At 44.2% G+C, this 143,401-nt stretch overlaps 3 protein-coding genes and 1 long non-coding RNA gene across 26 annotated transcripts; 1 reads left to right on the plus strand and 3 right to left on the minus strand.

The window, feature by feature from the left end:
• Window positions 1-13,294: 13,294 nt before the first annotated feature.
• On the minus strand, window positions 13,295-18,937 carry LOC147300606 (kelch-like protein 10). 2 transcript variants are annotated; one of them, XM_086285079.1, is made up of 5 exons: window positions 18,666-18,937; window positions 17,329-17,578; window positions 16,071-16,685; window positions 15,202-15,351; window positions 13,295-13,811 (listed from the first exon to the last, which is right to left on the minus strand). In XM_086285079.1, the coding sequence occupies exons 1-5, from the start codon at window positions 18,815-18,817 to the stop codon at window positions 13,449-13,451; spliced, it is 1,530 nt and encodes a 509-aa protein (XP_086141205.1). In that variant the 5' UTR covers window positions 18,818-18,937; the 3' UTR covers window positions 13,295-13,448. The 2 variants fall into 2 exon arrangements, with proteins under 2 accessions (XP_086141205.1, XP_086141204.1); XM_086285078.1 differs by having other exon boundaries at window positions 13,304-13,811; window positions 17,098-17,578; window positions 18,666-18,933.
• Window positions 18,938-25,889: 6,952 nt separating this feature from the next.
• Window positions 25,890-63,295, minus strand: LOC147300607 (uncharacterized). Its single transcript, XM_086285054.1, has 7 exons — window positions 63,087-63,295; window positions 60,089-60,304; window positions 59,612-59,707; window positions 57,847-58,002; window positions 46,637-46,852; window positions 46,004-46,255; window positions 25,890-35,562 (listed from the first exon to the last, which is right to left on the minus strand). Exons 1-7 carry the CDS (start codon window positions 63,247-63,249, stop codon window positions 34,526-34,528), a joined length of 2,136 nt encoding a protein of 711 aa, XP_086141180.1. The 5' UTR covers window positions 63,250-63,295; the 3' UTR covers window positions 25,890-34,525.
• Window positions 63,296-65,714: 2,419 nt separating this feature from the next.
• On the plus strand, window positions 65,715-73,375 carry LOC147300608 (TELO2-interacting protein 1 homolog). Its single transcript, XM_086285093.1, has 5 exons — window positions 65,715-65,947; window positions 67,058-67,228; window positions 70,701-70,849; window positions 71,169-71,309; window positions 73,209-73,375. Exons 3-5 carry the CDS (start codon window positions 70,796-70,798, stop codon window positions 73,275-73,277), a joined length of 264 nt encoding a protein of 87 aa, XP_086141219.1. The 5' UTR covers window positions 65,715-65,947; window positions 67,058-67,228; window positions 70,701-70,795; the 3' UTR covers window positions 73,278-73,375.
• Window positions 73,376-90,599: 17,224 nt separating this feature from the next.
• Window positions 90,600-97,853, minus strand: LOC147300609 (uncharacterized). Of its 22 annotated transcripts, none has more exons than XR_015127684.1 (10): window positions 97,603-97,853; window positions 96,979-97,065; window positions 95,926-96,460; window positions 95,530-95,609; window positions 93,614-94,782; window positions 93,043-93,519; window positions 92,063-92,188; window positions 91,773-91,811; window positions 91,476-91,597; window positions 90,600-91,399 (listed from the first exon to the last, which is right to left on the minus strand). It is a non-coding gene; the product is annotated as an uncharacterized LOC147300609 (long non-coding RNA). The 22 variants fall into 22 exon arrangements; XR_015127681.1 differs by having other exon boundaries at window positions 93,043-93,793; window positions 93,978-94,782; window positions 97,603-97,852; XR_015127676.1 differs by having other exon boundaries at window positions 93,043-93,798; window positions 93,978-94,782; window positions 97,603-97,852.
• Between the last annotated feature and the right edge of the window lie 45,548 nt (window positions 97,854-143,401).

Here is a 143,401-nt window from a genome sequence, read left to right on the forward strand (position 1 = left end):
GTCCTAGATTAACACTGTAGGGTCTTTACCTTACAATATGACGTGCCTTGATAAAAGATTTGTTGACAGTGGTGCTATATGAATAAAACTGAACACATCTAAAAGTCTTCCGGAAATTTGGCTTTATTAGAACAGGATGGATTGATGACCACAGCCCTCTCAGCACAGGGCTGACAGGACTTTTCCCCATATAGTAAATAAAACACAAAATAGATTAAGACAGAATACTATACCAAACTTAAAGACAAAAGGGCATTAACTGTTTTATCAGCTCTTGCTTTTCAAAGACAATGAGGAGCAAAGTACAGTTAGAAGTGTTTGTTCTGATGGAGACTTTTAAACTGTAAACAGCGACTAAGTGAACAAGAATCTGTGTCCACGAATCCTGGGCAGTGACAACACTTAAACACCATCGTCCAAAATCCTCAGTGCAACCCCTTATCAAAAAGTTTGACATATTTTACAACCATTAAATGTTAGAGAAGCCTCTGAAAAAGAGGTCACAGTTACTACCTGAGCAAAAACCTCTGCTTATGCTCACAGACCCTAAATCGTAACAAATAAGACAATAACAACAACACGAGTGATGACAAAGTGACACCAAAGGTTGGTGAAGAGCAAGCATGAAGTGAGACATTGTGTGCACACTTTCTCTTTTAAAAAGTATAATGCTAACTCTTTTTGGAGCTGGGTAGGTATACTACTGTATATGCTGAATTTACCAAACATGCTCAGCTGCTGGAAATTGATAAGCAAAGTGAGAGTGAAGACGAGGTGAAACCAAAACAATTAGCTGAAAGAATCTAAAATGTCCTCTGGGTTGTTCAACATTTAGAACAACTCCCTAAAATGTTTAGATCACAGATTCTGTGGGTTTAAGATTTGTGATCATTTCTGTGAGGAAAACAGAAGAAAAATGTTTCCCGTGTGAGCTTGGCTACTATTGCCGTGCGAATTGTGAAGACTGTTATTTTTAGATAAACAGTCAAAGTGTCCCAGTGGAGGAAAGCATAGCTGTGACATGTAACATTTTAAAGCTTGTCTTTATTTATTTTTAAGACTGTACATGCCACATTAAAGACCCATGTATTTTGAACATGCGTGTGCCATGTGTGTGCATTCAACCTTTGCGTTTGATAACATTCTCCCATTTCTGTTGTCGGAAATATTTATGGTAAGTCCTCATTTGAGCATGAAGCTCAGACGGACAAGGTACGGCACGTTTTTCTCTTTCTAAACACAGGATCTGGGAGGCCTCCCCGTGCACGCATGATCTGCCTCTCCCCTATACCCTGCCCCAATTTATATGTTTATATTTAGGCCTGATATTAATTTCCATCACCACCATAGCTTGGAGTTATTTATTTTTAGACAGCAAGGAGCAGCTTGAAGTGAGCTGTGATATGTAAATTGTTGTGATCCATTACAGGTGTCTCAGCGCCCACACATGGGACACATGGTCTGATGTTTAGAGAGAAGAAGATGAAAAGGGTTCAGCCAGTTTGGCAGAAATCTCTGCACACGAGTGTTTATGGAAGCTAAATTTGATAACAATGTATCAGAGCTGGAGGTAATTCAAGTTTTGATATAAATATTTCTTGTCACCACACCAGACTGCAAAGCAAGTTTAGCACAGCCAAGGGTTTTCTTTCTTTTTTTCTTTTTCTTTTTTTGTTAGCTGGGATAAACCCCAGTCAGAGCTTCATGAAGACAGTTTTAGCAATTTGATCCATTCTTTGCATAAAGTGGAAAAACCAAGTGCCACCTTCAGTCAAGAGCAGGGGTGGGAATTTAATTTACCCCAAAGGGAAACTGGGACTGTTGTGGAGGGGCACACCGATAAGCTAAACTCAATTCTGCTAAATACTAATTTTATATCTTTCTAAAACTGCTACCGGTAACTGTAGATGTTACAGTTTAGCAATGGAAAAGTGAAATGGGCATATTAAATGGACATATATATATATATATATTAGGCCTGGGAGCTTGAGGGTCCTGCGCAGTATCTTAGCTGTTCCCAGGACTGCGCTCTTCTGGACAGAGATCTCCGATGTTATTCCCGGGATCTGCTGGAGCCACTCGCCTAGCTTGGGAGTCACCGCACCTAGTGCTCCGATTACCACGGGGACCACCGTTACCTTCACCCTCCACATCCTCTCGAGCTCTTCTCTGAGCCCTTGGTATTTCTCCAGCTTCTCGTGTTCCTTCTTCCTGATATTGCTGTCATTCGGAACCGCTACATCGATGTCTCTTTCAAACAGGTGCCGGTCCTCACCTCTGCAGTGCTGCCGTCTCCTGTAGCGCTGCATGGTTCTAAGCTAAGTTTCCTTTCCTTTTTCTGTTCTCTCAGATTTGTCCTCAGGTTAGAAGTGTCTGTGTTGTGCAGCTGGTCTGGTCTGTCTCTAGACAGTTCAGGCTTCACCCACTAGTTAAATGGTGGAGGCTCACAGCGACATACTCAACACACAAGTTTCTGAACTCTGCATGAGGGTTTCTCCGACGAAGTGAGGGCCGTGAGGCACAGCTCCCCGTCCCCCGGTGACCCTGCTAGGTCCACCTTCTTAGGGAAACCCTCTGCAGAGGAGCTGACAGAGCCAGGAACTTGTGAGTTGCGTGTGTCCACTCAGGCATCATTCATGCTTGTTCTGTAGGCAGTTCCTGTCAGAAGGAGGAGGCGCAGCAGGAGCGTCGGGGGGCGGAAGACGGTGCCTCAGTGCCTCTCTCCTTCTGACATTGTTAAAGAAAACACAACAAATTTATAATTATGTAGATAATTACATGTAGATAATGTCCTCAAGTTCTGTATAACCACTTTTTCCTCTCTCTGTGTTTGTTTCTCGTTCGTTGTTGTGTGTGTTTGTGTGCATTTGTCTCTTTCAAACAGGTGCCGGTCCTCACCTCTGCAGTGCTGCCGTCTCCTGTAGCGCTGCATGGTTCTAAGCTAAGTTTCCTTTCCTTTTTCTGTTCTCTCTGATTTGTCCTCAGGTTTGAAGTGTCTGTGTTGTGCAGCTGGTCTGGTCTGTCTCTAGACAGTTCAGGCTTCACCCACTAGTTAAATGGTGGAGGCTCACAGCGACATACTCAACACACAAGTTTCTGAACTCTGCATGAGGGTTTCTCCGACGAAGTGAGGGCCGTGAGGCACAGCTCCCCGTCCCCCGGTGACCCTGCTAGGTCCACCTTCTTAGGGAAACCCTCTGCAGAGGAGCTGACAGAGCCAGGAACTTGTGAGTTGTGTGTGTCCACTCAGGCATCATTCATGCTTGTTCTGTAAGCAGTTCCTGTCAGAAGGAGGAGGCGCAGCAGGAGCGTCGGGGGGCGGAAGACGGTGCCTCAGTGCCTCTCTCCTTCTGACATTGTTAAAGAAAACACAACAAATTTATAATTATTTAGATATTTACATGTAGGTAATGTCCTCAAGTTCTGTATATATTTACATTTAAAGGATGATCATGGTGTTGATGATGGCGTTAAGCCAGAGGACAGTGTTTCAAATGTTGTTGGTAAATCTTCAGTCACTAAAAGCTCATCTAGTGGTAAAGTGAGCACAACTTCTTCTGCCAAAATCAAGGCAAAAGCAGAAAAGGCAGCATTACTCGCTTGTATGGCAGTCTTAAAAGAGAAGCATGCTTTGGAGGAGCAAGAGCTAAAGCTAAGGAGGAAACGTGAACAGCTTGAGCTTGAAGCGCTGCTTTCTGCCTCTTCTGCAAAGTTAGCTGTTCTCCAAGCTGCTGAAGTTCAAAGTATATCTAACATATCGTCCAATGCTATGAATTCATATTATGAAAGGGAAATCAAGAAAACAGCTGCTTCAGCCACAGTCAAGCCTAGTACACCAGTCAATGAAGATAAACCTGCAGTGCAAATAGTACAGACTGAAAGCAACATATCTGCAATGATCCTGCCAGGAACGGAAATTGAAGGTGAGCCACAAGCTGAAACGGTCATCACAATGCAATTTCACAATGTGGATCCTCCATCGCCCAGGTCAATTCCTACAGCGGCAGAAGGACGGTTGGAGGACATTTGTACCATTTTACAAAGACAAAATGAAATAACTGCAACCCTTGTTCAGCATCAGCGTGCATCGTCATTACCATCCAGGAAAATACCTGTATTTGATGGTGATCCTCTTCAGTATATCTCTTTCATTAATGTGTTTGAACAAGGAGTGGAAGAAAAGGCCAATAAGAGGGACTGCTTGTATTATTTGGAGCAGTTTACAACAGGACAGCCGAGAGAGCTGGTACGCAGTTGTCAACATATGGCTGCAGGACAAGGCTATATACAAGCAAAGCAACTGCTCAAAGAACACTTTGGAAATGAATATAAAATTGCAACTGCTTATATTGACAAGGCGTTATCTTGGCCTGCAATTAAAAATGAAGATGTGAAATCATTGCAAGCATATTCTCTTTTCTTACGTGGGAGTTGTAATGTCATGGAAACATTGCAACATATGCAGGAACTGGACATGCCAGTGAACATGAAAATCATTTTGTGCAAGTTGCCATATAAAATGAGAGAGAAATGGAGAGCGTTCGCATATGATATATTGGAAACCTCTAAACACAGAGCTCAGTTTGAAGATTTGGTTGCATTTATTGAAAAGCAGGTGAAAATTCTTTCAGATCCTTTGTTTGGGGACATTCAGAATGTAACGTCAACAATCCCTGTCTCAAAGGTTGACAACAGACTGAAGTCACAACCAAGCAAACAAATTAAAGGGAACAGCTTTGCTGCTACAGCCACACCCATGATCATGAAAAAAACCTACAGTACGGAAAGGCTGATTACTACAACAAGCCATGACTTTACAGTAAAGCCATCTTGTGTCTGCTGTACTCAATGACACACACTGGAGGAGTGTCAACAGTTTCAGCGGAAGAAGCACAGAGACAAAATGCTTTTTCTAAAGGAGAAAGGGCTGTGTTTTGGTTGCTTAGGTGCTGGGCACATAAGCAAGGACTGTGCTAAGCGTTTGATATGTAGAACGTGTGGTAAAGGTCATCCCACTGTCCTCCATATTGATAACGATGGTGTAAGCCCTGAATGCTATGGAGAGCCCTCCTCTTCAAAGAATGTAAAAACTTGTGGTCATACAGGGGCCGGAAGAGAAAGCGGTTTGCTTTCCATTCTGCCAGTTCAAATAAAGTCTGTTAAAGGTAGTCATGTCATACAGACATATGCTTTTTTAGATCCTGGCAGTTCAGCTAGCTTCTGTTCAGAGCACCTCATGCAAAAGCTAAATCTTGTGGGCAAAAGAACTCACTTCCTGTTACAAACGATGGGTCAAGAAAAGGTCGTCTCTGCCCACTCACTTACTGGTCTTGAAGTTTCTGGTTTAGGCAGCAATGCCTTCTATGAACTTCCAGAAATCCTAACACAGGAAAGGATGCCTGTCACCACGGATAACTTTGTAAAGGAAGAAGATCTGATCAGGTGGCCATATCTGTCAAAGGTTCAAATTCCCCACATAATGGCTAATGTGGACCTGCTGATTGGATGCAACGCTCCCAAGTTATTGGAACCATGGGAGGTCATTCATAGCCAGGGGAATGGCCCATATGCTATAAGAACAGCATTGGGCTGGGTCATAAATGGGCCCATGGAAGATGGTAAAAGCAACTTGGACAGCGAGCACCCACCAACAGTTGTAAATAGGATATCTGTTTGTAAGCTGGAGGAGATGCTGAAAAGTCAATATAACTATGACTTTAATGAAAGGGTTACAGAGGAAAAGGGTTTGTCAAGGGAGGACCTTAAGTTCATGAAGATCATGGAAAAATCTGCAACAATGGAAGACGGACACTACTGTTTGAAGTTACCTTTTAAAAAGGATAACATAAAGATGCCAAACAATTTCTCCATAGTTAAACAAAGATTGCAAAGTCTACAACGAAAACTTCTCAACAATGAACAGTTGCATAAAGAATATAAAAACTTTATGGACGAGATGATAAGTAATGGATATGCAGAGCAAATACCTTCACAGCAGCTGTCTTGCGAAAATGGAAAGAAGTGGTACATTCCTCATCACGCAGTTTACCATCCCAGAAAACGATCCATAAGAATTGTATTTGACTGTGGGGCATCATTCCAGGGGACATCATTAAACAAGCAGCTCTTACAAGGTCCTAATCTCACAAGCACATTGCTTGGGGTTTTGCTTAGATTTCGACAGGATCCAGTCGCATTTATGGGTGACATAAAGGCAATGTTTTATCAAGTTAAAGTTGCCAAAGAAGACAGAGACTTTCTGCGTTTTTTATGGTGGCCAGATGGAGATCTGAGCAAGGACATAATTGAGTTTCGCATGACTGTTCATCTGTTCGGTGCAGTATCTTCCCCTAGCTGCGCCAGTTTCGCTTTGAGAAAAACAGCTGAGGACAATAAGACTGAATTCCTAGACAAGGTATGTGAAACGCTGAAAGAGAACTTCTATGTGGACGACTGTTTAAAGAGTGTGGCCTCCACCTCAGATGCTGTCGATTTGGTCAAAGATCTTTCAGCACAGTCAAAGGGGAGGATTTACACTGACCAAGTGGGTCAGTAACAATCGCACCCTGTTGCAAAGTATCTCTGAGGAGCAAAGGGCTAAAGACTTGAAAGAATTAAATCTTGACAGAGACAAACTTCCGGTAGAAAGAGCTCTGGGCTTGCAGTGGTGCGTGGAAACTGATACATTCAACTTCAAAATGGATATCCCTCAAAAATCCTGTACTAGGCGTGGAATGTTATCAATATCAAGTTCCATTTACGATCCATTGGGATTTCTTGCACCAGTCCTGCTGCCTGCCAAAGGAATGCAGCAGGAGCTTTGCAAAAGGAAACTGGGATGGGATGAACCAATACCCCAAACCATGTTGCAAAAGTGGAAAGGTTGGCTCAGTGATTTGCAAATGCTTTCCCATTTCAAGGTTAAAAGGTGTATACAACCAAGAGAGTTTGGACCTCTCTCACATGCACAGCTACACCATTTTTCAGATGCTGGTGAATCTGGATATGGAACCGTGTCATATCTGCGCATGCAAGATAATAGGAAATCCATCCACGTCGCGTTCTTGATGGGCAAGGCAAGAGTAACACCTCTAAAACCTGTCACTATTCCACGTCTGGAACTAACAGCTGCTGTAGTTGCCGTCCGAGTGGATCTCATGTTAAGGGCTCAGTTGAGAATGAAACTCGAGCAATCTATATTTTGGACAGATAGTACATCTGTATTAAAATATATAATGAATGAGGATAAACGATTCCTTACCTTTGTGGCAAACAGAGTCTCATTCATTACAACTGCAACTAAACAATCACAATGGAGATATGTAAGCTCGAAGAAAAACCCAGCAGATGATGCTACAAGAGGGCTCAAGGCTGGGAACGTTGTTCATAGCAGCCGCTGGATCGAAGGACCAAGCTTTCTGCAGAAGCCGGAAAATGATTGGCCAACCAATTTAATGGAATGCTCCTTAGAACCAGAGGACCCTGAAGTCAAAGGTGAGGCCACAGTAAATGTTACTCAGGTAAAAGACTTGCTAGATGCTACATGTCAATTGATGGTGTACTTCTCAGACTGGAGAAGGCTCAAGGTTGCTGTTGCTTGGTTCCTTAGACTGAAGGAAATCCTTCGTTCAATGAGAAATAAGAAAAAAAGACCGCAACCTTACTCAGATAACCCAATTTGTAAAGGTACTACAAAGGAGAAAGTAAAGAAAACGCAACTGTACAGACTATCTTCAAAGGATCTTCTGGAAGCTGAGCTTGCCATTATTAGATTTTGCCAGCAACAACGATTTGGAGAGGAGGTTGCTACGTTGTCAAGTGGGAAAGGTTCTGTGAGCAGGCACAGCTCAATTTATAGATTAGATCCTTATCTTGACGATAAAGGCCTCTTAAGAGTTGGGGGACGACTGACAAAGGGCTCCTTACCAGAAGAAATAAAGCATCCCTTTGTTCTTGCAAAGGATCAACATGTAGCAAGTCTCATCCTAAAGCACATTCATCAACAGCTTGGTCATAGCGGTCGTAACCACACCTTATCCACACTAAGGAGAAGATACTGGATCACAAAGGCCAACTCAGCTGTAAGGAAGGTTATCGCAGAATGTAATTTTTGCAGGAAATATCATGGAAAAGCCTTGGAGCAAAAGATGGCAGATTTACTCAAGGAAAGAATCTTGCCAGATAACCCACCATTCACCAATGTCGGGGTTGATTACTTCGGACCTATTGAAGTGAAAAGAGGACGAGGTACAGCTAAACGCTATGGAGTCATTTTCACCTGTTTAGCCAGCCGAGCAGTGCACTTGGAAGTGGCTAGCTCTCTAAACACAGATGCCTGCATTAATGCTTTGCGTCGTTTTGTGAGTCGAAGAGGTCAAGTCGCTCACATCCAATCGGACAATGGAACCAACTTTGTCGGAGCAGACAGAGAGTTAAGGGAGGCTCTTGAATCGCTGAAACATACCCAAATAGCGGATGCTTTGCGACACATTGGAATAAGATGGAGTTTTAATCCGCCTGGAGCATCACATCATGGTGGAATTTGGGAACGGATAATTCGTATGATCAGAAAGATTCTGAGATCCGTTCTTCAGCAACAACAGTTGGACGACGATGGCTTAAATACGGTTCTATGTGAAATTGAAGCAATTTTAAATGACAGACCCATCACAAAGCTTTCTGATGATCCAAAAGACCTAGAGCCACTTACACCAAATCACATCCTCCTGATGAAAGGAAAACCATCTTTACCACCCGGACTATTTGACCCTCAGGATATGTATCTGAAGAGAAGATGGAAACAGGCTCAGTACATCTCAGACCTTTTTTGGAAACGATGGATACGCGAATACCTGCCTTTGTTACAGGAGAGACAAAAATGGAACCAAAAGAAGAAGAATCTAAAACCTGGAGATATAGTCATTATAATGGATTCTTCTGCACCGCGTGGTTCCTGGCCACTTGGAAGAGTTCTGGAAGCCATTTGTGACAAAAAAGGACTCGTGCGATCTGCACGTTTAAAAACAAAGACTAATATTCTGGAAAGACCTGTAACCAAACTTTGCTTGTTACATGAGACTGTAATCTAAAAGTGTGTTACTTATGTTTATTTATGTGAATGTATAGGTCTAAAGTAGACTCTATTAGTGGCTCCTTATTTTCTTTGTGATTAGAATTGCCATGTCTGATAGCCATTTCAATTAGGGGCCGGGGTGTAGGAGCCATTCTTGGGTTAATACCTTATGTGGTCACTAGAGGTTACCTTTTTCTGTTTTGATTATGTAATGTAAAGGTATTTAAGGTAGACGCACGTAATCGGCGTCAGGTGTGTCATTGAGAAGGCAAACAGTTTGTGACCGTTGCGCTGTTATGCTATGTCGATACGGAATAAAGACCAAAAATGACAAGATACATACTGCTGGATTTATTGGACTGTGAACATTCATGCATACCAGTGACATCGCGTCACCCCCGTTAACGACCACCTCAGTGGCTTCAAGCGTAGGCTTAGCCTCTACACCAAGGAAACTTAAAAACTCCTGAAGACGCCTGGAGACGGAAGAAGCCCCCCCACTCGGAGAAGGAACACCGCTGCGCCTTTTTCTTTTATCAAATCAAATCAAATCACTTTTATTGTCACATCACATGTGCAGGTACATTGGTACAGTACATGTGAGTGAAATTCTTGTGTGCGAGCTTCACAAGCAACAGAGTTGTGCAAATACAATAACGTAAACAAAGCAAAATACAAGGATGGCTAATCTGAAACTAATAAATATATGTACAATATATAATAGTATATGCATTTCTGGATGTGTATACTAAATGTTTTTCTGTGTGTGTGTGTGTGTGTGTGTGTGTGTATACACATTTTTACAAATTAAATAGAGTAAAAATAAAATAAAATATATAAAAATATACAGAGTTGAGACATGTGCAAGACAGTGGCATTACTGTACAGTGTGTAGTGCATAATGTTGAAGTTCCAGTAGTGAAGCTGAGGTGTCTATGATGTGTTTTAACTTCCCGTTCAGTGTTCTCGTTTCTAAACACTACTTTACCCAGAGTTTGTACAAGGCTTCATTCTCACCCCCGAACAGTTAATAAGGTGATAACGAGCAAAAGAAGTTGATAGAAAAGTTAACATCATTTTATCCGTTAGTAAAAATCAGTGTGTTTGGACTCGCTGGCTGATATTTTAGGGAATCGAGCTCATTCGTTCCCTTGCAGAGAGCTCAGTGTGGTATCATTCATCAGTTCGAGCAGCCAGTTTGGTTCTAAAGAACATGCAGCTGACTGAATGAGGCGTTTCATGATATTTAACCCACCGACAGCATAAAACAGAGTCGTTAGCTGATGAGCAGACTCTGGATTTTCTGTTGTTTGAGACTCGGTCATAGCAGCGTTTCATGTTAAAGTAAAACATGTTAGACTGGACTGACCTTGACCTTTGAGAGGTCAAACTGAAGGAAGCCTTTGTGTTTTACCTTCATTTTTCTGTTTATGAACAAAGACACGAGTCTGCAGAACATATCGTCGATCAGGCCTCTGTTCCCTAGATTTAGACACATTTCACACCCCTTCAGTGAGTCTTGATCATTTCAGCTGTGTTCTGAAATGAGAAACTGAACCCTTGAACACATCAGGGAACTGTTCACAGAGGTCCCAGAGACCTCTATAGGGCCAGAAGTCTTTTACAGACGCAGGGGTCGCCCCCTGGTGGCCTGTAAATGGAGTACAGTTTTTTTGTTTTGTTGCTTCACTTTTCCAACCTGGCAGCTGTGTCAATGTTCTGATGTCTGTGGTCCTTTTTGGCAGTGACGTCATTCCCGAGTTTGTGCATTCCAGCAGGAAAGTCAGAAAAGCAAAGTAAGATGGGATTTATTTTAGCTGCAGCACGTTCATTGATAGAATGTGGTAAGTGCTTAGCATGTGGCTTATATCATGAGTCACAAATACAGGTGAGTGACAGAGCAGATTATGTTTATGTTCTCTGTCACCATCTTGGATTGTTGAGGCTGCCTGCTCTGACTTTCCAAGAAGGAAATACTAGTTGAGGGGGAGTTCCAGATGAAAATTACTACTGGGAGCTCAGGAATTCCGACTTCCGACTCAATCTGGAATGCACCGTAAGCCAAGGGCCAACAAGACAACAGCAGATATTTTGACGTCGCCCCCTGGTGACAGGACAAGGTTACAGCACCATTGTACAACCACACCGCTGCCTTCAGTGACCTTGCTTTTTAGGTGTAACCACTTTTCTGTATCTCTGTTGACACTTAATCGCAAAAAAAAATGTTGTTTGAAGTCAAAATACAAAGAAATTGTGAGCAGTAATCGGCAAAAATAGTCTGATAATTATGGGGCGCCGTTTGTAAACTGAAACGTGCTGAAATTAACGGCAACATTTTTCCACATTTAGCTCAAAACCTTACAAAAACATGTTTTTTCGAGTAATTTTTTACAACATTTAGTAAAATATTTGTAACTTTTCATCAAATGTTAAATATTAAATCTAAATGTTAAATATTAAATCTAAATATTATATTTAAATCTAAATGTTAAATGTTAAACCTAAATGTTTAGGCTAATATGCAAATTTATTGTACGAATCAACGGAAATACCAAAATAAAAGCTTCCCGAAAACCTCCGGTGCAAAATTGTGTCTGTTCTCACCCCTCATTTCTCCCCGCCATGTGCTGCTTCACTTCTTGCCTACGAGCATGTCCAGCGATTTTGCTGGACATGCTTGAGGATTTTGTTTAAGTGTGGTAATGAGATGATGATTCTTTTTTCTGTATAGCTGAACAGGCTCTTGAGATCCTACATGTGCTGCCATCACTCTTCCCATCCACCTCTGCTCCTCCAAAGAGGGCACGGGATGCGAGTGAGGCTCTGGTGCATGTCCTTGAGGTGAGTTGTGTAAAATGTAGTAGTTGTTTTTTGTTTTTGTTCTTTTTGGGACAACAGTATTAAAAAATGCTTCTGATGAGTGCCAAAGTATTTTATATTCACATATTATATGTTCTAAGCCTTCAAAAGGCACCTAAAACACATTTTTGGAATGAGGGTTCTCACAGGTTAGATCTCTGTGACCAGTAAATACAAACATGGATGCATTACGTGGTAGCACATTTTTATCACCTCAATGATACCTAATTAAATGTAGCCTTGGTTTTCTGTTTTTCAGGAAGGCTAGACAGATGTGAACAGTAATTCCATCGAGAATAATTAAAAGTAGCAATTTCAGATGTGTTTTCTCAGAACCTCAACTTTTGTTGTAATTTAGCTTTAGTTATGTGTTTGAAACAAAAGTGCATCATCCTTACAAAAGTATGTCTGTGTTATGTGTTAAAGGACCAAGAAGACCCTAATACCTATCTGATGAAACGTCCTCTCTCCTGCCCAGTCCTGATTGTGAGTCCATCCAACTGCATCCTAGCGGTAGGAGATGTGCCAATAACCACATTTCCAAAAGACTTGGTTACCGAGGGTGCTTTATACCTTATGGCCTACTATTACACCCTTCACCTTACATACCCAAAGTGTGTAGCCACTCTGCTTTCCGTCATACAGACGGAGGTTCTCTTGGACAAAATCCATGAGAGAGATCTCACATCATCTTACAAGAAGAGCATGGCTGAGTGGACTGCTTTTATTGGCCAGTAAAGCCAATATGGTCAGATGGACTATAGGAAAGGACTTCCTCTCTCCTTCCACGGCTACTACAGTCCATGTTGGTTGTGATTGATTTTTGTTTGTAATTTGGCCAGGTTAGCCCAGTGTTATAATTAAGGGTGCACGATAATATTGGCTAACATGCCGACATTTTGTGTTTGGTTTGTGCAGTGCAGAGACAGCCTCGCTTTTAGTTAATTTTAAGATTTTTTTTTTTCTTTAATCTTGAGTTTAGACAGAAGACTATTCAGAAAATAGGCTCTACTGTGAAAGAGTAAATTGACTAAGCTGAGACTGACTAGTTTGGTATAAAAGTAAGAATTGCTTTATTGGGTATTGGCTAGTACAACTGTAAAATATTGGATACATCCTTACTCAAACCTATAGACTGTTACCAGACAGAACCGCAGCTGAAATAACAAGGGAGAGTGAAAACTTCCCTTTATTCTTATGGTGTTTACCTAGCAAGAGTTGAAAAGTCCGACATGCGGCTTATTGTGATCTGGTCACCCTGTGTGCATGTCTGGTATGGCTGCTCAGCAGCCATACATTACAGGGAATGAAAAAATCTTTTCAATTTGTTATTGTTGCAATTGCATTCTCTTAATAAAACCCAGTATCTACAGTGCAGGCTCTCCTACTGAAAGTTTTTGAGATACATACATAAAATGTCCAGTTCACCAGCAGTTTAATGCTCTAAAGATTTATTTCAGTCCTTCATGTTCGAGACTCAGATGTTGACACATGGCAGTACTGCACTTTAAAGATTTTACGTGGACTCTGGTGACTCCATTGCTAATTTCAGAACATCCTCAAGTGGCAGGAAGTCACGAGGAAAGGTGTACTCAGTCAGGTTGGAAAGTCCGGACATCACACAGCAGCTCAAGTCTGTGCGGAAAATATCCATGTCGCACGCCTCATACCACTCATTGGTTAAAGCGGTGTAGTACTCGACGTCCGAAGTGGTGGTGAAGCCATTGAAACCCCCGACGACAAAGAGGCGATCATCAATTACCTCAATGCCAAAGTTGCTGCGGGGGGTCAGCATAGAGAACACGAGGTTCCACGTGTTGGTATGCGGGTTGTAAGCCTCAGCGGTGCGCAGATAGTTGTTTCCATCGAAGCCACCAACCTAAAAGTAAATACGTGGCTCAAATGATTGAATGTAAGTGTAACCAGCTTCACCGTACCCCTGTAAGAAAATGCACCTGCTATATGTCTTTAGCTGCTTTTGCACAGATACTCCAGAAAGTGACGGAAGAATTAAGTTGCAATATTGTCCAAAGTTGCCCTTAATATGTAGCAGATACAAGGAAATTGTTTACCTTAGGTGTGATCTGACTACTGGAAATACTCTGATTGGTTTAGGGTTTTACCTGGATAAAGCGAACAGCTACCTGACATATTCTCATGCTGTTATATGGAGTTTACACATAAAAGTTGTTTAAAAAAGGCCCATTAACGTCCCAGTATTTGCATTTTCACAGGCCCGCATTTGTTGGGAATGTCTAGAAAAGATCAGGGTGCAGTGGTGTGTGAAAATGACTTCTGAATTAAAAGGAGAAAGTAAAATAAAGTAGAAGCCAGCTGTTGTGGAAGTCTGTATGAGACCTTTTTTCACTCAAGCCTCAACTACAGCTATTAAAGTGCTGTTGTCTATTACACCACGCTATTATCAACAAAGATGAATAGCCCTCGACAAAAAGTATTTGTGTTTTCAGTATAAATGTCTTCACAGCTCTTTTGCCTTTAGTCCAAAAAGGAACACTGAGTTCCAGTCCTTTCTTCCTATAACAGATTAAAGTAGCCCTGACAGGCTATAAGTGCCTATAAGCCTGATCAAAGACCCTGAGGTCAGCACCAGGGTAAGGTCACTGCATTCTGCTGATGATAACTTTTCCTTTTTTTGAATAGAGACTTAGTCTGAATAGAAAATAAATACTAAACGGTAGCTAGCTAAATAAAGAAGTGTGTCTCAGAAGGTGAGACTAAAATCTTTGCTTTTTACCAAAGGGTGCAGCTGCAAAACAACTAAATAAGTGGTTTTAAGGCAAATAGCAAGATAAATTTACAGCTAAAAGGCCTACCGTCCCCAGAGGATGAGTTCTAATCACTTGGCTTATTCCCTCATTTTTCTAAAGGTATTGCAGGATAAGTTTGAAATTGTCTCTAACATATGTCCTCTATGGAACGATGAGGATGACAATGTTGGTTTTGAATAAGTATTTCTGTTGTACTGAGTGAAATGTGAAATCATCAAAGACACAACATTTTGGGAATGAGGCACATGAAAAAAAAAAGAGAGGCAGAAACATCACTAATCAGTTAAATTAATACATAGAATGAGTAAGAATGCCTTCTCTGAACCTGTGGTCAGGATAGGAATCTGATCATTGATAAATACAAAACAAAGTTAGCCAAATTCTGTGTCAGCCAAATCTGTGTTAAGCCTTGCTGATCAAAGCACATTACAGATTTGATTTGTATGTTACGTGAGTGTCAGCACTACTTTGTGGTCTTACTGCAAAGACATGATCCGCATATGCAATGACACCTATCCCGCTGCGGCGGCTGTTCATGGGACTGATCATCGTCCACTGGTTGCTCTCTGGGTTGTAATATTCAGCTGTCTGCAGACACTCGTTGCCATTGAGTCCACCACAAATGTAAATCTGAAAACAAAAAAGGGACATTAAAAATTTTTACATTTCTTAGATTTCAGTTGGAAACAATGTTACCTGTAAGTGAAATGTTTCCACATCATTTGTGAAGTAAGACCGATACTCAGTACCCAAGTGTCCAACTGAAAAATATGACAATTAACAAATGTGTGTGTTTTACAATTTTTTTAATATCTGTTATATTTTAGTTGACAAGTCAACTCAAATAAAGTACTGTACATAAATGCAAAGATGCACTTGTGATCAGTTAGAAACAAAATAGATATATATTAGTATATTTTTCAACTTTTTAAACTATACTTTTAAATTTGAAAACATGAACATAGAAACCAGTTTGTGACCTATCTTGCACCTCGCTTCACTGTAAAAATGTGTATTCCCTGACTGGTTGGCAAGTGGTTGCTGGAGGTTGATGGCTGTCACTACTGTGAAATTGTAACCAGGAAGGTTTTGCACCACAAGCCTCCTTGTGTTTCCTTTGGTTGTAAGCAGACTGTTGAGGTTTGCATGGAGTACTCTGACTTACTGCAAATACTCAAACTATTTGCTGTAGAAATCTGTAGAGTCTTTCATACAACCACTGCCTAACCAGCTGAGGAGTACACATTTTCCCCTAGCAACTGGTTGTTACCAAAGGTTGCTGACAGGTCTCTAGGCCTGTGTGCCTTAGACCCTACTCTATTTCTCTGCTACTGTTTTACTTCACCCACCCGGTTGTTAAGTGTTGTGCAGCTGGCGTGGCTCCTCTGTTCGTGCATCGGTGCAATAAGACTCCACTGGTTGATTTCAGGTTGATAGCGCTCTGCACTGCTGAGTCGTACATGCCCGTCGTGGCCTCCCAGGGCATAGATGAACCCGTTCAACACAGTCACGCTCACATAGCAGCGGCGGGAGTGCATGGGCGCCACCTCATTCCAGGCGTGAGTGGTCAGGTCAAACCTACGGACGCTGTTGAAATGCTCCACCCCGTCGAAGCCACCAACGGAGTAGACGTACCCGTTGAGGAAGGCGGCTCCATGATAAGCACGAGGACACTCGAGGTTGTTCGTTACGTTGACCCAGCGGTTAGCCCGGCAATCGTAGGCCTCGATGCCGTTAGTTGGCTCACCACCACTCCACCCCCCAATGGCCAGCAGGATGGAATGAGGCAGGCGGGGACGAGCAAGAGGGTGATACAAGGCAGACATGAAGGGTCTGCTTCCTAGATCATGTATGTCTAAGATGGCATTACTTATCATGGACAGGCACTCAGAATTGGCCTCCACCAGCTCACTAGACAGCACATTGTCCTTTAGGTAGTCTGACGTCATCAATCCCAGTCGGACCTATAGAGAGATGACAGAAGAGAATGTGACTATGAATTTCAACTACATCAGTTTTAGTAAACTCAAGCTTCTTTAGGATAATGCTCCTAATGTTGTTTAATTTTCTTATTGCTAGCAAGAGAGCGACCAAAGTCAGACACCATTAGCCTTTTCGTCAACAGGGACAGTTTTTAGTCATAGCCCTAGCAACTATACTTAATAAATATAATTTATTCTATAGTATGTGTGTAGAGATCTGATACGGTTTTAATGCTCTTGAAGAGAATTTCTTAAATGTGGTTTGGCTACACCTGAAAAGAGCAAAATCTCAAGATATTAAAGCATCCTTATACCCAGATGGATCGACTCAATCTATGACTTAAATGCTGAAGATTTAAGTCCAAACTAAATGTAGTAATGAAAGTTTATAGACCTTGGACAACAGAGCGGTGAGGTGTTGTTTCCGTTGTACAGGTACATGGCTAATCCACTTTGTAAGCGCTTCATACAAAGTGGTCTCCCACACATTGAGGTCCTCTCTATCAAGGATGTCAGCAAGTTCCTCCACAGTTAGGTGCAGGAACTCCTCCTCAAGAACAACCTGCTCAAAGTTACTGATGATGTAGTGGTAGGCCTTGGTGCGTAGTTCGGGTGATAAGCATACTTTTGTGAACTGCCAAATGCCAACGCAGTTCTCTGGGCACAGTTGCTCCCCGAGGAAGTCAGAGCAGAGTTTCACAATGTCCATTGCATTGAATTGATCAGCTGCCATGAGAAGTTCCACTACATTTTCCCCCGTTATGGAAACTGAGCCGGTGTATGCAAAGTTAATGATGAGTGCCATCATCTCAGAAGACAAGCCAGGTATGTTGAAGACCTGTTTGTCTGGGTCGCTGCAGTGGGTGAAAAGAGCCCTGAGGGTAGAGATGGAGACAGAGTAGAGAATATTAAAAGGTGTGGAGGCAACAAGATAATAAACTATGTCATGCACAAGTACTCCAAGTAACTCCAAAACAGAGTTTGTACATGTTTAGTGCACTTGATTGTTGGGTTTTCAATGTCTTTATTACATTGGCAGCATGTTTATGAAGCTATTGCCAAACACAATGCAGTCCCACACCATGACAGAGCCTCCACCGTGCTTTAAAGTTAACTCTAAACACTCACTGTTGTACCTCTATGACAAATATTGAAATCAACTCCATAGGGCCAGTTTACCCTGATATTTAGTCTAGTTATTGCGTAATTTGGCATACCTCAGTCTGTTTCCTTTCCTTATGGAAGTTCCAGTGCATGTTGCTTAATTACAGTCTCTGTTTCCCTTCCACAACCATTTCTTTTCTTTTTTTTTCTTAACATTTATTTATTGGTTTTAACAGGTTTTACATGAACCATGAAACCATTTCTGATGAGGATGAGGAAACCATTCCTCTGAAAATGATCGGGTACAAGCACTGGACTAAAAAGGGTGAAAAATGTCCAAACCAAACCTTTATAAGTCTTCAAAAAAACACAGAACTATTGCTCAAGTGGACTTTTAAAAAATCATCTGTTTCAAAGCAAAATATAAAAAAATGAGAGGCAACTCAAAACTTTTGCTCAGCGTATAACTGTATAACACAGTTCAACCTTTTTAGTATCAGGAAGTCTGGTGTGTCTTACTGTCTCAATAACAGTGGGGAAGATATTAATGTAACTTAATAAAACACTTCAATTAGACTTCACACAATCACCAAGTGATTCACAGTGCTTTTTAAATGGCACATTTACTGAAGTGGAATCTGGAGCTCTGTGAAGGTAATGATGAAATCTGCAAATGTTTGCATTATGTTTTGGGTGTATCTGTCAGTTGACCGTGACAAAGTCTTTCTATCAGAAAAGTTTTATGATTCAACCTGTTCCTTTTGGTTGGCACTGTTTCACCAACTAAGACCATGAATTACATTTTTCACAGGTATAAATCAGTCAACTGTCCTTCACATTATCAGGTAAGCAACTCACCTGAAGTACGGCGTACAGTTACATAGGATGATCCTGTGGACCGGAAATTCAACATCCTCCACTTTGATGATTGCATCACAAAATTGTCCCTCCAAACAGAGTTCATTATTTACTGAGCTCGACTTGTATGGCAGCTGGCCTTCTTCACTCATCTTGAGTTTTGTGACTGCTTTTCTTAGTTTTTTTGTCTGCAGTTTGTCTTGAAGTGTTCAAAATCAAACCTAACTGTGGAATTTGGGGAATGGAGCCCATGACATCATCATGACTTGGCAACTGTTGCCATGAATTGTTTTGAAATGTATATTTACATTGCATAAAAAAAAAGCTTTGTTTTGATTTGATTTGGATTTAAGAAATTGCATATGAGCCTCACAGATAGCATACAGCATTTTGTATGTTTGCCTCACAGAGGTCACCTAGTAAAATAAGCACTTCAAAACACTCTTACGAATGGACTACAATATCATATTTAGCTCATATTTAACCTTAATAGGCCATTTTGTTTAATAAAATCACTTTGTAATATCCAAACACAGATATTACAAAGTGTGATTCATGGCTAAGCTGTTTTCTTGGGTTGTATTAGACTTTTATCTAGTTGGAAAAATGGGCTCCTGCACTTTACTGATGTACAATAGTAGTAAGAAAGAAAGAAACAAAACACATATATACACTGTATGTATAGTACAAGACTGTTATAATGACGGTGCTTGACAGTATTACCTCAGACAGGTGCAAGCAGTCACCTGTCTGAGCACAGACTGCAGATCTGTTGTTGAGCAATTTCTTTCCATTCATAGATAAATGCAGCATCCAGCTGCAATGGGTTCTGGTTGCCTCTAATGAACATGCCAGCCCAAAATTACCCAGGCATATTCAGTGGGAGAGACATCAACACTAAATGCTGGCCAAGGAAGTGTCTGGATATGCTAGTGATCTTTGGCAATGTGGAGGCGACACGCAAACTGCCACAGGCCAGGTTGTTGTACAGGTTAGAGAACTTCATCTCGATAGCTCTGTCAAGTCACTTCCACCAAGAACAGTCAGATGGTCATGCAAGGGATCACGCGGGATCATGCGTCATGCATGCTCAGCCTGGCATCAGGATGCTTCAGTCAGTTGCAGCAGGGTGGCAGTGATGACAGTATAAGGCATAGGTGTCAAACTCTGGCCCGCGGGCCAAATTTGGCCCGCAGCCTAATTACATTTGGCCCGCAAAGCCATACCAAATTATTATTAGAGCTGGCCTACTGGTATTATACAACTAATATACATATTGTTTAGTATTAAACTTTGCTTGTTCCATATTCAGTTTTTCAGCAAAACTTGTTTGAGTCCATAAGAAGAGATTCATTCTTAAATCTGGAGGAAGATTTTTTTTTCAATAAATATTAATGTTAGCCCGCGACCTTGTTCCAGTTTTGAATTTTGGCCCACTGTGTATTTGAGTTTGACACCCCTGGTATAAGGCATACACCAGAGAAGTCATTCCTTTGTCACTATCAGTGGCTTCATCCACCTGCAGAGGAAAGCAGCTACCATGCACCTTATCATTAAGCACTCGATAGGCAACTTTACAGGGGTAGAGCACAGACGCAGTTTTAGCAGAGACACTGTTGAGCACGACGGTTTAGAAGTGTGTGTCTGAAAAAGCCCTCTGACTTGTCTTTGTGCTCTGGATGTTTGGCGTCTTAGCTTGTTAAGCTTTAAACTGTCACAAACTTGCACTTTAAGACAGACACGCTGCGGCCTCTCCTCATCACCCACCGCTGCGCAGGTATGCTTCATCTTATCTTCTTTGGTTTGGAAACTGTAAGAAACTCCATTCCGGGTTTCTCTGAGGCGTGGGCTTTCATCATCAGAGTTCATCCTCCTATAACAATTAAAATATTCTCAAGCATGATCAACGGTTAATTACGGCACCGGCCGGAGTACCGGGAGCAGTTTGGAAGAACAAAAAGACGCGGAGACTGTTCTAAATTGTCATCCCAAACTAACTCAAAGTTTATTCTTTGTGCAGCAGTTTTTATAGGCAGAAGGGTTTGTGTGTCAACAAGTTTCAAGTTACAACCATATAAGGAAGTTCCCCCTAGCTCTGAAAGGGGCCTTCTATAATCTCAACATACCTTTGAAAGGTCCGTTAAACACTAGACAGTTAGAATCCTTTAGTGATATAAGTTTGCACATGGTAGAATACTGCATGTAGTTATTTGCATTAGGAAATGTTTAACCATGTATACCCAGAGGCACATAATCAATTGTGTGTGATCCTTAGCAGGCTGCAAGCCTGGTGTGCACTCCAGGAATGCACCCCCACGTCCTGGGAGCATGAGAGCTTGCACCCCGTCCTATTGTTCCACGGCAGGATCAAGCAGCTATGCCTGTTCCAGTTTAAGTGCCTTCTTTACATATAGATGAACTGTTGGATTTTCCAGACCAGCAGGCCAAGGGAAGTCGCCCATGGGGTCACAGCAAGAGGAGATGAGGTTCAAACAAAGGGCATTGCAGAAACAGGGTCCTTTGTATAACATCATCAAAAACAATATCCTGTAAATGCTACCATGTAGAGCTGGGCGATATGAGATTTTTTCATATCACGATATGTTTTTTTCATTTCAGGCGATAACGATATCTATCACGATATAAGCCAAATAACTATATTTGTAAGATTTAAATGTGCCGTTGCTCACAAGTAAAATGTGAAATAATCAGCAGCTTGTTTTTATTTAAATATTTATTTCCCATAATAAGTTCAACAGGGTAGATGTACTTAAGGAACATGAGACTTTTTCAGATAAATAAAGGCAAATATTGCAAACTACACAAAAGGCAGCCGCTGAAGCGTTTAAGTTTCAAAATAGAACAAACGAAACAGACTAAATTGTCAATTCCACTTAGAAACAAAATATTAATTCTAAAAATAAATCTTAGTTTGTTTTACAGAAGAACAGACAAAACTGACAAACTTTTGTCAATATCAAATAAACTGAGAACTAAAAGGAAATTCTCAATCTCTCCTTGTTGTATAGCTGAGCTTTTCAAACAGTTTTGTGCGGTCAGCTGAGCGCACCATCCGCTCCGAGCTCCCTGACCTGCACTCAATCTACAGCAGGCGGTGCTGGACCAAGGCCAGGAAGATCGTGAAGGACCTCAGCCATCCCAACAACGGACTGTTCTCTCTGTTGAGGTCAGGAAAGCGATTCCGCTCCCTGAAGACCAACACAGAGAGACTGAGGAGGAGCTTCTTCCCGCAGGCGATACGGTCTCTCAATCACACCACCACACAGTCCTGACCCACACATACAGTTCTTACACACACACTGGACTTTCTGGACTTTGGTTTTGCACAACACTGGTCACTATATTCTTCATTTCCGGTTAATACTTGTACAGCTGCTGTTAGTGTGTATATATTTATTTATATTTAGATTTCTTCATACATTCTTATATAGTTCTATATTGTGTATTTTGTTGTACAGTTATTTTATTTTCAACTTTAATTTATATATTTATCTTTATCTTATTCTTCCCAGTTAAATTTACCCTTCATTCTAATTTGTGTTGTACAGTTATTTCATTTTTAACCTTAATTTATATTTTATTCCTTCCTAGTTAAATTTACCCTTTTTAATTTTTCATATTTATTTCCTATCTTATTCATAGCCTTTTCCTTTTTTGTTCTCTTTAGGTCACGAGCAGTTGTCCAAGCATTTCACTACATATCGTACTGTGTATGACTGTGTACGTGACAAATAAAATTTGAATTTGAAATTTGAATTTGAGTTTTAACAGTTACTTTAGTCTGACAAAAGCCGAATGACGAATTAGCGCTTCCAGTCAGAGACTGAGGCTACGTCCACACGTACACGGGTATTTTTGAAAACGGAGATTTTCCGTTTTCGTTTTAAAAAATAATCCCGTCCACACATAAAGGCAGAAATGAAGAAAAACGCTGCTATGAACATGCCAAAGCAGCAGGTGGCGCTAGATTCCTAACTGTGCAGAAATGTTGGCCAATCAGAAGTCTAGAAGCCTCGGTGGGAAAAAGTAAACAAAGCTGCGGCATAGAAGCAGAACCGAGTCGTATGTGTGGAGGGACAGTAACTGTGTGTATATGTAAGCATTTAAACACTGCAGAGAGTAGAATTAACAGTATTGTAGAAATTCATTTCACCGAAACAATAACGTGGCGCACAGTGTGACGCATGCACCAGTTTATTGTATTTCCAGACTTGCTTTCGGCACAATTTACAGTGCACGCTGCTCTGTTTTTTGTCAGACTTGAAATAGCCGAAATACCTTCACACTACGGAACTTCTATGGCTCTTCCGTTCGACAATCTCTCCGGCATTGGAACCATCATCTGTTTTCTCTTCGGTCACGCTCGGTTGATTTTTCTAGTCGGCACACTCATTTCCTCCATTACGCGCTGGCTGCTTCCCAAACAAACACGTGCGGCTTGGCACTTGTGCTGAACAAGTCACGCGACGTGACGCTGCGGCTGTGATTGGTTCGGCTCTGCGCTACTTAGTTTGGATTGGCTGACCTTTTTTAAAAAAAATTTTTTAATTTTTTAATTTTAAGAGGACAAGAGCGGCGAGGTCTATCGCGATAGCTTAATTTCTCTATCGAGTAAAAGTTATATCGCGATACATATCGTTATCGTTCTATCGCCCAGCTCTACTACCATGGTATCAAAATATCACAACAGAAACATATTTGGTGATGCTTCATCATCTGCTTTGTGTTTGTGTGCGAGCCCCGTCAAAAGCCTGTGCATTATGCTGGCAGCGTCCAAGATGCAGCTTCTGGTTTTTTTTCTGCATTAACATCTCGGGTTGCATTTCATTTTCTTAGTACTTATTTTAATATCTTTAGTTTTTTGTATTTTGGTCTTACTGTAATTTACCTGCTGTGGGCTCAGAGTTATTTTCCCTGATTTTATTTCATATAAACGTGTTTTTCAACCAAACGGTGAGGACTTACCTTCTTCCTTCAACTTCAGAATAGTTGCATGAAGTATACAGGGCAGGAGGTGACGGGCCAGGTCTGCAGGTTTCTGCATCGCCATGTAGTGCAGAACCTAAAGACAAACCCCCAAAAAGTTTAGTCTTCCTGGCTTCTGTTTTCTTTTTGCTCTTTCAGATCAACAGAATATTTTTGCACAGCCAACAGGCTGCCTCTGAAGAAGACTCCAGATAAACGGTGACCTTTCTCTATGATGGTTATTCACAGAGGGACCGGTCATACCCAGATCTTTAAATCTGTCATAAGACTATCAGTGAGCATTATTTTTAACTTTCTCTTTTTGGATAAACAATGTCTTTAAAAGACAGGCAACATTTTCAGTGATGGTGCAAACTGGAGCTCCGAGCTCTGCTTTCATATGTGCAGGAAGAACATGCAAACGCTTGGCAGGGACCTGCCCGGGTCCAAATCCAGGACCCTCTTTGGGTGAGGAAACAACTAACCCCAGTTACTGTTTGTCCCTTTCCCATAAAGCCGACCGGATCATTAATAGAAGCTGGTTTAAAGTTGTTCTTCATTTAACACCATCACACCACAGAGAGCTGCTGTGTGTCAGTTAAACATCGTGTGTGACAGCATCAGATCCTTTTTCATCAACATGTGAAAATGCTTCAACATACATGAGCCAAAACGGTCCCATGGCAGAAGCTGATCCTGAAAATCAGCAGAAACATTCATGAAAACACTTTGTGATCCACTTAGTAAACACGTTTGGCTTAAAAACACGCATGCGGCAAAACGAACGACCTGCTTCAGACCTTCTCGGCCTCCTTGGTGTCATCAAAAAGTCTTTTTTTGCGTCGTGCAGGTGTGACCCTGGCAGTCTCCCAAGCCTCCACCCACATGTTGCCTGGGATCTTCATCCTGGGACTGAGTGTCCCCGTCACCATCGTGTTGCCCTTCTCATCGACCACTTCCTCTTCTACGTAATCCCGAGGTGAATACCAGCGCACAAAATCCTCCAGGACACAGCCGGGGTTGACTGCCTGTGGACAGAGACACAAACTCGTACTTTAAATGAAGTAATGTGTAAATATATTCACTGACACCTCATGCTGGCACTGACGACTGTAACAGGGCCCACTCACGACACCACTGCATTCATGGACCCAAGCACACCAGGTTGTCACTGAACATAAAATGTCATTTAGGCATCAAAACGATTTCCTTCTGTTCAGGACTGGAAGTAAATACGTGTGATCTGGCAACAAAAATGTTTTACTTTTTTGTGTAAGAGTAAATCTGAAAATCTATGAATAACAAATCAATTGTATTTTAGTTTTAAAACCAGTTCAGACTGAATAAAGAGCTCGTCCACACTGGATCAGAAACATAGAGACATGGTGGGAATAACCAACACTGTAGATTCAGGGCAGCTGCAGCATGACTTACACTGTGTGCTGGTCATTATCACTGCATTACTGCCTCAGGTCTGCAGGTCTCTGCAAAGACAAGGTTCAAATAACCTCTGAAGATGATTTATAAAACTGCAATGAGCTGTTTGAAAACTGATGACCACGTGATCGTCTGGTGATCAGAGGTTTCTGCACTCACGTAGCTTCTCCCAGCATGACTGCATCCATCATGCCACACGTGTCAGTGACAGAGTCACAGCTTTCCACAGCGTAGGCTGATCAACAGTCCTCTTATTTCACACTAGTTTACTTGTAATAGCCTACATGACATTTTTTATTAAACATTTATTTATTGACTGTCTGTCCATGGTGTTACTGTGTCTGCTTGTGAGTCTGTCTGTTGAGTTCAGTGTCTTGTCTGGTTCTTTGTGTCTGTAAGTTTCCTGTTATATTCTGAAGGTCTTTGTCTCATGTGAGTGTGGTCAGTTTACGTTTCCCCTGTCTCGTCAGCTCTGATTTGTCCCAGGTGTGTTCCCCTCCTGTCTCCCATCCCTTGGTTACTGCTGTGTGTATTTAAGCCCTGTGTGTTCTCTTGCCTGTTGCTAGTTCGTCTGCGTTAATTCCCTGTGTCAACCTGTGTTCCTCCCTGCATATTTCTATGTTCCCGGGTCTCCAGTTAGCGCTTCAGGTTCGTTTTGTTAGTTTTCTACAGTTTAGGTTATGCTTAGTTTCCTACACACCTCCGCCGTTTCTGTTTGTATCTCCATCTTCTCAATAAAACTCTCCTGCATCTCAGCTGCCAGCATCTTGGGTCCTAGTTAAATTCCACACAGCTCACCCCACGAGCCATGATACCTCCTAAGGAATTGTTGACTGCATTAATTAAGTCCACTTTGATGTTTAATTGGCTAACTTAATCTGAAAATACCATCGCAGATTTGTTTGATGTTGAATTCTCCCAATTCTTTGAATCTTTGGGCTGAAGGAGGGACAATACTCGGTGTATCAATGCTCAATCAACAATCATTTATTTCCATATAATTCAACAGTCAGAGCATTACAACGTCCGGACGGGAGAGATGCTACCAGAGGGTCAGGCACATGTCTCAAAATGGTGACGGGTTGCTCAGCTTTTTATAGTCTCTAGTGGCCCCCAGCTAGTCGTAAAAGCCAAAACATCACATTTTTTCTCTGTTACAGCGCCTAAGTTATGACCTCGGCAGTTGTTTCTCTGCTTTCTGTAAGGTGGGGGTGTGGAATGTGGTCTATCTATCTCCCCTGTCTTTAGACACAGAGTCTCCTGCTTACAACCTTCTCTTTATGATTCAACAATTAAGCATGTCAAGAAAACAGTGTAACACATTCCCAGCAGATCAAGGATACAGAGTGATGCACATTTATCTAATGAACTAATATGTGAATATGTTCTGTTAACTCAAAAGTATAATGAGAACTAAACTACATACAGCTCACACACTCTATATTAAAGGGTATAATATGATCTACAGCAGTATTCTAATTCAACTACTTTGATTACATATATAAGGTAACATATAATAACAGAATAATCTAATAATTCCCCCTTTTGATCTCTGAAAGAGATCACTTACAACATGCACTCCAGGGTCGCAAGGTCCAAGTTTTCTTGATCCTGAGGCCCTCTGTCCCCCTTTAACGGGTGGACCATATGTGGGATGACCTCTGTGTTCACGCAGTTCAGATGCAAGCAAAGTTAGATTTACAACCATAACAGCAGTTACAGATGACTCTCCCATCACTCCCCAATTCTCCCACAGCTTTATTTTGGTGCTCCAGTTTTCCACTCCCATTTTAATGCCCCCTTATACCTTTCAAATGTACTTAGACTAGAACCTCTGTCTAAGGAGCTTTTAACCTTTATTTTTATTGCTGCAGCTACCAGTGTCTTCCAGTTGGGTGATTCTCAGCTTCTTTCTTCGACCTCCGGGGTTAGACCACCCTTTAGTCATTGCACAGTTCTGGGGATTATTCTGCCCCGATTTCAAACAAAGATCTGTGTATTTTGGGGTCACCGGCGTGTCCCCCTTTTTGCCAAGAGCCTCTTGAACCTCGTTGGTCTGGTGTTCCTGGTTTTCGCCAACCCCTTCATGGTTATTGCTGTGTTTGTGGGATCCATCTTCTCCAGGAGCCCAAACGTCATGACACTTGACCCCAGTTGCTGTCTCGGCAGTCCCTACATCTGTCCCTGCTGTGAAGGGTCCTCACATCTCCGGGTCCCCGTCTGGTGTCTGTTCCTTTCTCTGCAAGAGACAGAAAAACCAAAACACCTCTCTCCCTAGCCTTGATAATCTAATATTGTTATCCATTGTTCTTCTAATGATTCAAATTTGGTTCAAAATATTATGTTCAGGACTTATTCTAATCATAATCTATGTGTGTGTAAAAGAAATCAAAAATTAATGAGTCATCTCTAAGTCTAACCCATTATATGCTTAAGTTTTACCATATTATGTTCAAACTCAACTCCCCCGTTTTGACACACTCCCATGTGTCAATTCATTGGAGCTAGACACTTAAAAGAGAAGGTTGGTGACATCATATCTCAGAAAGTATCAGAAATTCTTCTCTCGAGTACCGTTGCTCCAGCCTTGTCATCCCTGAGGATCTTCGATCCCGAAAATGTCCCTTCTCCTCATGTAATAAAGTCTGTCATCCTTCCATGCCCTGGTAACTGGTCCATCCAGAGCCATATGATCTCAAATATACATACAACAAGCCAAACCACACCCTGGTCACACCAACCCTTTTCTGCCCTGAAGATGTCCAACACCATCTTAGTCTGGACCAGGGTTGTAATAGTTTTGCAATTTTCATCAGTTTTAATCAGTTTTTACCAATTGTTTGCTAGTTTAGTTTAGTTTTTATTTTCTGAAAATCCTTAGTTTCAATTTAGTTTTATTTGTGTTTTGCAAAAAATTAAGTGTAACAAAATCCCAGTTCCATCATATCAGTCAAGCTCTTCTGGTTATCCTTGGGTGTTGAGACTAATAACTATTAACTCTTGCCGCACCGAGTGGTCCTAATTTTCGTTGAAGTGAATTGATAACCTTTTGAAGGCGATTGTTTCACACCTTTATTTAGATGTCCCAGTCCTGTTGTCTCGGGATACATCACGCTGCCTTATCTGGGGTTAGCTGTTTTCTGGGGATGCGGGTTGAGTGGGTGAGCTCTTCAAGGAGGGGGAGTGTGCTCCCCCTGATGAGGTCTTCTAGGTAAGCTAGGTTAACCTTCTTGTGTGGGCTTTTCAAGTGCACTTTAAGGTTAGTGGGACTTTTAGTTTTATAAATGTCCCTCATGACCCCCCTGATGACCCAGTATTTCATTTTTTGCACACTGTAGTACACATTTTAGTTTTTGCTTGTAGCTCGCATACTCTACTTGCCACTCCTCTAATTCCTGATGTTTCTTAGAGAGGGCAACAGTACCTTTAAAATTATATCACATGTGTGGGGGTGTGGCCTTGCCAATTGTTTTGCCCACCTTTTCAAAATGGCTGGCGTGCCCACAAGCACATTTCATGGAAAAAGAAAGGTAAGCTTGATATTTACATTTAAAATGTTTTGTTAAACTCAGATTTTTATTTTATTCTTTTTGCAAGTCCCCCTCCTCGGTGGCGAGAAACTGTTGGTGTGGTCAAGTGGGTGCTCTAGAAACAAACGCTCAGGACAGAACAGTTATCAGTCATGTACTTCCTACAAATTTTGCATATGTTTTATTTCATATTGATCCTCTGAGTGTAATGGTACATTTTAATTTGAATTTATCCAAACTAAACACAATATTTTCTTTATTTACTTTGCTCTTGTTCTTTTTCAGTACCACATCCTATCAAATGTCCCTGTCAATTATATTCTACATCTAATAACTTACTATTTCAAGTGAGAACCTAAATCACGTGGACCAATGTTTATTATTGCATATCTCTATTCTGAATGTGGCCAGTCATTCATAGGTATTGTTCAATTTTGGCGATTTTCCTCTATAAAATTTAATTGACTTTTTACAGTGGCCTGCTATGGTTAATAATAACATATTCCAGTCATGAGTGGTATCAAAAGTCTTCTCCACTGTAGCATTTGGCATTCCCAATAATATAACATGATACCTTACTCAAAACACAGCTAATATAGCACAGTTTTCTTAATGCAAACATCGGTAACTCAAAATCAGCAACCACAGTGTTAAGTCTGCAGTTCATACTTATGTGAAGCTAGAGTCTCCTCCTCCAGTCTCTCTTATCCTCCTGCTCCTGAAAAAACAAAACAAAACAAAGCGAAGCATCCACCCTTCTCTTGTCGGCTGGGTGAATTGTTTATTGGCATTTACGAATCCTAAAGTTGGTGCAGTCATTGTCTCAGTATCAAGTCAGTCAAAACTTTTAGTCGTCAGTCCATCACAGTCCATTCACATGCATACCTCCATACACATTCATACCAGATGTTGCTGATAATGGAGTCTCCCGCGCAACCTATTCGAGCCTTCATCACCAGCAAGATGACGTCATCATTTTAAAGGAAAACAATTCCTGCTCCACATCGAAAGGAGCCAGCTGAGGTGGTTCGGGCATCTGGCAAGGATGCCCCCTGGGCGCCTCCTGGGCGAGGTGTTCCAGGCATGTCCCACCGGGAGGAGGCCCCGGGGCAGACCCAGGACACGCTGGAGAGATTATATCTCTCGGCTGGCCTGGGAACGCCTTGGTATTCCCCCGGACAAGCTGGAGGAGGTGGCTGGGGAGAGGGAGGTCTGGACCTCTTTGCTTAGGCTGCTACCCCCGCGACCCGACCTCGGATAAGCGGATGAAGATGGATGGATGGATGGACAATTCCTTGTTGTTTTTTGGGCCGGATTGACTCGGTGCAATCCTTTTAGACTCAGAACTTCTCAGTGTTCCCTATAAGTGAATTTCTCCCAAGCCAATTACAATCATGGAGAAGCACACTTTGCAACTGTTTTTGTAAGAATATTTTATAGCGCTTTAAATTTCAATCTTTCAGGCCTTGTTTAAAGAGCTGATTGTTAAATCATGAACTCACAAAATATCAACATATCACCATATCACCATATCACCACCGGTGGATCACACCTCTCAGATTTTCTTATCTCAGTGCACTGTAACAAAAACGAAAACAGACATAACCAACAAAATACTACTAAAATAACACAAACTAGGGCCCGTTGCAGACATGTCCAAGCATAAAACTATCCCTCTCTCGCTTACGAGAAAGAACACAAGCCAAAGCTCACTGATAAAATCAAGCTAGCGCTAAACAAAACCAAACAATCAACCAGAAATTCACAGGAACATTTTGCTTCCTGCCGGGACAATATTGTGTGGGAATGAGAACCTCAGGTGCCGTAACACCTTTTGTTCCTCCTTGAATTAAAACTCAATCACAGAAAATGCCGTACTCCGACCTAAACTTACACTATTAATTCATCATTTTCACTCTGTGCCACTGTTCCTCATCAGGGCTGTGTGAAGCACAGCAAAGAATTCAGTCAAGGCCTTGAGCCATAAACAGACATCACGCACAGACATTGTTTTCATAACCAAACTTTTTTAGACCTTATTCCTAAAATCTACATAAATGCCCTCTGGGTGACATATAACACATTCTAAGTATTTAATGGTAATCAATGGCTCCTCATAAAAATTATGCATTGGGATGTTTGTGTGCAGCATTTTGCATATCAGCATAAGCAAAGCATTCTTCATTGCATCAGCGTGTATGTGTGTGTGCGTGTGGATCACTCTTCATTGCACAAGCGTGTGCATGTGTATGTGTGTGCATCACTTCTCAGTGAATCAGCATTCCCGTGTGTGTGTGTGTGTGTGTGTGTGTGTGTGTGTGTGTGTGTGTGTGTGTGTGTGTATGTATATGTGTGTGTGTGTCATTTCTCACTCACTCAACGAGTGCACGTGTTCATGTGTGTATTTCACTTCATTCTGAATCTGTGTGTTTGGAGACGTGTGTGTGTGTGTGTGTGTGTGTTCATCACTTTCCTGTTCTGGTGTTCTGGGTAAACCACGGCCTGAAGCATGCCCTGGGGTCCTGCCCCCCTCCTTTTCAGTTTGTTTGCGACCATTGCTGCTGCTGCTGCTCAAAATTCAGTCCGTCCTGGTTCTGACCCCAATTGGGGCAGTCCTTTCTCCAGTGTCGATGTTCACCGCAGGTGAAACCTGCATCTTCTCCTGTGTTTTTGTCCATTCTGAGGTGCCTTCTGTCCTCAGTTACTCCTCTTGTCTCGGTCACGCCCTTTTTCGCCACCCGATCATCCGTGTTGGTCCATCACTGTCCTGCACAGTGTGAATGCAAAGTTATCAAGGTCAGCATTCTTTCGCTCGGCCTTACTTTTCATTCGGGCTTGGCGGGCGTCTCGTCACAGCTCTGTCAGCTGACGCAGTCTGGGAATTTTCCCCCGTGTAGTGAAACGGGCCTTAGGTTTAGTGCTCTCCGTCTCGGCTGCATGAGATCACATTCCTGCAGGTCTGTTGACATTCTCAGGTCGTTGTTGTGGGTCCAGCTGTTGCAGCATTTGGTCAGTGTCACGTATGGGGGAGAGCAGGAGTCCAGTCAGCCTCGGCTTTCAGGGCCGGCAAAGCAGCCTGTAATTAAATATATATAGAAAAAACAAAAACAAAACAAAACAAAAACAAACAAAAACAAACGAACAGGAAAATGATGTTGTGTTGGCTGTGTTATTCAGAGGGGAGACAATGGGGCCAGGCCCTGTGTCAGCCTTCTTTCCCCCTTTTTTTTGTTTTTTGTCTCCCGATATAATCAACTCCTAACCCACCAAGTTGACAGGACAACATGCACCTGTTAAAATTCTTAAGATCATGTTTAAAAGCCCAAAAAAGGAACTTTCTTTCATTCAGTAATCACTTTTATTAATCAATCAACAGAAAACATGTCACAATTTGAATCTTTTAACCACTAAATTTGTTGTGTCTTGCCTGGTTGGTTAGACCAGTGTTCCTTTTTTTTTTAGTTAAATTGTTGTCCTGCAACCCAGAGGGTTTCTTTGTCAGTAATGTATAGACTTCATCATTTAAGTATGTTAATTTTTCTTTAACCTTGCTGGAAAATCTTCACGTGTTCATGAGTGTAAGCTGTTTCTTCATTGCGTGTATGTGCATTTGTATAAAAGCAGGTTAATTTTATCTTTTCTCAAACTAGGCGTTACCTTAAAAGGAGCCTTTCTCTCAGATTTCTCTGCTTGTGTGTTTTTGTTTCACCTTTTTGTTGTGATGCTCCGGACGCCTTCCCAACCTCCACAAGTCCGTTGGCCCCAATTTTATGTGTTAAAACTTCTCTTAATTTCTCCTCTAATTCTCTCCTCGCTGCTGTCTGTTTCACAGCTGCTGATTCGTGCTGGGTGTGGTTCCCATTACCTATAATTTTGCTTCGACCGCTGTGCTTGTGGGGGCAGTTGGTCCAGGTCCGCAGCTTCCTGTATTAACACACTAAGAGATTTATTTAATTTCATTTTCATCACATGTTAAACAGATAAGCAGGCAACCCGCCTACCTTGACAGCGTAAACTGTACGTCAGTCTCCCAACACATTCCTCTCTGTACTCCTCCATAATTCTCCACTGCACCTCTTACTATCTCTCCTTTTTATTTTTATTACACCACAGAGTAATACACCCAATTATGCCCGTCTATCTCTATGTGGCTCCAAATTCCCTCTTTATTTTAATTTCACACTCGTCAGGGGACAGGCACACAACAATTTCAACCACTGAAACGAGGAATTCAACCTTTTTATATTTCTTTACTAATCTAGACTCAACCTTTGTTCGCAAAATGTGTCTTGTTCTAGTCCGGAATAAATGTGAACCCGTGATTACACGGCCGTTCCAGTGTTATTTCCGTAGCTATGCGGGGGCCCTCACCTCCCCAAGTCACCACCTCGGCACCCGGACGCCGCCGGTCCTGGCCGCGCGTCCACGAACAGGAGGGTCGCCACTCCTAGGGCAAAATTATTTCCACAGGTACACTAGGCATCAACCTTTGATCCTAAAATGTGTCTTTGCTCTAATGTCCTCCTAATCAAACACATCAACCGTCACTGTCACTGTGTTCACACTTCACACACAGAAACACACTCAGCGCGCGCCTCACACATAGCCAGAGCGCGCCTTACACACACAGCGCGTTACACCATCAGTGAGACACACAGAGCGTTCCTCATCAGTGGAAGATTACACAGAAACTTCTGAGCTCAACTGTTAGATCTTCTTAAAGCACACTGCACCATAGACCAAAATACCCCTTTCTCTGCGCTTATGACCGCCACAACGGGGCAAAGTCGCATCATAAAAGTGATGCTTGCATCCCCGAAGTTATACCTGACATCATAAACCAGGTTTTGCTCTATGTACTTAAAATTTTACTTTGTATTATGACCGCAGCCCTTAAAACTCGACTGACGCCACAAACCACCGTCAAAACCTCTATCCAATGTACTAAAACTAGCACCAACCACTACTGCACTTCACGGCCGCACCACCGGAACACGCCGTATCATAAACCAAACCTACGGACGTGTTTCGCTCTCGCGTTGCCAGCGTTCAACTGCACCGTGAAGCCAGCATCTGCTTTTCCTTAAATCAACTTCTATTTCATTTCTGCACATTTATCTAATGAACTAATATGTGAATATGTTCTGTTAACTCAAAAGTATAATGAGAACTAAACTACATACAGCTCACACACTCTATATTAAAGGGTATAATGTGATCTACAGCAGTATTCTAATTCAACTACTTTGATTACATATATAAGGTAACATATAATAACAGAATAATCTAATATTGAACATGGTGGTATAGAAAAGTCTTAGACATGCTCTTGGCAGACAGGGGAGGTGTGTGTTCAGTGTTTGCTATTATTTGCTCCACTTTTGTTCTGAAACACACAACTTCAGGAGACATTGATGGAGTACCGTTGAGGACCTGGAAAGTGAGGACAAGAATCAAGGAAGTTAGCATGATTATCCACTTGAATGCGTTGAATCTTTCTGACCAGTTGATCACCAAAAGGCAGATCACACGAAGCCCTGTTTAACAGCTCGTTTGGAAGTACTGTTAGTTTTTCAAAGAGCAGCAGGATTGTGGGGTCGCAAATTTTAAAGGCTTTGCAGAATTTCTATAGGCTGGAAAGATGTTGATTCAGGCTTTTGGAACACAATTGAAACCAAAACACAAAATCTACAGGAGATGAGTGAAGTGTGATGCCAACAGTTTTATTGAACATACAAGATTAACAAAGATTTAGAAGAAAGAAAAGCCCACTAGGGTGTTCGCCATAAGTACATGCAGGCCAAACACCAATCAAGATAAATAAAGATGAAGACTCCCGGGACTCTTCTGAGGTCCTTTTACAAAACAACAGCTGGGTATGGTTTCCGAAATGCATTTTCAACTGTACTAAAGTAATACAGAATGTGGCTTCTCACCTGTGTGAATTCGCATGTGCATATTCAAGTGACTCTTCCTAGTAAATCTTTTCCCACAGGTGCTACAGCAATGTGGCTTCTCACCTGTGTGAATTCGCATGTGTATATTCAAGTGACTCTTCCTAGTAAATCTTTTCCCACAGGTGCTACAGCAATGTGGCTTCTCGCCTGTGTGAATTCGCATGTGCATATTCAAATTAGATTTTACATGAAATCTTTTCCCACAACTACTACAGCAATGTGGCTTCTCGCCTGTGTGAATTCGCATGTGCATATTCAAATGACCCTTCACAGTAAATCTTTTCCCACAACTACTACAGCAATGTGGCTTCTCGCCTGTGTGAATTCGCATGTGTGTTTTCAAATTTGATTTTACATGAAATCTTTTCCCACAACTACTACAGCAATGTGGCTTATCACCTGTGTGAATTTGCATGTGTCTCTTCAAGTGACTCTTCCTAGTAAATCTTTTCCCACAGGTGCTACAGCAATGTGGCTTATCACCTGTGTGAATTTGCATGTGCATATTCAAGTGACTCTTCCTAGTAAATCTTTTCCCACAACTACTACAGCAATGTGGCTTCTCGCCTGTGTGAATTCGCATGTGTTTAGTTAAGTCTGACTTCCAAATAAATCTTTTCCCACAGGTTCTACATAACTTAGCTGTCTTGGAATTTTGAACTGACAAGCCTGATACGATTTGCTCCGACTTATTTCTGTGTGAGTTACCATCCTTGCTTTCATCCTCATCTGTGTCAGAAGAGTTGTGAGAAAGGCACTGGTCACAGCATGGTTCTGATTCACTGTGGTCACTTTTTTCACGAGATGGAAAATTTGCAGTCTCCTGCATTAGTACAAGCGGTTTTTCCTCTTCAGTGGTACTGAGTTCCTCCTGTTCCCCTTTAATCTGTGAAGGATCCTCCTGGCCTAAACTGGAGTTCTTCTCCTGGTTACAGACCTGCTGATTTGTGAGCCCCTCCACATCCTTACAGTCATGTTGTGGAAAATCTGAAGGGACAGATCAAAAAGCATACATTTTTTGCCTTAACCATTAGCAAATCTCCACATGGTAAGCATGTTGCTTAGATATACCAATGAAAATCATGTTGTGGGGAGAAACAGTTTTGCTGACTCAGTGAAAACCATTTTGGCTGCTCATTTACAAACTCTACAAATAATATAAACAGACCATCTACGATGAGAAAATAAAGACGATATATAATCAAACAAAACAAAGTCGTATCCCTGAAAATTTTTAATCAAAGTGCACAAAACATTTAAAAGTTTATTTAAAATTAGTTAAAAACTTTACAGGACACTCACTGCAGTATTTTTTTTGTTTATTTTTTAGATTAACCATTCATTACCTGAAAGTTGGGGAGAATGGCAGGTAGAACCTTCACCTTTCAGGTCCCTCTTCTGTGAAAACAGCTGCCAATTTGGATTCGGAAGACAGATACCCTCTCTACTTTTAAGATTAGGCTTAGGTCAGTACTGTTGGGGCAGTTAGCATTCTCTTAAAGTCTCTTTGTATGTTTTCCTGTCTGGTGGCCTCTTGTTGGTTTACATTATGGTTAACACTAGAAATACTGACTTTTTTCTTGGTGCAAGTCCCTACCACTAGATTTACTAACCCCGTGCAAATTTGCGTAAATTCCCTGAACCTAACACCTACTAGCACCCCCAATATATATATATTAGGGGTGCAACGATACACAAAATTCACGGTTCGGTTCGGTTCGATACTTTGGTGTCACGGTTCGATATTTTTTCGATACAAAAAAAATGTTCATGCCTTTTTAATTTGTCATTTATTAAAATTATAAATATATATTTTAACTCAAAAGTACAGTTTTTAAATTTAACCCTAACCCTTGTGCGCGTTTTTTATTTTGACAGCGAATGCGCACCTGTGGACCACTTATGTGCAGCCCTGGTTATATAGCTCGTCATATTGCAGCCACAGAAATTATTTTGTCCATGAAACCATAAAGCTGCACTTTCTTTTTGCCTTATAGTCTGATTTGTCATAACTTCTCCGTTTTGTGGTAAGCTTTTATTTGGCTGTCACTTCTTCACCCTGACCTGTCTTATTTGGCTCAGCAGAACTGAAATGCTTTTACACGCGCACTCACATAAGCTCAGCGATTCTCTGCGCGATCAACCTCTCACATGTTTAAGCTGCGGGAGATTTCACTTGTCATGTTTGCATAGTAAGCTAACGATTAATAAGACGATGTCAGAGGAATTGGTGAGGAATCACTCATCTTTGGAAAAGAGAGTTTATTACAGAGAAATGGCTCTTTCCAAAATAAAAGCTATACTATCCGCTTCTTCTGGGCTATATTCTCAGCAGCATAAGGAGAATCATGTGCTAACAGCTGTCTAAATGACTCGGCTAAAGTTAGTAGCATGCTTGTTGTTTTTGTCTTTGCACTAGGATGATGTCGGTGTAAATGTGCAGTCATATTCGTTGTGTTCCCACTAGTGCTTTCAGGTTAATCTCGTTCAAATGACCTTAACGCCACAACACGGCAAATCTCCGTTAACGAGCTACCGCCGATCGCTCCGTGCATGGGGCTAGACGGCCAACACGTTAACGAGCTAACTGCGCTAACACACTAGTTCACACCCATGTAATTGAGCATTGCGTGGCACATCCAACATACTGTTTTACTTTAGTCCATGACTCGCTTACCTTCAGGGTCATACGTCACATGAAAACCAAAATAATTCCAAACGCCAGATCTGAATGAGGGTCAATTTGCCTGTTGCAAGGAGAGCTTAACTTCTGTCTCGCTAGCTTGCCCTGTGCTCTTCCTTCTGACTATGCTGTCTGTGTGGAGCGCTCAGTGGATCTGCGCTCGACAGTGCAGCCTAGGCGGAGTAGTCGAACGCAGATCCACTGAGCGCTCAACACAGACAGCATAGTCAGAATGAAGAGCGCAGGGCAAGCTAGCAAGACAGAAGTTAAGCTCTCCTTGCAACATGAACCTCCCCCACCCTCATTCAGATCTGGCGTTTGGAATTATTTTGGTTTTCATGTGACGTATGACCCTGAAGGTAAGCAAGGCAAGGCAAGGCAAGGCAAGGCAAATTTATTTGTATAGCACAATTCAACAACAAGGTGATTCAAAGTGCTTTACAGAGACATTAGAAACAAAAACAAATAAAAAGCATGATTTAAAATTGATTAAAACAAGCAAACAAACAAACTAACTAAACACACACATTTCACACCTGTTCGCGCGATCTGAACCCTTATCGTAAGGGGAGCTACCAGTCCTTCTGTGGACGAGCTACTTTCTATTTTAAATTCCCTGAATTTAAAGTACTCTCTAGACCCAGTCTAGACCCAGTTGGGGAGCTACCCAGAGCTCTAATCCCACACCTGTTCGCGCGATCTGAACCCTTATCGTAAGGGGAGCTACCAGTCCTTATGTGGACGAGCTACTTTCTGTTTTAAATTCCCCGAATTTAAAATACTCTCTAGACCCAGTCTAGACCCAGCTGGGGAGCTACCCAGAGCTCTAATCCCACTTAACAAACAAACAAACAAACAAACAAACAAACAAAACAGTATATAAAATCAAAACAGATAAAATCAGAACAGTAGATAAAATCAGTAGTTAATGTAAGTTTTGAAATTTAAGCTTAACTAATTAACAAACAAACAAAACAGTATATAAAATCAAGACAGATAAAATCAGAAATAGATAAGATCAGTAGTTAGTGTAAGTTTTGAAATTTAAGCTTAAAAGTGTGGATTTGGTGCTTTATTCAAATGCAGCTGAGAACAGGTGAGTCTTCAACCTGGATTTAAATAAACTGAGTGTTTCAGCTGATCTGAGGCTTTCTGGGAGTTTGTTCCAGATATAAGGAGCATAAAAGCTGAATGCAGCTTCTCCGTGTCTGGTTCTGACTCTGAGAACTGATAAAAGACCGGATCCAGATGACCTGAGGGATCTGGAAGGTTCATACTGGGTTAGGAGGTCACTGATGTATTTTGGTCCTAAACCATTCAGAGCTTTATAGGCCAGCATCAGAACTTTAAAGTCTATCCTCTGACGGACAGGCAGCCAGTGTAAAGACCTCAGAGCTGGACTGATGTGGTCCACTTTTTTGGTCTTAGTGAGGACTCGAGCAGCAGAGTTCTGAATGAGCTGTAGTTGTCTGACTGATTTTTTAGGTAGACCTGTAAAGATGCTGTTACAGTAATCAAGCCTACTAAAGATGAATGCATGGACTAGTTTTTCCAGGTCCTGTTGAGACATCAGATCTTTTATCCTTGAAATATTCTTGAGGTGATAGTAAGCTGATTTTGTTATTGTCTTAATGTGTTTTTCTAAGTTTAGGTCTGCATCCATCACTACACCCAAATTTCTCGCCTGGTCTGTGGTTTTTAGATGTATAGATTGAAGTTCTCTGGTGACCTGTAAAATTGCAAAGTGAAAGCAAAAAAACAAGCGCAAATTCAAACGGGATTTCAATATGTCACATATTGACAGTGGCTCACCGATGCCAATGACATAATTACCCAGCTACATTTCTGAAAGAATGCAAAAGCATTGACATATATTTTTCCTTCCTACAATAGCCCGACGGGCAGGGCAGAGATAGATTTTGGTAGCCCGACTGAAAAAATTGCTAGCCCCAGGATGTCGGGCTAGCGATTTTGCGAGCCCTGTATCTGATTGAGGAATCACTCATCTTTGGAAAAGAGAGTTTATTACAGAGAAATGTCTCTTTCCAAAATAAAAGCTATACTATCCGCTTCTTCTGGGCTATATTCTCAGCAGCATATTAAACATATCAGGTCCCCATAAGGAGAATCATGTGCTAACAGCTGTCTAAATGACTCGGCTATAGTTAGTAGCATGCTTGTTGTTTTTGTCTTTGCACTAGGATGATGTCGGCGTAAATGTGCAGTCATAGTCGTTGTGTTCCCACTAGTGCTTTCAGGTTAATCTCGTTGAAATGACCTTAACGCCACAACACGGCAAATCTCCGTTAACGAGCTACCACCGATCGCCCCGTGCATGGGGCTAGACGGCCAACACGTTAACGAGCTAACTGCGCTAACACACTAGTTCCCACCCATGTAATTGAGCATTGCATGGCACATCCAACATACTGTTTTACTTTAGTCCATGACTCGCTTAGTGGAGCTGTTCTCATCGAGACGACCCCTCCTAACTACAGTTTTATCAGTGAGGCCAGGGTGAGCAGGAGAGGAGGAGGGGTTGCTGTCTTATTTAATGAATCATTTCAATGTAAGCAGCTATCTCCTGGAAGTTTTCAGTCTTTTGAATATGTGGCTTTACAGCTGAAGGCCCCGTCCAAAGTTGTGTTTCTTAATGTTTACAGGCCTCCCAAATACTGCACAGACTTTTTTAATGACCTCAGTGAACTGCTGTCTGTGATCTGTGTTGATTTCGACTGTGTAATTATTGTTGGGGATTTTAACATCCATGTGGACAACCCTCAGGACAAAGGGACTAAAGACCTGAGTAACACTCTGGGCAACTTTGGGCTGACTCAGCATGTAACAGAGGCCACACATAATAGAGGACACACTCTTGACCTACTGATCTCCAAGAGCCTGAGCATTTCAAACATTACTGTGTCTGATGTGGGCTTATCTGATCATTACTGTGTTTTCTTTGAAAGTAAAATCTCAGCCCACACAAATACAGTGGGGCAAAAAAGTATTTAGTCAGCCACCAATCGTGCAAGTTCCCCCACCTAAAATGATGACAGAGGTCAGTAATTTGCACCAGAGGTACACTTCAACTGTGAGAGACAGAATGTGAAAAAAAAATCCATGAATCCACATGGTAGGATTTGTAAAGAATTTATTGGTAAATCAGGGTGGAAAATAAGTATTTGGTCAATAACAAAAATACAACTCAATACTTTGTAACATAACCTTTGTTGGCATTAACAGAGGTCAAACGTTTACTATAGGTCTCTACCAGGTTTGCACACACAGTAGCTGGTATTTTGGCCCATTCCTCCATGCAGATCTTCTCGAGAGCAGTGATGTTTTGGGGCTGTCGCCGAGCAACACGGACTTTCAACTTCCGCCACAGATTTTCTATGGGGTTGAGGTCTGGAGACTGGCTAGGCCACTCCAGGACTTTCAAATGCTTCTTACGGAGCCACTCCTTTGTTGCCCGGGCGGTGTGTTTTGGATCATTGTCATGTTGGAAGACCCAGCCTCGTTTCATCTTCAAAGTTCTCACTGATGGAAGGAGGTTTTGGCTCAAAATCTCACGATACATGGCCCCATTCATTCTGTCCTTAACACGGATCAGTCGTCCTGTCCCCTTGGCAGAAAAACAGCCCCATAGCATGATGTTTCCACCCCCATGCTTCACAGTAGGTATGGTGTTCTTGGGATGCAACTCAGTATTCTTCTTCCTCCAAACACGACGAGTTGAGTTTATACCAAAAAGTTCTACTTTGGTTTCATCTGACCACATGACATTCTCCCAATCCTCTGCTGTATCATCCATGTGCTCTCTGGCAAACTTCAGACGGGCCTGGACATGCACTGGCTTCAGCAGCGGAACACGTCTGGCACTGCGGGATTTGATTCCCTGCCGTTGTAGTGTGTTACTGATGGTGACCTTTGTTACTTTGGTCCCAGCTCTCTGCAGGTCATTCACCAGGTCCCCCCGTGTGGTTCTGGGATCTTTGCTCACCGTTCTCATGATCATTTTGACCCCACGGGATGAGATCTTGCGTGGAGCCCCAGATCGAGGGAGATTATCAGTGGTCTTGTATGTCTTCCATTTTCTGATGATTGCTCCCACAGTTGATTTTTTCACACCAAGCTGCTTGCCTATTGTAGATTCACTCTTCCCAGTCTGGTGCAAGTCTACAATACTTTTCCTGGTGTCCTTCGAAAGCTCTTTGGTCTTGGCCATGGCGGAGTTTGGAGTCTGACTGTTTGAGGCTGTGGACAGGTGTCTTTTATACAGATGATGAGTTCAAACAGGTGCCATTCATACAGGTAACGAGTGGGGGACGGAAAAGCTTCTTACAGAAGACGTTACAGGTCTGTGAGAGCCAGAGATTTTCCTTGTTTGAGGTGACCAAATACTTATTTTCCACCCTAATTTACGAAGAAATTCTTTACAAATCCTACCATGTGAATTCATGGATTTTTTTTTCACATTCTGTCTCTCACAGTTGAAGTGTACCTCTGGTGCAAATTACTGACCTCTGTCATCATTTTAAGTGGGGGAACTTGCACAGTCGGTGGCTGACTAAATACTTTTTTGCCCCACTGTATATTTCTACTTGGAGAAATTTAAGGGGCTTATCCCTCAAAACTTTAAATACAATAAAGTTGCAAAAAATAGTTTCCCACCACAGGAAATTTATTTTGAGTGTCTTCATAGTTTTATTTTGGAGATACAGCAATTTTTATATACTGCAGGAAAAACAAAAAACAATCCTATGATGCAAATTTGCAAAGAAAACAGCATGTGCATCATTTCACTGTGGGAAGTGTTACGAACAGCTGATAGGAACGGCAAAGCGTGTTTCTGGAATATTATGTTTTTGTTCCTGCAAGCGCTTTTTATGCAATTTTTGCAAAGCTATATGTGGAACGAAACCGTGACCGAGGACAAGCTGATGGCATCAGATGTAAGTACAACTCCTCCGGTTTCATATGCAAAACAAATTATTGCGCTAGCTTACACGGTTCAGGTTCTACAGGGATTTAAAAATAGTTACGCAAAACGGAGCGTGCTGCTCTGACCGGCTTTAAAGGGTTAACAATGACTTTAAAAAAATAATATAAAATAGTGTGCAACACCACTGAAGTTTGTTTTTTTTTAAACTCTCTTTTCAACCAACGGCAGTCACTCTCCAAATAACTTCTGCTTAGCTTTCCGAGCTTCCCTCGGGTCCTCTTAATCAGCGGTCTCCAACCTTTTTTGCGCCACGGACCAGTTTATGCCCGACAATATTTTCACGGACCGGCCTTTAAGGTGTCGCGGATAAATTAGGGAGGGGCTAATAATCGGCTCAGTCATTTTTAATGATCGTTGAAGGCCCAGATCGTAATCGTGATTAAAATTCGATTAATTGAGCAGCCCTACGTACTATGGCAATGACAGACCTTAGCAGACTCTGTGGGTCCAGCACGAGTGAAGCACGAGCGATTTGCTACTGCACTGGGCATTCCAATGTCCTCCTCTACCCACACAGTGCCGTCTTTTGCCGTGTGGCTCAGACTGGGCTTCCCAGTACCACGGTGCCTCTTCCATGGAGGCATGTTGGGTTCTTGTTCCGTCTCCTTTTTAGATTCTTCTGAGGAGGTATCAGTGGCCTGCTGGACAAATGAAACCTCTCCTCCATCAGAGTCTGCTTCATCCATTTCCTGAAGCAAGGAAATGGATGCGCGCCTGTTGCGCGCAGATGTTCTTCCTGTGAGGCAGTGATACAGAGGCCATCCTGATGTGCCTTGTCAGAAATGCGAAGAAGAAATGATTCTCCAGCCTGGGCTGTCTGCTTTTATGCACAGCACTGTGCTGAAGTAATGCAATGCCACTCCCTCACATACACAGTCACAATGGAAGATCTGTGGTGAGAGTCAAGGAACTGCATTGCTGAATGCTGCAAACAGACTATGACACAGACAGACAGACTGTGTGGGAGAGTAACCTAAGACAAAAGGCAGAAAGATGAAGAGATGAACCAACCTGGAACTGAGGGACAGAATTAATTTTTTATGTTTTGCTATTTTTACATGAACAGGCAAAGGAGAGAACATGCAACGCTGGGGAGATCACACATGTCACTCATGTCATTGTATTAGCAACTTTTCATTCTGTTTTCACACAATTTTTTATAAATAAAACAGACTTGTGTTTCCATATATTGTGAATGTGTCTTACACATTTGCAGGTCAGTCAATGTGTGGGATATTTTGTATAGATACGGCAGGCATTTCTGAAGGTTGTAACACAGAGGTTTGGCCTGCCTTGGATCTGAGCTACTCTGAGTAAACGTGCCAGGCCTCAAAGATAATGGGTGGTTTGCACAACAAAAGCAGGAGAATTGAGCTGACGACCTTTGAAAATCTCAGTAGGGGTGAATAACACCTTGGGTTAGTAAATTTAGTGTAAAAAAAAGTAAGAAAAAATAAACAACATCATTTTAAAAAATGTTTGAAACTCAAGAGGTCAGAAATTTCACCAAGCTGTGTTACGGCTATTCTTCCCATCCCATGCAAGGACACCTGGATTGGCTGGAGGACTGTTTACTTAGCCTGATAGGCCGAAGGACACTGTCTCAGCTAAACTATGGACACGCAGACACACACACTTACACTGATAAGCACTCACTCATCCCCTCTCCCTTTCCAACGCCTTCGATGCTTGTGCCCTACCGGGGAAGATAGCAGTCAACTGGACCAGCACAGATGCTGCAGGACCGGATGCGCTGTCTACACCGGCTCTCTCTTACCCTTTACCCGCCCCTGTTGCTTGTCTTGTGTTTCTATGGTGTATTGATAGTCATGTGCTTTTGTGCTGAGGTATTTTTTCTGTTATCAAACTGTTCTCCCACTAGGAGCTCAGTCTGAGTGGAGTTTTTTTTCTCCTCCTCTTACCTCATGTAGTGTATTTTCGTTGTTTTTTCCTATCAGCCTACCTTTCTGACATGTTAGATTAGATTAGATTAGATTAGATAGAACTTTATTAATCCCTCGGGTGGGTTCCTCTGGGAAATTCGATTTCCAAAAAAGCACAGCACCGACAGAAGTTACAGAGTTACAGAATATTATATATATATATATATATATATATATATATATACACACACACACACACACACACACACACACACACACACACACATATATATAAATACAGAGACAATATAAATAAAATATACGAAGGGGATAAATAGAATAAATAGGAATAAAAATAAAAATACAAGTGAATTGCACATTTCAAGTATTGAGTCTATTGCACCGTTGACTATTTACAAAAGTATTGCACAAAAGGTATTGCACAGTGAGGTGAAGAGGCACTACAGCTTAGTTGTTCCCCCCTCCTTTGTCCTCCTGTTTCCCCTCCCTCTCCCCTCCAGGGAGGAGTTAAACAGTCTGATGGCGTGTGGGACAAAGGAGTTTTTAAGTCTGTTAGTTCTTGTCTTTGGGAGAAGCAACCTGTCACTGAACAGACTCTTCTGGTTGTTAATGGCCGTGTGCAGAGGATGCCCAGCATTGTCCATAATGTCCATGTCTGCCCAATGTGATGTTTGTGTAAAGTTGGTCAGAAGGTTCCTTTGTAAGTGCGCATGCGCCATTAGCGTGCTGCCTGCTGTAACCCTAATTTCCCTCGGGATGAATAAAGTATTCTGATTCTGATTCTGAAGCTGAGCATTTTTAAAATCAGGGTCACACCTATACTTCTCTATAGCTCGTAAACATGAAGCAAAGACAGCGCTTTGTATGTTGCAGACATTCATCAGCAGCTGCTTAAAACAAATCCTCCGTATCCAGTGGCCAGAGAGGATTACAAACTGTGGACAAGTACAAACCAGAAACCAATAGCAATACAGTTCTGAGAGAAAGTGGTGCTGGATTGGCCACACAATCAGGAAGTCCACCAATAACATCACTACACAGGCCTTGTGCTGGAATCCAAAGGGAAAGAAGAAGAAAGACCCAGAAACACATGGCACAAGGACACACCTATCATAGTGTTGTGTGGTTTGCTAAAAGCTTAGTTTCAAATCGATATATTTTATTTTTAAATTGATCGTTCAGTCCTCATGGGGATTGTTATGTTATCCACAAAAGGTTTAGTGGATGTACTCAGTCATAATGTACAGGGGCGGCTCCAGAATTTTTTCATATGGGTGGCCATATGGGGGCCACTGAAAACATTGAGATGGCACACCAAAAACATAATTTAAAGTTCTTTTTTTTGTTTTATTTTTTTATATGCTGTTGTCAAATATAGGTCACTTGAAAAATGTGGCCAAAAAAAGAAAGAAAAGTACATGCCTAGTTAATTTCCTGTTATTAAATTTGATATTCACTGTAAGTGTGCCTGCAGGTGCAGGGGCGCAGCACAGGCGAAGGAGTGACGACTGCAATTTGGAGGGACAAACAAAGTGACCATATGAATGACAAATATGAATATGGAGGAATAAATAACAAGCTGACGTTTCAACTCATTGTAGGGTGTCTTCCTCTCTCTTGTACTCAATTATTTTCAACATAAGACAGTCCTGACAGGGGCGACACTGGGAGGGCTAGACATTTTGGCTCTTAGAATATTACGTCAGTTTCCTTATTGCAGTCGGTCTTTAAATTCTTCATGTGCCTCTATAACGTATATTGGAGGTCTGATTAGGACCCAACATGAGTTAGATTTCTTAATACAAAACTGAATCTATCTATTAAAGTTTTGCATACCTATTCTGTGCAACTTTACTTCAGGGTTCCACATGATGCCCAGCTCCTGCCCGGTCCAGATGATGATGCCTTTGGTTTCCTGCTTCAGTGCAAGCTGCTCTCCTTCCTGATTGGTGGAGATTTCCTCCTGTTCCTCTTTAGTCTGTGGAGGATCTGTGTTCTGCTGGTCCAGACTGGAGTTCCTTTCCTGGCTACAGACCTGCGGGTCATCCAGATCCTCATTTTCCTTACAATCATGTTGCTGTGGGAGATCTTGATGGACAGAACACACAAGAAAAAAGTCACACTGTGAGCAGGTCTCTCAGATATGTGAGCGATATTTAAATATTCTCTCTCATGCAGCGAACAGAGAAGAATTCTGTTTACATGCAGAAAGTCATCATTTATGAGGCGTACAGCTCACTACTCCAACTTGGTCCTTGTGGCCAATAATCCACAGTTTTCATTGTCTCAACATTTTTCTACATTCTGCGTACAGTTCTGGGCTAACATGACTTAAATCTGAAACAGAAAACATGTCTCCAGTGAGGCAGTATCCCAGGCGGTAATGCACGCCATGTGTCTTTGTGACATTTTGTTATAAGTCATATTCATTTCTATATTATGAAATCTGCTTATTACACTTTTACATACCAAATCTGGTCAGCCGTGATCCAGGTTTCCACAACAAATCCAGCTGTTCTCCGGTCCAGACATTAATCCCTTCATCCTCCTGCTTCAGTGCAAGCTGCTCTCCTTCCTGATTGGTGGAGATTTCCTCCTGTTCCTCTTTAGTCTGTAGAGGCTCTGGGTCCTCCTGGTTGAGACTGGAGCTCCTCTCCTGGTCACAGAACTGCTGATCATCCAGACCTTCGTGTTCAACAAAAGGACACAAGAAAATAGTGACTAATGTGATGATAAGAAAGCTCAAGAAGGATGAAAACGGTCACCTATTGAGAATTTAGCTTGCGTTTTATGTTGCCACAGAAACATTCACTGATAGTCATTTGTTCACTGGATGATGTTGATAACCTTACAGCTGTCTGGGGTCTGATTTTTAGATGTGACTGCCAGTGATCATCACACACTGTGAATAAACAAACAAATGAACAGCAGCATGATCTGAATATGATCATGAAAGCTTAAAGTATTTTACGACGGCAGGTAAGATATGCTGTTAATGCTAATCTTTTAACATTTTACTAATAAATATGATGCAAATCTCATGGTCCACTACATTCCAAAGATGCTCTGTTGGGTTGAGAGCTGGTAACTCTGGAGACCCGAGTACAGAGAACTCAATGTCATTTTAAGGGAACTGCATATTTTCTCTTTTTTGGACTACTCTCTGTAAATCATGCAGATGTTTGTGCTGGAAATTTAAACAGATCAGCAGTTTCTGAAATACTCAGATCAGCCAATGTGGCACCAACACCCACACCATGATCAAAGTGATTTCAATCACCGTCACTGATCGCTATATGCTGAAATGCATGGACTGCTGCCATCTGATTGGCTGATTACATTTTGGATTAAAGAGTAGTTGAACGGGTGTAGTTAACAAAGTGGCCGTAAGTATGTTTACATAGATGCAGTGTTAGGGAGTAACGGCATACATGTACCGGCGTTATGCATTTAAAATACAAAACATGAGTAACTGTATTCCGATATCCATCCATCCATTCGCTTATCCTTTTCAGGGTCGCGGGGGGCGCTGGAGCCTATCCCAGCTGTTATAGGGCGAAAGGTGAGGTACACCCTGGACAGGTCGCCAGTCTGTCGCAGGGCTAACACATAGGGACAGACAACCATTCACACTCACATTCACACCTAGTGGCAATTTGGATTATCCAATTAACCTATCCCCACAAGCTGCATGTCTTTGGACGGTGGGAGGAAGCCGGAGTACCCAGAGAGAACCCACGCAAACACGGTGAGAACATGCAAACTCCACACAGAAAGACCCCGGCCTGATGGTGGAATTGAACTCAGGACTTTCTTGCTGTGAGGCAACAGTGCTAACCACCGTGCCGCCGATAGTTACCGATAATTTGGTAATAATTAGAATACAGTTACTTCTAAATAAATGGATTACACGATGGTCTTTTCCTGTTTCATATGTCAGGCTATACCCTCTCTAATTTTGTTGATTTCACGCATTACCGGAAACCCAAACAAAACACGCAACAAGAAGCTCTAGTGTAAGTCTCTTGGTAATGTTGGTGGCGTCAGTTATACAATGGACCCAGAAACCGAGCTGCTCTCAACTATAAAGACTCCACCCGAAAGAAACATCTGGAAGTACATTCTTTTTTTAAAGACTAACATTAGCTAGGGCTGTGCGACATGACCAAAATCTCATATCCCAATATAAGACGTTTCTCGTCTTATATTGTAGTTTTATTTTATAGTGTTTCTGTGTTCTGCTGGTCCAGACTGGAGTTCCTTTCCTGGCTACAGACCTGCGGGTCATCCAGATCCTCATTTTCCTTACAATCATGTTGCTGTGGGAGGTCTTGATGGACAGAACACACAAGAAAAAAGTCACACTGTGAGCAGGTCTCTCAGATATGTGAGCGATATTTAAATATTCTCTCTCATGCAGCGAACAGAGAAGAATTCTGTTTACATGCAGAAAGTCATCATTTATGAGGCGTACAGCTCACTACTCCAACTTGGTCCTTGTGGCCAATAATCCACAGTTTTCATTGTCTCAACATTTTTCTACATTCTGCGTACAGTTCTGGGCTAACATGACTTAAATCTGAAACAGAAAACATGTCTCCAGTGAGGCAGTATCCCAGGCGGTAATGCACGCCATGTGTCTTTGTGACATTTTGTTATAAGTCATATTCATTTCTATATTATGAAATCTGCTTATTACACTTTTACATACCAAATCTGGTCAGCTGTGATCCAGGTTTCCACAACAAATCCAGCTGTTCTCCGGTCCAGACATTAATCCCTTCATCCTCCTGCTTCAGTGCAAGCTGCTCTCCTCCCTGATTGGTGGAGATTTCCTCCTGTTCCTCTTTAGTCTGTAGAGGCTCTGGGTCCTCCTGGTTGAGACTGGAGCTCCTCTCATGGTCACAGAACTGCTGATCATCCAGACCTTCGTGTTCAACAAAAGGACACAAGAAAATAGTGACTAATGTGATGATAAGAAAGCTCAAGAAGGATGAAAACGGTCACCTATTGAGAATTTAGCTTGCGTTTTATGTTGCCACAGAAACATTCACTGATAGTCATTTGTTCACTGGATGATGTTGATAACCTTACAGCTGTCTGGGGTCTGATTTTTAGATGTGACTGCCAGTGATCATCACACACTGTGAATAAACAAACAAATGAACAGCAGCATGATCTGAATATGATCATGAAAGCTTAAAGTATTTTACGACGGCAGGTAAGATATGCTGTTAATGCTAATCTTTTAACATTTTACTAATAAATATGATGCAAATCTCATGGTCCACTACATTCCAAAGATGCTCTGTTGGGTTGAGAGCTGGTAACTCTGGAGACCCGAGTACAGAGAACTCAATGTCATTTTAAGGGAACTGCATATTTTCTCTTTTTTGGACTACTCTCTGTAAATCATGCAGATGTTTGTGCTGGAAATTTAAACAGATCAGCAGTTTCTGAAATACTCAGATCAGCCAATGTGGCACCAACACCCACACCATGATCAAAGTGATTTCAATCACCGTCACTGATTGCTATATGCTGAAATGCATGGACTGCTGCCATCTGATTGGCTGATTACATTTTGGATTAAAGAGTAGTTGAACGGGTGTAGTTAACAAAGTGGCCGTAAGTATGTTTACATAGATGCAGTGTTAGGGAGTAACGGCATACATGTACCGGCGTTATGCATTTAAAATACAAAACATGAGTAACTGTATTCCGATATCCATCCATCCATTCGCTTATCCTTTTCAGGGTCGCGGGGGGCGCTGGAGCCTATCCCAGCTGTTATAGGGCGAAAGGTGAGGTACACCCTGGACAGGTCGCCAGTCTGTCGCAGGGCTAACACATAGGGACAGACAACCATTCACACTCACATTCACACCTAGTGGCAATTTGGATTATCCAATTAACCTATCCCCACAAGCTGCATGTCTTTGGACAGTGGGAGGAAGCCGGAGTACCCGGAGAGAACCCACGCAAACACGGTGAGAACATGCAAACTCCACACAGAAAGACCCCGGCCTGATGGTGGAATTGAACTCAGGACTTTCTTGCTGTGAGGCAACAGTGCTAACCACCGTGCCGCCGATAGTTACCGATAATTTGGTAATAATTAGAATACAGTTACTTCTAAATAAATGGATTACACGATGGTCTTTTCCTGTTTCATATGTCAGGCTATACCCTCTCTAATTTTGTTGATTTCACGCATTACCGGAAACCCAAACAAAACACGCAACAAGAAGCTCTAGTGTAAGTCTCTTGGTAATGTTGGTGGCGTCAGTTATACAATGGACCCAGAAACCGAGCTGCTCTCAACTATAAAGACTCCACCCGAAAGAAACATCTGGAAGTACATTCTTTTTTTAAAGACTAACATTAGCTAGGGCTGTGCGACATGACCAAAATCTCATATCCCAATATAAGACGTTTCTCGTCTTATATTGTAGTTTTATTTTATAGTGTTTCTGTGTTCTGCTGGTCCAGACTGGAGTTCCTTTCCTGGCTACAGACCTGCGGGTCATCCAGATCCTCATTTTCCTTACAATCATGTTGCTGTGGGAGGTCTTGATGGACAGAACACACAAGAAAAAAGTCACACTGTGAGCAGGTCTCTCAGATATGTGAGCGATATTTAAATATTCTCTCTCATGCAGCGAAAAGAGAAGAATTCTGTTTACATGCAGAAAGTCATCATTTATGAGGCGTACAGCTCACTACTCCAACTTGGTCCTTGTGGCCAATAATCCACAGTTTTCATTGTCTCAACATTTTTCTACATTCTGCGTACAGTTCTGGGCTAACATGACTTAAATCTGAAACAGAAAACATGTCTCCAGTGAGGCAGTATCCCAGGCGGTAATGCACGCCATGTGTCTTTGTGACATTTTGTTATAAGTCATATTCATTTCTATATTATGAAATCTGCTTATTACACTTTTACATACCAAATCTGGTCAGCCGTGATCCAGGTTTCCACAACAAATCCAGCTGTTCTCCGGTCCAGACATTAATCCCTTCATCCTCCTGCTTCAGTGCAAGCTGCTCTCCTCCCTGATTGGTGGAGATTTCCTCCTGTTCCTCTTTAGTCTGTAGAGGCTCTGGGTCCTCCTGGTTGAGACTGGAGCTCCTCTCATGGTCACAGAACTGCTGATCATCCAGACCTTCGTGTTCAACAAAAGGACACAAGAAAATAGTGACTAATGTGATGATAAGAAAGCTCAAGAAGGATGAAAACGGTCACCTATTGAGAATTTAGCTTGCGTTTTATGTTGCCACAGAAACATTCACTGATAGTCATTTGTTCACTGGATGATGTTGATAACCTTACAGCTGTCTGGGGTCTGATTTTTAGATGTGACTGCCAGTGATCATCACACACTGTGAATAAACAAACAAATGAACAGCAGCATGATCTGAATATGATCATGAAAGCTTAAAGTATTTTACGACGGCAGGTAAGATATGCTGTTAATGCTAATCTTTTAACATTTTACTAATAAATATGATGCAAATCTCATGGTCCACTACATTCCAAAGATGCTCTGTTGGGTTGAGAGCTGGTAACTCTGGAGACCCGAGTACAGAGAACTCAATGTCATTTTAAGGGAACTGCATATTTTCTCTTTTTTGGACTACTCTCTGTAAATCATGCAGATGTTTGTGCTGGAAATTTAAACAGATCAGCAGTTTCTGAAATACTCAGATCAGCCAATGTGGCACCAACACCCACACCATGATCAAAGTGATTTCAATCACCGTCACTGATCGCTATATGCTGAAATGCATGGACTGCTGCCATCTGATTGGCTGATTACATTTTGGATTAAAGAGTAGTTGAACGGGTGTAGTTAACAAAGTGGCCGTAAGTATGTTTACATAGATGCAGTGTTAGGGAGTAACGGCATACATGTACCGGCGTTATGCATTTAAAATACAAAACATGAGTAACTGTATTCCGATATCCATCCATCCATTCGCTTATCCTTTTCAGGGTCGCGGGGGGCGCTGGAGCCTATCCCAGCTGTTATAGGGCGAAAGGTGAGGTACACCCTGGACAGGTCGCCAGTCTGTCGCAGGGCTAACACATAGGGACAGACAACCATTCACACTCACATTCACACCTAGTGGCAATTTGGATTATCCAATTAACCTATCCCCACAAGCTGCATGTCTTTGGACGGTGGGAGGAAGCCGGAGTACCCGGAGAGAACCCACGCAAACACGGTGAGAACATGCAAACTCCACACAGAAAGACCCCGGCCTGATGGTGGAATTGAACTCAGGACTTTCTTGCTGTGAGGCAACAGTGCTAACCACCGTGCCGCCGATAGTTACCGATAATTTGGTAATAATTAGAATACAGTTACTTCTAAATAAATGGATTACACGATGGTCTTTTCCTGTTTCATATGTCAGGCTATACCCTCTCTAATTTTGTTGATTTCACGCATTACCGGAAACCCAAACAAAACACGCAACAAGAAGCTCTAGTGTAAGTCTCTTGGTAATGTTGGTGGCGTCAGTTATACAATGGACCCAGAAACCGAGCTGCTCTCAACTATAAAGACTCCACCCGAAAGAAACATCTGGAAGTACATTCTTTTTTTAAAGACTAACATTAGCTAGGGCTGTGCGACATGACCAAAATCTCATATCCCAATATAAGACGTTTCTCGTCTTATATTGTAGTTTTATTTTATAGTGTTTCTGTGTTCTGCTGGTCCAGACTGGAGTTCCTTTCCTGGCTACAGACCTGCGGGTCATCCAGATCCTCATTTTCCTTACAATCATGTTGCTGTGGGAGGTCTTGATGGACAGAACACACAAGAAAAAAGTCACACTGTGAGCAGGTCTCTCAGATATGTGAGCGATATTTAAATATTCTCTCTCATGCAGCGAACAGAGAAGAATTCTGTTTACATGCAGAAAGTCATCATTTATGAGGCGTACAGCTCACTACTCCAACTTGGTCCTTGTGGCCAATAATCCACAGTTTTCATTGTCTCAACATTTTTCTACATTCTGCGTACAGTTCTGGGCTAACATGACTTAAATCTGAAACAGAAAACATGTCTCCAGTGAGGCAGTATCCCAGGCGGTAATGCACGCCATGTGTCTTTGTGACATTTTGTTATAAGTCATATTCATTTCTATATTATGAAATCTGCTTATTACACTTTTACATACCAAATCTGGTCAGCCGTGATCCAGGTTTCCACAACAAATCCAGCTGTTCTCCGGTCCAGACATTAATCCCTTCATCCTCCTGCTTCAGTGCAAGCTGCTCTCCTCCCTGATTGGTGGAGATTTCCTCCTGTTCCTCTTTAGTCTGTAGAGGCTCTGGGTCCTCCTGGTTGAGACTGGAGCTCCTCTCATGGTCACAGAACTGCTGATCATCCAGACCTTCGTGTTCAACAAAAGGACACAAGAAAATAGTGACTAATGTGATGATAAGAAAGCTCAAGAAGGATGAAAACGGTCACCTATTGAGAATTTAGCTTGCGTTTTATGTTGCCACAGAAACATTCACTGATAGTCATTTGTTCACTGGATGATGTTGATAACCTTACAGCTGTCTGGGGTCTGATTTTTAGATGTGACTGCCAGTGATCATCACACACTGTGAATAAACAAACAAATGAACAGCAGCATGATCTGAATATGATCATGAAAGCTTAAAGTATTTTACGACGGCAGGTAAGATATGCTGTTAATGCTAATCTTTTAACATTTTACTAATAAATATGATGCAAATCTCATGGTCCACTACATTCCAAAGATGCTCTGTTGGGTTGAGAGCTGGTAACTCTGGAGACCCGAGTACAGAGAACTCAATGTCATTTTAAGGGAACTGCATATTTTCTCTTTTTTGGACTACTCTCTGTAAATCATGCAGATGTTTGTGCTGGAAATTTAAACAGATCAGCAGTTTCTGAAATACTCAGATCAGCCAATGTGGCACCAACACCCACACCATGATCAAAGTGATTTCAATCACCGTCACTGATTGCTATATGCTGAAATGCATGGACTGCTGCCATCTGATTGGCTGATTACATTTTGGATTAAAGAGTAGTTGAACGGGTGTAGTTAACAAAGTGGCCGTAAGTATGTTTACATAGATGCAGTGTTAGGGAGTAACGGCATACATGTACCGGCGTTATGCATTTAAAATACAAAACATGAGTAACTGTATTCCGATATCCATCCATCCATTCGCTTATCCTTTTCAGGGTCGCGGGGGGCGCTGGAGCCTATCCCAGCTGTTATAGGGCGAAAGGTGAGGTACACCCTGGACAGGTCGCCAGTCTGTCGCAGGGCTAACACATAGGGACAGACAACCATTCACACTCACATTCACACCTAGTGGCAATTTGGATTATCCAATTAACCTATCCCCACAAGCTGCATGTCTTTGGACGGTGGGAGGAAGCCGGAGTACCCGGAGAGAACCCACGCAAACACGGTGAGAACATGCAAACTCCACACAGAAAGACCCCGGCCTGATGGTGGAATTGAACTCAGGACTTTCTTGCTGTGAGGCAACAGTGCTAACCACCGTGCCGCCGATAGTTACCGATAATTTGGTAATAATTAGAATACAGTTACTTCTAAATAAATGGATTACACGATGGTCTTTTCCTGTTTCATATGTCAGGCTATACCCTCTCTAATTTTGTTGATTTCACGCATTACCGGAAACCCAAACAAAACACGCAACAAGAAGCTCTAGTGTAAGTCTCTTGGTAATGTTGGTGGCGTCAGTTATACAATGGACCCAGAAACCGAGCTGCTCTCAACTATAAAGACTCCACCCGAAAGAAACATCTGGAAGTACATTCTTTTTTTAAAGACTAACATTAGCTAGGGCTGTGCGACATGACCAAAATCTCATATCCCAATATAAGACGTTTCTCGTCTTATATTGTAGTTTTATTTTATAGTGTTTCTGTGTTCTGCTGGTCCAGACTGGAGTTCCTTTCCTGGCTACAGACCTGCGGGTCATCCAGATCCTCATTTTCCTTACAATCATGTTGCTGTGGGAGGTCTTGATGGACAGAACACACAAGAAAAAAGTCACACTGTGAGCAGGTCTCTCAGATATGTGAGCGATATTTAAATATTCTCTCTCATGCAGCGAACAGAGAAGAATTCTGTTTACATGCAGAAAGTCATCATTTATGAGGCGTACAGCTCACTACTCCAACTTGGTCCTTGTGGCCAATAATCCACAGTTTTCATTGTCTCAACATTTTTCTACATTCTGCGTACAGTTCTGGGCTAACATGACTTAAATCTGAAACAGAAAACATGTCTCCAGTGAGGCAGTATCCCAGGCGGTAATGCACGCCATGTGTCTTTGTGACATTTTGTTATAAGTCATATTCATTTCTATATTATGAAATCTGCTTATTACACTTTTACATACCAAATCTGGTCAGCCGTGATCCAGGTTTCCACAACAAATCCAGCTGTTCTCCGGTCCAGACATTAATCCCTTCATCCTCCTGCTTCAGTGCAAGCTGCTCTCCTCCCTGATTGGTGGAGATTTCCTCCTGTTCCTCTTTAGTCTGTAGAGGCTCTGGGTCCTCCTGGTTGAGACTGGAGCTCCTCTCATGGTCACAGAACTGCTGATCATCCAGACCTTCGTGTTCAACAAAAGGACACAAGAAAATAGTGACTAATGTGATGATAAGAAAGCTCAAGAAGGATGAAAACGGTCACCTATTGAGAATTTAGCTTGCGTTTTATGTTGCCACAGAAACATTCACTGATAGTCATTTGTTCACTGGATGATGTTGATAACCTTACAGCTGTCTGGGGTCTGATTTTTAGATGTGACTGCCAGTGATCATCACACACTGTGAATAAACAAACAAATGAACAGCAGCATGATCTGAATATGATCATGAAAGCTTAAAGTATTTTACGACGGCAGGTAAGATATGCTGTTAATGCTAATCTTTTAACATTTTACTAATAAATATGATGCAAATCTCATGGTCCACTACATTCCAAAGATGCTCTGTTGGGTTGAGAGCTGGTAACTCTGGAGACCCGAGTACAGAGAACTCAATGTCATTTTAAGGGAACTGCATATTTTCTCTTTTTTGGACTACTCTCTGTAAATCATGCAGATGTTTGTGCTGGAAATTTAAACAGATCAGCAGTTTCTGAAATACTCAGATCAGCCAATGTGGCACCAACACCCACACCATGATCAAAGTGATTTCAATCACCGTCACTGATCGCTATATGCTGAAATGCATGGACTGCTGCCATCTGATTGGCTGATTACATTTTGGATTAAAGAGTAGTTGAACGGGTGTAGTTAACAAAGTGGCCGTAAGTATGTTTACATAGATGCAGTGTTAGGGAGTAACGGCATACATGTACCGGCGTTATGCATTTAAAATACAAAACATGAGTAACTGTATTCCGATATCCATCCATCCATTCGCTTATCCTTTTCAGGGTCGCGGGGGGCGCTGGAGCCTATCCCAGCTGTTATAGGGCGAAAGGTGAGGTACACCCTGGACAGGTCGCCAGTCTGTCGCAGGGCTAACACATAGGGACAGACAACCATTCACACTCACATTCACACCTAGTGGCAATTTGGATTATCCAATTAACCTATCCCCACAAGCTGCATGTCTTTGGACGGTGGGAGGAAGCCGGAGTACCCGGAGAGAACCCACGCAAACACGGTGAGAACATGCAAACTCCACACAGAAAGACCCCGGCCTGATGGTGGAATTGAACTCAGGACTTTCTTGCTGTGAGGCAACAGTGCTAACCACCGTGCCGCCGATAGTTACCGATAATTTGGTAATAATTAGAATACAGTTACTTCTAAATAAATGGATTACACGATGGTCTTTTCCTGTTTCATATGTCAGGCTATACCCTCTCTAATTTTGTTGATTTCACGCATTACCGGAAACCCAAACAAAACACGCAACAAGAAGCTCTAGTGTAAGTCTCTTGGTAATGTTGGTGGCGTCAGTTATACAATGGACCCAGAAACCGAGCTGCTCTCAACTATAAAGACTCCACCCGAAAGAAACATCTGGAAGTACATTCTTTTTTTAAAGACTAACATTAGCTAGGGCTGTGCGACATGACCAAAATCTCATATCCCAATATAAGACGTTTCTCGTCTTATATTGTAGTTTTATTTTATAGTGTTTCTGTGTTCTGCTGGTCCAGACTGGAGTTCCTTTCCTGGCTACAGACCTGCGGGTCATCCAGATCCTCATTTTCCTTACAATCATGTTGCTGTGGGAGGTCTTGATGGACAGAACACACAAGAAAAAAGTCACACTGTGAGCAGGTCTCTCAGATATGTGAGCGATATTTAAATATTCTCTCTCATGCAGCGAACAGAGAAGAATTCTGTTTACATGCAGAAAGTCATCATTTATGAGGCGTACAGCTCACTACTCCAACTTGGTCCTTGTGGCCAATAATCCACAGTTTTCATTGTCTCAACATTTTTCTACATTCTGCGTACAGTTCTGGGCTAACATGACTTAAATCTGAAACAGAAAACATGTCTCCAGTGAGGCAGTATCCCAGGCGGTAATGCACGCCATGTGTCTTTGTGACATTTTGTTATAAGTCATATTCATTTCTATATTATGAAATCTGCTTATTACACTTTTACATACCAAATCTGGTCAGCCGTGATCCAGGTTTCCACAACAAATCCAGCTGTTCTCCGGTCCAGACATTAATCCCTTCATCCTCCTGCTTCAGTGCAAGCTGCTCTCCTCCCTGATTGGTGGAGATTTCCTCCTGTTCCTCTTTAGTCTGTAGAGGCTCTGGGTCCTCCTGGTTGAGACTGGAGCTCCTCTCATGGTCACAGAACTGCTGATCATCCAGACCTTCGTGTTCAACAAAAGGACACAAGAAAATAGTGACTAATGTGATGATAAGAAAGCTCAAGAAGGATGAAAACGGTCACCTATTGAGAATTTAGCTTGCGTTTTATGTTGCCACAGAAACATTCACTGATAGTCATTTGTTCACTGGATGATGTTGATAACCTTACAGCTGTCTGGGGTCTGATTTTTAGATGTGACTGCCAGTGATCATCACACACTGTGAATAAACAAACAAATGAACAGCAGCATGATCTGAATATGATCATGAAAGCTTAAAGTATTTTACGACGGCAGGTAAGATATGCTGTTAATGCTAATCTTTTAACATTTTACTAATAAATATGATGCAAATCTCATGGTCCACTACATTCCAAAGATGCTCTGTTGGGTTGAGAGCTGGTAACTCTGGAGACCCGAGTACAGAGAACTCAATGTCATTTTAAGGGAACTGCATATTTTCTCTTTTTTGGACTACTCTCTGTAAATCATGCAGATGTTTGTGCTGGAAATTTAAACAGATCAGCAGTTTCTGAAATACTCAGATCAGCCAATGTGGCACCAACACCCACACCATGATCAAAGTGATTTCAATCACCGTCACTGATCGCTATATGCTGAAATGCATGGACTGCTGCCATCTGATTGGCTGATTACATTTTGGATTAAAGAGTAGTTGAACGGGTGTAGTTAACAAAGTGGCCGTAAGTATGTTTACATAGATGCAGTGTTAGGGAGTAACGGCATACATGTACCGGCGTTATGCATTTAAAATACAAAACATGAGTAACTGTATTCCGATATCCATCCATCCATTCGCTTATCCTTTTCAGGGTCGCGGGGGGCGCTGGAGCCTATCCCAGCTGTTATAGGGCGAAAGGTGAGGTACACCCTGGACAGGTCGCCAGTCTGTCGCAGGGCTAACACATAGGGACAGACAACCATTCACACTCACATTCACACCTAGTGGCAATTTGGATTATCCAATTAACCTATCCCCACAAGCTGCATGTCTTTGGACGGTGGGAGGAAGCCGGAGTACCCGGAGAGAACCCACGCAAACACGGTGAGAACATGCAAACTCCACACAGAAAGACCCCGGCCTGATGGTGGAATTGAACTCAGGACTTTCTTGCTGTGAGGCAACAGTGCTAACCACCGTGCCGCCGATAGTTACCGATAATTTGGTAATAATTAGAATACAGTTACTTCTAAATAAATGGATTACACGATGGTCTTTTCCTGTTTCATATGTCAGGCTATACCCTCTCTAATTTTGTTGATTTCACGCATTACCGGAAACCCAAACAAAACACGCAACAAGAAGCTCTAGTGTAAGTCTCTTGGTAATGTTGGTGGCGTCAGTTATACAATGGACCCAGAAACCGAGCTGCTCTCAACTATAAAGACTCCACCCGAAAGAAACATCTGGAAGTACATTCTTTTTTTAAAGACTAACATTAGCTAGGGCTGTGCGACATGACCAAAATCTCATATCCCAATATAAGACGTTTCTCGTCTTATATTGTAGTTTTATTTTATAGTGTTTCTGTGTTCTGCTGGTCCAGACTGGAGTTCCTTTCCTGGCTACAGACCTGCGGGTCATCCAGATCCTCATTTTCCTTACAATCATGTTGCTGTGGGAGGTCTTGATGGACAGAACACACAAGAAAAAAGTCACACTGTGAGCAGGTCTCTCAGATATGTGAGCGATATTTAAATATTCTCTCTCATGCAGCGAACAGAGAAGAATTCTGTTTACATGCAGAAAGTCATCATTTATGAGGCGTACAGCTCACTACTCCAACTTGGTCCTTGTGGCCAATAATCCACAGTTTTCATTGTCTCAACATTTTTCTACATTCTGCGTACAGTTCTGGGCTAACATGACTTAAATCTGAAACAGAAAACATGTCTCCAGTGAGGCAGTATCCCAGGCGGTAATGCACGCCATGTGTCTTTGTGACATTTTGTTATAAGTCATATTCATTTCTATATTATGAAATCTGCTTATTACACTTTTACATACCAAATCTGGTCAGCCGTGATCCAGGTTTCCACAACAAATCCAGCTGTTCTCCGGTCCAGACATTAATCCCTTCATCCTCCTGCTTCAGTGCAAGCTGCTCTCCTCCCTGATTGGTGGAGATTTCCTCCTGTTCCTCTTTAGTCTGTAGAGGCTCTGGGTCCTCCTGGTTGAGACTGGAGCTCCTCTCATGGTCACAGAACTGCTGATCATCCAGACCTTCGTGTTCAACAAAAGGACACAAGAAAATAGTGACTAATGTGATGATAAGAAAGCTCAAGAAGGATGAAAACGGTCACCTATTGAGAATTTAGCTTGCGTTTTATGTTGCCACAGAAACATTCACTGATAGTCATTTGTTCACTGGATGATGTTGATAACCTTACAGCTGTCTGGGGTCTGATTTTTAGATGTGACTGCCAGTGATCATCACACACTGTGAATAAACAAACAAATGAACAGCAGCATGATCTGAATATGATCATGAAAGCTTAAAGTATTTTACGACGGCAGGTAAGATATGCTGTTAATGCTAATCTTTTAACATTTTACTAATAAATATGATGCAAATCTCATGGTCCACTACATTCCAAAGATGCTCTGTTGGGTTGAGAGCTGGTAACTCTGGAGACCCGAGTACAGAGAACTCAATGTCATTTTAAGGGAACTGCATATTTTCTCTTTTTTGGACTACTCTCTGTAAATCATGCAGATGTTTGTGCTGGAAATTTAAACAGATCAGCAGTTTCTGAAATACTCAGATCAGCCAATGTGGCACCAACACCCACACCATGATCAAAGTGATTTCAATCACCGTCACTGATCGCTATATGCTGAAATGCATGGACTGCTGCCATCTGATTGGCTGATTACATTTTGGATTAAAGAGTAGTTGAACGGGTGTAGTTAACAAAGTGGCCGTAAGTATGTTTACATAGATGCAGTGTTAGGGAGTAACGGCATACATGTACCGGCGTTATGCATTTAAAATACAAAACATGAGTAACTGTATTCCGATATCCATCCATCCATTCGCTTATCCTTTTCAGGGTCGCGGGGGGCGCTGGAGCCTATCCCAGCTGTTATAGGGCGAAAGGTGAGGTACACCCTGGACAGGTCGCCAGTCTGTCGCAGGGCTAACACATAGGGACAGACAACCATTCACACTCACATTCACACCTAGTGGCAATTTGGATTATCCAATTAACCTATCCCCACAAGCTGCATGTCTTTGGACGGTGGGAGGAAGCCGGAGTACCCGGAGAGAACCCACGCAAACACGGTGAGAACATGCAAACTCCACACAGAAAGACCCCGGCCTGATGGTGGAATTGAACTCAGGACTTTCTTGCTGTGAGGCAACAGTGCTAACCACCGTGCCGCCGATAGTTACCGATAATTTGGTAATAATTAGAATACAGTTACTTCTAAATAAATGGATTACACGATGGTCTTTTCCTGTTTCATATGTCAGGCTATACCCTCTCTAATTTTGTTGATTTCACGCATTACCGGAAACCCAAACAAAACACGCAACAAGAAGCTCTAGTGTAAGTCTCTTGGTAATGTTGGTGGCGTCAGTTATACAATGGACCCAGAAACCGAGCTGCTCTCAACTATAAAGACTCCACCCGAAAGAAACATCTGGAAGTACATTCTTTTTTTAAAGACTAACATTAGCTAGGGCTGTGTGACATGACCAAAATCTCATATCCCAATATAAGACGTTTCTCGTCCCGATAATGATATATATGACAAAATAGTGCTTTTTCTGTAAATTTTGTGAATATTGGGCAACTTGACTTTCATGAAGTGTTTTCAGCTGGGTGTCGTGTACCTGGAGTCGAGTATTTTGACCAATGCACTATATATTTTTAGATATATGTTGTAACGGCCGCCATTTTCTTTTTGAGTATTTATTACACGTGGGGGAAAAGCCTGTTCTAACGTATGAGTCTAAGGTTTATTTTGAGCACCTGATGGCTCTTTTTTGCTTCTCATCTATAAACTCTCTCCACAAACTTTCACATGATTCATGCGTAGGTGGTCGAAGAGGTTTGTCGTGTTTGAGTCCGTGGTGGGAACCAGTCTGGGCATAATTTCCATAGTACAGTTTTCTGATCCGTGTCAGACTTTTCATAACCAAACCATGTCCATGCAACAGGGGGAGCCCCTCATTTAGGAATAACATCCTCAATTTGTTTTGACTGGTCCTTCTGTTTGGAGCTACCAGGTTCTGCCTCATCTTTATTGATTGTACAGCCCTAACGTAAGCCTACTACAACTACCTTGTATTAGTTTATGTAGCTATCTAGGTTATGTCTCACTTCAGAATCTTCGATGTACTATTGCTGTGTGACTCATTACTATTACTGAAGGCTGCATTACAACCTGCTACTTGCAAATAATTATGTGCAGTTCTGAAAGCAAACAGAAAGAAAACCTATTACTGATACAGAAATTGTGTTCTATACGAGATCGCTGCAAAAACTGCAGCCTTGCCTAATGTCCACCCTACTGTTACTCATTTTACATCACGATTTAAAAATTTACTTGAGATTGCTTTCAGAACTGCACATGATTGTTTGTAGCTAGCAGGATGTTAATGCTATGAATCAAGTCTAACAGTCTTTAGTCTATGAAATAACTTTAGCTAAAGCCAGCTAACAATGTTAGCTCGGTGGCTAGTAGCCTTCAGTTATAGCAATAATTCACACAGCAATAGTACATTCAAGTAGTTGTAACAAGCAAGTAATAAAGTAATCCGGACCAAAGTATTCAGAATACGTTATTCACATTGAGTAACTTAATGGAATAGTTACAAACTCCATTTGGGCCATGTATTCTGTAATCTTTCGTGGAAAACATTTTAAAAGTAACCTTCTCAACACTGCACAGATATAACTTCATACACTTTACTGTGGTGTATTACTAGTTCAATGCATTTAGATCATGCCCACGTGAATCACACGATGATCCCGCAACCCTCACACCTCCACACCTGTATTGTGTGACTTTATCCCGGGTCTGATATCAAGCAGTCTTAGCTGACGGATCTCTTCCTCATACCGGACGATCGTTTTTTCAAACTCTGAGAAGATTTCTTCTGCAGCAGAAGTTAATCTCTCCTTGATAAACTCTCTAAGATTCTGAACTGAAGACATTATTGCAACAACAACCGACACGGCCAAACCAACATCTTCAAACTTAATTCAGGATCGCGATGGGATCTCTCAATGGCGCCATTGCTGCTATTCTTCTTCTACTGAATTTACGGTAGGCTGGAGGTATAAAAGGCGTAATACTGCCCTCGTCAGGTCTCCTGATTTCTCTAGTACAGACTCTGCTTTGTCTTTCTACAAAGAGTTGATGACATTAAATACAGATGTTTTAACAGTGCTTGAATGTTTTATTTTGTTTACTCTAGCCTCCAACTCAAACTTTGGTTGCTCCTATGCCCACGTCACTTCCTCCACCAATCAGAATGAGGGTCCGGGTTCAGGAAGACGTCTTCCTGATCCCAGTTCCACAAAGGTCGGTGAAAACTTTTAAGTTTGAGCAGTATATAAAAATAAATCCCAATCTGATTGGTATAGTGTTTTTTTGTTGTTGTTGTTGTTGTTTTGTTTTTAATTTCTGTTTAATCGCCGGTCATTGCTCTGCATCCCAGTGAGGCCAACTCCTGCTCTGTGTCGTGGCTGTGTGAGCAGGCAGCTCAGCGTTACTACCAGAAATGTGGCCTCCTGCCTCGTCTCTCTCTGCAGAAAGAAGGCGCTCTGCTCTCCCCGCAGGACCAGCTACTGGCCGTCCTGCACACAAATGAAGAGGTGAGGTGACACTGAGGAGAGCCAGAAGTGACCATACTTGGACCACAGACAATTTAAAAGATGCTGAAGACTACCATGATTGGTTGATGAAGTCTGATCACGAGTGTTTAAGACAAATGTTGTCACTGTTGCTATCTTGGATTTTTTTTTAAAAAAACCCACAGTGACAAGAGGATGGCTATGACTGTGAAACAGCTTGCATGTCAGCCAGTGAGCATACTCCTTTTCTTAGGCAAAGTATGGCCCAAATTCATAAAATAGACTTTCTCATAGACACAGAGGTCTTTTTTAAATCACTGATAGAAGGAATGGAGGTTCTAGGTCCTTCCACAATGACTTCATCTTTCATTACCCAGATGAGGCGTGCAGGTTTTAGACTGTATGATTCTGGTAAGAAGGTGAAGGGCTGATTATGTTAAGCTGCCTGAGAAACTACAATCTGAGAAACTGTAAAGATTAGAACCATTTCTATTACCAGACTGGATGCTGACTTGCTTTTGGAGCCAGCTTCCAGAAGACACTGAAGGAATCACAGTTTTTGGGATTGAATCCTTGGCTTCACTTTCCTGCACCAGTGCAGGATAACTGATGGGTTTGTATTGCAGGTTCTGGCTGAAGTTTGCTCGGATCTCCCTCCTCTCCCTGAGCGATACAAGAAGGCCTGTCAAAGTCTGGCAGTGGGTGAGCAACACAGAGGTAATGCATTATAAAACGCACACAAGTGCATTTTTGTATTCTGTTATGAAGTACCATCTCTTTCTACCTGTAGATGAGAACAAGCGTGTCTCCCGGCTATGAGGTTCGGGACCGGGGTTCCTCCGTGTCAGGACTCCAAGTGTCTCGGTTTGGCCGCCTCTTCCCTCGGCCCGCTCCTCCGTGCCCTAAAACTTCAGGCCAGCCTCACGGAGCTGCGAATTTCTGGAAACCGTATGTCTGACGACCTTCTCCCTGAGCTGATTGCCACAACGCTCACATGCCTCGTCTGCAGCTGCTGGACATTTCTGCCAACTGCATTACAGGGGACGGCCTGGAGAAGGCTGTAAATGCTTTAAAGGGACAGAGTGCACCTGCATTCCCGGTAAGGGCCTCAGCTAGCCAATAGTGGCAGCTCCAGGTTTACCATCTAACCTGTATTTAAGTACCTCTGGTCTTAATAACTACCTTAGATCTTAATAACAAGCTAACCTGATTCATATCAATGATATCTGTCAGAGAGAATTGGCTCTCGTGATCATTTGCTTTTTCTGCTCGTTTCCACTCAAAGTGCCTGGAGGAGCTGGACCTCAGTATGAACCCACTGGGGGACGGCGTGTCTGAGTCTCTGTCCTGTCTGCTGTCCTGCTGCCCTGTGCTAGCCAAGCGGTCTCTGCAGGCCTGCGGCCTCACTGCTCGTTTCCTTCAGCAGCATCGACTGCTGCTAGCCAGCGCGCTCACAGGTGACTCTAACAAGCAGCTGACTGAAGCCTTAAGCTTCACTGAACTCCCACCCATAAGCAAAACTGCAACTAACTTTACATCTTCTGAACGTTCAGGCACAGGCCATTTGAAAGCAGTGTGCCTGTCCCTCAATCCCCTAGGCTCCACCGGCTTTGAGCTGGTGTTAAAAAGACTGCCCCTCCACTGCCTCCCACACGTGGACCTGTCAGCTGTCTGCAGAGGGCCTGCTGATTACCCGGCACTGGAACACCTCGCCAAAGTCCTGTCACAGGTGTGCATGCAAAAATCATGCAATGTCATTTATTGTCGAAAGATATAATTGTGCAATCAGGTTAAGACTTTTGTGTTTTTGCAGGACGAGTGCTCTCTGACCCACCTCAGCCTGGCTGCAAATGGGCTGACAGACAGCAGTGTAGCTACCTTGGCGAGGTGTGCGTGTGTGAGAGTCAAGACCTGGACAGTTTGTCAGAGCTGGTCCAGGATATCCGTCTTTGCTCTCAGGCCCTCAACAAGCTGGACCGACAGACCTTGAAGCAGAGCTGGGACAGGACTCAGTCACACGGACACTTTCTCTGCCACCTCTACTTGAGGGTGGCAGGTGTGTTCATAATAAATAATTAATAATGAATTATTAATTTCCTAATAATTCATAATAAAAGTGGTCATTTTTATAAACATTTTGTTTAATGAGGCTACACCAAAAAGAAACAAGATAAAAACAAAATAAAGTGACATGGTGTCCACCGACAGTCTGTGGATAGCTTGTGTTTTATGCATTTTTGTCTGCCTTATTTATACATGTAAAGCTCTGTATCTGTATAAAGAGTTTGTGTTAGTGTGTGAGAGGTTTTGTGTCACAATGGTCCTGTTTTGGAGGATTTGATTAAAAAAAACCAAACATAATTAAAGTAACCAACGATGCTATACGTTGACATCGTTCTTTCACTGTAAGACTCAGCAGGCTATGGTGAATAATCACAGCGATTTTCAGGTCTCTGAAGAAATCTATCTAGGAGCTATGACAGTGTAAAGACACCCTGCAATTTTAAATGTGTGGCGACATTTGAATGAGGCGCATACCAGTAGAGGGAGCCAACGCACCACGAATGGTACACAGCCACAGATGCGCTAGAAAACTGAGAGAGGCCGACAGTGATCGCTTACTTTTTGTAAGGGGCTTGTTGAGATTAAATAGAACAAGTTACAAAGCATTAAAACATGTTAAAAACACAACAGCCTTATTAAACGCAGAGTAGTTTGGGCCCAGAAGTAGGATTGATCACGTCATCACTTAAAGACCGGATAGACACACGGTGAAGTTACTCATGTTTACTGTTGTTGCCACTTTCTAAATGTAGCAGGATGAATATTATATGTACTGGTTGATCCCACTTTTTTGAGGAGAAATAACTTTGCTCGTTATCAAATTATCAGTATCTCTGGAAACATTTAATACATTGTGATGGTTTAAATGCTCAGTCGTTTTCTCTTGTAGAATTCATATTCATAATAATATTTAGACAGCGGCACTATAGGTGTTGGCAGTTTTTGCAGTTTTACAAGCCCTCACGGTAAAAATATGGAATTAAATGTCACTAATGGGCTCTTCTCAAAAAAATCAGCGTCTGTGTCACACTGATTTTGATTAACTGACTTATTTTATTGTAATCAAACCTATTTTGATATTGTTGTCTTGTTTTTCCTTTAGCGAGGTGGTTTCCTTCCAATTGTAGCAGTACCAGTACGTCTGCCAGCTCCAGGTAGAGCTCCAGTGACCAGGAAGACCTCAGCATTCACCAATTCCTGCTGAATTACCGCAAACAGAAAGAACTGACAGAGGGCATTGGAATAGAGGATGATTATAACACTGAAGACCAAGGTAATAGGTCTGTCTAAGGGCCAGTGGAATATAAGCTATATGTTGTAGTGGTGATTATTTTAGATTAGGGCTGCCACGATTAGTCGACTAGTCACGATTACGTCGACTATCAAAATCGTCGACGACTGATTTAATAGTCGACGCCTCGTTTGAAGCATCACAAAAGACGCAGGAATAAGTAGTAGGATTTAAGAGTGTAATAACGGACTGAAATAGAAGATGGCAGCACTGTATGTACAAGGATGCCAGCTGCCGTTAAACCCCAAAGAAGAAGAAGCTGTATCCCAGAATTCATAGCGCAGCGCAGCTCAGTTTACAACAATGGCAGCAGCTAGTTAGTTTTAATATTACTCTTATTATTCTTTCTGGGTCACAAAATAAACGATTAAAATATTTTCAGGCGAGAATGTAGCTGTGTAAACCTCAAATATTTGCTCAGTTTATCAAGACACCACACGTTTTCGGAGACGTCTGTTACCCACTAGTTCGATAGCTAACTGGGGGCAAGGCTCACTAGGGCTGTATCCCAATTCAGGGTCTGCAGCCAAAGTACGCAGCCTCAACGATCCTCAAGGGCCGCGTACTTAAAGACTGCTAAGGCCGGAAGTGCGAGGCTTGTGAAATGGGACGGTCTAGCCCAGGTTTCCTAGCAACCATGATACTAACAGCTGGAAACGTTTCATACAGCTTTGTTTGACAGAAATGAAGGAGAAAATCTTTTGTTCATTTGTTTGTTTGTTTCTACATGAGCTTTGATCATTCTCTGTAAGATTAAGCTCAGCTATTGAACGGCGTATATTTTAAAGTAAAGGCTTTAAAACCAAGTTAGTACAAACGTCACTAATGTCACATAACTTTGCCGACATGTGGCCAACAGTAATGTTTTAATGTTCTTCGTTATTAAACATTTGCACATAAATAAGTGACATAATATTCAGTACTTAAAGTTTACTCTTCGGGCGCCCCTCATCCGCTGTTTTTTTCGGCAAAATTATCCACACCCACCGCCGCGCTATGCATTCTGGGATATGTTGGGCCAACGAAGTCTACACCGCCACGTCCTTAAAATTCAGGGAAATGAAGGACGCATTTGAGGGCCGCATTTCGAGCAGCCTTCGAATTGGGACAGCCTTCGTCGCGTCGCGGTGACGTAATCGGCCTTAAAATGCGGCCTTTAAGGCTGCAGACCCTGAATTGGGATACAGCCTAGTAGTGATGTGCGATACCACTGATTTCCTTTCCGATCCAATACCAAGTAATATTCAGGGTGGTATCGACGATACTGATCCGATACCGATACTTTATACAAAAACGTATTTTATTTATTGTATCTCAAATTATAGCATCATAATGATTACAGGATATCAGATTACTTGTTCTTATCACTTAATAATGCAGAATTATCATGTAGAAATAAAAAAAACTGAAGTTGTGCGCTATTTGAACACCTTGCCTGCCTGCAGCACTAAAGGACTCCATGAGAGAGGTCTGTCTCGCCCTAGCAGCACCTGTCCCCTCCTCCTCTTCAGTTCGTCTCAACATACGCGCCTCATATTCTATGATATGATTTACTCTGAGGTGTTTGACAAGGTTAGTGATGTTGCCACAACCATACATGCCAACCCTCCCGATTTTTCCGGGAGAATCCCGGAGCCACCATTCTCCCAAATTTCCACCTGGACAACAACATTGAAAAACCATATTGCAGCATTCATAGCACGGCCCAGCCAATTCCAGTTTACAACAATGGCGGCAGCAACTTAGTTTTAATATTACTCTTATTTCTCTTTCTGGGTCGCAAAAAACAAAAACAAAACTTTTAACATATTTTCAGGTGAGAATGTAGCTGTGTAAACTTCAAATATCTGAGCCGATCGACACATCGTCTTCAAACCCCCGCGATCTTTCACCACTCGGGTTAAACATGATATATAAGTCACTTTGATAACTTAAAAATGTTATTGTTTGGCTTTTTCAGTGTTTTATTTGTTCGTGAGTAAATCGGTTTGGCTGAGATTAAAGTTATTAGATTAGATCAAATTAAATTTAACTTTATTAATCCCTCGGGAGGGTTCCTCCGGGGTTTTCACACAGCTGAATAAACATCAAACAGAAAACTAATTAAACAAAGTGTGAGACGGTCGAGAGTTTACGCCAGCGCCCGGTTATATTTTAGATAGCAAGGAGCAGACGGCAGTTTCACTCCACCGAGGGAACTCATGACGTACTACCCGGCTTTCTTTAGACCGCGAAGGGCGGGTCCTCAGGTGGAAGCAGCCTCTGAATTTCGACACCCCCGCTGTTTCCGGGCCGGCTAATAATAACGGTGACATTTAACGTATTTTATCCGATAAATAAACCCTGTAAAATGTATTTATCACCCCCCCAACAGCCCTTTTGAATGTCTCCCTAATTCTGAGGTCTCAAGGTTGGGAAAGTATAGCCACCACACCTCACTGTTGGAGCACTTTTTTGCCACATGTATTGCAAACCATGTCTCAGCTGTTTGTGGAGGTAAAATACGTCCGCACAATTACGCTCTGCCATTGTTGTGAGTGCGCGCGCCAAGGGGCTGCGAGACATTTATACAGCCGTATTTCGCACATGACTATGAAAGGCGGAAGAGGAAGTAGTTCCTTTGAATGTAGACAATCCGAATGTTATAGTTTCTTTCCACTGTGTTGCTGTTAATGATAAACTACAAATTTACCCTAAATTACTAAAAAATATCGATATTTTAATGTGAGAATCGATTCTAGAACATAAATGACTGGTATCGGAGGAATCGATATTTCAGGATTGATCCGCACATCACTACAGCCTAGAGCCTGTGAGAACACCGGACTCCTGCAAATCGTTTTCAAACCCTTTCGCTACTCAGGTTAAACATGATATATAAGTCACTTAGATAACTTAAACATGTTATTGTTTGGCTTTTTTGGATAATTTTATTTATTCCTGAGTAAATCGGTTTGGCTGAGATTAAAGTTATAGTTTTTACACAGCTGAATAAACGTCAAGCAGACAACTGATTATCAGAAGTGTGAGATGCTCGAGAATATACTCCAGTGTCCTGTTATATTTTAGATAGCAAGGAGCAGACGGCTGAGTTTATTAAACTTCACCGAAACAATCTGCAAATTTCATTAAAATTTAATAAACTATCATCTTGTCTTTATTTTTAGTTAGCACAGACCTTAAACACTTAAAGCTGTAAGCTAAAGATAGTTATATAAGAGCAGATGCTGCTGGTGGAATAAGCTGTACGTTTTACGTCCAATGGATGCATGATCTGATTAGTCGACTAATCACAAAAATAATCGGTGACTAGTCGACTATCAAAATAATCGTTTGCGGCAGCCCTATTTTAGATTCAGAGTGTAGAGGAGATGGATCATTGTAATTAAGAGTCATAGAAATCTGAACCTCACTGCTAAACTGGCGGTCTAACTGTACATGTGCTCCATTGCAGAGGTCCTTCCCCTTGAGTGTGAGGATGTTGAAGATACTGGTAGTCCTGATGTGAAAGCAGAGCTTCCCTCCCACCTCAGCATCACTAAGGATGTTATGGAGCGCTGCATTCATCTGCTGTCTGATCCCAGCCTCAGGCTCCGACTCAAGGTACTGTATCAGTAGTTTTATGTAGAGTCAACTGTTGGACTAATAACAAAAATAATCATTCTTGTGAAGGTAGGACCGCCAGCGTTGGTACAATTCATCCTGTCAGAACTGTGTGGAGGACTGTTCAGTGGTGTAATGCTCATCAAGGAAAAACATTCAGTCTGGTCCAGGAGTGAAACAGAAATAAGTCTGTGCTGAAGTCGTGCCTGCTCAGGAGTTTGGGCTCTCAATGAAGACCTCAATAATTAGTTTCAGCTCACATATAATCAGGATCAAAACAGAGATAATTGTTAGGTGTGTTGTGTTTCTTTGTCCTTAGGTACTGGACGTGCTGGAGTTGTGCGTTCAGGTGCTGAATGACAGGGAAAATGAACTGCTGCCTGTGGCTCATCACTGCTGGCCAGCACTCCTGCAGAGACTCACAGCTGATGACCCATTAGCAGTCCTCAGAGCCTTCAGGGTAAGTAAAACAAACCTCTCTTTTCATTACGTGAGTCAAAATTATTCAAGTCGTCTTTAGTTTTAAACTCTTAGTAGTAGTGATGGGCAGATGAAGCTTCATGAAGCACTGAAGCTTTTCATCCAATTGGTTCACCCCAGTGCAAAGCTTCTTGAAGCTTCATTTGCTCTAGTAGGACACCTACTGGACGTAAAAATATTAGTTGGCATGAATTTGAAGAGTGTGGCCTTTTGCACACAGCCTGTAAATGTCAACAACTAAAGGAGTGTGTAAAACATGTATATTGTAGTGATGGCAGCATACTGTGTATATTTATACTGGCAGTATGGAAAATGATTATTTGGAAATGCTTAAAATGGAAATGATCATTTACTGTGAGGTGTGGTTGGGGGTGTGGACAGTGGTTGTGCTTTTGTAACGTTGAGGTATGGACAGCTACACACTGAGGCTTTGAGCCTCAGTCCTGCCTGTTCACATTTTATTCTGTAAAAACTAAATTTTCACTGCTTTTATGACCTTTTAGTGGGGAGAACATAGCTAGGATTTAATGATTTCACAAATCTTTTGAATCCTTTGTCCTCCACAATGCTAAATGGCTGGGAGTCCTCAATCACCATGCTAACCAGGTCTTCATCTATTTGAGATTGTTCTCCTGAGGAAAGACAATAAAGACAAAGCACAAATATAAATATCACACACGTAACTTATTACAGTTGTATAATATTGTTATATCATTTAGTAACATTACTGCATGCTATATTATCATGACATTTGATGGCTCACCTGGTCTTGCTCCACAATCGGTGTTCCCCTTATTCTCATGCAAAGCTCTGTAGTGCCTAAGCATGGATGAGGTGTTGTTGTTATAGCCCAGCTCCCTGGCACATAGCAAACACTTCACCTTGTACAAAAGTACAGACAGCTTAACATAAATTGTATTGCACCATCAGTATTATGAAAATACATCTTCTGTGGAAATTTACATACCTTGTTGGGAGATATAAGATCAAAATGTTCCCACACAGGGGAGGACATCCTCCTCTTCTTAGCTGGCTCCATTCTCTCCTGACTTTCTCTCTAAACCTCCAAACTCTCACTAACCGCAACTCTCCATCAAACACCCACATTTTGAATGAAGTCTGAGGGGTTTATATCGCTGTCATAGCTCGCGGCAAAGTTCGAACCACTTCATGAACCAGTCACGTGGTACAGCCGGGCAGCGAGGCTTCGGACGTCATCATTTTCAGCTCTTCCCATAAATGAAGCAAGCCTCGATACGCGCATCGCGGAAACGCCCCCTCCATTACTCGACACAAGCTTCGAAGCCTCGATACAGAACGTCACATCACTACTTAGTAGTCAAAAAATGAAAGATGGTGCCCAACAACAGGCTTATTTCATTCAGAAATAGTTCTGTTATTTTCTTTTTTGGGTTGTAATGTGAAGACTCTTTAAACTAACATTTCTTCTATCAGCACAGAAAGATCACTGTGTGGATGCCTTCTTAGAGGCTGCTTTTCAAACTGTCTCAGAGAATCACAAAGTAGGACTTTGTGATAAATGAAGCTGATAGTTTTTTGTGATCTTTGGTGCAAGTGTCAGCTGATTCAACTTGTCGGTGTAAATTAGGCTACTCGTCAGCTCCTGTCATCAGCTGGAATATTTTTAAATTCGTTATTCATATTTTCATTGATGAACTGACAAATACAGACACGTTAAGTCTGTAAACAGTCATTTATTCACTCAGAGCTGCTGCTGGGAAATTGTTTCATCAGCTTTTGGATATATACGAGTTTTTTAAATACTACAATTCATCCAGGAGTATACAACGGTAAAGTTTTATTGAATTTTGACAGCTTGCTGCTTTTGTACATTACATTTTTGTACATTACATGCCAGGTGCTGTTTGTGCTGGGTGAAAGATGTGGGGACTTTGTGAGGAGAACTGTACCTGGGCTCTGGCAATGATCAAAGCAGCCACAACATGGACAAATCAGAGCAAGACAACTATTCTTAGTATGACGCCTCACTTTATGGAGATTGGTGCAACAAGAAGCCCATTTATGTAAAACCACATTGAAGATAGATTACCTCTTATCTTATCTTATCTTATCTTATCTTATCTTATCTTATCTTATCTTATCTTATCTTATCTTATCAAAGCCTATTTGATTACACGGCTGTAACTTTCTTGTAGGAATAAACTTAATGGTTCTTCTTAAATGAATGAGTTATAGTCAGCTTTCTTCCTGTGATTGAGACAACAGCAATACAAGTTTGTGTCTGTACTTTAGTACAGAGATGAAGACGTCTCTATACTAAGGTTAACAATTAGGTTGTTAGCCTGATTTGACATTAAAGCTGTGTGTGGGGAGATGCGTCGTCAGAAAAAGCCAAAAAAGTCAAAGAACTCATTGAAACTCTTTCACCACCAGGTGGCAGTCTTGTATAACAATGAAAATCAACCATTGGTATCATCGTCAGGGCATCTCTGTTTTATTATAAAAACCTTAAACTGTGAAACAGTTTGACATCCTAAATGCATGACGGTGATGTTATTACTAAAAATGCCTCTTCACTGTGGCAGCTCTGTCATTCAACATATTTTAAACATGACTTTGATGATACGGACCACAGCCAGCTGTGCCAGCAGGATGCTGCTCAGGTCCAAACTGCACACACAGCTACGACTGCAAGCAGCTCTTCTTATACCCAACTGAGAAACGTGATTGTTCAATCAGCGAATCATGAGGTGACAGCGAAGGAGGCCGTTTAATTGATAAGATCAGAGAAGTTGTTGTTGTTGTTTTTGTTTACTTTGTGCTCAACATACTCCCATTAGCATGTTGAAAATATTCAAGGCCTGCAGGCTTCTGCCATTACATTCCCAATTATGCAATTATGAGCTGCTTGTGTAATTTTTGGTCACCTGCGCAGTGTATTAACACAACTGATCTGAAATCACAGAAAAACAAAAAATCCGAGTAGTAGTTAGTAGTACCACAGACACGTTTAGTGAATTATTTTCATAACTTGAAATGCAAATATAAATTGTAAATTTTGAAAACTTGTGCACAAACTTTGTAAATAAAGTTATATACAACTATTTATCTAAAAATGCAGCCAGTGCATGTAGTGGGGTTTTTTTGGACAACCATTAAAAAGTACTACGATAGCTAAAATGAGAGAACGATCAAGTGTCACAATAAGATGCCACACAAATTATTTGTGCCTGTAAAAAAATAAAAAAATAAAAAAATAGTTTGTCCGCCACAAGACAGAAGAGAACTCCACAGGGATCCAGTTTTCCATTTGGAGACAGTGTTTACATTGCAATCTGCTTTTGTGACATTCATTAGTACCCTCACGACACTCAAAACAAAGCAACGAACACACAACACACTAACTATAAGCTCCACGCTAAACGTCACAAATCTTTCACATCTCAAAACTCTCTCTCGCTGCCATCACTCCCAAAACTTTCCCCTCTTCCTAAACAACCAAATCTCACGTGTTGCCATTTTTTTTATTGCTCAACATGGTACATTTTTCCACCAATAGGAAAGAGGTGGCTTTTTTTTTCTTTCTTTACTGTTTCAAGTAATAATTTTACACAGGTAAAACCATTACTTGAAAATGATTACAAACACTGATGTGAAGCTATTGGATGCCTGACAAAGGATAAATGGGGACAAAATACAACACGTGGAAATAAAGACAGAGCCTTTAATGGTAAAATAATGTCTTATCACATTATAATTAAAAATCAGAATAATCAAATAAGTACAGTTGAAGATCACATGAAGTTGTCTAAGGAGCTTTGAAAAGAAAGCAACTAGACTTTGAATAGTGGGTTAAAGACCCTCTTAAGTGACCATCCCCACTAGCGTTTAAATACACGGGACTCTGCACCATTTGGTCTTAGAAGAGAAGAAGCCTTCTGAACCAGGTGAAACATAGAGGAGTCCAGTTGTTGTTTTTTTCATGCTCTTAGACTACTGTGACCTGGATGACTGAGAACCTACACTGACATTACATGAAGCTGTTTGCTGATTACATAAATTTTAGTTTTAACCTTTCGGGCCCTACATGGTCAGGCTCCTCAGTATATGTCTGACCTGCTGAAACCTCATTCATCTTCCCGAGCTCTAAGGTCATCAGGTCAGAGTCTGCTAGCTCGTGGTGATCGGGCCTTTCAGGCAGTGGCACCACGGTTGTGGAATTCTCTTCCACTGTTTTCACACTGCACTGACTCCATTGTTTCTTTTAAAAAGCAGCTAAAGACATTTTTATATACACAAGTTGTCAACTAATTAGTTGTTTTTATGTTGTTTTACATTGTTATTTCTTATATTTTCATTCTTATTCATTTTCATTCTCTGTATTGTGAATCACTTTGTGATTTTTATCTGTGAAGCATGCTATATAAATAGATTTTACTTTACTTTTACTTACTTACTTTGCCTTTGTACATAAAAAAACAAACAAACATCCAAACTCTTGCTAACGATAACCATCTTAGCTCTTATCTCCTCACTTTCAATTTTTGACAATTGTTTTGCTTACACCGAAGTGTTGTATGTAATATAGAATATATACAATACCAGTTATTGAACATGAACTGTTGTGCACATCAATTCATGACACAACAGAATGACAGCAGGAAGCCACATACCAGTTACAATACCAGTTATTGAACATTACAGAACATTACAGAGTAATAAAATCCAGCCTCCAATAAACAGATTATCACAGTATGTTGCTTTAATACCTAATACTCCTCTAAACCTGGCTTGTTAGGACATGTCTTCCATCACCCTAACAATGATTATGTGTAATATGACAGAGGGCTGTCATACAGTCCAGTACAGCGATCAAGAAAGGTAACAAATATGTAGTGTTGTCTCCCTCTAGTGGCAGGAAATAAGTCTTAAAATAGCATGTGCCAAGACCTTTTTGTTTTTTCCTCTTAGTCTTCATAGGATTAGTTTGCAAGTTCACTGTTTAAGTTTTTATTGTGAAAATGAGATAAATGCTGAAAAATAGTGGCAAATAAAAACTAGTCCCTTTGGCTAAAATAACATCAGTTGGTTGGTGCACAGCAAGAAAAAAAAAAGGTGTGTGTGTGCAGGGGTGTAAGGCCCAGGGGCCAAGCAAGGACTAATCCGGCCCAAAGGAAAATGTGAGGGAGAACACAAATGTTGGACATTTAACTGTGTTTTATAAGTTTTGCATTTTCCTCTGCTGATAAAGACCTTCCTCACAGCTATTTAAATTATACCAAAGTAATAAATAAATGATTAAATGATAGAAATCTTCCTGTTATTTCACAACTATAGAAATTTCAGATTTTACAGTGATTAAAAGCTTTCTCTTTTTTAATTATAATGAGATATCTCTACCACATCAAGGCACAAGCAATAGAAAAAGCCTTGTTAAAGGGATACCTGAACTTTTACACGTGTATTTCCTACACTTTATGCCCCCAAAACGACTTAAAACTATCTGTGCACAAGTAGTACACAAGAGCATTGATACATTTGATTTTTAATATTCTTTTATTGTCCGCAACTCATAAACTATACTAAAACATAATGACAGCATAACCTTTTTGTCAGTTTGTGCTCATGTAAATGTGTTCATATACATTCAAGTGGCTTCAAAGTGCTTTCTTCAAACATGACACCTGACATACAAAAAAGTGAAACAATATTTGCACATTTAACAATATCCAGACCACTGCTGTGCTTGTTTTGGCTCAGCCAAACAGTTAAGGTGTGCTTTACATCCATGTCTGTCCACTCATGATATACTATACATATGTAGTTAGTTATGGCTAAAAACTCTCCTTTGATTACTGACTTGCATTCGCTTCATCAATGAATCAGAGTGAACATTTGTCCTAGATTAACACTGTAGGGTCTTTACCTTACAATATGACGTGCCTTGATAAAAGATTTGTTGACAGTGGTGCTATATGAATAAAACTGAACACATCTAAAAGTCTTCCGGAAATTTGGCTTTATTAGAACAGGATGGATTGATGACCACAGCCCTCTCAGCACAGGGCTGACAGGACTTTTCCCCATATAGTAAATAAAACACAAAATAGATTAAGACAGAATACTATACCAAACTTAAAGATAAAAGGGCATTAACTGTTTTATCAGCTCTTGCTTTTCAAAGACAATGAGGAGCAAAGTACAGTTAGAAGTGTTTGTTCTGATGGAGACTTTTAAACTGTAAACAGCGGCTAAGTGAACAAGAATCTGTGTCCACGAATCCTGGGCAGTGACAACACTTAAACACCATCGTCCAAAATCCTCAGTGCAACCCCTTATCAAAAAGTTTGACATATTTTACAACCATTAAATGTTAGAGAAGCCTCTGAAAAAGAGGTCACAGTTACTACCTGAGCAAAAACCTCTGCTTATGCTCACAGACCCTAAATCGTAACAAATAAGACAATAACAACAACACGAGTGATGACAAAGTGACACCAAAGGTTGGTGAAGAGCAAGCATGAAGTGAGACATTGTGTGCACACTTTCTCTTTTAAAAAGTATAATGCTAACTCTTTTTGGAGCTGGGTAGGTATACTACTGTATATGCTGAATTTACCAAACATGCTCAGCTGCTGGAAATTGATAAGCAAAGTGAGAGTGAAGACGAGGTGAAACCAAAACAATTAGCTGAAAGAATCTAAAATGTCCTCTGGGTTGTTCAACATTTAGAACAACTCCCTAAAATGTTTAGATCACAGATTCTGTGGGTTTAAGATTTGTGATCATTTCTGTGAGGAAAACAGAAGAAAAATGTTTCCCGTGTGAGCTTGGCTACTATTGCCGTGCGAATTGTGAAGACTGTTATTTTTAGATAAACAGTCAAAGTGTCCCAGTGGAGGAAAGCATAGCTGTGACATGTAACATTTTAAAGCTTGTCTTTATTTATTTTTAAGACTGTACATGCCACATTAAAGACCCATGTATTTTGAACATGCGTGTGCCATGTGTGTGCATTCAACCTTTGCGTTTGATAACATTCTCCCATTTCTGTTGTCGGAAATATTTATGGTAAGTCCTCATTTGAGCATGAAGCTCAGACGGACAAGGTACGGCACGTTTTTCTCTTTCTAAACACAGGATCTGGGAGGCCTCCCCGTGCACGCATGATCTGCCTCTCCCCTATACCCTGCCCCAATTTATATGTTTATATTTAGGCCTGATATTAATTTCCATCACCACCATAGCTTGGAGTTATTTATTTTTAGACAGCAAGGAGCAGCTTGAAGTGAGCTGTGATATGTAAATTGTTGTGATCCATTACAGGTGTCTCAGCGCCCACACACGGGACACATGGTCTGATGTTTAGAGAGAAGAAGATGAAAAGGGTTCAGCCAGTTTGGCAGAAATCTGTGCACACGAGTGTTTATGGAAGCTAAATTTGATAACAATGTATCAGAGCTGGAGGTAATTCAAGTTTTGATATAAATATTTCTTGTCACCACACCAGACTGCAAAGCAAGTTTAGCACAGCCAAGGGTTTTCTTTCTTTTTTTCTTTTTCTTTTTTTGTTAGCTGGGATAAACCCCAGTCAGAGCTTCATGAAGACAGTTTTAGCAATTTGATCCATTCTTTGCATAAAGTGGAAAAACCAAGTGCCACCTTCAGTCAAGAGCAGGGGTGGGAATTTAATTTACCCCAAAGGGAAACTGGGACTGTTGTGGAGGGGCACACCGATAAGCTAAACTCAATTCTGCTAAATACTAATTTTATATCTTTCTAAAACTGCTACCGGTAACTGTAGATGTTACAGTTTAGCAATGGAAAAGTGAAATGGGCATATTAAATGGACATATATATATATATATATTAGGCCTGGGAGCTTGAGGGTCCTGCGCAGTATCTTAGCTGTTCCCAGGACTGCGCTCTTCTGGACAGAGATCTCCGATGTTATTCCCGGGATCTGCTGGAGCCACTCGCCTAGCTTGGGAGTCACCGCACCTAGTGCTCCAATTACCACGGGGACCACCGTTACCTTCACCCTCCACATCCTCTCGAGCTCTTCTCTGAGCCCTTGGTATTTCTCCAGCTTCTCGTGTTCCTTCTTCCTGATATTGCTGTCATTCGGAACCGCTACATCGATCACTACGGCCGTCTTCTTCTGTTTGTCTACCACCACTATGTCCGGTTGGTTAGCCACCACCATTTTGTCCGTCTGTATCTGGAAGTCCCACAGGATCTTAGCTCGGTCATTCTCCACCACCCTTGGGGGCATCTCCCATTTTGACCTCGGGACTTCCAGATTATACTCGGCACAGATGTTCCTGTACACTATGCCGGCCACTTGGTTATGGCGTTCCATGTATGCCTTGCCTGCTAGCATCTTGCACCCTGCTGTTATGTGCTGGATTGTCTCTGGGGCATCTTTACACAGCCTGCACCTGGGGTCTTGCCTAGTGTGATAGACCCCAGCCTCTATGGATCTTGTGCTCAGAGCTTGTTCTTGTGCTGCCATGATTAGTGCCTCTGTGCTGTCTTTCAGTCCAGCTTTGTCCAGCCACTGGTAGGATTTCTGGATATCAGCCACCTCCTCTATCTGCCGGTGGTATATACCGTGCAGGGGCCTGTCCTTCCATGATGGTTCCTCGTCTCCCTCCTCTTTCTTGGGTTTCTGCTGCCTGAGGTATTCACTGAGCACTCGGTCAGTTGGGGCCATCTTCCCAATGTATTCTTGGATGTTCCTTGTCTCATCCTGGACTGTGGTGCTGACACTCACCAGTCCCCGGCCCCCTTCCTTGCGCTTAGCGTACAGCCTCAGGGTGCTGGACTTGGGGTGAAACCCTCCATGCATGGTAAGGAGCTTTCTTGTCTTTATGTCAGTGGCTTCTATTTCCTCCTTTGGCCAGCCTATTACCCCAGCAGGGTACCTGATCACGGGCAGGGCGTACGTGTTGATGGCCCGGATCTTGTTCTTACCATTCAGCTGACTCCTCAGGACTTGCCTGACCCTCTGCAGGTACTTGGTGGTTGCAGCTTTTCTAGCGGCCTCTTCATGGTTCCCATTCGCCTGCGGGATCCCCAGGTACTTGTACCTGTCCTCTATGTCTGCAATGTTGCCTTCTGGTAGTTCAATCCCCTCAGTTCTGACTACCTTCCCTCTCTTTGTTACCATCCGACTACACTTCTCCAGTCCGAATGACATTCCAATGTCATTGCTGTATAGCCTGGTAGTGTGGATCAGTGAATCGATGTCTCGTTCACTCTTGGCATACAGCTTGATGTCATCCATGTACAGGAGGTGGCTGACAACTGCTCCGTTCCGTAGTCGGTATCCGTAGCCAGTCTTGTTAATGATCTCACTGAGGGGGTTCAGGCCTATGCAGAACAGCAGTGGGGACAGAGCATCTCCTTGGTAGATCCCGCACTTGATGGTGACTTGTGCTATGGGCTTGGAGTTGGCCTCTAGTGTTGTACGCCACATCCCCATTGAGTTCCTGATGAAGGCTCTTAGGGTCCCATTGATCTTGTACAATTCTAAGCATTCCAGTATCCAGCTGTGGGGCATTGAGTCATAGGCCTTCTTGTAATCAATCCAGGCAGTGCACAGGTTGGTCAGTCTGGTCTTGCAGTCTCGGCTGATTGTTCTGTCTACCAGTAGCTGGTGTTTTGCGCCTCTGGTATTCTTGCCAATCCCTTTCTGTGTCCCGCTCATGTATTGACCCATGTGCCTGTTCATCTTAGCCGATATGATGCCTGACAGGAGCTTCCATGTAGTAGGGGAGAGCGGGGTAAGTTGTCACACGGGTAAGTTGTCACACGGGTAAGTTGTCACACTGTTCATAACTCCAACACTAGAGGCTCTATCTCAAAAATGAAATAGCCACTTTGTGTGACTTCTTCTTCTATAGTCAACCTCCTGTTCACATGTAGTCAAGACTGCTCTAATCTGAGGTGAGCACATCTTTTTTATTTTTTTGACCTAAAAGGAAAAATAAATCACTTTAAATTTTCATCAGTACAACTTTGTTAGGTATAGATGTTACAAATTATTATTTTACACAAAATAGAGGAGACATTAACGTGTCTTTTGATACTTCAGCTGATGTGCTATGTTGAGCTAACCCTGACATTTAGCCAAAATTAGCATAAATGTCAGTTTGGGGCAAGTTGTCTCATTAACTTTGGGGCAAGTCGTCACATGTGACAACTTGCCCCAGTACAAATAAATGCTCCAAAAAATTGATATTGTAATTCATTTGTATTTGTAATAAGGTTTTTGAAGAAAGGAAGGAGAGGCAGGAATTAAGGAAGGAAGGAAGAAAGTAAGATGGTTCGAAATTATCAACGAAAGACAGAGCGTGGCAGAACACCACCTGACATTATGTTAAAGGCAGTCAGGCAGGTAAAGATGCAGAACAAATCAATCAGAAGTACAGCAAAGGATTTTGACATAAATTACCGTACTCTAACTCGGTATTGTCAAAAGATTACCAGAGAAGAAATTGAAAGTCAGACAGCCATGCCAACAACAATGGTTGGTTATACAACGCCAAGGAAGATTTTTTCCCCTGATTTGGAAAAGCAGCTTGTTGAATATATTACTAGGTCAGCTGACATTTATTTTGGTCTGTCACCAAGTGAGGTCAGAAAGCTTGCCTACCAGTTTGCTGTGGCACACGAACTGAAGTTTGTGCCTTTGTGGGCAGAAAAAGAAAAGGCCAGCAAAGAGTGGTTTACAGGCTTTTTAAAGCAGCATACAACATTGTCACTGCGAAAGCCAGAAGCAACTAGTCTTGCCAGGGCAAGTAGCTTCAACAGAGAGAATGTCAGTGCTTTCTTTGACAACTTAGAGAAAGTGTTATGCAAATATGAGTTTGGACCAGGAGACATTTGGAATGTTGATGAAACTGGGGTCACCACTGTACATAAACCAGACAAAGTGTTGGCCAGACGTGGATTCAAACAAGTAGGGTCATTGACCTCTGCTGAAAGGGGAACCCTTGTCACACTGGCCTGTTCTGTCTCAGCCATAGGGAATAGTTTACCTCCATACTTTATTTTCCCACGTGTCCACTTCCGTGACCATTTCCTGATCAACGGGCCACCCGGCAGCAAAGGAGGGGCAAATTCCTCTGGATGGATGAAAGACACACACTTTGTTGACTTCCTGCAACATTTCAATGAACATACAAAGTGTTCAAAGGAGAAGCCCTGTTTACTCCTTTTGGACAACCACGAGTCTCATCTGTCCATTGATGGACTCAATTATGCCAAAGAAAATGGCATAATCATGCTGTCATTCCCACCGCACTGCTCACATCGGCTCCAACCATTAGACAGGTCTGTCTACGGGCCACTAAAGAGGCACATCAACAGCACGTGTGATGCCTGGATGAGGAACAACCCTGGGAAGACAATGTCTATTTATGACATTCCTGGGGTTGTGGCAATTGCATATCCTCTGGCTGCAACCCCATTGAACATTCAGGCTGGTTTTAGGGTGGCTGGGATTCAACCTTACAACAGAAATGTATTTCTGGAAGCCGAGTTTGCACCATCCTACATCACAGATCGCCCTATTCCGGACCCTGCCCTGCCAGGCTCCAGCACCAACTCTGCACTGCCAGGCCCCAGCACTACCTCTGCACTGCCAGGCCCCAGCACCAACTCTGCACTGCTAGGCCCCAGCACTACCTCTGCACTGCCAGGCCCCAGCACCAACTCTGCACTGCTAGGCCCCAGCACCAACTCTGAACTGCCAGGCCCCAGCACTACCTCTGCACTGCCAGGCCCCAGCACTACCTCTGCACTGCCAGGCCCCAGCACCAACTCTGCACTGCTAGGCCCCAGCACCAACTCTGAACTGCCAAGCTCCAGCACCATCTCTATCACGAGCTCACCCTTACCCAGCACTGCAATTACTGACAGCGGACTACCAACTCCAGAGGACATCCGGCCATATCCAAAAGCTGGCCGCCGAAAACCATCCAGCAAAGGAAGAAAACAACGCAAATCAGCAATTCTAACCGACACGCCAGTGAAGCAGCAACTAGAAAAAGAAAAGAATAAGGCTGAATCTAGCAAAAAGCTGTTTCAAAAGAGAGGGACGCGAGGGGGGGAAACATCTGGACCTATGAAGAACAACGCAGCTAAAAGAAGAAAAATAATTCAAGAGTCATCATCAGATGATGAAGAGTGCTTCTGCCTTGTCTGTGTGGAGCCATTTTCAAACAGTTGTCCAAAAGAGACCTGGGTAAAATGCGTAAAATGCAACTAATGGGCCCATGATGCTTGCACCTCAGGCCAGGCAATTTATGTGTGCCAGAATTGTGACTCTGAAGTTGAGTCTGATTAATCAGAAATAGGGCATCTGTTTTGTTCAGAGGATAAACATGTTAAGTAAAGCAAGTTATTTGCAGCATTCCATTCATTTATGATGGATTTATGTGCAAGCCAGAGAACATTTGAGTTTAAAGTTCAAACTAAAGTTTTCTTTCTACTAACTTCCAAAGACTAGAGAATATGGTGAAGCATGTCTTCCCTTTGGCTTCACCTGCACAAGTGCCAAGGTAGGTCTCCCCTGCAGAATTGGTTTTCCCTTTGTCGGGAGCAGCACTGGGCTCTCCAAATCACAGACAAACAGTATCCCACATTCTTGATTTTTAGTTCACAAACACTTGTTGTAATGACTAACTACTCCTGACATTTTGGAGATGTTAGCTCTTTATACAGTAAAGTTACAGTGGGATACAAATAATATCAGGCTGATTTGTTCCCCCTGTCGAAATCACGGAAAAACGGCATTCCACAGTTGTTTATGTTTTTAAGCCCATTTTGCACAGAGAGGCATTTTTTGATTTGATAGCAATGTTGAATATTATTACACAGGAAAAAAAACAACTATACGTAAAATAATCACACCGTGACGCCTCTGCCTTTCTAAACAGAGTGACAATAGGTGCGTGTGTAAATGTAAGCGCATAAAAACAGAAGATAGTCAGATTAACAGTATTTTGTCTCTATCTGCCATTCTGCAATTCATCTCATGTAAACAATAACGTGGTGCACAGCGTGACGTGAGTTTGGGAACCACTGCATTAGAGGATAAACTTAAAGTAAGAATAATCTATTATTTATGCAGTCTAGTATAGTATATTAGCCTCAAATGAGGCATAGACAAAGCAACCATATTCTAATTAATGAATTAATGACTAAAACTAATAGACACCATTCAAATGTGTTCTAAACTTTCAAAGGTTTATTGACTTTCAGCTGCATCCATGAATACCAGTGAAACAGGACATCTGCCTCACTAAAAAGTACAACAGAGCGGCAAACACAAGCAAGACATAGAAATCTTCAGCCTTAACTAGAAGGTGAGTGATCGTAGGATTGCACACAGCAGAATTACTCACATGCACACATACACACACACAATGATATAGAAGAGAAAGATAGAAGGTGTGTTGGCACAGGAGGACTAGAGGATCATGACACCTTTGTCTTCATGCTCCTACATTGTCATCATATCAATGTTATGCTGGGTAATAATTGTGGGTCCAGATTTAGGTGCTAGCTACATCCTGATGCAAGTTGTCATCATGCAATGCTCTTCCTACTGTCAGTCGATGTTGATCCATTGAACACTTACATCTGTTTAATGGTGTTAAATATCCCAATCTTTGATCTTTGGGCTGAAGGAAGAACAACATAAATGTTCAATCAACAGTCTCTTTATTCCATACAATTCTCATTGTTCCATACAACACTTTTGAGCATTACCATCTGGACGGGAGATATGGAGAGGAGGGTGTCCGCCAGAACTCTTATAGCTTCAGCCCCCCTCCAAAGTCATAAAACCTAAACATCCACATTCTTTCTCTCTCAGTGAGCCTAAGTTATGACCTTGGCTTCCTGTGCAGTATGTTCTGTTCTTTCTAATCAGACAAATAAGGCCATGATTCTCTGAAAACAGTATTTCTTACAAATCAGCAGTATAATGCATCATAAAACAATGTCATTCATTCACAATAAATCAGCAGTCTAATGTAATACAAATCATTCTAATAAATGTAATAGTTATCACCTTCTTCTAAGTCAGGAGAATAATGCAACCTAAAACTACATAATGATTTCACAAGCTTTAATTAGAGGTATAACATGGCATAAAATAGTATAATAATCTCACAATGGACGTATCATACACTATATGGTCAAACATATTCACTCACCCATCCAAACAATTGAAATCAAGTGTTTCAATCACTTCCATGGTCACAGGTGTATAAAATTAAGCACTTAGGCATGCAGACTGCTTCTATAAGCATTTGTGAAAGAATGGGTTGCTCTCAGGATGTCAGTGAACTCTAGCGTGGTATTATGATAGGATGCCACCTGTGCAACAAGTCCAGTCTTGAAATGTCCTCAATATTAAATATTTCAAAAGTGGCACAAAGTGGTAGACCACATTACATCACAGAGCGGGCTCAACAGATACTGTGGCACAGAGGTTGCCAACTTTTTTCAGATTCAGTCAGTACAGACCTCCAAAGTCAAGTCAAGTCAAGTTTATTTATAAAGCACATTTAAAAACAACCGAGGCTGACCAAAGTGCTGTACAATAAAATACAAATATAAAATACAATAAAACACAAGTACATAAAACACCTCACTGATAAAACAATAAATTAAAACAATAAGTTAAACCTTGCTAAAAGCCAATGAGAAGAGGTGAGTTTTAAGAGCAGTTTTAAAAGTTCCTAGGCTTGTGGAGAATCTGATGTGAGGAGGTAAACTGTTCCACAGTCTGGGTGCAGCCACAGCAAAAGCCCTCTCTTCTCTAGTCTTTAGTCTGTACCTGGGAACATCTAAAAGCATCAGGTCTGCTGACCTCAAAGATCTCCTGGGGCGGTAAATGCTAAGAAGCTCTGCCAGGTAAGGAGGTGCAGTACCGTTAAGAACCTTAAAAACCAGCAATAAAATTTTAAAATCAATCCTAAAAGCAACTGAGAGCCAGTGGAGAGAGCAGAGGACTGGAGTGATGTGGTCTCTCTTTTTGGAACCGGTCAGCATGCGAGCAGCAGCGTTCTGCATCAGTTGGAGGCGATGCAGACAGGAACGATCTAAACCAGCATAAAGGGAGTTACAGTAGTCCAGCCGTGATGTAATAAAAGCATGGACCACCCTTTCTAGATCGTTCCTGCACAGGTAGGACTTGACTTTAGTTAAAATCCGTAGATGATAAAAAGATCCCTTGACTACGGAGCTGATTTGTTTATCAAATTTAAAAGCACTGTCAAAAGTAACACCGAGGCTCTTAATGGAGGAAGTACATTCAGAAGTTAGGGGTCCCACAAAATCAAAGGAAAGGTTGGGGTCTTTAGGAAGCCCAAACACAATGACTTCAGTTTTACTTTCATTTAGATGTAGAAAGTTAAGAGCCATCCAAGTCTTAATGTCAGACAAACAGGAGAATAACGGCTGCAGAGAGTCCTTACAGTCTAACCTCAGAGGGAGGTAGATCTGAATGTCATCAGCAAAGGTGTGGAAGGACACATTATGTTTGCGCCAAACTTCATGTGGCCATTAGATTAGCTAAAGAACAGTGTGTAGAGAACTTGATGGAATGGGTTTCCATGGCCGAGCACAATATAGAGAAGTTTAAACTTTGCTGGAGGGGGTGTGGGGTTGTTTTTCAGAAGTTGGGCTCAGCTCTTTACTTCCAGTGAAAGAAACTGAAAATATTTTGTGCAATTTCATGCTCCCAACTTTGTAGGAACAACTTGGGGATGGCTCCTTCCTGTTCTAGCATGGCTGTGCACGAGTGCACACAAGCAGGGTCCTTAAAGACATGGATGAGTGAGTTTGGTGTGGAAGAATCTGACTGGCCTGCACAGTCCTAAACTCAGCCCGAGAGAAAACCTTTGGGATGAATTAGAGCAGCGGCCCCAACCTTTTTTGCACCACGGACCGGTTTATGCCCGAGAATATTTTCACGGACCGGCCTTTAAGGTGTCACGGATAAATACAACAAAATAAAACTAGTACCGGTACAGAAAAAAAGAAGATTTATTCATAACACACGTGAAAAGACCCTTGAAAACCGAGTTAACGATAAAAACGATAACAAAATAACGCTGAAAACCGATAAAAACCCTGAAAACCATACATTTCACACCTGAGCCTCAACTCTCGCGGCCCGGTACCAAACAACTCACGGACTGGTACCAGTCCGAGGCCCGGGGGTTGGGGACCGCTGAATTAGAGCATACACTTCAAGGCCGGCCTTCTCATCCATCATCAGTGCCTGACCTCACAAATGTCCTTCTGGAGGAATTGTCAAAAATTCCCATAAGCACACTCCTAAACCTTATGGAAAGCCTTCCAATGAGAGTTGAAGCTGTTGTAGCTGCAAAGGGTTGGCCGACACCATATCAAACCCTATGGAATAAGACTGGGATCTCAGTTATATGTGTGTGAAGGCAAAAGGGGAAATACTTCTGGTAACTTTCTTTCTACATAGCACTTTAATTCTTATTGTCTGCACTGAAACACCGCAGCAATTTCCTAATGTTGTAAACCTCAACATCTGGCAATAAACCCATTCTGATTCTGATTCTGATTCTGATAATATAGTGTATAATAATGTTTCCCACATACTGCCTGGGCAGCTGAAAATGGTCAAAACTAAAATGTGCTCCTTCTACTCAGAGATGAAAGAATGAGTAATGCAGTGCCTCCATGAGACTCACATATATGGTTTTGTATGAAATGACTTATCAGCTAGTTCAGGGGTGTCAATATGCCAGATCTGATCCAGTTCAGTGCACCCTGCTGCATGACTTTGCAATATGTATAACCTGCAGATGAGGTGAGCGCTGTTTGTTGTGTCAGGAGGATCATTACAGGAGGTCAAGGTCAAGGTAACTTTATTTATACCCACAGGCAAGGTAAATCTGCTTTACAGAAAAAATGATAGCATTTAGCATCCCTTCAAAAACACATCTACCTAATAAAGATATAAACCTCCCTGTAGCACATATATAGTAATTTAATATTTCGAATCAAAAACAGTTCTTATTTAATTCAGTGAGAGCAACGGGGACAAAGCTATCTCGGAAATAGAAACCTCCGTCCTGAGGAAAGAAGCTGAAATTCACCCCTTAGCGGATGGGAACTATTTTTAAGGAATGATAAAGCCATCCTCTGTACCTGCTTGGAGTACAGGGAGGCTAAACAAGACTGTGGCTCACCTATCAGATGACTGGACCATCTCACTAACTGATTTAGAGAGTTTTTCTCTGTGACAGAGGTCTGACCAAACCATGCCACCAAACAAAAGGATAAAACAGACTCAATAAAAGAACGATAAAACAAAGTTAAAATTTTTTGGTCAATGTGGAAATGAGCACGTTTCCTAAGGCAATAAAGGTGCTGGTGACCCTTTTTACAAACTGATTTGCAATTTTGATCAAAGTTCAGTTTTTCATTGATTATGGTCCCAAGATATTTATATGACTGCACTTGCTCTATTTTCTGACCTTTAATTAAAGTGACTCCGTGCCCATTTTGTTGTTTCCTAAAATCAACAACCATATCTTTTGTTTTAGATATGTTCAGCTGGAGATAAGACTCCTCACACCACTGAACAAAGTCATCAATGACTGGACCGTGGTTAGTTTCACCCTCTTTCAGTAAGATGACAATAACAGAGTCATCTGCATATTTAATGATGGCCCTGTTTTCATATCTGCTCTGACACATGTTTGTATAGAGAATGAATAATAAGGGCGATAAGACACACCCTTGAGGAGAACTTGTGGAGGAGAACACTGGGTCAGACAGAATCCCATTTATTCTCACTCTTTGTGACCTGTCAGTTAAAAAATCTAAAATCCAGCCCACCAGGTTTTTCCTGATTTCAAACTGTTCTAAAAGTCTTTTAATTAAAATATGGGGTTGTATTGTATTAAAAGCCGAAGAAAAATCGATGAAAAGAAGTTTTGCAAAAGTCCCTTTACTCTCTACATGTTTAAGAATCAGATTTAGTAAAGTCAAAAGAGTGTCCTCCACTCCTCTATTACAGGAGGCTTAGAATTAGAATTTGTGTCATGAAAATGGTTGTCTGAACTTTTAATTTCATCTGAGACAGAGATCTGACTCATCATTAGTTTCACAGACGTCTTACTTCCTTAATTTACCACAGTACAGTTTAATGACTGAATGTGGAGAAGCACACATATGGTTGAAATTGTAGACATAATCTTCTTGAGAAAAAATCCTCTCAGGATGACGTGTCATCATCTCAATAATCCTTATACTTTTCATATAGTACAACTATCAGGTCCAGTTTTTAACCTTGTTAATGTTAGTCTGCTTTGCAGGTCAGATGACTAAACAGAGGCTGATAAGATTAGGTCACCCTCGCTGCGGGCAGAGAGGGTGACAGGCGAGGATGGCACTGAAGAGAAGATGCTCGGTTTCTGGAGTCTCCTGGTCCTGTCAGTATTAGTAGGATGCATCTGCTGTGTCTTCTCGTGGATGCTCACCTACCTTGACTCATTCCAGCCTGGTATGGATTTCCCAACACTGTGGACAGTGGCCCACGTCAGAGACGTTTAATATTGATTACATATGTCTGAATTGCTAACCCTAGCTCAACAGACCACAATGCCCTGGACTGTCAGTATAGTTACATGCTGTGAACATAAGTACCTTTGATCACAGTTTGTGTTGTAAAAGAGAAGGAATATTGAAAAAAAGATCAACATTGTGATATTATTTCTTCCAAACTGACCAGAAACATGCTTGTCAGACTCTCACAGCAAAGGATCAGACTCACTGTGCATGACGGCTCAGGCCAATGATGTCTGTTAAGATTGTCAGTTGTTTAGTGCTTCTGTACAGTTAGGGTCACGTCTCTATTTCAGAATAATTAATATGCGGAAAACACTAAAAGTTGATTGTCTTCCAATATTCTAGCATAATTAAAAAACTTTGACTTTGTAAGTACATATTATTAGTCCTAATGCCAGTATGAGTCTTCATAACTCCTGCTTTGAAATACTGAACTTTGAAATTTACCTGATGAAAGATAGTTTACAGTGGCACTCTGTCAGGATCATTCTGACTATAAGATCACTGTATTAATCTGAATCCTTCTGAAATGTGCTGTGAATGAATGCTGATGCAACTCACTGTGGGAAAGCTGCTAATAAAATGAATCTGTGACACATGCAACACGTTCACAGAGGAAGAGGACTCAAAGGGAGGACACGCAGAGGCTGTGTTGAAGTCAGAAATCCAAATCTTTATTAAAAAAAACAGGCGGCGGTTACAAACAGGAAGACAAGCAGTCCATCAAACAGTCTACAGGGTCAAACATTCAGAGAATTTAAACAGCAGTAAAAAATAACTGGACACTGAAAAACTTAAAGCAATGTGTGACGCAATAGAAGGAAGCAGTGTGTTACTGTGTTGTGTTGTTTGTTACGTTGTGATGTGTCATATCGTGTCGTGTTGTGTTATATGTAGTGCCGACGTAGGACAGTTTTTCCAATTTCATTGTACTACTGTACTATGTATGACTGTGCAATGACAATAAAGAGTTATCTTATCTTATCTTATATTCACTGAATTATCATCAATTACAAAAGAGAAAAATGACGATTTCTAAGGATTATTTTCTTAAATGCAATTAGAGTGTGGCTGGTAAAGATGGAAACATACAGAATGTAAACTGTGTGAGTTTGGTGAACTTTGTTAGTAACAAATGAGGTAAAAAAAACAACCCCAAAACATACAAAACACAGAAAGAGGCTCTCAGTATTCATTAATAATTAGAAAGAAAAATTCTGGTCGTGGATTTTTGCAGTCTTAGTTCCGCTCGCTGTCATCATTATAATCATCATGATAAATGGCGAGGTCCTGAGGTGGGTGGGGCTGTCTCTGTGATGTCACCATGAAGGAACAGCATCTGGCACGTGTTGGTGAAACATCCCAGTACACTGGTGTAGTTTCCTCTCCAGCTGTTTGACATGTGACACTTGAATAGTGTTAGGTCAGGTGACCACATGGTTTCTAAAGTAACTGACAGGAAGTAACCAGGCCGTCAGAAATGGATGGCATGTGTGTAGAGTTACTGGAGTTGGGTAACTCTACTTACCAAAAGCAGAAGCACACAGATGAAGGATCAGATGCTGAATGTTGCAGGAACATGCTCATGTGTGGTGGTCATTCAGTGCTGCTCCGGCAGGTTAGACAGTCCAAGACTGATATGCTGCCCATCTGAGAGTTTGAAAACACACATGGAAAGATTTATTTTGTGTTACAGTCAAAGTTGGATGTTCATTTTTGTCCTTTAAAAATGTTTGTGTATTTGAAAGCACTAACATTTAAGGATGACTTGGATTGTCTCCTTTAAAGGGGAGACAAGTGTATCCACTGATCTACGTCACTTTACCTGGATGATGACTCTTCTCCCCCTCACTCAGAAACACTCCTAATATAACCAAGCAAATAAATAATATTGAAGATTTACTTACATCATTACAAAAACATCAAAAACATCTCCCTTTGATTCTATTTCTCCATTCCTGCTGAACATCAGGCAACAAATATCTCAATAAATCACAGTAAAATGTAAAGCACATGTTTTCTCTGCTTTGTCTAACCTCTGCAGAGCCTCTGTCAAGAAAAACATAACTGTAAGCATAAAACAAATATACATTCATAACACGTCACTGGACAAACCTCGGTCAGTTGATTTCCTCTGTGCAGTGCAGATGAGCATCAGTCAGCAAGTGACTCTGCTGGTTCTTCTGAGGAAACACCACCGTCTCTCCACACCGTCACCATCTGTGAGCACAAACTGCTGCTCTGCCAGCATGTAGGAATCACATATCACACACACAGGGGTGAAGAAACATCAGAGCTCAACTTTGGATACTTTAGATCTAAACAGATCAAAGTAGCTCTTAGTTTCAACAATCAGTGAGCAGACAAACAATGATCCCACCCACTCCATGACATGTTGGTCAGTCACAGGAGCTCGTTCAGTGAGAGACTGAGATTACCGAAAAGCACCACTGAACGACACAGGAAATCATTCCTGCCTGTGGCCATCTCCCTGTACAACGCATCCACTTAACACACTGTTTGCTGCTACAACTACACATGTTTCTTTTCCAAATATTTATTTATAAGTGACTTATGTATGTATGTATGTATATATGTATGTATGTATATATATGTATATATTGTACTATTCTTAGTTAGCGTATTGTCTGTCTTGTCTTAATGTTGGTTTAAAATGGAGCACTGTAACAAAAAATAATTTCCCCCAGGGATCAATAAAGTATTCTGATTCTGATTCTGATTCTGATACCAAACTGATTCTGTATGAATACAATATGGTATTTTCAATACAGGTATCAAATTAATTTATTAAAACTAATACAGATATATGTATATTTTTTTTGATAAATTAGTTTGCTAAATTATAAGAATATATATATTTTTTCATTTAACAATTGCAACTAAAAGAAATTAAATATTGAACAAAAATATATTGTCACATTCTTTGCATGCTCAGCACGATGACAGACTTGAAGTTGCTACAGATTTTAAGAAGTGATAATTATAGGGAAGAAACTTCTCTTTTTCATCCGTTTAATCAAACATTTGATGCCTCAGCTGTCTCAGTCCTATAGCGTTCTGCAACTACAACTAACCTGAGGCTTGGATTTGGCTGCAGGTGCCCCTGTACATCCTTCTCAGCAGCACACATGTGGGTACCATTTAATCCCACTTCTTCCTGAGCTTTGCTTCATCACAAGACCAAAGGTGGCATCCCGTGTCACAGTCTTATCATCATCCAGAAGAAACATTTGAAGAAACATTTACGCGCCTCCTGGTTTTGTTTTCTGATCCTGCGAAAAGACTGAGGACAACAAAGCCCAGAGAACACAAGATACACAACATCCAACATTCAGACTCAACAGCCTCCATAAATGAAGAGCACCAGGTTGGTTCAGTTATAGTAGATATAAGCATACTTCACATTACTGGGTATGAATAATAATGAGGAGGCAAACTTTGACGATGCAGAGCATGATGTCCCATCATCAGACTGTAAACAAACATCCACCAGGCTTCTTTGTTGCCAAAATTGATGATTCTCCTATCAGGGATCAGTAGCGTGTATTAACCTGTGGTACAAGCAGCAGTCACTGAAATATTACTGTTTCAGATAAGAAATCTAGGACATAAAAGCCAGAGTGGGAGGGATCTCTGCAAACTGACTTAGGTCTGCAAGTGTGAAGCTCAACAAAAATCTGACTCTCCAGTCACAGACAAACAAAAACTCCAGCTGGGAGATAGAAAATGCTGTCTGGGTCCTGCTGGATGTTGCTGGTCAGAGTCCACACATTAGCAGAGTGCTTCTTGGTCCCACTGACCCATGTGGACAGCGACTGTGGAGAACTGTTCTGGAAAACAGAGAAGAGAATTAAAATAACAAAAAGTAGCAGCAGTTCAGATCTGATTTAATTTAATTTCCTTCACACAGCACATTCGTCCAGGCTGACAGGTAAACAGAATTAATCTCAGGTAACATGACTCATAGTAGAGATTCAGTAAGAAAGATTGCAGGCTCTAATATTATTACCACACAATCCAAGGACACACCAACAGCTCCGATTTGTAGAACTATTTAAACAAATGTCTTCTGAATATTCAATTCAGGTTCGCAGTGGGAGGGTGGGAGGTGTCGTGGAATTTTTTAAATAAAGTCTGCAACACAGAAAGAGCTGTGATCAAGCTATTTATTACTGCGCCAACACACATCAAACATCACAGTTCAGTCATGTCAGCGCTGCCACAGAAGTGGTGCTCCTACTCCTTTATGCATTCCAAGGAAGAGGGAGGAAGTTACAAACGGATCCTACCACACTTCAACGGATCAATGGTTATGCTGTTTTGTGGCCTTATCAGCACCCGTAAAGGGAGTTGTTTTCTCAAACTGCTGACGCTGAAGTAAGTTCATCTAGTTTTAGAAACTTTCACTGAACAGTAACAGTGTTACAACTAAGCATATGCATAAGCACTTAAATACTTTAAATGAGAATAACAGAAAATTTCTATTACAGAGGCTAGAGCCTGTCCCAGTAGTCATAGGTAGAGCACACCTGGACAGGTCACCAGTCTGTCAGAGGACTAACACAAAGACAGACACCAGAGTAACAAATCTATTTAAAATTAATGTAAGTTTGCTGCAGCTGTATGTATGAACATGTGTTTCTGTGCTCACAGTCCACCTCTCAGGAACCTGTAGTTCACTTTAAGTCTACTTTAAACAAACCTCACAAAAGGCTGATGTGGCTGGATCAGTAGTCTGATTTGAGTACGATACCTTTGGCCAGGGATTACTCTGGTGCATCGCTTCACTGCAGTGTTACGTATTTTCCCCACACCTGAATAAAAAAAATACTGATATATACAAATAACAGCTTCAGCTGATGCAGCCTGACTCAATCCTAAATGTTCAGCACACAGAGACACAGAGGTGCCGTTTAAAGTTTAGTGTTAACCTGAGTCACTGATCATTTGCAGTATTACAGAGTCTGGCAGTCTTTGCATGATGTCCACGTCACTGTAAGTTTCTAGCCGACTCTCAGGTGTGACAGGTGTGCCAGCAGGAAACAGTAATAATAACCTGCATCCTGAGGTTTGTCATGCAGGACTAAAGAAGCCAGGCTTTGTTCACACAGCTAGGATTGTATTTTACACTGACCCTGGGTCAGTATAAGTATCATACAGTTTAAACGAAGCACTGAAACTTGCACATATTTATTATAGATGCACTGAAGCTAATCGAGATATTTGCTGTCAATCTGTGGCTGCGATTATTATTATATATTATTATTATATTACTGGAAACTTTATTAACTAGTAACTTCATCAGTCATGACAGAAGCTAATATTTCTGTGCTAACATCGTTTAAACAGTAACAGCTTTCCTCCAATATAAGCTAACGTTTACACCGTAACTTTAAGCTAGCACCATAAAGACGGTAAAACACGTAATAATATCTACAAATGCATCTTAAAGCTGTTATATTAGCACTCGGTGTATTACTAACATAACCACATTAACATTACTGACACTCGCTGACTTTTAATAGTCATTCTATAAATGCTGTCTGTTTAAATGGTCTTACCTGTACACACTGCATATCCACCGGATTCCAGCCAGAGTGGATTCTGGAGTCTTCCCACGCTCCTGTTAGTGATCCTCCATCTGGATGGATGAGAACAACCTTCTGAACAATCTAGCAGGAAATGGCCCATATCTATGGGACTGATTTGTGCTAATAACGCCCATTGTATGGACTGATAACAGCCGAAGCGGGTGAATAAAGTCACCCAGTAGCTAGCTGTGCCATTACCCAGCATACATCACTCCCTCCATAAATGCAATAAACGATACAAAAGTAATAGCCTATAATTAATTCCTCTGCTGTATCTGCTGTTTTTCAGGTAGTTGTTTACATTATATAATTTATTGTGTTCTGTATACCTCACTACAATGTGATTTGGAAAATGTCTAAATATACCGACAACAGGCACTTCCGCAGCAATCTCTTCAATCGGAGGACCCTTCACGCACAGGCCCCGACGCGAGGGGCCTGTGCGTCCATAAGTGAAGCAGAGGGATAGTGATGGGCAGATGAAGCCTCATGAAGCACTGAAGCTTTTCATCCAATTGGTTCACCTCAACGCGAAGCTTCTTGAAGCTTCATTTGCTCTAGCAGGACACCTACTGGACGTAAAAATATTAGTTGGCATGAATTTGAAGAGTGTGGCATTTTGCACACAGCCTGTAAATGTCAACAACAAAAGGAGTGTGTAAAACATCTATATTGTAGTGATGGCAGCATACTGTGTATATTTATGCTGGCAGTATGGAAAATGATTATTTGTGGCAAAGTTCGAACCGCTTCCTGAACCAGTCACGTGGTACAGCCGGGCAGCGAGGCTTCGGACGTCATCATTTTCAGCTCCTCCCATAAATGAAGCAAGCCCCGATACGCATGGCGGCGGGGGGCGTGGCCCGCCTCCTGTGACATCAAGGTCCAAAGCCCTATTCGGCTTACAGGATGATGACATCACATATATTTAGAATCTTACAACAAATTTGGTCCTATGATGCTTTAATCCGTTGATCCGCAAAAGTCTATAAATAGGGGTGAAGAGCAATGACTTTTAGTTAATTAATTGCAGCATTTATGTTAGCAGAATTGAAACGTTCACCAAAGAGGTATTTTGAAACACCTGGATCCTTTTTGGAGTAGCTGTTTACAGATTCCAACATGTCTCAGAGGAAACAACCCTACAGATTTCTAAGGTAAGTTTTCTTTCTTTTTTTCTGTTTTTAGGTTGTTCACTGACAGAATAAGAATCACACAAGCTCACCTCTAGACAGCTGCCCTGCATGGTTTGAAGCAAAGTTTTCTTCTATTTGATCTCAAAAAGCTCCTAAAACAGTCAGTGATCACCGTTGACCTCCCTCGGCTTTTATTACCGCTAATCATTTATTTAAGCTCAGTTTTTAAAACCTTAGGATGTAACTACAACCCAGCCCATGCAGCAGTATATGAATGACTAACCTCGTATTGTGGATGGATTATCTCAGTTGTTCTCCTGGCTGAAGTTTGGTCCTTTTACAGCATCCTGCCATGCGATTACATTTGTTCCTGACCACCGAGAACGCTCACATTAACTTTTATCGAGTGGAAAAAAAGTTAGCTTGTTTATATTATGCTAACATAGCTGTGTCGCTAGCGGTCACGTAGCACATCATTATATACCAGCTAGCCCAACTTCAGTCACCCTACAAACGTCACTGCTGTTTAGTTTTCTGTCTTCATTTATGCTGGAAGTGATAGCAGAGTTGTACGTTTTAATTTGTTTCCAAAACCCCGCAGTCAGGACATGCTATATTGTATTTAGATAGAAGCTAGCGAGCTAACTCCCTGCTAACTTCTAACTCCGTTAAATGTCATAAATTCCGTTTTCATGGATGCCTGGATGTTAAACTCAATTGTTACACCTGGTAGAGCAGAACGCTGATCATTTTATTAAAGATGAAAGACTTTAGACAGTTTTTCAACTCTCAGTAATGCCACAGTGATCGTTTGATATATGGACCTGCAGCGGAGTTTAGACCCAGACACGGCTAGTGACGTCAGACTGAACAACCGGATAGTGATATGAATTAATTTAGAACTCACTGGAGAGAAAATGCCACGAGCAAATCAACAAAAAGCTGGGGATTGCACATGACTGGCGTCTTTGTTTGGTGATATCAGATACACGTTGCCTCCAGGATGGAAAACGATGAAAAGATAGCCCATTATCCAGGTTCTTGCCTTCACGATCATGAGATCTAACGTTGCAACCAACTACAAAACAAGTATGAACCATAGCTGAAGCTGTATCCTTTGTCTGGCCTACTGTCATGGCGGCGGGGGGCGTGGCCCGCCTCCTGTGACATCAAGGTCCAAAGCCCTATTCGGCTTACAGGATGATGACGTCACATATATTTAGAATCTTACAACAAATTTGGTCCTATGATGCTATGACATGGTTATATATTTACATGTAGATAATGTCCTCAAGTTCTGTATAACCACTTTGTCCTCTCTCTGTGTTTGTTTCTCGTTCGTTGTTGTGTGTGTTTGTGTGCATTTGTCTCTTTCAAACAGGTGCCGGTCCTCACCTCTGCAGTGCTGCCGTCTCCTGTAGCGCTGCATGGTTCTAAGCTAAGTTTCCTTTCCTTTTTCTGTTCTCTCAGATTTGTCCTCAGGTTTGAAGTGTCTGCGTTGTGCAGCTGGTCTGGTCTGTCTCTAGACAGTTCAGGCTTCACCCACTAGTTAAATGGTGGAGGCTCACAGCGACATACTCAACACACAAGTTTCTGAACTCTGCATGAGGGTTTCTCCGACGAAGTGAGGGCCGTGAGGCACAGCTCCCCGTCCCCCGGTGACCCTGCTAGGTCCACCTTCTTAGGGAAACCCTCTGCAGAGGAGCTGACAGAGCCAGGAACTTGTGAGTTGCGTGTGTCCACTCAGGCATCATTCATGCTTGTTCTGTAGGCAGTTCCTGTCAGAAGGAGGAGGCGCAGCAGGAGCGTCGGGGGGCGGAAGACGGTGCCTCAGTGCCTCTCTCCTTCTGACATTGTTAAAGAAAACACAACAAATTTATAATTATGTAGATAATTACATGTAGATAATGTCCTCAAGTTCTGTATAACCACTTTGTCCTCTCTCTGTGTTTGTTTCTCGTTCGTTGTTGTGTGTGTTTGTGTGCATTTGTCTCTTTCAAACAGGTGCCGGTCCTCACCTCTGCAGTGCTGCCGTCTCCTGTAGCGCTGCATGGTTCTAAGCTAAGTTTCCTTTCCTTTTTCTGTTCTCTCAGATTTGTCCTCAGGTTTGAAGTGTCTGCGTTGTGCAGCTGGTCTGGTCTGTCTCTAGACAGTTCAGGCTTCACCCACTAGTTAAATGGTGGAGGCTCACAGCGACATACTCAACACACAAGTTTCTGAACTCTGCATGAGGGTTTCTCCGACGAAGTGAGGGCCGTGAGGCACAGCTCCCCGTCCCCCGGTGACCCTGCTAGGTCCACCTTCTTAGGGAAACCCTCTGCAGAGGAGCTGACAGAGCCAGGAACTTGTGAGTTGCGTGTGTCCACTCAGGCATCATTCATGCTTGTTCTGTAGGCAGTTCCTGTCAGAAGGAGGAGGCGCAGCAGGAGCGTCGGGGGGCGGAAGACGGTGCCTCAGTGCCTCTCTCCTTCTGACATTGTTAAAGAAAACACAACAAATTTATAATTATGTAGATAATTACATGTAGATAATGTCCTCAAGTTCTTTATAACCACTTTTTCCTCTCTCTGTGTTTGTTTCTCGTTCGTTGTTGTGTGTGTTTGTGTGCATTTGTCTCTTTCAAACAGGTGCCGGTCCTCACCTCTGCAGTGCTGCCGTCTCCTGTAGCGCTGCATGGTTCTAAGCTAAGTTTCCTTTCCTTTTTCTGTTCTCTCAGATTTGTCCTCAGGTTTGAAGTGTCTGTGTTGTGCAGCTGGTCTGGTCTGTCTCTAGACAGTTCAGGCTTCACCCACTAGTTAAATGGTGGAGGCTCACAGCGACATACTCAACACACAAGTTTCTGAACTCTGCATGAGGGTTTCTCCGGCGAAGTGAGGGCCGTGAGGCACAGCTCCCCGTCCCCCGGTGACCCTGCTAGGTCCACCTTCTTAGGGAAACCCTCTGCAGAGGAGCTGACAGAGCCAGGAACTTGTGAGTTGCGTGTGTCCACTCAGGCATCATTCATGCTTGTTCTGTAGGCAGTTCCTGTCAGAAGGAGGAGGCGCAGCAGGAGCGTCGGGGGGCGGAAGACGGTGCCTCAGTGCCTCTCTCCTTCTGACATTGTTAAAGAAAACACAACAAATTTATAATTATGTAGATAATTACATGTAGATAATGTCCTCAAGTTCTGTATAACCACTTTGTCCTCTCTCTGTGTTTGTTTCTCGTTCGTTGTTGTGTGTGTTTGTGTGCATTTGTCTCTTTCAAACAGGTGCCGGTCCTCACCTCTGCAGTGCTGCCGTCTCCTGTAGCGCTGCATGGTTCTAAGCTAAGTTTCCTTTCCTTTTTCTGTTCTCTCAGATTTGTCCTCAGGTTTGAAGTGTCTGCGTTGTGCAGCTGGTCTGGTCTGTCTCTAGACAGTTCAGGCTTCACCCACTAGTTAAATGGTGGAGGCTCACAGCGACATACTCAACACACAAGTTTCTGAACTCTGCATGAGGGTTTCTCCGACGAAGTGAGGGCCGTGAGGCACAGCTCCCCGTCCCCCGGTGACCCTGCTAGGTCCACCTTCTTAGGGAAACCCTCTGCAGAGGAGCTGACAGAGCCAGGAACTTGTGAGTTGCGTGTGTCCACTCAGGCATCATTCATGCTTGTTCTGTAGGCAGTTCCTGTCAGAAGGAGGAGGCGCAGCAGGAGCGTCGGGGGGCGGAAGACGGTGCCTCAGTGCCTCTCTCCTTCTGACATTGTTAAAGAAAACACAACAAATTTATAATTATGTAGATAATTACATGTAGATAATGTCCTCAAGTTCTGTATAACCACTTTTTCCTCTCTCTGTGTTTGTTTCTCGTTCGTTGTTGTGTGTGTTTGTGTGCATTTGTCTCTTTCAAACAGGTGCCGGTCCTCACCTCTGCAGTGCTGCCGTCTCCTGTAGCGCTGCATGGTTCTAAGCTAAGTTTCCTTTCCTTTTTCTGTTCTCTCAGATTTGTCCTCAGGTTTGAAGTGTCTGTGTTGTGCAGCTGGTCTGGTCTGTCTCTAGACAGTTCAGGCTTCACCCACTAGTTAAATGGTGGAGGCTCACAGCGACATACTCAACACACAAGTTTCTGAACTCTGCATGAGGGTTTCTCCGGCGAAGTGAGGGCCGTGAGGCACAGCTCCCCGTCCCCCGGTGACCCTGCTAGGTCCACCTTCTTAGGGAAACCCTCTGCAGAGGAGCTGACAGAGCCAGGAACTTGTGAGTTGTGTGTGTCCACTCAGGCATCATTCATGCTTGTTCTGTAGGCAGTTCCTGTCAGAAGGAGGAGGCGCAGCAGGAGCGTCGGGGGGGCGGAAGACGGTGCCTCAGTGCCTCTCTCCTTCTGACATTGTTAAAGAAAACACAACAAATTTATAATTATGTAGATAATTACATGTAGATAATGTCCTCAAGTTCTGTATAACCACTTTGTGCTCTCTCTGTGTTTGTTTCTCGTTCGTTGTTGTGTGTGTTTGTGTGCATTTGTCTCTTTCAAACAGGTGCCGGTCCTCACCTCTGCAGTGCTGCCGTCTCCTGTAGCGCTGCATGGTTCTAAGCTAAGTTTCCTTTCCTTTTTCTGTTCTCTCAGATTTTTCCTCAGGTTTGAAGTGTCTGTGTTGTGCAGCTGGTCTGGTCTGTCTCTAGACAGTTCAGGCTTCACCCACTAGTTAAATGGTGGAGGCTCACAGCGACATACTCAACACACAAGTTTCTGAACTCTGCATGAGGGTTTCTCCGGCGAAGTGAGGGCCGTGAGGCACAGCTCCCCGTCCCCCGGTGACCCTGCTAGGTCCACCTTCTTAGGGAAACCCTCTGCAGAGGAGCTGACAGAGCCAGGAACTTGTGAGTTGCGTGTGTCCACTCAGGCATCATTCATGCTTGTTCTGTAGGCAGTTCCTGTCAGAAGGAGGAGGCGCAGCAGGAGCGTCGGGGGGCGGAAGACGGTGCCTCAGTGCCTCTCTCCTTCTGACATTGTTAAAGAAAACACAACAAATTTATAATTATGTAGATAATTACATGTAGATAATGTCCTCAAGTTCTGTATAACCACTTTGTCCTCTCTCTGTGTTTGTTTCCCGTTCGTTGTTGTGTGTGTTTGCGTGCATTTGTCTCTTTCAAACAGGTGCCGGTCCTCACCTCTGCAGTGCTGCCGTCTCCTGTAGCGCTGCATGGTTCTAAGCTAAGTTTCCTTTCCTTTTTCTGTTCTCTCAGATTTGTCCTCAGGTTTGAAGTGTCTGTGTTGTGCAGCTGGTCTGGTCTGTCTCTAGACAGTTCAGGCTTCACCCACTAGTTAAATGGTGGAGGCTCACAGCGACATACTCAACACACAAGTTTCTGAACTCTGCATGAGGGTTTCTCCGACGAAGTGAGGGCCGTGAGGCACAGCTCCCCGTCCCCCGGTGACCCTGCTAGGTCCACCTTCTTAGGGAAACCCTCTGCAGAGGAGCTGACAGAGCCAGGAACTTGTGAGTTGTGTGTGTCCACTCAGGCATCATTCATGCTTGTTCTGTAGGCAGTTCCTGTCAGAAGGAGGAGGCGCAGCAGGAGCATCGGGGGGCGGAAGACGGTGCTTCAGTGCCTCTCTCCTTCTGACATTGTCAAAGAAAACACAACAAATTTATAATTATGTAGATAATTACATGTAGATAATGTCCTCAAGTTCTGTATAACCACTTTGTGCTCTCTCTGTGTTTGTTTCTCGTTCGTTGTTGTGTGTGTTTGCGTGCATTTGTCTCTTTCAAACAGGTGCCGGTCCTCACCTCTGCAGTGCTGCCGTCTCCTGTAGCGCTGCATGGTTCTAAGCTAAGTTTCCTTTCCTTTTTCTGTTCTCTCAGATTTGTCCTGAGGTTTGAAGTGTCTGTGTTGTGCAGCTGGTCTGGTCTGTCTCTAGACAGTTCAGGCTTCACCCACTAGTTAAATGGTGGAGGCTCACAGCGACATACTCAACACACAAGTTTCTGAACTCTGCATGAGGGTTTCTCCGGCGAAGTGAGGGCCGTGAGGCACAGCTCCCCGTCCCCCGGTGACCCTGCTAGGTCCACCTTCTTAGGGAAACCCTCTGCAGAGGAGCTGACAGAGCCAGGAACTTGTGAGTTGTGTGTGTCCACTCAGGCATCATTCATGCTTGTTCTGTAGACAGTTCCTGTCAGAAGGAGGAGGCGCAGCAGGAGCGTCGGGGGGCGGAAGACGGTGCCTCAGTGCCTCTCTCCTTCTGACATTGTTAAAGAAAACACAACAAATTTATAATTATGTAGATAATTACATGTAGATAATGTCCTCAAGTTCTGTATAACCACTTTGTCCTCTCTCTGTGTTTGTTTCTCGTTCGTTGTTGTGTGTGTTTGTGTGCATTTGTCTCTTTCAAACAGGTGCCGGTCCTCACCTCTGCAGTGCTGCCGTCTCCTGTAGCGCTGCATGGTTCTAAGCTAAGTTTCCTTTCCTTTTTCTGTTCTCTCAGATTTGTCCTCAGGTTTGAAGTGTCTGTGTTGTGCAGCTGGTCTGGTCTGTCTCTAGACAGTTCAGGCTTCACCCACTAGTTAAATGGTGGAGGCTCACAGCGACATACTCAACACACAAGTTTCTGAACTCTGCATGAGGGTTTCTCCGACGAAGTGAGGGCCGTGAGGCACAGCTCCCCGTCCCCCGGTGACCCTGCTAGGTCCACCTTCTTAGGGAAACCCTCTGCAGAGGAGCTGACAGAGCCAGGAACTTGTGAGTTGCGTGTGTCCACTCAGGCATCATTCATGCTTGTTCTGTAGGCAGTTCCTGTCAGAAGGAGGAGGCGCAGCAGGAGCGTCGGGGGGCGGAAGACGGTGCCTCAGTGCCTCTCTCCTTCTGACATTGTTAAAGAAAACACAACAAATTTATAATTATGTAGATAATTACATGTAGATAATGTCCTCAAGTTCTGTATAACCACTTTGTCCTCTCTCTGTGTTTGTTTCTCGTTCGTTGTTGTGTGTGTTTGTGTGCATTTGTCTCTTTCAAACAGGTGCCGGTCCTCACCTCTGCAGTGCTGCCGTCTCCTGTAGCGCTGCATGGTTCTAAGCTAAGTTTCCTTTCCTTTTTCTGTTCTCTCAGATTTGTCCTCAGGTTTGAAGTGTCTGTGTTGTGCAGCTGGTCTGGTCTGTCTCTAGACAGTTCAGGCTTCACCCACTAGTTAAATGGTGGAGGCTCACAGCGACATACTCAACACACAAGTTTCTGAACTCTGCATGAGGGTTTCTCCGGCGAAGTGAGGGCCGTGAGGCACAGCTCCCCGTCCCCCGGTGACCCTGCTAGGTCCACCTTCTTAGGGAAACCCTCTGCAGAGGAGCTGACAGAGCCAGGAACTTGTGAGTTGTGTGTGTCCACTCAGGCATCATTCATGCTTGTTCTGTAGGCAGTTCCTGTCAGAAGGAGGAGGCGCAGCAGGAGCGTCGGGGGGCGGAAGACGGTGCCTCAGTGCCTCTCTCCTTCTGACATTGTTAAAGAAAACACAACAAATTTATAATTATGTAGATAATTACATGTAGATAATGTCCTCAAGTTCTGTATAACCACTTTGTCCTCTCTCTGTGTTTGTTTCTCGTTCGTTGTTGTGTGTGTTTGTGTGCATTTGTCTCTTTCAAACAGGTGCCGGTCCTCACCTCTGCAGTGCTGCCGTCTCCTGTAGCGCTGCATGGTTCTAAGCTAAGTTTCCTTTCCTTTTTCTGTTCTCTCAGATTTGTCCTCAGGTTTGAAGTGTCTGTGTTGTGCAGCTGGTCTGGTCTGTCTCTAGACAGTTCAGGCTTCACCCACTAGTTAAATGGTGGAGGCTCACAGCGACATACTCAACACACAAGTTTCTGAACTCTGCATGAGGGTTTCTCCGACGAAGTGAGGGCCGTGAGGCACAGCTCCCCGTCCCCCGGTGACCCTGCTAGGTCCACCTTCTTAGGGAAACCCTCTGCAGAGGAGCTGACAGAGCCAGGAACTTGTGAGTTGCGTGTGTCCACTCAGGCATCATTCATGCTTGTTCTGTAGGCAGTTCCTGTCAGAAGGAGGAGGCGCAGCAGGAGCGTCGGGGGGCGGAAGACGGTGCCTCAGTGCCTCTCTCCTTCTGACATTGTTAAAGAAAACACAACAAATTTATAATTATGTAGATAATTACATGTAGATAATGTCCTCAAGTTCTGTATAACCACTTTTTCCTCTCTCTGTGTTTGTTTCTCGTTCGTTGTTGTGTGTGTTTGTGTGCATTTGTCTCTTTCAAACAGGTGCCGGTCCTCACCTCTGCAGTGCTGCCGTCTCCTGTAGCGCTGCATGGTTCTAAGCTAGGTTTCCTTTCATTTTTCTGTTCTCTCAGATTTGTCCTCAGGTTTGAAGTGTCTGTGTTGTGCAGCTGGTCTGGTCTGTCTCTAGACAGTTCAGGCTTCACCCACTAGTTAAATAGTGGAGGCTCACAGCGACATACTCAACACACAAGTTTCTGAACTCTGCATGAGGGTTTCTCCGGCGAAGTGAGGGCCGTGAGGCACAGCTCCCCGTCCCCCGGTGACCCTGCTAGGTCCACCTTCTTAGGGAAACCCTCTGCAGAGGAGCTGACAGAGCCAGGAACTTGTGAGTTGCGTGTGTCCACTCAGGCATCATTCATGCTTGTTCTGTAGACAGTTCCTGTCAGAAGGAGGAGGCGCAGCAGGAGCGTCGGGGGGCGGAAGACGGTGCCTCAGTGCCTCTCTCCTTCTGACATTGTTAAAGAAAACACAACAAATTTATAATTATGTAGATAATTACATGTAGATAATGTCCTCAAGTTCTGTATAACCACTTTGTCCTCTCTCTGTGTTTGTTTCTCGTTCGTTGTTGTGTGTGTTTGTGTGCATTTGTCTCTTTCAAACAGGTGCCGGTCCTCACCTCTGCAGTGCTGCCGTCTCCTGTAGCGCTGCATGGTTCTAAGCTAAGTTTCCTTTCCTTTTTCTGTTCTCTCAGATTTGTCCTCAGGTTTGAAGTGTCTGTGTTGTGCAGCTGGTCTGGTCTGTCTCTAGACAGTTCAGGCTTCACCCACTAGTTAAATGGTGGAGGCTCACAGCGACATACTCAACACACAAGTTTCTGAACTCTGCATGAGGGTTTCTCCGGCGAAGTGAGGGCCGTGAGGCACAGCTCCCCGTCCCCCGGTGACCCTGCTAGGTCCACCTTCTTAGGGAAACCCTCTGCAGAGGAGCTGACAGAGCCAGGAACTTGTGAGTTGTGTGTGTCCACTCAGGCATCATTCATGCTTGTTCTGTAGACAGTTCCTGTCAGAAGGAGGAGGCGCAGCAGGAGCGTCGGGGGGCGGAAGACGGTGCCTCAGTGCCTCTCTCCTTCTGACATTGTTAAAGAAAACACAACAAATTTATAATTATGTAGATAATTACATGTAGATAATGTCCTCAAGTTCTGTATAACCACTTTGTCCTCTCTCTGTGTTTCTTTCTCGTTCGTTGTTGTGTGTGTTTGCGTGCATTTGTCGCTTTCAAACAGGTGCCGGTCCTCACCTCTGCAGTGCTGCCGTCTCCTGTAGCGCTGCATGGTTCTAAGCTAAGTTTCCTTTCCTTTTTCTGTTCTCTCAGATTTGTCCTCAGGTTTGAAGTGTCTGTGTTGTGCAGCTGGTCTGGTCTGTCTCTAGACAGTTCAGGCTTCACCCACTAGTTAAATGGTGGAGGCTCACAGCGACATACTCAACACACAAGTTTCTGAACTCTGCATGAGGGTTTCTCCGACGAAGTGAGGGCCGTGAGGCACAGCTCCCCGTCCCCCGGTGACCCTGCTAGGTCCACCTTCTTAGGGAAACCCTCTGCAGAGGAGCTGACAGAGCCAGGAACTTGTGAGTTGCGTGTGTCCACTCAGGCATCATTCATGCTTGTTCTGTAGGCAGTTCCTGTCAGAAGGAGGAGGCGCAGCAGGAGCGTCGGGGGGCGGAAGACGGTGCCTCAGTGCCTCTCTCCTTCTGACATTGTTAAAGAAAACACAACAAATTTATAATTATGTAGATAATTACATGTAGATAATGTCCTCAAGTTCTGTATAACCACTTTGTCCTCTCTCTGTGTTTGTTTCTCGTTCGTTGTTGTGTGTGTTTGTGTGCATTTGTCTCTTTCAAACAGGTGCCGGTCCTCACCTCTGCAGTGCTGCCGTCTCCTGTAGCGCTGCATGGTTCTAAGCTAAGTTTCCTTTCCTTTTTCTGTTCTCTCAGATTTGTCCTCAGGTTTGAAGTGTCTGTGTTGTGCAGCTGGTCTGGTCTGTCTCTAGACAGTTCAGGCTTCACCCACTAGTTAAATAGTGGAGGCTCACAGCGACATACTCAACACACAAGTTTCTGAACTCTGCATGAGGGTTTCTCCGGCGAAGTGAGGGCCGTGAGGCACAGCTCCCCGTCCCCCGGTGACCCTGCTAGGTCCACCTTCTTAGGGAAACCCTCTGCAGAGGAGCTGACAGAGCCAGGAACTTGTGAGTTGCGTGTGTCCACTCAGGCATCATTCATGCTTGTTCTGTAGGCAGTTCCTGTCAGAAGGAGGAGGCGCAGCAGGAGCGTCGGGGGGCGGAAGACGGTGCCTCAGTGCCTCTCTCCTTCTGACATTGTTAAAGAAAACACAACAAATTTATAATTATGTAGATAATTACATGTAGATAATGTCCTCAAGTTCTGTATAACCACTTTGTCCTCTCTCTGTGTTTGTTTCTCGTTCGTTGTTGTGTGTGTTTGTGTGCATTTGTCTCTTTCAAACAGGTGCCGGTCCTCACCTCTGCAGTGCTGCCGTCTCCTGTAGCGCTGCATGGTTCTAAGCTAAGTTTCCTTTCCTTTTTCTGTTCTCTCAGATTTGTCCTCAGGTTTGAAGTGTCTGTGTTGTGCAGCTGGTCTGGTCTGTCTCTAGACAGTTCAGGCTTCACCCACTAGTTAAATGGTGGAGGCTCACAGCGACATACTCAACACACAAGTTTCTGAACTCTGCATGAGGGTTTCTCCGACGAAGTGAGGGCCGTGAGGCACAGCTCCCCGTCCCCCGGTGACCCTGCTAGGTCCACCTTCTTAGGGAAACCCTCTGCAGAGGAGCTGACAGAGCCAGGAACTTGTGAGTTGCGTGTGTCCACTCAGGCATCATTCATGCTTGTTCTGTAGGCAGTTCCTGTCAGAAGGAGGAGGCGCAGCAGGAGCGTCGGGGGGCGGAAGACGGTGCCTCAGTGCCTCTCTCCTTCTGACATTGTTAAAGAAAACACAACAAATTTATAATTATGTAGATAATTACATGTAGATAATGTCCTCAAGTTCTGTATAACCACTTTTTCCTCTCTCTGTGTTTGTTTCTCGTTCGTTGTTGTGTGTGTTTGTGTGCATTTGTCTCTTTCAAACAGGTGCCGGTCCTCACCTCTGCAGTGCTGCCGTCTCCTGTAGCGCTGCATGGTTCTAAGCTAAGTTTCCTTTCCTTTTTCTGTTCTCTCAGATTTGTCCTCAGGTTTGAAGTGTCTGTGTTGTGCAGCTGGTCTGGTCTGTCTCTAGACAGTTCAGGCTTCACCCACTAGTTAAATGGTGGAGGCTCACAGCGACATACTCAACACACAAGTTTCTGAACTCTGCATGAGGGTTTCTCCGACGAAGTGAGGGCCGTGAGGCACAGCTCCCCGTCCCCCGGTGACCCTGCTAGGTCCACCTTCTTAGGGAAACCCTCTGCAGAGGAGCTGACAGAGCCAGGAACTTGTGAGTTGCGTGTGTCCACTCAGGCATCATTCATGCTTGTTCTGTAGGCAGTTCCTGTCAGAAGGAGGAGGCGCAGCAGGAGCGTCGGGGGGCGGAAGACGGTGCCTCAGTGCCTCTCTCCTTCTGACATTGTTAAAGAAAACACAACAAATTTATAATTATGTAGATAATTACATGTAGATAATGTCCTCAAGTTCTGTATAACCACTTTGTCCTCTCTCTGTGTTTGTTTCTCGTTCGTTGTTGTGTGTGTTTGTGTGCATTTGTCTCTTTCAAACAGGTGCCGGTCCTCACCTCTGCAGTGCTGCCGTCTCCTGTAGCGCTGCATGGTTCTAAGCTAAGTTTCCTTTCCTTTTTCTGTTCTCTCAGATTTGTCCTCAGGTTTGAAGTGTCTGTGTTGTGCAGCTGGTCTGGTCTGTCTCTAGACAGTTCAGGCTTCACCCACTAGTTAAATGGTGGAGGCTCACAGCGACATACTCAACACACAAGTTTCTGAACTCTGCATGAGGGTTTCTCCGGCGAAGTGAGGGCCGTGAGGCACAGCTCCCCGTCCCCCGGTGACCCTGCTAGGTCCACCTTCTTAGGGAAACCCTCTGCAGAGGAGCTGACAGAGCCAGGAACTTGTGAGTTGCGTGTGTCCACTCAGGCATCATTCATGCTTGTTCTGTAGACAGTTCCTGTCAGAAGGAGGAGGCGCAGCAGGAGCGTCGGGGGGCGGAAGACGGTGCCTCAGTGCCTCTCTCCTTCTGACATTGTTAAAGAAAACACAACAAATTTATAATTATGTAGATAATTACATGTAGATAATGTCCTCAAGTTCTGTATAACCACTTTGTCCTCTCTCTGTGTTTGTTTCTCGTTCGTTGTTGTGTGTGTTTGTGTGCATTTGTCTCTTTCAAACAGGTGCCGGTCCTCACCTCTGCAGTGCTGCCGTCTCCTGTAGCGCTGCATGGTTCTAAGCTAAGTTTCCTTTCCTTTTTCTGTTCTCTCAGATTTGTCCTCAGGTTTGAAGTGTCTGTGTTGTGCAGCTGGTCTGGTCTGTCTCTAGACAGTTCAGGCTTCACCCACTAGTTAAATGGTGGAGGCTCACAGCGACATACTCAACACACAAGTTTCTGAACTCTGCATGAGGGTTTCTCCGACGAAGTGAGGGCCGTGAGGCACAGCTCCCCGTCCCCCGGTGACCCTGCTAGGTCCACCTTCTTAGGGAAACCCTCTGCAGAGGAGCTGACAGAGCCAGGAACTTGTGAGTTGTGTGTGTCCACTCAGGCATCATTCATGCTTGTTCTGTAGACAGTTCCTGTCAGAAGGAGGAGGCGCAGCAGGAGCGTCGGGGGGCGGAAGACGGTGCCTCAGTGCCTCTCTCCTTCTGACATTGTTAAAGAAAACACAACAAATTTATAATTATGTAGATAATTACATGTAGATAATGTCCTCAAGTTCTGTATAACCACTTTGTCCTCTCTCTGTGTTTGTTTCCCGTTCGTTGTTGTGTGTGTTTGCGTGCATTTGTCTCTTTCAAACAGGTGCCGGTCCTCACCTCTGCAGTGCTGCCGTCTCCTGTAGCGCTGCATGGTTCTAAGCTAAGTTTCCTTTCCTTTTTCTGTTCTCTCAGATTTGTCCTCAGGTTTGAAGTGTCTGTGTTGTGCAGCTGGTCTGGTCTGTCTCTAGACAGTTCAGGCTTCACCCACTAGTTAAATGGTGGAGGCTCACAGCGACATACTCAACACACAAGTTTCTGAACTCTGCATGAGGGTTTCTCCGGCGAAGTGAGGGCCGTGAGGCACAGCTCCCCGTCCCCCGGTGACCCTGCTAGGTCCACCTTCTTAGGGAAACCCTCTGCAGAGGAGCTGACAGAGCCAGGAACTTGTGAGTTGCGTGTGTCCACTCAGGCATCATTCATGCTTGTTCTGTAGGCAGTTCCTGTCAGAAGGAGGAGGCGCAGCAGGAGCGTCGGGGGGCGGAAGACGGTGCCTCAGTGCCTCTCTCCTTCTGACATTGTTAAAGAAAACACAACAAATTTATAATTATGTAGATAATTACATGTAGATAATGTCCTCAAGTTCTGTATAACCACTTTTTCCTCTCTCTGTGTTTGTTTCTCGTTCGTTGTTGTGTGTGTTTGTGTGCATTTGTCTCTTTCAAACAGGTGCCGGTCCTCACCTCTGCAGTGCTGCCGTCTCCTGTAGCGCTGCATGGTTCTAAGCTAAGTTTCCTTTCCTTTTTCTGTTCTCTCAGATTTGTCCTCAGGTTTGAAGTGTCTGCGTTGTGCAGCTGGTCTGGTCTGTCTCTAGACAGTTCAGGCTTCACCCACTAGTTAAATGGTGGAGGCTCACAGCGACATACTCAACACACAAGTTTCTGAACTCTGCATGAGGGTTTCTCCGGCGAAGTGAGGGCCGTGAGGCACAGCTCCCCGTCCCCCGGTGACCCTGCTAGGTCCACCTTCTTAGGGAAACCCTCTGCAGAGGAGCTGACAGAGCCAGGAACTTGTGAGTTGCGTGTGTCCACTCAGGCATCATTCATGCTTGTTCTGTAGGCAGTTCCTGTCAGAAGGAGGAGGCGCAGCAGGAGCGTCGGGGGGCGGAAGACGGTGCCTCAGTGCCTCTCTCCTTCTGACATTGTTAAAGAAAACACAACAAATTTATAATTATGTAGATAATTACATGTAGATAATGTCCTCAAGTTCTGTATAACCACTTTGTCCTCTCTCTGTGTTTGTTTCTCGTTCGTTGTTGTGTGTGTTTGTGTGCATTTGTCTCTTTCAAACAGGTGCCGGTCCTCACCTCTGCAGTGCTGCCGTCTCCTGTAGCGCTGCATGGTTCTAAGCTAAGTTTCCTTTCCTTTTTCTGTTCTCTCAGATTTGTCCTCAGGTTTGAAGTGTCTGTGTTGTGCAGCTGGTCTGGTCTGTCTCTAGACAGTTCAGGCTTCACCCACTAGTTAAATGGTGGAGGCTCACAGCGACATACTCAACACACAAGTTTCTGAACTCTGCATGAGGGTTTCTCCGGCGAAGTGAGGGCCGTGAGGCACAGCTCCCCGTCCCCCGGTGACCCTGCTAGGTCCACCTTCTTAGGGAAACCCTCTGCAGAGGAGCTGACAGAGCCAGGAACTTGTGAGTTGTGTGTGTCCACTCAGGCATCATTCATGCTTGTTCTGTAGGCAGTTCCTGTCAGAAGGAGGAGGCGCAGCAGGAGCGTCGGGGGGCGGAAGACGGTGCCTCAGTGCCTCTCTCCTTCTGACATTGTTAAAGAAAACACAACAAATTTATAATTATGTAGATAATTACATGTAGATAATGTCCTCAAGTTCTGTATAACCACTTTGTCCTCTCTCTGTGTTTGTTTCTCGTTCGTTGTTGTGTGTGTTTGTGTGCATTTGTCTCTTTCAAACAGGTGCCGGTCCTCACCTCTGCAGTGCTGCCGTCTCCTGTAGCGCTGCATGGTTCTAAGCTAAGTTTCCTTTCCTTTTTCTGTTCTCTCAGATTTGTCCTCAGGTTTGAAGTGTCTGCGTTGTGCAGCTGGTCTGGTCTGTCTCTAGACAGTTCAGGCTTCACCCACTAGTTAAATGGTGGAGGCTCACAGCGACATACTCAACACACAAGTTTCTGAACTCTGCATGAGGGTTTCTCCGGCGAAGTGAGGGCCGTGAGGCACAGCTCCCCGTCCCCCGGTGACCCTGCTAGGTCCACCTTCTTAGGGAAACCCTCTGCAGAGGAGCTGACAGAGCCAGGAACTTGTGAGTTGTGTGTGTCCACTCAGGCATCATTCATGCTTGTTCTGTAGGCAGTTCCTGTCAGAAGGAGGAGGCGCAGCAGGAGCGTCGGGGGGCGGAAGACGGTGCCTCAGTGCCTCTCTCCTTCTGACATTGTTAAAGAAAACACAACAAATTTATAATTATGTAGATAATTACATGTAGATAATGTCCTCAAGTTCTGTATAACCACTTTGTCCTCTCTCTGTGTTTGTTTCTCGTTCGTTGTTGTGTGTGTTTGTGTGCATTTGTCTCTTTCAAACAGGTGCCGGTCCTCACCTCTGCAGTGCTGCCGTCTCCTGTAGCGCTGCATGGTTCTAAGCTAAGTTTCCTTTCCTTTTTCTGTTCTCTCAGATTTGTCCTCAGGTTTGAAGTGTCTGTGTTGTGCAGCTGGTCTGGTCTGTCTCTAGACAGTTCAGGCTTCACCCACTAGTTAAATGGTGGAGGCTCACAGCGACATACTCAACACACAAGTTTCTGAACTCTGCATGAGGGTTTCTCCGGCGAAGTGAGGGCCGTGAGGCACAGCTCCCCGTCCCCCGGTGACCCTGCTAGGTCCACCTTCTTAGGGAAACCCTCTGCAGAGGAGCTGACAGAGCCAGGAACTTGTGAGTTGCGTGTGTCCACTCAGGCATCATTCATGCTTGTTCTGTAGGCAGTTCCTGTCAGAAGGAGGAGGCGCAGCAGGAGCGTCGGGGGGCGGAAGACGGTGCCTCAGTGCCTCTCTCCTTCTGACATTGTTAAAGAAAACACAACAAATTTATAATTATGTAGATAATTACATGTAGATAATGTCCTCAAGTTCTGTATAACCACTTTTTCCTCTCTCTGTGTTTGTTTCTCGTTCGTTGTTGTGTGTGTTTGTGTGCATTTGTCTCTTTCAAACAGGTGCCGGTCCTCACCTCTGCAGTGCTGCCGTCTCCTGTAGCGCTGCATGGTTCTAAGCTAGGTTTCCTTTCATTTTTCTGTTCTCTCAGATTTGTCCTCAGGTTTGAAGTGTCTGTGTTGTGCAGCTGGTCTGGTCTGTCTCTAGACAGTTCAGGCTTCACCCACTAGTTAAATGGTGGAGGCTCACAGCGACATACTCAACACACAAGTTTCTGAACTCTGCATGAGGGTTTCTCCGGCGAAGTGAGGGCCGTGAGGCACAGCTCCCCGTCCCCCGGTGACCCTGCTAGGTCCACCTTCTTAGGGAAACCCTCTGCAGAGGAGCTGACAGAGCCAGGAACTTGTGAGTTGTGTGTGTCCACTCAGGCATCATTCATGCTTGTTCTGTAGACAGTTCCTGTCAGAAGGAGGAGGCGCAGCAGGAGCGTCGGGGGGCGGAAGACGGTGCCTCAGTGCCTCTCTCCTTCTGACATTGTTAAAGAAAACACAACAAATTTATAATTATGTAGATAATTACATGTAGATAATGTCCTCAAGTTCTGTATAACCACTTTGTCCTCTCTCTGTGTTTCTTTCTCGTTCGTTGTTGTGTGTGTTTGCGTGCATTTGTCGCTTTCAAACAGGTGCCGGTCCTCACCTCTGCAGTGCTGCCGTCTCCTGTAGCGCTGCATGGTTCTAAGCTAAGTTTCCTTTCCTTTTTCTGTTCTCTCAGATTTGTCCTCAGGTTTGAAGTGTCTGTGTTGTGCAGCTGGTCTGGTCTGTCTCTAGACAGTTCAGGCTTCACCCACTAGTTAAATGGTGGAGGCTCACAGCGACATACTCAACACACAAGTTTCTGAACTCTGCATGAGGGTTTCTCCGACGAAGTGAGGGCCGTGAGGCACAGCTCCCCGTCCCCCGGTGACCCTGCTAGGTCCACCTTCTTAGGGAAACCCTCTGCAGAGGAGCTGACAGAGCCAGGAACTTGTGAGTTGCGTGTGTCCACTCAGGCATCATTCATGCTTGTTCTGTAGGCAGTTCCTGTCAGAAGGAGGAGGCGCAGCAGGAGCGTCGGGGGGCGGAAGACGGTGCCTCAGTGCCTCTCTCCTTCTGACATTGTTAAAGAAAACACAACAAATTTATAATTATGTAGATAATTACATGTAGATAATGTCCTCAAGTTCTGTATAACCACTTTGTCCTCTCTCTGTGTTTGTTTCTCGTTCGTTGTTGTGTGTGTTTGTGTGCATTTGTCTCTTTCAAACAGGTGCCGGTCCTCACCTCTGCAGTGCTGCCGTCTCCTGTAGCGCTGCATGGTTCTAAGCTAAGTTTCCTTTCCTTTTTCTGTTCTCTCAGATTTGTCCTCAGGTTTGAAGTGTCTGTGTTGTGCAGCTGGTCTGGTCTGTCTCTAGACAGTTCAGGCTTCACCCACTAGTTAAATAGTGGAGGCTCACAGCGACATACTCAACACACAAGTTTCTGAACTCTGCATGAGGGTTTCTCCGGCGAAGTGAGGGCCGTGAGGCACAGCTCCCCGTCCCCCGGTGACCCTGCTAGGTCCACCTTCTTAGGGAAACCCTCTGCAGAGGAGCTGACAGAGCCAGGAACTTGTGAGTTGCGTGTGTCCACTCAGGCATCATTCATGCTTGTTCTGTAGGCAGTTCCTGTCAGAAGGAGGAGGCGCAGCAGGAGCGTCGGGGGGCGGAAGACGGTGCCTCAGTGCCTCTCTCCTTCTGACATTGTTAAAGAAAACACAACAAATTTATAATTATGTAGATAATTACATGTAGATAATGTCCTCAAGTTCTGTATAACCACTTTGTCCTCTCTCTGTGTTTGTTTCTCGTTCGTTGTTGTGTGTGTTTGTGTGCATTTGTCTCTTTCAAACAGGTGCCGGTCCTCACCTCTGCAGTGCTGCCGTCTCCTGTAGCGCTGCATGGTTCTAAGCTAAGTTTCCTTTCCTTTTTCTGTTCTCTCAGATTTGTCCTCAGGTTTGAAGTGTCTGTGTTGTGCAGCTGGTCTGGTCTGTCTCTAGACAGTTCAGGCTTCACCCACTAGTTAAATGGTGGAGGCTCACAGCGACATACTCAACACACAAGTTTCTGAACTCTGCATGAGGGTTTCTCCGGCGAAGTGAGGGCCGTGAGGCACAGCTCCCCGTCCCCCGGTGACCCTGCTAGGTCCACCTTCTTAGGGAAACCCTCTGCAGAGGAGCTGACAGAGCCAGGAACTTGTGAGTTGTGTGTGTCCACTCAGGCATCATTCATGCTTGTTCTGTAGACAGTTCCTGTCAGAAGGAGGAGGCGCAGCAGGAGCGTCGGGGGGCGGAAGACGGTGCCTCAGTGCCTCTCTCCTTCTGACATTGTTAAAGAAAACACAACAAATTTATAATTATGTAGATAATTACATGTAGATAATGTCCTCAAGTTCTGTATAACCACTTTGTCCTCTCTCTGTGTTTCTTTCTCGTTCGTTGTTGTGTGTGTTTGCGTGCATTTGTCTCTTTCAAACAGGTGCCGGTCCTCACCTCTGCAGTGCTGCCGTCTCCTGTAGCGCTGCATGGTTCTAAGCTAAGTTTCCTTTCCTTTTTCTGTTCTCTCAGATTTGTCCTCAGGTTTGAAGTGTCTGTGTTGTGCAGCTGGTCTGGTCTGTCTCTAGACAGTTCAGGCTTCACCCACTAGTTAAATGGTGGAGGCTCACAGCGACATACTCAACACACAAGTTTCTGAACTCTGCATGAGGGTTTCTCCGACGAAGTGAGGGCCGTGAGGCACAGCTCCCCGTCCCCCGGTGACCCTGCTAGGTCCACCTTCTTAGGGAAACCCTCTGCAGAGGAGCTGACAGAGCCAGGAACTTGTGAGTTGCGTGTGTCCACTCAGGCATCATTCATGCTTGTTCTGTAGGCAGTTCCTGTCAGAAGGAGGAGGCGCAGCAGGAGCGTCGGGGGGCGGAAGACGGTGCCTCAGTGCCTCTCTCCTTCTGACATTGTTAAAGAAAACACAACAAATTTATAATTATGTAGATAATTACATGTAGATAATGTCCTCAAGTTCTGTATAACCACTTTGTCCTCTCTCTGTGTTTGTTTCTCGTTCGTTGTTGTGTGTGTTTGTGTGCATTTGTCTCTTTCAAACAGGTGCCGGTCCTCACCTCTGCAGTGCTGCCGTCTCCTGTAGCGCTGCATGGTTCTAAGCTAAGTTTCCTTTCCTTTTTCTGTTCTCTCAGATTTGTCCTCAGGTTTGAAGTGTCTGTGTTGTGCAGCTGGTCTGGTCTGTCTCTAGACAGTTCAGGCTTCACCCACTAGTTAAATGGTGGAGGCTCACAGCGACATACTCAACACACAAGTTTCTGAACTCTGCATGAGGGTTTCTCCGGCGAAGTGAGGGCCGTGAGGCACAGCTCCCCGTCCCCCGGTGACCCTGCTAGGTCCACCTTCTTAGGGAAACCCTCTGCAGAGGAGCTGACAGAGCCAGGAACTTGTGAGTTGCGTGTGTCCACTCAGGCATCATTCATGCTTGTTCTGTAGACAGTTCCTGTCAGAAGGAGGAGGCGCAGCAGGAGCGTCGGGGGGCGGAAGACGGTGCCTCAGTGCCTCTCTCCTTCTGACATTGTTAAAGAAAACACAACAAATTTATAATTATGTAGATAATTACATGTAGATAATGTCCTCAAGTTCTGTATAACCACTTTGTCCTCTCTCTGTGTTTGTTTCTCGTTCGTTGTTGTGTGTGTTTGTGTGCATTTGTCTCTTTCAAACAGGTGCCGGTCCTCACCTCTGCAGTGCTGCCGTCTCCTGTAGCGCTGCATGGTTCTAAGCTAAGTTTCCTTTCCTTTTTCTGTTCTCTCAGATTTGTCCTCAGGTTTGAAGTGTCTGTGTTGTGCAGCTGGTCTGGTCTGTCTCTAGACAGTTCAGGCTTCACCCACTAGTTAAATGGTGGAGGCTCACAGCGACATACTCAACACACAAGTTTCTGAACTCTGCATGAGGGTTTCTCCGACGAAGTGAGGGCCGTGAGGCACAGCTCCCCGTCCCCCGGTGACCCTGCTAGGTCCACCTTCTTAGGGAAACCCTCTGCAGAGGAGCTGACAGAGCCAGGAACTTGTGAGTTGTGTGTGTCCACTCAGGCATCATTCATGCTTGTTCTGTAGACAGTTCCTGTCAGAAGGAGGAGGCGCAGCAGGAGCGTCGGGGGGCGGAAGACGGTGCCTCAGTGCCTCTCTCCTTCTGACATTGTTAAAGAAAACACAACAAATTTATAATTATGTAGATAATTACATGTAGATAATGTCCTCAAGTTCTGTATAACCACTTTGTCCTCTCTCTGTGTTTGTTTCCCGTTCGTTGTTGTGTGTGTTTGCGTGCATTTGTCTCTTTCAAACAGGTGCCGGTCCTCACCTCTGCAGTGCTGCCGTCTCCTGTAGCGCTGCATGGTTCTAAGCTAAGTTTCCTTTCCTTTTTCTGTTCTCTCAGATTTGTCCTCAGGTTTGAAGTGTCTGTGTTGTGCAGCTGGTCTGGTCTGTCTCTAGACAGTTCAGGCTTCACCCACTAGTTAAATGGTGGAGGCTCACAGCGACATACTCAACACACAAGTTTCTGAACTCTGCATGAGGGTTTCTCCGGCGAAGTGAGGGCCGTGAGGCACAGCTCCCCGTCCCCCGGTGACCCTGCTAGGTCCACCTTCTTAGGGAAACCCTCTGCAGAGGAGCTGACAGAGCCAGGAACTTGTGAGTTGCGTGTGTCCACTCAGGCATCATTCATGCTTGTTCTGTAGGCAGTTCCTGTCAGAAGGAGGAGGCGCAGCAGGAGCGTCGGGGGGCGGAAGACGGTGCCTCAGTGCCTCTCTCCTTCTGACATTGTTAAAGAAAACACAACAAATTTATAATTATGTAGATAATTACATGTAGATAATGTCCTCAAGTTCTGTATAACCACTTTGTCCTCTCTCTGTGTTTGTTTCTCGTTCGTTGTTGTGTGTGTTTGTGTGCATTTGTCTCTTTCAAACAGGTGCCGGTCCTCACCTCTGCAGTGCTGCCGTCTCCTGTAGCGCTGCATGGTTCTAAGCTAAGTTTCCTTTCCTTTTTCTGTTCTCTCAGATTTGTCCTCAGGTTTGAAGTGTCTGTGTTGTGCAGCTGGTCTGGTCTGTCTCTAGACAGTTCAGGCTTCACCCACTAGTTAAATGGTGGAGGCTCACAGCGACATACTCAACACACAAGTTTCTGAACTCTGCATGAGGGTTTCTCCGGCGAAGTGAGGGCCGTGAGGCACAGCTCCCCGTCCCCCGGTGACCCTGCTAGGTCCACCTTCTTAGGGAAACCCTCTGCAGAGGAGCTGACAGAGCCAGGAACTTGTGAGTTGTGTGTGTCCACTCAGGCATCATTCATGCTTGTTCTGTAGGCAGTTCCTGTCAGAAGGAGGAGGCGCAGCAGGAGCGTCGGGGGGCGGAAGACGGTGCCTCAGTGCCTCTCTCCTTCTGACATTGTTAAAGAAAACACAACAAATTTATAATTATGTAGATAATTACATGTAGATAATGTCCTCAAGTTCTGTATAACCACTTTTTCCTCTCTCTGTGTTTGTTTCTCGTTCGTTGTTGTGTGTGTTTGTGTGCATTTGTCTCTTTCAAACAGGTGCCGGTCCTCACCTCTGCAGTGCTGCCGTCTCCTGTAGCGCTGCATGGTTCTAAGCTAAGTTTCCTTTCCTTTTTCTGTTCTCTCAGATTTGTCCTCAGGTTTGAAGTGTCTGCGTTGTGCAGCTGGTCTGGTCTGTCTCTAGACAGTTCAGGCTTCACCCACTAGTTAAATGGTGGAGGCTCACAGCGACATACTCAACACACAAGTTTCTGAACTCTGCATGAGGGTTTCTCCGGCGAAGTGAGGGCCGTGAGGCACAGCTCCCCGTCCCCCGGTGACCCTGCTAGGTCCACCTTCTTAGGGAAACCCTCTGCAGAGGAGCTGACAGAGCCAGGAACTTGTGAGTTGCGTGTGTCCACTCAGGCATCATTCATGCTTGTTCTGTAGGCAGTTCCTGTCAGAAGGAGGAGGCGCAGCAGGAGCGTCGGGGGGCGGAAGACGGTGCCTCAGTGCCTCTCTCCTTCTGACATTGTTAAAGAAAACACAACAAATTTATAATTATGTAGATAATTACATGTAGATAATGTCCTCAAGTTCTGTATAACCACTTTGTCCTCTCTCTGTGTTTGTTTCTCGTTCGTTGTTGTGTGTGTTTGTGTGCATTTGTCTCTTTCAAACAGGTGCCGGTCCTCACCTCTGCAGTGCTGCCGTCTCCTGTAGCGCTGCATGGTTCTAAGCTAAGTTTCCTTTCCTTTTTCTGTTCTCTCAGATTTGTCCTCAGGTTTGAAGTGTCTGTGTTGTGCAGCTGGTCTGGTCTGTCTCTAGACAGTTCAGGCTTCACCCACTAGTTAAATGGTGGAGGCTCACAGCGACATACTCAACACACAAGTTTCTGAACTCTGCATGAGGGTTTCTCCGACGAAGTGAGGGCCGTGAGGCACAGCTCCCCGTCCCCCGGTGACCCTGCTAGGTCCACCTTCTTAGGGAAACCCTCTGCAGAGGAGCTGACAGAGCCAGGAACTTGTGAGTTGTGTGTGTCCACTCAGGCATCATTCATGCTTGTTCTGTAGGCAGTTCCTGTCAGAAGGAGGAGGCGCAGCAGGAGCGTCGGGGGGCGGAAGACGGTGCCTCAGTGCCTCTCTCCTTCTGACATTGTTAAAGAAAACACAACAAATTTATAATTATGTAGATAATTACATGTAGATAATGTCCTCAAGTTCTGTATAACCACTTTGTCCTCTCTCTGTGTTTGTTTCTCGTTCGTTGTTGTGTGTGTTTGTGTGCATTTGTCTCTTTCAAACAGGTGCCGGTCCTCACCTCTGCAGTGCTGCCGTCTCCTGTAGCGCTGCATGGTTCTAAGCTAAGTTTCCTTTCCTTTTTCTGTTCTCTCAGATTTGTCCTCAGGTTTGAAGTGTCTGCGTTGTGCAGCTGGTCTGGTCTGTCTCTAGACAGTTCAGGCTTCACCCACTAGTTAAATGGTGGAGGCTCACAGCGACATACTCAACACACAAGTTTCTGAACTCTGCATGAGGGTTTCTCCGGCGAAGTGAGGGCCGTGAGGCACAGCTCCCCGTCCCCCGGTGACCCTGCTAGGTCCACCTTCTTAGGGAAACCCTCTGCAGAGGAGCTGACAGAGCCAGGAACTTGTGAGTTGCGTGTGTCCACTCAGGCATCATTCATGCTTGTTCTGTAGGCAGTTCCTGTCAGAAGGAGGAGGCGCAGCAGGAGCGTCGGGGGGCGGAAGACGGTGCCTCAGTGCCTCTCTCCTTCTGACATTGTTAAAGAAAACACAACAAATTTATAATTATGTAGATAATTACATGTAGATAATGTCCTCAAGTTCTGTATAACCACTTTGTCCTCTCTCTGTGTTTGTTTCTCGTTCGTTGTTGTGTGTGTTTGTGTGCATTTGTCTCTTTCAAACAGGTGCCGGTCCTCACCTCTGCAGTGCTGCCGTCTCCTGTAGCGCTGCATGGTTCTAAGCTAAGTTTCCTTTCCTTTTTCTGTTCTCTCAGATTTGTCCTCAGGTTTGAAGTGTCTGCGTTGTGCAGCTGGTCTGGTCTGTCTCTAGACAGTTCAGGCTTCACCCACTAGTTAAATGGTGGAGGCTCACAGCGACATACTCAACACACAAGTTTCTGAACTCTGCATGAGGGTTTCTCCGGCGAAGTGAGGGCCGTGAGGCACAGCTCCCCGTCCCCCGGTGACCCTGCTAGGTCCACCTTCTTAGGGAAACCCTCTGCAGAGGAGCTGACAGAGCCAGGAACTTGTGAGTTGTGTGTGTCCACTCAGGCATCATTCATGCTTGTTCTGTAGGCAGTTCCTGTCAGAAGGAGGAGGCGCAGCAGGAGCGTCGGGGGGCGGAAGACGGTGCCTCAGTGCCTCTCTCCTTCTGACATTGTTAAAGAAAACACAACAAATTTATAATTATGTAGATAATTACATGTAGATAATGTCCTCAAGTTCTGTATAACCACTTTGTCCTCTCTCTGTGTTTGTTTCTCGTTCGTTGTTGTGTGTGTTTGTGTGCATTTGTCTCTTTCAAACAGGTGCCGGTCCTCACCTCTGCAGTGCTGCCGTCTCCTGTAGCGCTGCATGGTTCTAAGCTAAGTTTCCTTTCCTTTTTCTGTTCTCTCAGATTTGTCCTCAGGTTTGAAGTGTCTGTGTTGTGCAGCTGGTCTGGTCTGTCTCTAGACAGTTCAGGCTTCACCCACTAGTTAAATGGTGGAGGCTCACAGCGACATACTCAACACACAAGTTTCTGAACTCTGCATGAGGGTTTCTCCGGCGAAGTGAGGGCCGTGAGGCACAGCTCCCCGTCCCCCGGTGACCCTGCTAGGTCCACCTTCTTAGGGAAACCCTCTGCAGAGGAGCTGACAGAGCCAGGAACTTGTGAGTTGCGTGTGTCCACTCAGGCATCATTCATGCTTGTTCTGTAGGCAGTTCCTGTCAGAAGGAGGAGGCGCAGCAGGAGCGTCGGGGGGCGGAAGACGGTGCCTCAGTGCCTCTCTCCTTCTGACATTGTTAAAGAAAACACAACAAATTTATAATTATGTAGATAATTACATGTAGATAATGTCCTCAAGTTCTTTATAACCACTTTTTCCTCTCTCTGTGTTTGTTTCTCGTTCGTTGTTGTGTGTGTTTGTGTGCATTTGTCTCTTTCAAACAGGTGCCGGTCCTCACCTCTGCAGTGCTGCCGTCTCCTGTAGCGCTGCATGGTTCTAAGCTAAGTTTCCTTTCCTTTTTCTGTTCTCTCAGATTTGTCCTCAGGTTTGAAGTGTCTGCGTTGTGCAGCTGGTCTGGTCTGTCTCTAGACAGTTCAGGCTTCACCCACTAGTTAAATGGTGGAGGCTCACAGCGACATACTCAACACACAAGTTTCTGAACTCTGCATGAGGGTTTCTCCGGCGAAGTGAGGGCCGTGAGGCACAGCTCCCCGTCCCCCGGTGACCCTGCTAGGTCCACCTTCTTAGGGAAACCCTCTGCAGAGGAGCTGACAGAGCCAGGAACTTGTGAGTTGCGTGTGTCCACTCAGGCATCATTCATGCTTGTTCTGTAGGCAGTTCCTGTCAGAAGGAGGAGGCGCAGCAGGAGCATCGGGGGGCGGAAGACGGTGCCTCAGTGCCTCTCTCCTTCTGACATTGTTAAAGAAAACACAACAAATTTATAATTATGTAGATAATTACATGTAGATAATGTCCTCAAGTTCTGTATAACCACTTTGTCCTCTCTCTGTGTTTGTTTCTCGTTCGTTGTTGTGTGTGTTTGTGTGCATTTGTCTCTTTCAAACAGGTGCCGGTCCTCACCTCTGCAGTGCTGCCGTCTCCTGTAGCGCTGCATGGTTCTAAGCTAAGTTTCCTTTCCTTTTTCTGTTCTCTCAGATTTGTCCTCAGGTTTGAAGTGTCTGTGTTGTGCAGCTGGTCTGGTCTGTCTCTAGACAGTTCAGGCTTCACCCACTAGTTAAATGGTGGAGGCTCACAGCGACATACTCAACACACAAGTTTCTGAACTCTGCATGAGGGTTTCTCCGGCGAAGTGAGGGCCGTGAGGCACAGCTCCCCGTCCCCCGGTGACCCTGCTAGGTCCACCTTCTTAGGGAAACCCTCTGCAGAGGAGCTGACAGAGCCAGGAACTTGTGAGTTGCGTCTGTCCACTCAGGCATCATTCATGCTTGTTCTGTAGGCAGTTCCTGTCAGAAGGAGGAGGCGCAGCAGGAGCGTCGGGGGGCGGAAGACGGTGCCTCAGTGCCTCTCTCCTTCTGACATTGTTAAAGAAAACACAACAAATTTATAATTATGTAGATAATTACATGTAGATAATGTCCTCAAGTTCTGTATAACCACTTTTTCCTCTCTCTGTGTTTGTTTCTCGTTCGTTGTTGTGTGTGTTTGTGTGCATTTGTCTCTTTCAAACAGGTGCCGGTCCTGACCTCTGCAGTGCTGCCGTCTCCTGTAGCGCTGCATGGTTCTAAGCTAAGTTTCCTTTCCTTTTTCTGTTCTCTCAGATTTGTCCTCAGGTTTGAAGTGTCTGCGTTGTGCAGCTGGTCTGGTCTGTCTCTAGACAGTTCAGGCTTCACCCACTAGTTAAATGGTGGAGGCTCACAGCGACATACTCAACACACAAGTTTCTGAACTCTGCATGAGGGTTTCTCCGACGAAGTGAGGGCCGTGAGGCACAGCTCCCCGTCCCCCGGTGACCCTGCTAGGTCCACCTTCTTAGGGAAACCCTCTGCAGAGGAGCTGACAGAGCCAGGAACTTGTGAGTTGCGTGTGTCCACTCAGGCATCATTCATGCTTGTTCTGTAGGCAGTTCCTGTCAGAAGGAGGAGGCGCAGCAGGAGCGTCGGGGGGCGGAAGACGGTGCCTCAGTGCCTCTCTCCTTCTGACATTGTTAAAGAAAACACAACAAATTTATAATTATGTAGATAATTACATGTAGATAATGTCCTCAAGTTCTGTATAACCACTTTGTCCTCTCTCTGTGTTTGTTTCTCGTTCGTTGTTGTGTGTGTTTGTGTGCATTTGTCTCTTTCAAACAGGTGCCGGTCCTCACCTCTGCAGTGCTGCCGTCTCCTGTAGCGCTGCATGGTTCTAAGCTAAGTTTCCTTTCCTTTTTCTGTTCTCTCAGATTTGTCCTCAGGTTTGAAGTGTCTGTGTTGTGCAGCTGGTCTGGTCTGTCTCTAGACAGTTCAGGCTTCACCCACTAGTTAAATGGTGGAGGCTCACAGCGACATACTCAACACACAAGTTTCTGAACTCTGCATGAGGGTTTCTCCGGCGAAGTGAGGGCCGTGAGGCACAGCTCCCCGTCCCCCGGTGACCCTGCTAGGTCCACCTTCTTAGGGAAACCCTCTGCAGAGGAGCTGACAGAGCCAGGAACTTGTGAGTTGCGTGTGTCCACTCAGGCATCATTCATGCTTGTTCTGTAGGCAGTTCCTGTCAGAAGGAGGAGGCGCAGCAGGAGCGTCGGGGGGCGGAAGACGGTGCCTCAGTGCCTCTCTCCTTCTGACATTGTTAAAGAAAACACAACAAATTTATAATTATGTAGATAATTACATGTAGATAATGTCCTCAAGTTCTGTATAACCACTTTGTCCTCTCTCTGTGTTTGTTTCTCGTTCGTTGTTGTGTGTGTTTGTGTGCATTTGTCTCTTTCAAACAGGTGCCGGTCCTCACCTCTGCAGTGCTGCCGTCTCCTGTAGCGCTGCATGGTTCTAAGCTAAGTTTCCTTTCCTTTTTCTGTTCTCTCAGATTTGTCCTCAGGTTTGAAGTGTCTGTGTTGTGCAGCTGGTCTGGTCTGTCTCTAGACAGTTCAGGCTTCACCCACTAGTTAAATGGTGGAGGCTCACAGCGACATACTCAACACACAAGTTTCTGAACTCTGCATGAGGGTTTCTCCGGCGAAGTGAGGGCCGTGAGGCACAGCTCCCCGTCCCCCGGTGACCCTGCTAGGTCCACCTTCTTAGGGAAACCCTCTGCAGAGGAGCTGACAGAGCCAGGAACTTGTGAGTTGCGTGTGTCCACTCAGGCATCATTCATGCTTGTTCTGTAGGCAGTTCCTGTCAGAAGGAGGAGGCGCAGCAGGAGCGTCGGGGGGCGGAAGACGGTGCCTCAGTGCCTCTCTCCTTCTGACATTGTTAAAGAAAACACAACAAATTTATAATTATGTAGATAATTACATGTAGATAATGTCCTCAAGTTCTTTATAACCACTTTTTCCTCTCTCTGTGTTTGTTTCTCGTTCGTTGTTGTGTGTGTTTGTGTGCATTTGTCTCTTTCAAACAGGTGCCGGTCCTCACCTCTGCAGTGCTGCCGTCTCCTGTAGCGCTGCATGGTTCTAAGCTAAGTTTCCTTTCCTTTTTCTGTTCTCTCAGATTTGTCCTCAGGTTTGAAGTGTCTGCGTTGTGCAGCTGGTCTGGTCTGTCTCTAGACAGTTCAGGCTTCACCCACTAGTTAAATGGTGGAGGCTCACAGCGACATACTCAACACACAAGTTTCTGAACTCTGCATGAGGGTTTCTCCGGCGAAGTGAGGGCCGTGAGGCACAGCTCCCCGTCCCCCGGTGACCCTGCTAGGTCCACCTTCTTAGGGAAACCCTCTGCAGAGGAGCTGACAGAGCCAGGAACTTGTGAGTTGCGTGTGTCCACTCAGGCATCATTCATGCTTGTTCTGTAGGCAGTTCCTGTCAGAAGGAGGAGGCGCAGCAGGAGCGTCGGGGGGCGGAAGACGGTGCCTCAGTGCCTCTCTCCTTCTGACATTGTTAAAGAAAACACAACAAATTTATAATTATGTAGATAATTACATGTAGATAATGTCCTCAAGTTCTGTATAACCACTTTGTCCTCTCTCTGTGTTTGTTTCTCGTTCGTTGTTGTGTGTGTTTGTGTGCATTTGTCTCTTTCAAACAGGTGCCGGTCCTGACCTCTGCAGTGCTGCCGTCTCCTGTAGCGCTGCATGGTTCTAAGCTAAGTTTCCTTTCCTTTTTCTGTTCTCTCAGATTTGTCCTCAGGTTTGAAGTGTCTGCGTTGTGCAGCTGGTCTGGTCTGTCTCTAGACAGTTCAGGCTTCACCCACTAGTTAAATGGTGGAGGCTCACAGCGACATACTCAACACACAAGTTTCTGAACTCTGCATGAGGGTTTCTCCGACGAAGTGAGGGCCGTGAGGCACAGCTCCCCGTCCCCCGGTGACCCTGCTAGGTCCACCTTCTTAGGGAAACCCTCTGCAGAGGAGCTGACAGAGCCAGGAACTTGTGAGTTGCGTGTGTCCACTCAGGCATCATTCATGCTTGTTCTGTAGGCAGTTCCTGTCAGAAGGAGGAGGCGCAGCAGGAGCGTCGGGGGGCGGAAGACGGTGCCTCAGTGCCTCTCTCCTTCTGACATTGTTAAAGAAAACACAACAAATTTATAATTATGTAGATAATTACATGTAGATAATGTCCTCAAGTTCTGTATAACCACTTTGTCCTCTCTCTGTGTTTGTTTCTCGTTCGTTGTTGTGTGTGTTTGTGTGCATTTGTCTCTTTCAAACAGGTGCCGGTCCTCACCTCTGCAGTGCTGCCGTCTCCTGTAGCGCTGCATGGTTCTAAGCTAAGTTTCCTTTCCTTTTTCTGTTCTCTCAGATTTGTCCTCAGGTTTGAAGTGTCTGTGTTGTGCAGCTGGTCTGGTCTGTCTCTAGACAGTTCAGGCTTCACCCACTAGTTAAATGGTGGAGGCTCACAGCGACATACTCAACACACAAGTTTCTGAACTCTGCATGAGGGTTTCTCCGGCGAAGTGAGGGCCGTGAGGCACAGCTCCCCGTCCCCCGGTGACCCTGCTAGGTCCACCTTCTTAGGGAAACCCTCTGCAGAGGAGCTGACAGAGCCAGGAACTTGTGAGTTGCGTGTGTCCACTCAGGCATCATTCATGCTTGTTCTGTAGGCAGTTCCTGTCAGAAGGAGGAGGCGCAGCAGGAGCGTCGGGGGGCGGAAGACGGTGCCTCAGTGCCTCTCTCCTTCTGACATTGTTAAAGAAAACACAACAAATTTATAATTATGTAGATAATTACATGTAGATAATGTCCTCAAGTTCTTTATAACCACTTTTTCCTCTCTCTGTGTTTGTTTCTCGTTCGTTGTTGTGTGTGTTTGTGTGCATTTGTCTCTTTCAAACAGGTGCCGGTCCTCACCTCTGCAGTGCTGCCGTCTCCTGTAGCGCTGCATGGTTCTAAGCTAAGTTTCCTTTCCTTTTTCTGTTCTCTCAGATTTGTCCTCAGGTTTGAAGTGTCTGTGTTGTGCAGCTGGTCTGGTCTGTCTCTAGACAGTTCAGGCTTCACCCACTAGTTAAATGGTGGAGGCTCACAGCGACATACTCAACACACAAGTTTCTGAACTCTGCATGAGGGTTTCTCCGGCGAAGTGAGGGCCGTGAGGCACAGCTCCCCGTCCCCCGGTGACCCTGCTAGGTCCACCTTCTTAGGGAAACCCTCTGCAGAGGAGCTGACAGAGCCAGGAACTTGTGAGTTGCGTGTGTGTTTGTGTCCACTCAGGCATCATTCATGCTTGTTCTGTAGGCAGTTCCTGTCAGAAGGAGGAGGCGCAGCAGGAGCGTCGGGGGGCGGAAGACGGTGCCTCAGTGCCTCTCTCCTTCTGACATTGTTAAAGAAAACACAACAAATTTATAATTATGTAGATAATTACATGTAGATAATGTCCTCAAGTTCTTTATAACCACTTTGTCCTCTCTCTGTGTTTGTTTCTCGTTCGTTGTTGTGTGTGTTTGTGTGCATTTGTCTCTTTCAAACAGGTGCCGGTCCTCACCTCTGCAGTGCTGCCGTCTCCTGTAGCGCTGCATGGTTCTAAGCTAAGTTTCCTTTCCTTTTTCTGTTCTCTCAGATTTGTCCTCAGGTTTGAAGTGTCTGCGTTGTGCAGCTGGTCTGGTCTGTCTCTAGACAGTTCAGGCTTCACCCACTAGTTAAATGGTGGAGGCTCACAGCGACATACTCAACACACAAGTTTCTGAACTCTGCATGAGGGTTTCTCCGGCGAAGTGAGGGCCGTGAGGCACAGCTCCCCGTCCCCCGGTGACCCTGCTAGGTCCACCTTCTTAGGGAAACCCTCTGCAGAGGAGCTGACAGAGCCAGGAACTTGTGAGTTGCGTGTGTCCACTCAGGCATCATTCATGCTTGTTCTGTAGGCAGTTCCTGTCAGAAGGAGGAGGCGCAGCAGGAGCATCGGGGGGCGGAAGACGGTGCCTCAGTGCCTCTCTCCTTCTGACATTGTTAAAGAAAACACAACAAATTTATAATTATGTAGATAATTACATGTAGATAATGTCCTCAAGTTCTGTATAACCACTTTGTCCTCTCTCTGTGTTTGTTTCTCGTTCGTTGTTGTGTGTGTTTGTGTGCATTTGTCTCTTTCAAACAGGTGCCGGTCCTCACCTCTGCAGTGCTGCCGTCTCCTGTAGCGCTGCATGGTTCTAAGCTAAGTTTCCTTTCCTTTTTCTGTTCTCTCAGATTTGTCCTCAGGTTTGAAGTGTCTGTGTTGTGCAGCTGGTCTGGTCTGTCTCTAGACAGTTCAGGCTTCACCCACTAGTTAAATGGTGGAGGCTCACAGCGACATACTCAACACACAAGTTTCTGAACTCTGCATGAGGGTTTCTCCGGCGAAGTGAGGGCCGTGAGGCACAGCTCCCCGTCCCCCGGTGACCCTGCTAGGTCCACCTTCTTAGGGAAACCCTCTGCAGAGGAGCTGACAGAGCCAGGAACTTGTGAGTTGCGTGTGTCCACTCAGGCATCATTCATGCTTGTTCTGTAGGCAGTTCCTGTCAGAAGGAGGAGGCGCAGCAGGAGCGTCGGGGGGCGGAAGACGGTGCCTCAGTGCCTCTCTCCTTCTGACATTGTTAAAGAAAACACAACAAATTTATAATTATGTAGATAATTACATGTAGATAATGTCCTCAAGTTCTTTATAACCACTTTTTCCTCTCTCTGTGTTTGTTTCTCGTTCGTTGTTGTGTGTGTTTGTGTGCATTTGTCTCTTTCAAACAGGTGCCGGTCCTCACCTCTGCAGTGCTGCCGTCTCCTGTAGCGCTGCATGGTTCTAAGCTAAGTTTCCTTTCCTTTTTCTGTTCTCTCAGATTTGTCCTCAGGTTTGAAGTGTCTGCGTTGTGCAGCTGGTCTGGTCTGTCTCTAGACAGTTCAGGCTTCACCCACTAGTTAAATGGTGGAGGCTCACAGCGACATACTCAACACACAAGTTTCTGAACTCTGCATGAGGGTTTCTCCGGCGAAGTGAGGGCCGTGAGGCACAGCTCCCCGTCCCCCGGTGACCCTGCTAGGTCCACCTTCTTAGGGAAACCCTCTGCAGAGGAGCTGACAGAGCCAGGAACTTGTGAGTTGCGTGTGTCCACTCAGGCATCATTCATGCTTGTTCTGTAGGCAGTTCCTGTCAGAAGGAGGAGGCGCAGCAGGAGCATCGGGGGGCGGAAGACGGTGCCTCAGTGCCTCTCTCCTTCTGACATTGTTAAAGAAAACACAACAAATTTATAATTATGTAGATAATTACATGTAGATAATGTCCTCAAGTTCTGTATAACCACTTTGTCCTCTCTCTGTGTTTGTTTCTCGTTCGTTGTTGTGTGTGTTTGTGTGCATTTGTCTCTTTCAAACAGGTGCCGGTCCTCACCTCTGCAGTGCTGCCGTCTCCTGTAGCGCTGCATGGTTCTAAGCTAAGTTTCCTTTCCTTTTTCTGTTCTCTCAGATTTGTCCTCAGGTTTGAAGTGTCTGTGTTGTGCAGCTGGTCTGGTCTGTCTCTAGACAGTTCAGGCTTCACCCACTAGTTAAATGGTGGAGGCTCACAGCGACATACTCAACACACAAGTTTCTGAACTCTGCATGAGGGTTTCTCCGGCGAAGTGAGGGCCGTGAGGCACAGCTCCCCGTCCCCCGGTGACCCTGCTAGGTCCACCTTCTTAGGGAAACCCTCTGCAGAGGAGCTGACAGAGCCAGGAACTTGTGAGTTGCGTGTGTCCACTCAGGCATCATTCATGCTTGTTCTGTAGGCAGTTCCTGTCAGAAGGAGGAGGCGCAGCAGGAGCGTCGGGGGGCGGAAGACGGTGCCTCAGTGCCTCTCTCCTTCTGACATTGTTAAAGAAAACACAACAAATTTATAATTATGCAGATAATTACATGTAGATAATGTCCTCAAGTTCTTTATAACCACTTTTTCCTCTCTCTGTGTTTGTTTCTCGTTCGTTGTTGTGTGTGTTTGCGTGCATTTGTCTCTTTCAAACAGGTGCCGGTCCTCACCTCTGCAGTGCTGCCGTCTCCTGTAGCGCTGCATGGTTCTAAGCTAAGTTTCCTTTCCTTTTTCTGTTCTCTCAGATTTGTCCTCAGGTTTGAAGTGTCTGTGTTGTGCAGCTGGTCTGGTCTGTCTCTAGACAGTTCAGGCTTCACCCACTAGTTAAATGGTGGAGGCTCACAGCGACATACTCAACACACAAGTTTCTGAACTCTGCATGAGGGTTTCTCCGACGAAGTGAGGGCCGTGAGGCACAGCTCCCCGTCCCCCGGTGACCCTGCTAGGTCCACCTTCTTAGGGAAACCCTCTGCAGAGGAGCTGACAGAGCCAGGAACTTGTGAGTTGCGTGTGTCCACTCAGGCATCATTCATGCTTGTTCTGTAGGCAGTTCCTATCAGAATGAGGAGGCGCAGCAGGAGCGTCGGGGGGCGGAAGACGGTGCCTCAGTGCCTCTCTCCTTCTGACATTGTTAAAGAAAACACAACAAATTTATAATTATGTAGATAATTACATGTAGATAATGTCCTCAAGTTCTGTATAACCACTTTGTCCTCTCTCAGTGTTTGTTTCTCGTTCGTTGTTGTGTGTGTTTGTGTGCATTTGTCTCTTTCAAACAGGTGCCGGTCCTCACCTCTGCAGTGCTGCCGTCTCCTGTAGCGCTGCATGGTTCTAAGCTAAGTTTCCTTTCCTTTTTCTGTTCTCTCAGATTTGTCCTCAGGTTTGAAGTGTCTGTGTTGTGCAGCTGGTCTGGTCTGTCTCTAGACAGTTCAGGCTTCACCCACTAGTTAAATGGTGGAGGCTCACAGCGACATACTCAACACACAAGTTTCTGAACTCTGCATGAGGGTTTCTCCGGCGAAGTGAGGGCCGTGAGGCACAGCTCCCCGTCCCCCGGTGACCCTGCTAGGTCCACCTTCTTAGGGAAACCCTCTGCAGAGGAGCTGACAGAGCCAGGAACTTGTGAGTTGTGTGTGTCCACTCAGGCATCATTCATGCTTGTTCTGTAGGCAGTTCCTGTCAGAAGGAGGAGGCGCAGCAGGAGCGTCGGGGGGCGGAAGACGGTGCCTCAGTGCCTCTCTCCTTCTGACATTGTTAAAGAAAACACAACAAATTTATAATTATGTAGATAATTACATGTAGATAATGTCCTCAAGTTCTGTATAACCACTTTGTCCTCTCTCTGTGTTTGTTTCTCGTTCGTTGTTGTGTGTGTTTGTGTGCATTTGTCTCTTTCAAACAGGTGCCGGTCCTCACCTCTGCAGTGCTGCCGTCTCCTGTAGCGCTGCATGGTTCTAAGCTAAGTTTCCTTTCCTTTTTCTGTTCTCTCAGATTTGTCCTCAGGTTTGAAGTGTCTGTGTTGTGCAGCTGGTCTGGTCTGTCTCTAGACAGTTCAGGCTTCACCCACTAGTTAAATGGTGGAGGCTCACAGCGACATACTCAGCACACAAGTTTCTGAACTCTGCATGAGGGTTTCTCCGACGAAGTGAGGGCCGTGAGGCACAGCTCCCCGTCCCCCGGTGACCCTGCTAGGTCCACCTTCTTAGGGAAACCCTCTGCAGAGGAGCTGACAGAGCCAGGAACTTGTGAGTTGCGTGTGTGTTTGTGTCCACTCAGGCATCATTCATGCTTGTTCTGTAGGCAGTTCCTGTCAGAAGGAGGAGGCGCAGCAGGAGCGTCGGGGGGCGGAAGACGGTGCCTCAGTGCCTCTCTCCTTCTGACATTGTTAAAGAAAACACAACAAATTTATAATTATGTAGATAATTACATGTAGATAATGTCCTCAAGTTCTTTATAACCACTTTTTCCTCTCTCTGTGTTTGTTTCTCGTTCGTTGTTGTGTGTGTTTGTGTGCATTTGTCTCTTTCAAACAGGTGCCGGTCCTCACCTCTGCAGTGCTGCCGTCTCCTGTAGCGCTGCATGGTTCTAAGCTAAGTTTCCTTTCCTTTTTCTGTTCTCTCAGATTTGTCCTCAGGTTTGAAGTGTCTGCGTTGTGCAGCTGGTCTGGTCTGTCTCTAGACAGTTCAGGCTTCACCCACTAGTTAAATGGTGGAGGCTCACAGCGACATACTCAACACACAAGTTTCTGAACTCTGCATGAGGGTTTCTCCGGCGAAGTGAGGGCCGTGAGGCACAGCTCCCCGTCCCCCGGTGACCCTGCTAGGTCCACCTTCTTAGGGAAACCCTCTGCAGAGGAGCTGACAGAGCCAGGAACTTGTGAGTTGCGTGTGTCCACTCAGGCATCATTCATGCTTGTTCTGTAGGCAGTTCCTGTCAGAAGGAGGAGGCGCAGCAGGAGCATCGGGGGGCGGAAGACGGTGCCTCAGTGCCTCTCTCCTTCTGACATTGTTAAAGAAAACACAACAAATTTATAATTATGTAGATAATTACATGTAGATAATGTCCTCAAGTTCTGTATAACCACTTTGTCCTCTCTCTGTGTTTGTTTCTCGTTCGTTGTTGTGTGTGTTTGTGTGCATTTGTCTCTTTCAAACAGGTGCCGGTCCTCACCTCTGCAGTGCTGCCGTCTCCTGTAGCGCTGCATGGTTCTAAGCTAAGTTTCCTTTCCTTTTTCTGTTCTCTCAGATTTGTCCTCAGGTTTGAAGTGTCTGTGTTGTGCAGCTGGTCTGGTCTGTCTCTAGACAGTTCAGGCTTCACCCACTAGTTAAATGGTGGAGGCTCACAGCGACATACTCAACACACAAGTTTCTGAACTCTGCATGAGGGTTTCTCCGGCGAAGTGAGGGCCGTGAGGCACAGCTCCCCGTCCCCCGGTGACCCTGCTAGGTCCACCTTCTTAGGGAAACCCTCTGCAGAGGAGCTGACAGAGCCAGGAACTTGTGAGTTGCGTGTGTCCACTCAGGCATCATTCATGCTTGTTCTGTAGGCAGTTCCTGTCAGAAGGAGGAGGCGCAGCAGGAGCGTCGGGGGGCGGAAGACGGTGCCTCAGTGCCTCTCTCCTTCTGACATTGTTAAAGAAAACACAACAAATTTATAATTATGTAGATAATTACATGTAGATAATGTCCTCAAGTTCTTTATAACCACTTTTTCCTCTCTCTGTGTTTGTTTCTCGTTCGTTGTTGTGTGTGTTTGTGTGCATTTGTCTCTTTCAAACAGGTGCCGGTCCTCACCTCTGCAGTGCTGCCGTCTCCTGTAGCGCTGCATGGTTCTAAGCTAAGTTTCCTTTCCTTTTTCTGTTCTCTCAGATTTGTCCTCAGGTTTGAAGTGTCTGTGTTGTGCAGCTGGTCTGGTCTGTCTCTAGACAGTTCAGGCTTCACCCACTAGTTAAATGGTGGAGGCTCACAGCGACATACTCAACACACAAGTTTCTGAACTCTGCATGAGGGTTTCTCCGGCGAAGTGAGGGCCGTGAGGCACAGCTCCCCGTCCCCCGGTGACCCTGCTAGGTCCACCTTCTTAGGGAAACCCTCTGCAGAGGAGCTGACAGAGCCAGGAACTTGTGAGTTGCGTGTGTCCACTCAGGCATCATTCATGCTTGTTCTGTAGGCAGTTCCTGTCAGAAGGAGGAGGCGCAGCAGGAGCATCGGGGGGCGGAAGACGGTGCCTCAGTGCCTCTCTCCTTCTGACATTGTTAAAGAAAACACAACAAATTTATAATTATGTAGATAATTACATGTAGATAATGTCCTCAAGTTCTGTATAACCACTTTGTCCTCTCTCTGTGTTTGTTTCTCGTTCGTTGTTGTGTGTGTTTGTGTGCATTTGTCTCTTTCAAACAGGTGCCGGTCCTCACCTCTGCAGTGCTGCCGTCTCCTGTAGCGCTGCATGGTTCTAAGCTAAGTTTCCTTTCCTTTTTCTGTTCTCTCAGATTTGTCCTCAGGTTTGAAGTGTCTGTGTTGTGCAGCTGGTCTGGTCTGTCTCTAGACAGTTCAGGCTTCACCCACTAGTTAAATGGTGGAGGCTCACAGCGACATACTCAACACACAAGTTTCTGAACTCTGCATGAGGGTTTCTCCGGCGAAGTGAGGGCCGTGAGGCACAGCTCCCCGTCCCCCGGTGACCCTGCTAGGTCCACCTTCTTAGGGAAACCTTCTGCAGAGGAGCTGACAGAGCCAGGAACTTGTGAGTTGCGTGTGTCCACTCAGGCATCATTCATGCTTGTTCTGTAGGCAGTTCCTGTCAGAAGGAGGAGGCGCAGCAGGAGCGTCGGGGGGCGGAAGACGGTGCCTCAGTGCCTCTCTCCTTCTGACATTGTTAAAGAAAACACAACAAATTTATAATTATGTAGATAATTACATGTAGATAATGTCCTCAAGTTCTTTATAACCACTTTTTCCTCTCTCTGTGTTTGTTTCTCGTTCGTTGTTGTGTGTGTTTGTGTGCATTTGTCTCTTTCAAACAGGTGCCGGTCCTCACCTCTGCAGTGCTGCCGTCTCCTGTAGCGCTGCATGGTTCTAAGCTAAGTTTCCTTTCCTTTTTCTGTTCTCTCAGATTTGTCCTCAGGTTTGAAGTGTCTGCGTTGTGCAGCTGGTCTGGTCTGTCTCTAGACAGTTCAGGCTTCACCCACTAGTTAAATGGTGGAGGCTCACAGCGACATACTCAACACACAAGTTTCTGAACTCTGCATGAGGGTTTCTCCGGCGAAGTGAGGGCCGTGAGGCACAGCTCCCCGTCCCCCGGTGACCCTGCTAGGTCCACCTTCTTAGGGAAACCCTCTGCAGAGGAGCTGACAGAGCCAGGAACTTGTGAGTTGCGTGTGTCCACTCAGGCATCATTCATGCTTGTTCTGTAGGCAGTTCCTGTCAGAAGGAGGAGGCGCAGCAGGAGCATCGGGGGGCGGAAGACGGTGCCTCAGTGCCTCTCTCCTTCTGACATTGTTAAAGAAAACACAACAAATTTATAATTATGTAGATAATTACATGTAGATAATGTCCTCAAGTTCTGTATAACCACTTTGTCCTCTCTCTGTGTTTGTTTCTCGTTCGTTGTTGTGTGTGTTTGTGTGCATTTGTCTCTTTCAAACAGGTGCCGGTCCTCACCTCTGCAGTGCTGCCGTCTCCTGTAGCGCTGCATGGTTCTAAGCTAAGTTTCCTTTCCTTTTTCTGTTCTCTCAGATTTGTCCTCAGGTTTGAAGTGTCTGTGTTGTGCAGCTGGTCTGGTCTGTCTCTAGACAGTTCAGGCTTCACCCACTAGTTAAATGGTGGAGGCTCACAGCGACATACTCAACACACAAGTTTCTGAACTCTGCATGAGGGTTTCTCCGGCGAAGTGAGGGCCGTGAGGCACAGCTCCCCGTCCCCCGGTGACCCTGCTAGGTCCACCTTCTTAGGGAAACCCTCTGCAGAGGAGCTGACAGAGCCAGGAACTTGTGAGTTGCGTGTGTCCACTCAGGCATCATTCATGCTTGTTCTGTAGGCAGTTCCTGTCAGAAGGAGGAGGCGCAGCAGGAGCGTCGGGGGGCGGAAGACGGTGCCTCAGTGCCTCTCTCCTTCTGACATTGTTAAAGAAAACACAACAAATTTATAATTATGCAGATAATTACATGTAGATAATGTCCTCAAGTTCTTTATAACCACTTTTTCCTCTCTCTGTGTTTGTTTCTCGTTCGTTGTTGTGTGTGTTTGTGTGCATTTGTCTCTTTCAAACAGGTGCCGGTCCTCACCTCTGCAGTGCTGCCGTCTCCTGTAGCGCTGCATGGTTCTAAGCTAAGTTTCCTTTCCTTTTTCTGTTCTCTCAGATTTGTCCTCAGGTTTGAAGTGTCTGTGTTGTGCAGCTGGTCTGGTCTGTCTCTAGACAGTTCAGGCTTCACCCACTAGTTAAATGGTGGAGGCTCACAGCGACATACTCAACACACAAGTTTCTGAACTCTGCATGAGGGTTTCTCCGACGAAGTGAGGGCCGTGAGGCACAGCTCCCCGTCCCCCGGTGACCCTGCTAGGTCCACCTTCTTAGGGAAACCCTCTGCAGAGGAGCTGACAGAGCCAGGAACTTGTGAGTTGCGTGTGTCCACTCAGGCATCATTCATGCTTGTTCTGTAGGCAGTTCCTGTCAGAAGGAGGAGGCGCAGCAGGAGCGTCGGGGGGCGGAAGACGGTGCCTCAGTGCCTCTCTCCTTCTGACATTGTTAAAGAAAACACAACAAATTTATAATTATGTAGATAATTACATGTAGATAATGTCCTCAAGTTCTGTATAACCACTTTGTCCTCTCTCTGTGTTTGTTTCTCGTTCGTTGTTGTGTGTGTTTGTGTGCATTTGTCTCTTTCAAACAGGTGCCGGTCCTCACCTCTGCAGTGCTGCCGTCTCCTGTAGCGCTGCATGGTTCTAAGCTAAGTTTCCTTTCCTTTTTCTGTTCTCTCAGATTTGTCCTCAGGTTTGAAGTGTCTGTGTTGTGCAGCTGGTCTGGTCTGTCTCTAGACAGTTCAGGCTTCACCCACTAGTTAAATGGTGGAGGCTCACAGCGACATACTCAACACACAAGTTTCTGAACTCTGCATGAGGGTTTCTCCGGCGAAGTGAGGGCCGTGAGGCACAGCTCCCCGTCCCCCGGTGACCCTGCTAGGTCCACCTTCTTAGGGAAACCCTCTGCAGAGGAGCTGACAGAGCCAGGAACTTGTGAGTTGCGTGTGTCCACTCAGGCATCATTCATGCTTGTTCTGTAGGCAGTTCCTGTCAGAAGGAGGAGGCGCAGCAGGAGCGTCGGGGGGCGGAAGACGGTGCCTCAGTGCCTCTCTCCTTCTGACATTGTTAAAGAAAACACAACAAATTTATAATTATGTAGATAATTACATGTAGATAATGTCCTCAAGTTCTGTATAACCACTTTGTCCTCTCTCTGTGTTTGTTTCTCGTTCGTTGTTGTGTGTGTTTGTGTGCATTTGTCTCTTTCAAACAGGTGCCGGTCCTCACCTCTGCAGTGCTGCCGTCTCCTGTAGCGCTGCATGGTTCTAAGCTAAGTTTCCTTTCCTTTTTCTGTTCTCTCAGATTTGTCCTCAGGTTTGAAGTGTCTGTGTTGTGCAGCTGGTCTGGTCTGTCTCTAGACAGTTCAGGCTTCACCCACTAGTTAAATGGTGGAGGCTCACAGCGACATACTCAACACACAAGTTTCTGAACTCTGCATGAGGGTTTCTCCGGCGAAGTGAGGGCCGTGAGGCACAGCTCCCCGTCCCCCGGTGACCCTGCTAGGTCCACCTTCTTAGGGAAACCCTCTGCAGAGGAGCTGACAGAGCCAGGAACTTGTGAGTTGCGTGTGTCCACTCAGGCATCATTCATGCTTGTTCTGTAGGCAGTTCCTGTCAGAAGGAGGAGGCGCAGCAGGAGCATCGGGGGGCGGAAGACGGTGCCTCAGTGCCTCTCTCCTTCTGACATTGTTAAAGAAAACACAACAAATTTATAATTATGTAGATAATTACATGTAGATAATGTCCTCAAGTTCTGTATAACCACTTTGTCCTCTCTCTGTGTTTGTTTCTCGTTCGTTGTTGTGTGTGTTTGTGTGCATTTGTCTCTTTCAAACAGGTGCCGGTCCTCACCTCTGCAGTGCTGCCGTCTCCTGTAGCGCTGCATGGTTCTAAGCTAAGTTTCCTTTCCTTTTTCTGTTCTCTCAGATTTGTCCTCAGGTTTGAAGTGTCTGTGTTGTGCAGCTGGTCTGGTCTGTCTCTAGACAGTTCAGGCTTCACCCACTAGTTAAATGGTGGAGGCTCACAGCGACATACTCAACACACAAGTTTCTGAACTCTGCATGAGGGTTTCTCCGGCGAAGTGAGGGCCGTGAGGCACAGCTCCCCGTCCCCCGGTGACCCTGCTAGGTCCACCTTCTTAGGGAAACCCTCTGCAGAGGAGCTGACAGAGCCAGGAACTTGTGAGTTGCGTGTGTGTTTGTGTCCACTCAGGCATCATTCATGCTTGTTCTGTAGGCAGTTCCTGTCAGAAGGAGGAGGCGCAGCAGGAGCGTCGGGGGGCGGAAGACGGTGCCTCAGTGCCTCTCTCCTTCTGACATTGTTAAAGAAAACACAACAAATTTATAATTATGTAGATAATTACATGTAGATAATGTCCTCAAGTTCTTTATAACCACTTTTTCCTCTCTCTGTGTTTGTTTCTCGTTCGTTGTTGTGTGTGTTTGTGTGCATTTGTCTCTTTCAAACAGGTGCCGGTCCTCACCTCTGCAGTGCTGCCGTCTCCTGTAGCGCTGCATGGTTCTAAGCTAAGTTTCCTTTCCTTTTTCTGTTCTCTCAGATTTGTCCTCAGGTTTGAAGTGTCTGCGTTGTGCAGCTGGTCTGGTCTGTCTCTAGACAGTTCAGGCTTCACCCACTAGTTAAATGGTGGAGGCTCACAGCGACATACTCAACACACAAGTTTCTGAACTCTGCATGAGGGTTTCTCCGGCGAAGTGAGGGCCGTGAGGCACAGCTCCCCGTCCCCCGGTGACCCTGCTAGGTCCACCTTCTTAGGGAAACCCTCTGCAGAGGAGCTGACAGAGCCAGGAACTTGTGAGTTGCGTGTGTCCACTCAGGCATCATTCATGCTTGTTCTGTAGGCAGTTCCTGTCAGAAGGAGGAGGCGCAGCAGGAGCATCGGGGGGCGGAAGACGGTGCCTCAGTGCCTCTCTCCTTCTGACATTGTTAAAGAAAACACAACAAATTTATAATTATGTAGATAATTACATGTAGATAATGTCCTCAAGTTCTGTATAACCACTTTGTCCTCTCTCTGTGTTTGTTTCTCGTTCGTTGTTGTGTGTGTTTGTGTGCATTTGTCTCTTTCAAACAGGTGCCGGTCCTCACCTCTGCAGTGCTGCCGTCTCCTGTAGCGCTGCATGGTTCTAAGCTAAGTTTCCTTTCCTTTTTCTGTTCTCTCAGATTTGTCCTCAGGTTTGAAGTGTCTGTGTTGTGCAGCTGGTCTGGTCTGTCTCTAGACAGTTCAGGCTTCACCCACTAGTTAAATGGTGGAGGCTCACAGCGACATACTCAACACACAAGTTTCTGAACTCTGCATGAGGGTTTCTCCGGCGAAGTGAGGGCCGTGAGGCACAGCTCCCCGTCCCCCGGTGACCCTGCTAGGTCCACCTTCTTAGGGAAACCCTCTGCAGAGGAGCTGACAGAGCCAGGAACTTGTGAGTTGCGTGTGTCCACTCAGGCATCATTCATGCTTGTTCTGTAGGCAGTTCCTGTCAGAAGGAGGAGGCGCAGCAGGAGCGTCGGGGGGCGGAAGACGGTGCCTCAGTGCCTCTCTCCTTCTGACATTGTTAAAGAAAACACAACAAATTTATAATTATGCAGATAATTACATGTAGATAATGTCCTCAAGTTCTGTATAACCACTTTGTCCTCTCTCAGTGTTTGTTTCTCGTTCGTTGTTGTGTGTGTTTGTGTGCATTTGTCTCTTTCAAACAGGTGCCGGTCCTCACCTCTGCAGTGCTGCCGTCTCCTGTAGCGCTGCATGGTTCTAAGCTAAGTTTCCTTTCCTTTTTCTGTTCTCTCAGATTTGTCCTCAGGTTTGAAGTGTCTGTGTTGTGCAGCTGGTCTGGTCTGTCTCTAGACAGTTCAGGCTTCACCCACTAGTTAAATGGTGGAGGCTCACAGCGACATACTCAACACACAAGTTTCTGAACTCTGCATGAGGGTTTCTCCGGCGAAGTGAGGGCCGTGAGGCACAGCTCCCCGTCCCCCGGTGACCCTGCTAGGTCCACCTTCTTAGGGAAACCCTCTGCAGAGGAGCTGACAGAGCCAGGAACTTGTGAGTTGCGTGTGTGTTTGTGTCCACTCAGGCATCATTCATGCTTGTTCTGTAGGCAGTTCCTGTCAGAAGGAGGAGGCGCAGCAGGAGCGTCGGGGGGCGGAAGACGGTGCCTCAGTGCCTCTCTCCTTCTGACATTGTTAAAGAAAACACAACAAATTTATAATTATGTAGATAATTACATGTAGATAATGTCCTCAAGTTCTGTATAACCACTTTGTCCTCTCTCTGTGTTTGTTTCTCGTTCGTTGTTGTGTGTGTTTGTGTGCATTTGTCTCTTTCAAACAGGTGCCGGTCCTCACCTCTGCAGTGCTGCCGTCTCCTGTAGCGCTGCATGGTTCTAAGCTAAGTTTCCTTTCCTTTTTCTGTTCTCTCAGATTTGTCCTCAGGTTTGAAGTGTCTGTGTTGTGCAGCTGGTCTGGTCTGTCTCTAGACAGTTCAGGCTTCACCCACTAGTTAAATGGTGGAGGCTCACAGCGACATACTCAACACACAAGTTTCTGAACTCTGCATGAGGGTTTCTCCGACGAAGTGAGGGCCGTGAGGCACAGCTCCCCGTCCCCCGGTGACCCTGCTAGGTCCACCTTCTTAGGGAAACCCTCTGCAGAGGAGCTGACAGAGCCAGGAACTTGTGAGTTGCGTGTGTCCACTCAGGCATCATTCATGCTTGTTCTGTAGGCAGTTCCTGTCAGAAGGAGGAGGCGCAGCAGGAGCATCGGGGGGCGGAAGACGGTGCCTCAGTGCCTCTCTCCTTCTGACATTGTTAAAGAAAACACAACAAATTTATAATTATGTAGATAATTACATGTAGATAATGTCCTCAAGTTCTGTATAACCACTTTGTCCTCTCTCTGTGTTTGTTTCTCGTTCGTTGTTGTGTGTGTTTGTGTGCATTTGTCTCTTTCAAACAGGTGCCGGTCCTCACCTCTGCAGTGCTGCCGTCTCCTGTAGCGCTGCATGGTTCTAAGCTAAGTTTCCTTTCCTTTTTCTGTTCTCTCAGATTTGTCCTCAGGTTTGAAGTGTCTGTGTTGTGCAGCTGGTCTGGTCTGTCTCTAGACAGTTCAGGCTTCACCCACTAGTTAAATGGTGGAGGCTCACAGCGACATACTCAACACACAAGTTTCTGAACTCTGCATGAGGGTTTCTCCGGCGAAGTGAGGGCCGTGAGGCACAGCTCCCCGTCCCCCGGTGACCCTGCTAGGTCCACCTTCTTAGGGAAACCCTCTGCAGAGGAGCTGACAGAGCCAGGAACTTGTGAGTTGCGTGTGTCCACTCAGGCATCATTCATGCTTGTTCTGTAGGCAGTTCCTGTCAGAAGGAGGAGGCGCAGCAGGAGCGTCGGGGGGCGGAAGACGGTGCCTCAGTGCCTCTCTCCTTCTGACATTGTTAAAGAAAACACAACAAATTTATAATTATGTAGATAATTACATGTAGATAATGTCCTCAAGTTCTTTATAACCACTTTTTCCTCTCTCTGTGTTTGTTTCTCGTTCGTTGTTGTGTGTGTTTGTGTGCATTTGTCTCTTTCAAACAGGTGCCGGTCCTCACCTCTGCAGTGCTGCCGTCTCCTGTAGCGCTGCATGGTTCTAAGCTAAGTTTCCTTTCCTTTTTCTGTTCTCTCAGATTTGTCCTCAGGTTTGAAGTGTCTGCGTTGTGCAGCTGGTCTGGTCTGTCTCTAGACAGTTCAGGCTTCACCCACTAGTTAAATGGTGGAGGCTCACAGCGACATACTCAACACACAAGTTTCTGAACTCTGCATGAGGGTTTCTCCGGCGAAGTGAGGGCCGTGAGGCACAGCTCCCCGTCCCCCGGTGACCCTGCTAGGTCCACCTTCTTAGGGAAACCCTCTGCAGAGGAGCTGACAGAGCCAGGAACTTGTGAGTTGCGTGTGTCCACTCAGGCATCATTCATGCTTGTTCTGTAGGCAGTTCCTGTCAGAAGGAGGAGGCGCAGCAGGAGCATCGGGGGGCGGAAGACGGTGCCTCAGTGCCTCTCTCCTTCTGACATTGTTAAAGAAAACACAACAAATTTATAATTATGTAGATAATTACATGTAGATAATGTCCTCAAGTTCTGTATAACCACTTTGTCCTCTCTCTGTGTTTGTTTCTCGTTCGTTGTTGTGTGTGTTTGTGTGCATTTGTCTCTTTCAAACAGGTGCCGGTCCTCACCTCTGCAGTGCTGCCGTCTCCTGTAGCGCTGCATGGTTCTAAGCTAAGTTTCCTTTCCTTTTTCTGTTCTCTCAGATTTGTCCTCAGGTTTGAAGTGTCTGTGTTGTGCAGCTGGTCTGGTCTGTCTCTAGACAGTTCAGGCTTCACCCACTAGTTAAATGGTGGAGGCTCACAGCGACATACTCAACACACAAGTTTCTGAACTCTGCATGAGGGTTTCTCCGGCGAAGTGAGGGCCGTGAGGCACAGCTCCCCGTCCCCCGGTGACCCTGCTAGGTCCACCTTCTTAGGGAAACCCTCTGCAGAGGAGCTGACAGAGCCAGGAACTTGTGAGTTGCGTGTGTCCACTCAGGCATCATTCATGCTTGTTCTGTAGGCAGTTCCTGTCAGAAGGAGGAGGCGCAGCAGGAGCGTCGGGGGGCGGAAGACGGTGCCTCAGTGCCTCTCTCCTTCTGACATTGTTAAAGAAAACACAACAAATTTATAATTATGTAGATAATTACATGTAGATAATGTCCTCAAGTTCTGTATAACCACTTTGTCCTCTCTCTGTGTTTGTTTCTCGTTCGTTGTTGTGTGTGTTTGTGTGCATTTGTCTCTTTCAAACAGGTGCCGGTCCTCACCTCTGCAGTGCTGCCGTCTCCTGTAGCGCTGCATGGTTCTAAGCTAAGTTTCCTTTCCTTTTTCTGTTCTCTCAGATTTGTCCTCAGGTTTGAAGTGTCTGTGTTGTGCAGCTGGTCTGGTCTGTCTCTAGACAGTTCAGGCTTCACCCACTAGTTAAATGGTGGAGGCTCACAGCGACATACTCAACACACAAGTTTCTGAACTCTGCATGAGGGTTTCTCCGGCGAAGTGAGGGCCGTGAGGCACAGCTCCCCGTCCCCCGGTGACCCTGCTAGGTCCACCTTCTAAGGGAAACCCTCTGCAGAGGAGCTGACAGAGCCAGGAACTTGTGAGTTGTGTGTGTCCACTCAGGCATCATTCATGCTTGTTCTGTAGGCAGTTCCTGTCAGAAGGAGGAGGCGCAGCAGGAGCGTCGGGGGGCGGAAGACGGTGCCTCAGTGCCTCTCTCCTTCTGACATTGTTAAAGAAAACACAACAAATTTATAATTATGTAGATAATTACATGTAGATAATGTCCTCAAGTTCTGTATAACCACTTTGTCCTCTCTCTGTGTTTGTTTCTCGTTCGTTGTTGTGTGTGTTTGTGTGCATTTGTCTCTTTCAAACAGGTGCCGGTCCTCACCTCTGCAGTGCTGCCGTCTCCTGTAGCGCTGCATGGTTCTAAGCTAAGTTTCCTTTCCTTTTTCTGTTCTCTCAGATTTGTCCTCAGGTTTGAAGTGTCTGTGTTGTGCAGCTGGTCTGGTCTGTCTCTAGACAGTTCAGGCTTCACCCACTAGTTAAATGGTGGAGGCTCACAGCGACATACTCAACACACAAGTTTCTGAACTCTGCATGAGGGTTTCTCCGGCGAAGTGAGTGCCGTGAGGCACAGCTCCCCGTCCCCCGGTGACCCTGCTAGGTCCACCTTCTTAGGGAAACCCTCTGCAGAGGAGCTGACAGAGCCAGGAACTTGTGAGTTGCGTGTGTCCACTCAGGCATCATTCATGCTTGTTCTGTAGGCAGTTCCTGTCAGAAGGAGGAGGCGCAGCAGGAGCGTCGGGGGGC

Source organism: Aulonocara sp. 'chitande type north' Nkhata Bay, unplaced genomic scaffold, assembly GCF_057382095.1.
Source record: "Aulonocara sp. 'chitande type north' Nkhata Bay isolate Kocher_YH1m ecotype deep benthic unplaced genomic scaffold, A_spYH_male_GT1.1 unmapped_scaffold_23, whole genome shotgun sequence".
Taxonomy (NCBI): domain Eukaryota; kingdom Metazoa; phylum Chordata; class Actinopteri; order Cichliformes; family Cichlidae; genus Aulonocara; species Aulonocara sp. 'chitande type north' Nkhata Bay.

Coding starts and splice junctions, on each gene's coding strand:
- LOC147300607 (XM_086285054.1), bottom strand. CDS start 63,249: ATGTCTTCAGTTCAGAATCTTAGAGAGTTTATCAAGGAGAGATTAACT. Junction 46,853..57,846: donor ATCACGGCTGACCAGATTTG/GTATGTAAAAGT, acceptor TTGAACACGAAG/GTCTGGATGATCAGCAGTTC. Junction 35,563..46,003: donor AGTAAAGTTGCACAGAATAG/GTATGCAAAACT, acceptor CTGTCCCTTCAG/ATTTTCCACAACATGACTGT.
- LOC147300606 (XM_086285078.1), bottom strand. CDS start 18,817: ATGAGTGAAGAAGGCCAGCTGCCATACAAGTCGAGCTCAGTAAATAAT. Junction 17,579..18,665: donor AACTGTACGCCGTACTTCAG/GTGAGTTGCTTA, acceptor CTCTACCCTCAG/GGCTCTTTTCACCCACTGCA. Junction 15,352..16,070: donor GCACAACACTTAACAACCGG/GTGGGTGAAGTA, acceptor TTTTGTTTTCAG/ATTTACATTTGTGGTGGACT.
- LOC147300608 (XM_086285093.1), top strand. CDS start 70,796: ATGGAGCGCTGCATTCATCTGCTGTCTGATCCCAGCCTCAGGCTCCGA. Junction 70,850..71,168: donor GCCTCAGGCTCCGACTCAAG/GTACTGTATCAG, acceptor CTTTGTCCTTAG/GTACTGGACGTGCTGGAGTT. Junction 71,310..73,208: donor CAGTCCTCAGAGCCTTCAGG/GTAAGTAAAACA, acceptor ATTACATGCCAG/GTGCTGTTTGTGCTGGGTGA.